General features: G+C 40.9%; 3 protein-coding genes across 7 annotated transcripts in view; 2 read left to right on the forward strand and 1 right to left on the reverse strand.

Moving 5' to 3' along the window:
- The first annotated feature begins 9,175 nt into the window (after positions 1-9,175).
- TNFRSF13B (TNF receptor superfamily member 13B) lies at positions 9,176-27,384 on the forward strand. Its single transcript, XM_070761928.1, has 5 exons — positions 9,176-9,220; positions 20,045-20,188; positions 22,553-22,669; positions 24,012-24,239; positions 27,101-27,384. The coding sequence occupies exons 2-5, from the start codon at positions 20,083-20,085 to the stop codon at positions 27,367-27,369; spliced, it is 720 nt and encodes a 239-aa protein (XP_070618029.1). The 5' UTR covers positions 9,176-9,220; positions 20,045-20,082; the 3' UTR covers positions 27,370-27,384.
- Positions 27,385-33,432: 6,048 nt separating this feature from the next.
- LOC139172316 (ubiquitin carboxyl-terminal hydrolase 22-A) lies at positions 33,433-100,461 on the reverse strand. 3 transcript variants are annotated; one of them, XM_070761293.1, is made up of 15 exons: positions 100,022-100,461; positions 88,915-89,047; positions 88,218-88,268; positions 82,805-82,918; positions 82,307-82,351; positions 79,810-79,911; positions 55,738-55,907; positions 53,127-53,274; positions 49,958-50,063; positions 48,226-48,384; positions 45,268-45,394; positions 40,881-40,972; positions 39,576-39,638; positions 38,477-38,626; positions 33,433-34,184 (listed from the first exon to the last, which is right to left on the reverse strand). In XM_070761293.1, the coding sequence occupies exons 4-15, from the start codon at positions 82,881-82,883 to the stop codon at positions 34,142-34,144; spliced, it is 1,284 nt and encodes a 427-aa protein (XP_070617394.1). In that variant the 5' UTR covers positions 82,884-82,918; positions 88,218-88,268; positions 88,915-89,047; positions 100,022-100,461; the 3' UTR covers positions 33,433-34,141. The 3 variants fall into 3 exon arrangements, with proteins under 3 accessions (XP_070617394.1, XP_070617392.1, XP_070617393.1); XM_070761291.1 differs by lacking the exon at positions 88,218-88,268; XM_070761292.1 differs by lacking the exons at positions 82,307-82,351; positions 88,218-88,268 and having other exon boundaries at positions 100,022-100,459.
- Positions 100,462-111,313: 10,852 nt separating this feature from the next.
- Positions 111,314-125,000, forward strand: part of LOC139172692 (dehydrogenase/reductase SDR family member 7B-like) — a 20,242-nt gene continuing 6,555 nt past the window's right edge. The window contains exons 1-5 of one of the 3 annotated variants that reach the window (XM_070761929.1): positions 111,314-111,369; positions 118,986-119,152; positions 122,372-122,487; positions 123,394-123,604; positions 124,874-124,966. In XM_070761929.1, coding sequence (XP_070618030.1) covers positions 111,350-111,369; positions 118,986-119,152; positions 122,372-122,487; positions 123,394-123,604; positions 124,874-124,966 — 607 coding nt within the window. In that variant the 5' untranslated portion in view covers positions 111,314-111,349. Of the gene's footprint in view, positions 111,400-112,209; positions 112,263-118,985; positions 119,153-122,371; positions 122,488-123,393; positions 123,605-124,873; positions 124,967-125,000 lie in introns of those variants that run through there. The other 2 variants (XM_070761930.1, XM_070761931.1) reach the window with 2 other exon arrangements.

Raw genomic sequence — 125,000 nt, forward strand, 5'->3', positions numbered from 1 at the left:
TGTCCCCTTGTTCTTGTGTTCACTTTCCTATTAAAAACACTTCCCTCCTGAACCTTATTTAACCCTTTAACATATTTAAATGTTTCGATCATGTCCTCCCTACTGCCCGACCACACTGCTCACCCATTTTGAGACTGTAAACTAACTATAAACTAACAACGGCTACTTCCTACAAAGAAAATCAATATCAAATGTTTTACAGATGGCACTTACCACCTGCTGGACTCTCCATAATGTTCCCAAATATGTCATCCCTCTGCTGGACATGCAGAAAGCAACCTGAAACTTATTACCACATCCAGTGGACTTGTGAGAACACAAAAAAATACTGGCAATTTTTTAAAAAAACTCTTAGATCAGATTACTTCCCAGACCATTCAAATTAAACCAGAATTATTCCTCCTTGGAATTGTTAAGCAAACGATAAAAAAAGAAGATCGTTATATCATTCTACATATCTTAACCACAGAGAGAATTTTATACGCACAATTTTAGAAGCAACCAAATAGCCCAACCACCTTAAACCTCTTAATCAAAATCATGGAATTATCAAAATTGACTATGGAGATGCAAAATAGGGATGAAACAGACTTCTACAAGGCCTGGGAGAAATGGTACCAATGGCTAAGACAAAAACAAATACCTAAATATTATTTAAAAGATTGTTCAACAACAATGACCTAAGTGCTAAAGCCCACTGCAACAATATCGCCAAAAAGGCTTCTAGAGTTGTTAACCTGATCCTACGTAGCTTCTGCTCCGGCAATCTCACACTACTCACAAGAGCCTACAAAACTTTTGCCAGACCCATCCTTGAATACAGCTCATCTGTCTGGAACCCATACCACATCTCAGACATCAACACCCTTGAAAACGTCCAAAGATATTTCACCAGAAGAGCCCTTCACTCCTCCACTCGAAACAGAATGCCCTACGAAAATAGACTAACAATCCTGGATCTAGAAAGCTTAGAACTACGGCGCCTAAAACACGATTTAAGTATTGCCCACAAGATCATATGCTGCAACGTCCTACCGGTCAATGACTACTTCAGCTTCAACCGCAACAACACAAGAGCACGCAACAGATTCAAACTTAATATTAACCGCTCCAAACTTGACTGTAAAAAAATATGACTTTAACAATTGAGTTGTCGAAGCATGGAACTCATTGCCGGACTCAATAGTGTCAACCCCTAACCCCCAACATTTCTCCCTTAGACTCTCCATGATTGACCTCTCCAGGTTCCTAAGAGGCCAGTAAGGGGCGTACATAAGTGCACTAGTGTGCCTTTCATCCCCTGTCCAATTGTCTTTCCTTTATCTCATATATCATATATATTTTCTTCCTTTCATATATCTTCTCCTCTATTTTTACATATTATCTTTATATATATATTACTTCATGTCTATTCTCTTCCATATGTATTGTGTATTGGACAAATGAGTAAATAAAAATAAAAAAAATAAAAAATTTCATGTACTGGCAATACAACATGAAACGGAAACAAACCTTTCACATAACTAACATAAGGCATCGATCGATGCATCTTTTGGACATGTAACTAACGCTACGAACAAAACCCCTAAATTATTATTATTATTATTATTATTATTATTATTATTATTATTATTATTATTATTATTTATTGGATTTGTATGCCGCCCCTCTCCGCAGACTCGGGGCGGCTAACAACAGCAGTAAAACAGTACAACAAAATCCAATACTAAAAAAGCAGTTAAAAACCCATCATATAAAGACCAATGATACATACAAACATACCATACATAAAATTGTGAAGGCCTAGGGGGAAAGTGTATCTCAGTTCCCCCATGCCTAGCGGCAGAGGTGGGTTTTAAGCAGCTTACGAAAGGCAAGGAGGTTGGGGGCAATTCTAATCTCTGGGGGGAGTTGGTTCCAGAGGGTCGGGGCCGCCACAGAGAAGGCTCTTCCTCTGGGTCCCGCCAAGCGACATTAAATATTGAGTGCATGGACAAGAACCTGCTCGTTAGATAAATATCAACAATATTTACAAAAATCTAACTTAACACCATTCAATGAACTCATAAATATCAAGGGAAATTTACACCAACTACATATTTAAATCAGAAGTCGTATATTACGGAAATGTCAGTTAAATAGCTGGTAAGTCTTCTCCTTTTCTCATTCCTTTCCCAGCCCCCCCCTTTTCTTTTTTCTTTAGACAAGTTGACGCTTCTTGATGAGTCAGTGTAATATCGCAACCTCACCAAACATTCAATGCCTTGATTTGCAAAACAGTTTCCGCTTTTTAAAACTTTGCTTCTCTGGTGGGACAGGAGAAGATTCGGGGGGGGGGGTTCCTCCTGCTCTTCAAACTCCTCAAAAAGGTGGTTATAAAAAATATTATTTTTATTTATTTATTTATTTATTGTTTTATTATTTATTCATTCATTCATTCATTCATTTATTTATTTATTTATTATTTTGTCCAATACATAATACACAATGAAGAGAAAGATATGTAGTAATATAAGTAAAGAAAAGAATAGAAGATAGGATATAAAAGTATAGGTGAACATATTTGAAAGGAAGAAAAGATAAATGAGATAAGGAGAGACAATTGGACAGGGGACGGAAGGCACACTGGTGCACTTATGCACGCCCCCTTACTGACCTCTAAGGAACCTGGAGAGGTCAATCGTGGAGAGTCTAAAGGAAAAATGTTGGGGGTTAGGGGTTGACACTACTGAGTCAGGTAATGAGTTCCACGCTTCGACAATTCGGTTGCTGAAGTCATATTTTTTACAGTCAAGTTTGGAGCGGTTAATATTAAGTTTGAATCTGTTGCGTGCTCTTGTGTTGTTGCAGTTGAAGCTGAAATAGTCATTGACAGGTAGAACGTTGCAGCATATGATCTTGTGGGCAATACTTAGATCGTGTTTTAGGTGACGTAGTTCTAAGCTTTCTAGACCTAGGATTGATAGTCTGCTTTCGTAGGGTATTCTGTTTCGAGTGGAGAAGTGAAGGGCTGTTCTGGTGAAGTATCTTTGGATGTTTTCAAGGGGGTTGATGTCCGAGATGTGGTATGGGTTCCAGACAGATGAGCTGTATTCAAGGATGGGTCTGGCAAAAGTTTTGTAGGCTCTTGTGAGTAGTGTGAGATTGCCGGAGCAGAAGCTACCTAGGATCAGGTTAACAACTCTAGAAGCCTTTTTGGCGATATTGTTGCAGTGGGCTTTAGCACTTAGGTCATTGTTGTTGAACAATCTTTTAAATAATATTTAGGTATTTGTTTGGGTTATGGATAACTCATAAGCCTATTTCAATGTTCAGTGTACCCAGACTATGATTAAGGGTTGTACCTTATGATTCTTGATGAATATATCTTTTCTTTTAGGTACACTTAGAGCATATGAACCAAAGACAAATTCCTTGTGGGTTCAGTCACATTTGGCCAATAAAGAATTCTATTCTATTCTACTCCATTCTATTCTATTCTATTCTATTCTAAAAACAATACAAAATCTAATAGGAATAACAGTAGAATCTACCCCAGAACTTTATTAGGTATATTTAAAAGGCAATGCGATAAAAGTACCAAGTACACCTGATTCTGCGCATCACAACAGCTGCTAGGACTGCATATGTGCAATGCTCAAGGAACCCTAATACACCCATAGAAATTTGCTAATCAAGAAGATATGTGATTGCCCAGAATTTAACCATAGAACTTAGAGCACAAAAGAACTCACACTATTACGAAAAATGGGGAAAGCTGTATAAATGGACTAACAATAGACAAAATGTGAGACAAAGATATAGAATTAGAAAATACTGTAAAATGATGTATAAATTGTATAAATATAACAATAATGTATATAAAAGGCTGCAGATCTGCTCAAAAGAAATGTTATGATATGTAAAATGTGAAAAATCAATACAAACACATTTTTGAAAAAGCAATACAGAATTTAGGGGTAGTGATTTCTGACCGTCTCAAAATGGGTGAGCAGTGTGGTCGGGCGGTAGGAAAAGCAAGTAGGATGCTTGGCTGCATAGCTAGAGGTATAACAAGCAGGAAGAGGGAGATTGTGATCCCCTTATATAGAGCGCTGGTGAGACCCCATTTGGAGTACTGTGTTCAGTTCTGGAGACCTCACCTACAAAAAGATATTGACAAAATTGAACGGGTCCAAAGACGGGCTACAAGAATGGTGGAAGGTCTTAAGCATAAAACGTATCAGGAAAGACTTCATGAACTCAATCTGTATAGTCTGGAGGACAGAAGGAAAAGGGGGGACATGATCGAAACATTTAAATATGTTAAAGGGTTAAATAAGGTTCAGGAGGGAAGTGTTTTTAATAGGAAAGTGAACACAAGAACAAGGGGACACAATCTGAAGTTAGTTGGGGGAAAGATCAAAGGCAACATGAGAAAATATTATTTGACTGAAAGAGTAGTAGATCCTTGGAACAAACCTCCAGCAGACGTGGTTGGTAAATCCACAGTAACTGAATGTAAACATGCCTGGGATAAACATAGATCCATTGTAAGATAAAATACAGGAAATAGTATAAGGGCAGACTAGATGGACCATGAGGTCTTTTTCTGCCATCAGTCTTCTATGTTTCTATAGTTGATAGTCCAGATTTTTTCCCATTCGTAAAACAAAAAAAAAAACCCTTTAATTATTTATTTGTTTAAAACAAACCCTTTCATGATTTCTTAATTTCTCTCCAGAAAAAAGAGACAGCTTCTTTCCCAAAATTATCCTGGTTTTTCACACACATTTATTTGCCTGGCCAAAAAACAAAAGTCAAAAAAGTTGACATCATTTGAGAACAAAGTTCTCCAACCTTGGCAACTTGAAGACTTGTGGACTTCAACTCCCAGAGTTCCTCATTCATCTTTGCAAGCGGAGCTTTGTACTGCCTGAGGAATTCTGGGAGTTGAAGAACACGAATCTTAAAAGTGGCCAAATTTGGAAACCTCTGCTTCAGAAGATGTTTTTGTCTGACATGCAAATCAGGAGCCAGTTAAATCAAAACTGGCCCAGGTTTTCTTTAAAAAGACATGTGTCACTGCAAAGTAACTTCAAAGGAAAAAAGGAGGAGAGATTTTAGTAATTCAGGTTTAAGAAAACATGCTAAGTAGGCCAACGAGAGTTCCTCTTCTTCCCCCACAATTATAAGTAGTCCTTGATTTACGACCAAAATTGAGTCCAGCGATTCTGTGGCTGAAGATTGATTGATTGATTGGATTTATATCAAAAAGGAAAATCTTACACCTGGGTAAGAAAAATTTAAGACACGCATACAAATTGGGAGAAACCACACTTAACAGCAGCGACTGGGAGAGAGATCTTGGAGTTTTGGTGGATAACCAACTAAATATGAGCCAGCAATGTACAGCAGCGGCTAAAAAAAGCCAACACAATCTTAAGCTGCACCAACAGGGGAGTACACTCCAAGACTAGGGAGGTATTAATGTATAATGCCCTAGTCCAGGGGTAGGCAAAGTGGGCTCTTCTATGACTTTATTTATTTATTTATTCATTCATTCATTTATTTAATACATAAATACATAGGAAGAAAATAGACATGTGATAATATAAAAGAGGGTGAAAGTGAACTTAGAGGAGAGGATATATGAAAGGAAGAGAATATATATGATAGGTGAAAGAAAGGAAAGACAATTGGACAGGGGACGAAAGGCACACCAGTGCACTTATATACGCCCCTTACTGGCCTCTTAGGAACCTGGAGAGGTCAATCGTGGAGAGTCTAAGAGAGAAGTGTTGAGGGTTAGGGGTTGACAAAATTGAGTCCGGTAATGAGTTCCACGCTTCGATAACTCGATTGTTGAAATCATATTTTTTACAGTCAAGTTTGGCGCGGTTCGTACTAAGTTTGAAATCCAGAAATCCTGAGCTAATCATGCTAGCTCAGGAATTCTGGGAGTTGAAGTCCACAAGTCATAGAAGAGCCAACTTTGCCTACCCCTGGCCCTAGTCAGACCGCACCTAGAGTACTGCATTCAATTTTGGTCACCCCACTACAAAAAGGACATTGAAACTCTGGAGAAAGTACAGAAAAGAGCAACTGAAATGATAAAGGGGACTGGAAACCAAGACATATGAAGAGAGGTTGCTGGAACTGGGCATGGATAGTTTAGCAAAAAGGAGGGCCAGAGGGGAACATGGGAGCAGTATACAGATATTTGAGGGGTTGCCACAGAGAAAAACCATTTCTGAATCTCCTAGACTTCTGCATCCTCCCCGAACTACACCGGGTGCCGGCTACGTATGTTGGATTTGAGCCACCCTAGAATTCTCCCCAGCCTTGATGTCGGTGGCCAGAAGAAGGCAAGACCATTGGTCTAGCTTAAGAAAGGTTAGTAGGGGCACCAGGTCTCAGCTTGTTGACTACAAGAACCTGGAAAAACAACAGATGACCCCTTCGCGCAGGAAACTAATCTGCTACTTTCAAGTACCAGCTAGGTGTTGAAGTTCAAAACAGAGAAAATTGACTACGCCAAGCCTCTCCCGAAGCAGATGATACTTTCATAACCTCGAGGGTGAGTTTTTCTATCCGTTGCCCCATGGCCGGGCGTACAAGTAGCCCTCGACTACTTCATTTAGTGACCGTGCAAAGTTACAACTTTGAATAAAGGCCAAAGCATACTGGACAAAAAACACATACTTGGATAGAAAAAAAAGATGATAAAGGAACATAGCAATTTAAAACCAGAAATACAATAAAGAAATATAGAAACATAGAAGACTGATGGCAGAAAAAGACCTCATGGTCCATCTAGTCTGCCCTTATACTATTTCCTGTATTTTATCTTACAATGGATCTATGTTTATCCCAGGCATGTTTAAATTCAGTGACTGTGGATTTACCAACCACGTCTGCTGGAAGTTTGTTCCAAGGATCTACTACTCTTTCAGTGAAATAATATTTTCTCACATTGCTTTTGATCTTTCCCCCAACTAACCTCAGATTGTGGGACTAAAGGGACTATGTATCTGATACTACATGTGTTAACAGCAGCCAGAATTGTATTTCTACAGCAAATTTGTAGTGTGCAGCAGCTGCCAAAAGAGCCAACACACTTCTAGGCTGCAATAACAGAGGGATAGAATCAAGATCACGCGAAGTGTTAATGCCACTTTGTAAGGCCTTGGTAAGGCCACATTTGGAATACAGAAATCGGTTTTGGTCGCCACGATGCAAAAAGGATGTTGAGACTCTAGAAAAAGTGCAGAGAAGAGCGGCAATGAGGACTAGGGGACTGGAGGGGATGATCATGCCAAATGCAACCACACGAACAATCATGGGCCTCCCCAGGCATGCCCATGTCTCTCCAACACTCCACAGGCTTCATTGGTTGCCGATCGGTTTCCAGACGCAATTCAAAGTACAGTGAGCCCTCGTTTTTCGCCGGGGATGCGTTCCAAGACCAACCGTGAAAAATGAATTTCCGTGAAATAGAGGAAAGATTTTTTTTATGTATTTAACGAGTATTTGGACTTTTAAAACCCACCCTTTGCATTAAGAAGTCATTCTATAATGTTTCTCAGCTGGAACTACATGTGTTATCCTACCAGTTTCTTTAATAGAGTACAGTAGTACTGTACTGTAGAAGAATTTTATGGATTTAAAATTTTCAATGGATTTACTGGATTTAAGCCCCCTTTGAAAACCTGTGAAGTAGCGAATCCACGAAAGACGAACCGTGAAGTAGTGAGGGATTACTGTACTGGTTATGACCTTTAAAATCCTACATGGCATCGGACCAGATTAACTACAGGACCACCTTCTGCCGTATGAATCCCAGCGACCGATCCTGGGATTGGAGTTGGCCTTCTCTGGGTCCCGTCAACCAGACAATGCTGGTTGGCAGGGCCTAGGGGAAGAGCCTTCTCTGTGGGGGCCCCGGCCCTCTGGATTCAGCTCCCCCTGGAGATTCGCACTGCCCCTACCCTCCTCGGCTTCCGCAAGAGTCTAAAGACTCATTTGTGCCACCAGGTTTGGGGCTATTAACTGCTTGCCTCCTGGACAATGAATGAAGGGAATACTTGTTGATTTTAAATATAGGGTTTTATACTAATTAGTTTTTAAATTTAATTGGATTTCAAAAGGTTTTTTTTAAATTGTTTTTTTTTACATGTTGTAAGCCGCCCTGAGTCCTCGGAGAAGGGCAGCGTATAAATCCAATAAATAAATAAACTTTTATTTATTTATTTATTTTATTTATTTATTTTGTCCAATACACAATGAGAGTTTTAGTGGGTATATATAGTAAGATACATGATGAAGGTTATAGAGGAGATACTCATAGTAAAATATATCTAAGAAATAATAGAAAAGAAGGTATAGTAATAGAACATATCAATGAAAGAATAGAAGAAGAGATATAGGAAAAGAGGAAAGGTATAGGAGATATAGGAGGGCAATAGGACAGGGGATGGAAGGCACTCTAGTGCACTTGTACTCGCCCCTTACTGACCTCTTAGGAATCTGGATAGGTCAACCGTAGATAATCTAAGGGTAAAGTGTTGGGGGTTTGGGGATGACACTATGGAGTCCGGTAATGAGTTCCACGCTTCGACCACTCGGTTACTGAAGTCATATTTTTTACAGTCAAGTTTGGAGCAGTTAATATTAAGTTTAAATCTGTTGTGCGCTCTTGTGTTGTTGTGGTTGAAGCTGAAGTCGTCGCCGACAGGCAGGACGTTGCAGCATATGATCTTGTGGGCAATACTTAGATCTTGTTTAAGGCGTCTTAGTTCTAAACTTCCAGGGTAAAATCATTTCTGACGAAAAGCCGAAAAGGGAGTTACAGTAAAAGACCCATTCCTCATTCTCAAATGTTCTGGGTAACTTTGAGCTGTCACCTTCCCCACCATCACCTTGTTGACATTTACAAAGCAAACTGAACGATCTTTTTCTGGAAAAAGAGAGGTTGAAAAATGACTGAAGTCGAGTTTTTGACCTTCCCTTGGGAGAGAAACTCAGAGAAGGGGCCTCCTTCTGCTGCAGGTTTTGTGGAGTTGGTTTGCATCTAAAACCTATGAGGGGAAATCCCCAGGAAACACACAGAAGGACTAATCAAATGAAGGACTCATAATAAACCCCCGTAAGTAAGGATGAGTGACACATTGAGATGAAATGAAAGAGATGACCATCAGCAAAGAGACGTTTGGCTCGGTTCAGCAGCAGGGGGGAAAGTGTAAGTAAAATCTGATTTATTTTTTTTAAAGAATAGAATAGAATAGAATTCTTTATTGGCCAAGTGTGATTGGGCACGCAAGGAATTTGTCTTGGTGCAGATGCTCTCAGTGGACATAAAAGAAAAGAGACATTTGTCAAGAATCAGTAGAGTAGAATAGAATATAATTAGAATTAGAATAGAAGAGAAGAGAATTCTTTATTGGCCAAGTGTGATTGGACACACAAGGAATTTGTCTTGGTGCAGATGCTCTCAGTGGACATAAAAGAAAAGATACATTTGTCAAGAATCATGTGGTACAACACTTAATGATTGTCATAGGGGTCAAATAAGCAATGAAGAAACAATCAATATTAATAAAATCTTAGGATGTAAGCAACAAGTTACAGTCATACAGTCAACATGGGAGGAAATGGGTGAAAGGAATGATGAGAAAAACTAGTAGAATAGAAGTGCAGATTTAGTAGAAAGTCTGACAGTGTTGAGGGAATTATTTGTTTAGTAGAGTGATGGCGTTCGGATAAAAAATGTTCTTGTGTCCAGTTGTCTTGGTGTGCAGGGCTCTGTAGCAACGTTTTGAGGGTAGGAGTTGAAACAATTTGTGTCCAGGATGTGAGGGGTCAAAAAAAAAATCCCTTGACCCCTTCGGAATTCGTGTGTGGCGAGTTTTAAGTTGGAAGGATGCAACAAAATAGACAATACAAAATTGTTACTGGTCCATAGTGGAACACATTCAGTTTGAAGTTATGGATATAAAGATGAATATGATTAATGAAAATAAAGTGAAAGGACTGATGGGAAGATGGGACAGGTTAGAGATCATATGCTTAGTAGAATTTGAGACCAAGTTATAAAGAATAAACTGGAATCACTCTATAATTTGTAAATATTGTAATGTTCTTGGTTCAAAATGATATTTTAAAAAAGTACACCCCCATTTTGGTGGAAGGGCCTGAATGAATGATGTTGGGTGGTGGGAGCCCGCATTGCACTGTGTTTTATGTAGTGTGTATCTGTCATTATTAAAAATTAATAAAATTTATTTTTTTAAAAAGAAGTCGTGTGTGGCCTCCAGAAACTTTGGGTCCAGCTCCAAATGGCATACGAAAGTTACTACCAAATTGTATGTTTCTTTGTTTCAACTTCTTTGCCTCCCAATTCTATGGAACCAAAGGGGGAAATTATTAAATGAATGGAGAATAATTTCAGGGTTTATATTTTAATTCAATTTAAAGAGACAATTTTGAAGTGAGCAGCATATCAGAGAAAGAAAGAAAGAAGGAATGAAGGAAGGAAGGAAAGAAAGAAGGAAGGAAGGAAGGAGAGAGAGAGAGAGAAAGAAGGAAGGAAAGAAGGGAAGGAAGAAAAGAAAGAGAAAGAGAGAGAGAAAGAAAAAGAAAGAAAGAAAGAAAGAAGAAAGGGAAGGAAGGGAGGAAAGAAAGAAAGAGAGAAAGAAAGAAAGAAGGAAGGAAGGAAGGAAAGAAGGAAGGAGAGAGAGAGCATGAAAGAAAGAAGGAAGGAAAGAAGGGAAGGAAGGAAAGAAAGAGAGAGAGAGAAAGAAAAAGAAAGAAAGAAGAAAGGAAGGAAAGAAAGAGAGAGAGAGAAAGAAAGAAAGAAGGAAGGAAGGGAGGAAAGAAAGAAAGGGAGAGAGAAAGAAAGAAAGAAGGAAGGAAGGAAGGAAAGAAGGAAGGAGAGAGAGAGAGCAAGAAAGAAAGAAGGAAAGAAGGGAAGGAAGGAAAGAAAGAGAGAGAGAGAAAGAAAAAGAAAGAAAGAAGAAAGGAAGGAAAGAAAGAGAGAGAGAGAAAGAAAGAAAGAAAGAAGGAAGGAAGGGAGGAAAGAAAGAAAGGGAGAAAGAAAGAAAGAAAGAAGGAAGGAAAGAAGGAGAGAGAGAGAGCAAGAAAGAAAGAAGGAAAGAAGGGAAGGAAGGAAAGAAAGAGAGAGAGAGAAAGAAAAAGAAAGAAAGAAGGAAGGAAGGAAGGAAAAAAAGAGAGAGAGAAAGAAGGAAGGAAGGGAAGAAGGGAAGGAAGAAAAGAAAGAGAGAGAGAGAGAGAAAGAAAAAGAAAGAAAGAAAGAAAGAAGAAAGGGAAGGAAGGGAGGAAAGAAAGAAAGAGAGAAAGAAAGAAAGAAGGAAAGAAGGGAAGGAAGGAAAGAGAGAGAGAGAAAGAAAAAGAAAGAAGGAAGGAAGGAAAGAAAGAGAGAGAGAGAGAAAGAAAGAAAGAAGAAAGCGAAGGAAGGGAGGAAAGAAAGAAAGAGAGAGAGAGAGAGAAAGAAAGAAAGAAAGAAAGAAAGAAAGAAAGAAAGAAAGAAAGAAAGAAAGAAAGGCACATGAACTGAAAATCACATCGAGATTTCTCTCTGGACGCTTCCTCACATTTCCTTCCTGGAATGCAGAATTCCTGGTTGGAGGTCACCCTGTTTTCTGACAAGGAGTGACCTTTGCAATGGAAGCATCGCTAGATGTTATTCTGGTGGGCTTAGCTCACTTGGTTCAAAGCCTGGAGAAGTTTAAACCTCAGAGAGCTGCCCAGGAGCAGTGCCTTAAATCATTGGTGTGAGTTGTTAGCAACATCTCTGGTTTGGCTCCATTTTACATTAGCTCGGTAGGAGTGAACGTTGGGCAATTCTGTCAAGGCGCCATGATGCACCATCTCAAGTCAGCCAAAGTAAAGAAATAAACCTATGCTTGTAAATTCAGGAAGAAACGTCAAAATACCCTACATGTCCCACAGAGTTGGCCATCTCCGGGTCCCGTCGACAAAGCAATGTCGTCTGGCAGGCCCCAGGAGAAGAGCCTTCTCTGTGGCGGCCCCAGCCCTCTGGAATCAACTCCCCCCGGAGATCAGGACTGGCCCCACCCTCCTTGCCTTTCACAAATTATTGAAAACCCACCTATGCCGTCAGGCTTGGGAGACATAACTGCCCCTTAGCTGCTTCATTTTATATATGGTTTAATTGGATGATATGACTGTTTTATAATGAGAGTTTTTATCATTGTTTTTAATATTAGATTTGTGCTTTGTATTGTTGTTGTGAGCCGCTCTGAGTCTCGGAGAGGGACGGCATACAAGTCTAATACATTATTATTATTATTATTATTATTATTATTATTATTATTATTATTATGTTTGGTTGTGAGATTTGACACGGGCAACGTGTTGTTTAGTTTAGTTTATTATTATTATTATTTATTATTTACAGTATTGGATTTGTATGCCGCCCCTCTCCGCAGACTCGGGGCAGCTAACAACAGCAGTAAAACAGTACAACAAAATCCAATACTAAAAAAACAGTTAAAAACCCATTATATAAAAACCAATCATACATACAAACATACCATACATAAAATTGTGAAGGCCTAGGGGGAAAGTGTATCTCAGTTCCCCCATGCCTGGCGGCAGAGGTGGGTTTTAAGCAGCTTACGAAAGGCAAGGAGGCTGGGGGCAATTCTAATCTCTGGGGGGAGTTGGTTCCAGAGGGTTGGGGCCGCCACAGAGAAGGCTCTTACCCTGGGCCCTGCCAAGCGACATTGTTTGGTTGACGGGACCCGGAGAAGATCCACTCTGTGGGACCTAACCGGTCGCTGGGATTCGTGCGGCAGAAGGCGGTCCCTGAGATAATCTGGTCCAGTGCCATGAAGGGCTTTATAGGTTTATAGTTTAGTTCAGTTCAGTTTAATTTGACCAATTCTCATGGGACTCAACTTCTTTTTTTCTTTTTTTTTTAAGCCAATTAATTACACATTTGCAGGTCTCCTTCATTTTATTTCTTCCTTTTTTTTGGTTTTATCTTCTCTTTTTAAAGTTGTATCCGCCTCAAGAGCGGTTTGCTATTTTTCTATTATTATTTTTTGCCTAAAGGCTTCAATGAATGAGCCCTACCAAAAAGAATTGCTAAGGAATTTATTTGTTTATTTATTATTATTTATTATTTAGATTTGTATGCCGCCCCTCTCCGCAGACTCGGGGCGGCTCACAACAAAGTGAAAACAATTTACAACAAATCTAAATTACTGTCTAAAATTTTTTTAAAACCCCATTTTCTAAACACACATACATACAAACAAACATACCATTCATAAATTGTATATGCCCGGGGGAGATGTCTCAGTTCCCCCATGCCTGACGACAAAGGTGGGTCTTAAGGAGCTTACGAAAGGCAAGGAGAGTAGGGGCAGTTCTAATCTCAATAAAACATTGATCTCCTAAGAACGGATCCATTTTTTCTCTCTTTTCTTCGTTTCTCACAATGATGACACAGGTGCCTCCAGGAATCTTCTGCAGCAAATGCAAATACTCTCCGTTCAGTTTCCCAACAAGCTGCATGGGTTATTTTCTAGCCTTTTCTGAAACTCAACTTTCCACAATTGTTTTTCAACCTTGGTGTTTTGTTCTGACACACAAACCAGCTGCAAGGCCCCTCCAGGACAGAGTAGGAAGGTGGAGTGGGGGCTCTTCACTCTTCCGCTATCTCCCTTTCTCTGGTCTCTTAACTTTTTTCTTCTCTGGAAAAGACTGATCCGGAGGAGAAGAACTGCGGTGCCTAAAACACAATTTAAATATTGCCGACAAGATCATTTCATTTATTTATTTATTTTGTCCAATAAACAATGAGGGATTTAGTGGGTATATATCTATATACACATAGTAAAATACATGATGATGGTTATAGAGGAGATACTCATAGTAAAATATATCTAAGAAAGAATAGAAAAGAAGATATAGTAATAGAATATATCAATGAAAGAGTAGAAGAAGAGATATAGGAATAGAAGAAAGGTATAGGAGATATAGGAGAGCAAAGGGACAGGGGACGGAAGGCACTCTAGTGCACTTGTACTCGCCCCTTACTGACCTCTTGGGAATCTGGATAGGTCAACTGTAGATAATCTAAGGGTAAAGTGTTGGGGGTTTGGGGATGACACTATGGAGTCTGGTAATGAGTTCCACGCTTCGGCAACTCGGTTACTGAAGTCATATTTTTCACAGTCAAGTTTTAGAGCGGTTAATATTAAGTTTAAATCTGTTGTATGCTCTTGTGTTGTTGTGTTTGAAGCTGAAGTAGTCGCCGACAGGCAGGACATTGCAGCATATGATCTTGTGGGCAATACTTAGATCTTGTTTAAGGCGTCTTAGTTCTAGGCTTTCTAGGCCCAGGATTGAAAGTCTAGTCTCGTAGGGTATTCTATTTCGAGTGGAAGAGTGAAGGGCTCTTCTGGTGAAGTATCTTTGGACATTTTCAAGGGTGTTAATGTCTGAGATGCGATATGGGTTCCAAACAGATGAGCTGTATTTGAGGATGGGTCTGGCAAAAGTTTTGTAAACTCTGGTAAGTAGTGTGAGATTGCCAGAGCAGAAGCTACGTAGGATTAGGTTTACAATTCTTGAAGCCTTCTTGGCTATATTGTTGCAGTGGGCTTTGGCACTTAAATCTTTTGTTATTAGTATACCAAGGTCTTTAACGGAGTGGGGATTATCTGTGATAATTTGATTATTCAGTTCATATTTGGAGTTCAGATTCTTCTTCCCAATGTGTAGGTCAGAGCATTTGCTAGTTGAGATTTGGAGTTGTCATGTGTTAGACCAATCAGAAACAGCGTCAAGGTCTTTTTGGAGAGTAGTTGTGTTATCGGTGGTGTTGAAGAGTTTTACATTGTCGGCGAAGAGGACACAGTTGCTTGTGATGTAATCACAAAGGTCATTGATGTAGAGAATGAAGAGCGTTGGTCCCATATGCTGCAACGTCCTACCGGTCAATGACTACTTCAGCTTCAACCACAACAACACAAGAGCACGCAACAGATTCAAACTTAATATTAACCGCTCCAAACTTGACTGTAAAAAATATGACTTTAACGATCGAGTTGTCGAAGCGTGGAACTCATTACCGGACTCCATAGTGTCAACCCCTAACCCCCAACATTTCTCCCTTAGACTCTCCACGATTGATCTCTCCAGGTTCCTAAGAGGCCAGTAAGGGGCGTACATAAGTGCACCAGTGTGCCTTTCGTCCCCTGTCCAATTGTCTTTCCTTTATCTCATATATCATATATATTTTCTTCCTTTCATATATCTTCTCCTCTATTTTTACATATTATCTTTATATATACATTACTTCATGTCTATTCTCTTCCATATGTATTGTGTATTGGACAAATGAATAAATAAATAAATAAATAAATAAAATAAATAAATACAAAATACCAGAGTTGAAAGGGACCTTGGAGGTCTTCTAGTCCAACCCCCAGCTCTTGCAACAGACCCTACACCATTTCAGACAAACGGTTGTCCAATCTCTTCTTTAAAAGCTTCACTAATGGAGCAATCACAACCTCTGGAGGCAAAATGATTAATTGTTCTCACTGGCAGGAAATTTCTTCTTCACTCTTGGGTTGGTTGTTTCCTTGACTAGTTTCCATTCATTGTGTATTTCTGATCCTATGGAAGGGAAGTCAAGTATTTAATCAAATAGATGAGCAGGGAAAAACAGTTTATTTTTGGAGGGTGTTGTGGTTAGCTCTGGCCCAGCTCCTGCCCCAAGGACTGTGGATGTGGGGGAGACATCCACATGCTGCAGGCCTGTTTTGCCCCCCCGGTGGAATCTGCTGATGAAGGCTCCTCTGACCAAGAAGTAAGAGTGACAGGGAGGAGGAGAGTGGGGCAGACAGCTCAGAAGGAGATCAATTATCTAGCTCCTCCTTGGATTCAGAACAAGAGTTAATGATACAGCCACGCATGCGGCGAGCGATGCATAGGCAGCAACAACTGAGAGATTATTATCAAAGAAAATGAGGCCACCTGTGGTTGGGTGGGGCTGTGGTGATTAGTGAGGCTGCTATAAAGAGCAGCCTGTGGGTTTGGCCATTGTGGAGGATTATCTGATCGTTGTGTTTCGTGACTGCTTTACTGATTTTGACCTTTTGTGTGCTGATTTTTCCCCGCTTTGAAACTAAACCAGAGCAAAGTGTGTTTCACTTTGTGAGAGAAGGACTGTGAATTGCCTCACAGCTGCAAGCTAAGTATCACAGGACTGATAAGGGACTTGTATAAATTACCAGTTTGTTTGGAGACCAGAGCTCTTTGCTATAACAAAAGAGGGCTTGGTTTAAGCGACTTTTCATTATAAAGAACATTGTTTTGCATTTTCAAACGTGTGTGTGTCTGAAATTTGTACCTGTGAATTTTTGGGAGGATTCTACCAGAGAGCCTGACAGAACAGAGGGTATAATTTTTTTATTTTTTTCTCCATACTTTACAGAAATATAGATTCACATACCTTCAAATTTCAATACAATACAATAAGAGCCGGGGTGGCACAGCAGGTAGAGTGCTGTACTGCAGGCCACTGAAGCTGACTGTAGATCTGTAGGTCAGCGGTTCAAATCTCATCACCGGCTCAAGGTTGAGTCAGCCTTCCATTCTTCCGAGGTGGGTCAAATGAGGACCCGGATTGTGGGGGCAATAGGCTGGCTCTGTTAAAAAATACTATTGCTAACATGTTGCAAGCCGCCCTGAGTCTCACACAATCTGAAGTTAGTTGGGGGAAAGATCAAAAGCAACATGAGAAAATATGATTTTACTGAAAGAGTAGTAGATCCTTGGAACAAACTTCCAGCAGACGTGGTTGGTAAATTCACAGTCACTGAATTTAAACATGTCTGGGATAAACATATATCCATCCTAAGATAAAATACAGGAAATAGTATAAGGGCAGACTAGATGGACCATGAGGTCTTTTTCTGCCGTCAGTCTTCTATGTTTCTATGTCTAAGGAGAAGGGCGGCATAAAAATCGAAAAAATAAATAAAATAAATAAATAAATAATATCAATTACCAAGTTCTTAATCAAAATTCTTAATTATTTAACTATTTTGTTTCGGTATACATTATTTATCTTGTGCTACCTCCTTTTCTAATTTTGTCATCTGGATTTCAAAGATTTTTTATCTATTCTCATTTGGGTTCAAAACGCTAGTAGCTATCAAAATTTCTCTTGGCTATTTGCTTTTTTCTACTAAATCTATGCCATAGGGCTTCGATCCATTTCTTATATTCTTACTAATCTCATTCATGTTTTTTAACCCTCATTTTAACATAACTGTCCTTTAAGAGGAAAATTCCAAATTTACTTCTTTTCATACAACAACAACAAAAAAATATCAGCTCGTATCATGCCTTAAATCTAATTATAACGATAGATATTGGAAAAACGGTTTAGAAGAGCTGATATACAAGGTTCTTCTGTTAAAGACGCCTTAAACAAGATCTAAGTATTGCCCACAAGATCATATGCTGCAACGTCCTGCCTGTCGGCGACTACTTCAGCTTCAACCACAACAACACAAGAGCACACAACAGATTTAAACTTAATATTAACCGCTCCAAACTTCACTGTAAAAAATATGACTTCAGTAACCGAGTTGTCAAAGCGTGGAACTCATTACTGGACTCCATAGTGTCATCCCCAAACCCCCAACACTTTACCCTTAGATTATCTACGGTTGACCTATCCAGATTCCTAAGAGGTCAGTAAGGGGCGAGTACAAGTGCATTAGAGTGCCTTCCATCCCTGTCCTATTGCCCTCCTATATCTCCTATACCTTTCTTCTATTCCTATATCTCTTCTTCTATTCTTTCATTGATATGTTCTATGACTATATCTTCTTTTCTATTCTTTCTTAGATATATTTTACTATGAGTATCTCCTCTATAACCTTCGTCATGTATTTTACTATGTGTGTGTGTGTGTGTGTGTGTGTGTGTGTGTGTGTGTGTGTATATATATATATATATATATATATATATATATATATATACCCACTAAATCCCTCATTGTGTATTGGAAAAAATAAATAAATAAAAGCTTGGATTCTATCCAGTTACTGCATAGCCTTCACTGACATGTTTATTGTTCGCATATCCCCTAAAAAAATATTATCTGCAGTTATATTTCCTAGCCTGGGCACTTTGCCTTAAGAAGGGACCCACCGGTATCACAAAAATCTTCATGTTTTTAAAAATTATAGGAGGTGACTTTTTCAATTACAGGCAATTGCTGCATTCAATCTGCAACATCCATCTTCCAATTAAGTCCAATGACAGCCACACTTTGGCATTGCCTGCTTCTGCCCATCTCCTGCAAATCAGCCTGCCAAAAATGGGAGGATGCTTTAAAAAATAATATCTCAGTTTGTTTTCAAAGAGCTTTCTCAGCACGGTTTGATTCTTCGAATGTACGTTACAGCGATTTTTATTTCGACACAGCTGAGGTTGCGAGAGCATCAAAGTTCCCTGCGGAGAACACAAAGATGGTGGAATTGCACACGGCCCTGTGCAACTCGTACTTTGCTTTCGCTTTGGTTGTGGAGTCAGTTTTGTTGAGTCACTGCAGGCAGGTCAGCCATTATAGTTTCTGAAGCATGGTGCACACACAGCCTTTGTGGACAAGCTGGCCGTTGTGATTTGTGCAATGCAACCCAATTAAAACAAACCACACTTTAGAGTGATGCATGAATCAGATTTCAATGCAACCAGGCTCTGTGCGTGATCTTTAAAAGTTTCCGATGTAAATTTACTTTAAATTTCTCCCTCTTGGAGCATTAACATGACACTGGAGTCACCAATATCGCCACTTGTTTAGCTGTGGTTTATTGAATAAATCCCAGTTGCACAACGCATGAGTCATATACTGCACCCAATCCTAACCAAAAAAGGCGCCAGAGTAGAAGTTTAGTTTAGTTTAGTTTTATTGGATTTATATGCCGCCCTCTCCGAAAACTCGGGGCGGCTAACAGCAATCATAAACAGTATACAATAATAATCCAATACTAAAAGCGAATTAAAAACCCCTTAATATAAAAAACCAAACATACATATATACAAACATACCATACATACAATTGTAAAGGACTAGGGGGAGAAGGAATCTTAATTCCCCCACGCCTGGCGGCAGAGGTGGGTTTTAAGTACCTTGCGAAAGGCAAGGAGGGTGGGGACAGTCCCTGAGATAATCTGGTCCGGTGCCATGAGCGGCTTTATAGGTCATAACCAACACTTTGAATTTTGACTGGAAACTGATCGGCAACCAATGCAGACTGCGGAGTGTTGGTGTGACATGGGCATATTTAGGTAAGCCCATGATTGCTGTCGCAGCTGCATTCTGCATGATCTGAAGTTTCCGAACACTTTTCAAAGGTAGCCCCACGTAGAGAGCGTTGCAGTAGTCGAGCCTCGAGGTGATGAGGGCATGAGTGACTGTGAGCAGTGACTCCCAGTCCAAATAGGGTCACAATTGGTGCACCAGGCGAACCTGGGCGAACGCTTTAGTCCCTAACACCACGGGAAACTTTATTTTTATTTTTTATTTATTTTTATTTATTTATTTTGTCCAATACACAATGAGGGTTTTAGTGGGTATACATCTATATACACATAGTAAAATATATGATGAAGGTTATAGAGGAGATACTCATAGTAAAATATATCTAAGAAATAATAGAAAAGAAGGTATAGTAATAGAACATATCAATGAAAGAATGGAAGAAGAGATATAGGAATAGAAGAAAGGTATAGGAGATATAGGAGAGCAATAGGACAGGGCACAGAAGGCACTTTAGTGCACTTGTCTTTTCCCATGGTCTTAGACGACCCCTGTGAAACAGTCGTTCGATCCCTAAAGGGGTCCCGACCCCCAGGTTGAGCACAACTGGTAGAAGGACTCCTGCCTTGGGTAGGGAGTTGTATTACACCTCCCTTTCAGCTCTGTGCTTCTAGGTGGCCAAAACTCTATCAGGCCTCTTATTTTACAACCTGTTGTTCTTCTTTATAGAGACCGCCCTGGATTCAGAAGTGCATTTTCAGCGGATCATGCAGTGTTCGAAGGAGCAGTACTGGGATGGCCTTCTGAGTAGCTGTGTGTCTTGCAAATTTGCTTGTCAGCCACTCAAGTCCCAAGGATGCGCCGATTTCTGCCGTAAGCATCCGAAGATGATGTTTTATGGCTTTCCCACTGAAATTGTTGCATTTCGGCCCTCCAAAGCAATCCACGAATCATGTTAGAACTGGGGAGGGGGGGCAGTGAAGGGCTGAAAAAAATGTTACTACCACACTGTGGGCGTGGCTTGTGTACATATGGCCATGTGACAAGGTGGGAGTGGCTTGAAAAATCATGTGATCGGGAGTGGCTTAAATGTCATGTGATTGGGTGGGAGTGGCTTACCGACCAAGATAAATTTTCAAAGAGGTGCTTGGACTCCTTTTCAGTGGATTAAGTCCCATTTTTTGAATAGCCACAAAAAGGACAAACGATGGGCAGCATTATCTGTTGAGCAGCACAGTCACATTTTAAGGTTTTGTACTGAGCCCACAAGTTTCAGTATGATAACAGATTGGGCAAGTAGCTCAATTATCTTTCTTGGCTATAAACGTTCAGCTCTAGATAATAATTTAAATGATTAAAGCGTTTATGGGTAAAAACATACTATTTGATTATTTTCTATTTTAAAAGTAAGGTACTAGAGACTAAGATACTAGAGGTAAGGTACTAGATACTAAGGTACTAGAGAAGGAACAATGGGTTGCTGGGAAGTCAAATAAGGAAGGAGCTATTCCACAACCCTGACTCCCAAATTGTTTCCTGAATTGGCTTTCATGCTCTCAGAGAGGTCCAACCTTGGCCACTTTAAGACCTACAGACTTCAATTCCCATAAAATCATCTGCTACGTCCTTCCTGTCAACGACTACTTCAGCTTCAACCACAACAACACTCGAGCGCACAACAGATACAAACTTAAAGTAAACCGCTCCAGGCTCGACTGCAGGAAATACGACTTTAGTAACCCAGTAGTTGATGCATGGAACTCACTACCAGACTCTGTAGTATCATCACCTAACCCCCAAAACTTTACCCTTAGACTGTCCACTGTTGACCTCTCCCGATTCCTAAGAGGTCAGTAAGGGGCGTGCATAAGTGCACCAGCGTGCCTTCCGTCCCCCGTCCTAATGTTTCTCTCTTACTAGTATCATGAGCCTTGGTGGCCCAGGGGTTAGAATTATTATTATTATTATTATTATTATTATTATTATTATTATTATTATTATTTATTAGATTTGTATGCCGCCCCTCTCCGAAGACTCGGGGCGGCTCACAACAGCAATAAAAAACAGTATAATAATGAAACAAATCTAATAATAAAATTACATAAAATTACATAAAAAACCCCAACAATTAGAAACTTTAAATTTGGATCTGTTGTCCCTGTGGGGAGATGTCTTAGCTGTTTCTGCTGACTGTGGCTGTAGTTCACCAGTTCAAATCTCCCCACCGGCTCAAGGTTGACTCAGCCTTCCATCCTTCCGAGGTGGGTCAAATGACGACCCAGATTGTTGGGGTCAAGAGGCTGACTCTCTGTAAACCGCTTAGCGAGGGCTATAAAGCACCTACGAAGCGGTATATAAGTGCTATTGCTATCATGTCTAGAAACATTGTTTATAGCATACTACCAATACGTGACTTGACGAAACAAATAAATAAATAAAAATAAATAAATCTTAAAGTGGCCAAAGTCGGATATTCCCTCCTATAAAAGCCCTTTGACTAGTACAGTGTTCCCTCGATTTTCACGGGTTCGAACTTCGCAGATAGCCTATACCACGGTTTCTCAAAAAATATTAATTAAAAAATACTTCGCGGGTTTTTTTCTATACCACGGTTTTTACCACCCAGTGATGTCATACGTCATCACCAAACTAATAATTTTTGCAAATAAATAACAAAAAAATTAATTATTGTTAATAAATAATTATGTTTATAAATATCAGGATCACTAAGTGTCTTATTCAATGGTGAGTACCAGTAATAATGGTGAGTAAATGGTTGTTAAGGGAATGGGAAATGGTAATTTAGGGGTTTAAGGTCTTAAGGGATGGCTTGTGATACTGTCCATAGCCAAAAATGGTGTATTTACTTCCGCATCTTTACTTCGCGGAAATTCGACTTTCCCGGGCGGTCTCGGAACGAACCCCCCACGAAAATCGAGGGAACACTGTACCCATCTTTTGCCAAGCTCTGGAGAACAGCTGGAGGACCTTCTGCCAACCTTAACAAGCCAGATACCTTCAAGGACGCAGGAGAGGATGGAAAGGAGCGAAGTCACATCTCCTTTTGCTGCATTAGCTGTCTGGAGGATGCTGCTGTTTCCATGGCTACCGGATTGGGTAGCTCATGAGCAGTAGGGCAGCCAATGATTGGGTGGTCCCTTTGTGGGTGGAGGGGAGTGACGGGCGAAGTCCTCTCCCCTCTGCACAAACTCTCTCTCTCTCTTGCTTTCCTCGTAGGCTCCTTGGAGTGCAGCAAACAAGGGGGCTCCTACTACGACCAGCTCCTGAGAGAATGCATCAAATGCTCCAGCATCTGCGGGCAACACCCCAAACAATGTGTCTCTTTCTGTAGAAGTAAGAGCTTGATGAGCCGTCTCTCAAAACAGCTCATGTGGGGGCTGGAGGGTTCAATTTGATTCCTTGTGTTTTCCACCCAGGCCACACCCAAAACTCTCCCCCAGTTTTGCTAGTTAAGTTACATTACCCTCCATCACTGGCAGATTTTATTATTATTATTATTATTATCATTATTATTATCATCATCATCATTATCATCATTATTATTATTTAGATTTGTGTGCCGCCCCTCTCTGAAAACTCGGGGCGGCTCACAGAATAAACATAAAAACACTGCGCACAAAATGAATCAAATATATTAAAAAGTAGAACTAAAAACCCTATATGTAGAATAGAATAGAGAATAGAATGTAGAATAGAATAGAACAGAATGTAGAATAGAATAGAGAATACAATGTAGAATAGAATGGAGCAGAGTAGAATAGAATAGAGAATAATACAATGTAGAATAGAGTAAAATAGAATAGAGAATAATACAATGTAGAATAGAATAGAATAGAGAATAGAATAGAGAATAATATAATGTAGAATAGAGTAAAATAGAATAGAGAATAGAATGTAGAATAGAATAGAGAATAATACAATGTAGAATAGAGTAGAATAGAATATAGAATAGAATGTAGAATAATACAATGTAGAATAGAATAGAATGTAGAATAGAATAGAGAATAGAATGTAGAATAGAATAGAGAATAATACAATGTAGAATAGAATGTAGAATAGAATAGAATAGAGAATAGAATGTAGAATAGAATAGAGAATAATACAATGTAGAATAGAGTAGAATAGAATAGAGAATAGAATGTAGAATAGAATAGAGAATAATACAATGTAGAATAGAAGAATATAATGCAGACTAGAGTAGAATAGAATAAAAGAATACAATGTAGAATACAGTAGAATAGAATAGAGCAGAGGAGAATAGAGAATAATACAATCTAAAATAGAATAGAATAGAATGCCCAATATGAATGCTCGTCAAAGTTGGCCCCACGTAGAGAGCATTGCAGTAATCGAACCTCGAGGTGATGAGGGCATGAGTGACTGTGAGCAGTGACTCCCGGTCCAAATAGAGCCGCAACTGGTGCACCAGGCAAACCTGGGCAAATGCCCCCCTCACCACAGCCAAAAGTTGGTGTTCTAACAGTCAGCTGTGGATCGAGGATGACACCTAGCTTGGTAATGGATATTTTCATAGATCTGCTCTGTTTGTATCCAAAGGCAAAATCCATTCGAGGCCACCCATCAGAATCGGTACCGAAGCAAGTCAGGTTGTGGGATAAACATTTATTAACCTCTTTTCTCTCTCTCTCTCTCCACCCCATCTGAACTATTCCAGACCCCTTTACAACCCTTTTACCAACTCCAGCTGCTCTCCTGCCTCTGCAGCGCAAACTGGTCACGACCTACGACCAGCAGGTGCTGCTGTACCTGGCCCTGGGATTCTCCCTTTGCATCCTGCTCTTCTCCTTGCTGCTGACTTGGTTTTACTTCCAGAAAAGGCGGGACGAGAAGTTTTGTCGAGCCAGCTCAGCATCTTGCCATAAAAAGGGAGATTGCCCCAAAGGTACAGGCATTTTCCTTCTTCCAGCTGAAGTACGTGGCCTTCCTTGGGGGGTTGTGGACACGCCCAGAAGATTCCTGCGTGTAGGCGGTTGAGCAATGAGGCCATGTGGAATGGAATGGAATAATACAATATAGAATAGAGTGGAATAGAATAGAACAGAGCAGAATAGAGAATAATACAACGTAGAATAGAAGAGAATAGAACAGAGTAGAATAGAGAATAATACAACATAGAATAGAACAGAGCAGAATAGAGAATAATACAATGTAGAATAGAACAGAGCAGAATAGAGAATAATACAACGTAGAATAGAAGAGAACAGAATAGAGAATAATACAACGTAGAATAGAAGAGAACAGAATAGAGAATAATACAATGTAGAATAGAAGAGAACAGAATAGAGAATAATACAATGTAGAATAGAACAGAGCAGAATAGAGAATAATACAATGTAGAATAGAAGAGAACAGAATAGAGAATAATACAATGTAGAATAGAACAGAGCAGAATAGAGAATAATACAATGTAGAATAGAACAGAATAGAGAATAATACAATGTAGAATAGAACAGAGCAGAATAGAGAATAATACAACGTAGAAGAGAAGAGAATAGAACAGAGTAGAATAGAGAATAATACAATGTAGAATAGAACAGAGTAGAATAGAGAATAATACAATGTAGAATAGAACAGAACAGAATAGAGAATAATACAATGTAGAATAGAACAGAGCAGAATAGAGAATAATACAATGTAGAATAGAATAGAACAGAGTAGAATAGAGAATACAACGTAGAATAGAACAGAATAGAGAATAATACAATGTAGAATAGAAGAGAACAGAATTGAGAATAATACAATGTAGAATAGAACAGAGCAGAATAGAGAATAATACAATGTAGAATAGAATAGAACAGAGCAGAATAGAGAATAATACAACGTAGAATAGAAGAGAACAGAATTGAGAATAATACAATGTAGAATAGAACAGAGCAGAATAGAGAATAATACAATGTAGAATAGAATAGAACAGAGCAGAATAGAGAATAATACAACGTAGAATAGAAGAGAACAGAATAGAGAATAATACAATGTAGAATAGAAGAGAACAGAGCAAAATAGAGAATAATACAACGTAGAATAGAACAGAGAATAGAAAATAATACAATGTAGAATAGAAGAGAACAGAATTGAGAATAATACAATGTAGAATAGAACAGAGCAGAATAGAGAATAATACAATGTAGAATAGAATAGAATAGAACAGAGTAGAATAGAGAATAATACAATGTAAAATAGAATAGAACAGAGCAGAATAGAGAATAATACAACGTGAATAGAGAATAATACAATATAGAATAGAATAGAGTAGAATAGAACAGAGTAGAATAGAGAATAATACAATGTAAAATAGAATAGAACAGAGCAGAATAGAGAATAATACAACGTAGAATAGAAGAGAACAGAATAGAGAATAATACAATGTAGAATAGAATAGAATAGAGTAGAATAGAACAGAGCAGAATAGAGAATAATACAACGTAGAATAGAACAGAGTAGAATAGAGAATAATACAATGTAGAATAGAATAGAACAGAGCAGAATAGAGAATAATACAACGTAGAATAGAACAGAGTAGAATAGAGAATAATACAACGTAGAATAGAATAGAGTAGAATAGAACAGAGTAGAATAGAGAATAATATAATGTAGAATAGAATAGAACAGAGCAGAATAGAGAATAATACAATGTAGAATAGAACAGAGTAGAATAGAGAATAATAATGTAGAATAGAACAGAGCAGAATAGAGAATAATACAACGTAGAAGAGAAGAGAAGAGAACAGAATAGAGAATAATACAATGTAGAATAAAATAGAGTAGAATAGAACAGAGCAGAATAGAGAATAATACAATGTAGAATAGAACAGAGTAGAATAGAGAATAATACAATGTAGAATAGAACAGAGCAGAATAGAGAATAATACAACGTAGAAGAGAAGAGAAGAGAAGAGAACAGAATAGAGAATAATACAATGTAGAATAAAATAGAATAGAATAGAACAGAGTAGAATAGAGAATGATACAATGTAGAATAGAAGAGAGAATAATACAATGTAGAAGAGAATAGAAGAGAGAATAATACAATGTAGAATAACATAGCATAGCATAGAATAGAATGTAGAATAGAATAGAGAATAATAAAATATAGAATAGAGTAAAATAGAAGAGAAGAATACAATGTAGAATAGAACAGAGTAGGATAGAGAATAAAACAATGTAGAATAGAATGGAGTAGATAGAATAGAGAACAATACAATGTAGAATAACGTAGAATAGAATAGAGAATAATACAATGTAGAGTAGAAGAGAAAAGAAGAATGCAATGTAAAACAGAACAGAGAATAATACAATGTATAAACAAATGAGAAGAGAAGCTGGAAGGGACCTTGGAGGTCTTCTAGTCCAGCCCTTTATTCAAGCAGGAGAACCTATACCACTGATGGTGAACATTTTTTGGTTTGCGTGTGCTAGCTTACATGCACGTGCCCACTGCCCACCACCTCTTCCCTCCCCACAAAAGAAGCTAGCAAGCCATAGCATAGCATAGCACAGCCTTTATTGTCATTGTACATTATGTATACAGCGAGATTAGTTTTAGCCTCACTGGTGCAATCCATGGCAAAAAATCCAAACCACATAAATAGTATAAAGAATAATCCCTATGCGAAGTAATTAAGAAAGAAAAAACCAGTGGTAGCTATATTTTTTTCAGCGCCGCCGTAGCTTCGAGCAGTCACTAAACGAACTGCTATAAATCGAGGACTTATCAAAATCACAGGTTTTTTTCTTCCCTTTCAGACGGTCTCATGGAAGTGGGAATTTTCGGGAGCGACTGCGGGGGCAACCAAACGCCGGAGCCGGTGGAGACGTGTGGCTTTTGCTTCCCGGAAGTGAGTCCTGCCATCCAGGAGACGCGATCGTGCCCGAGGCCGTACCAGCTCGAGATGCTGGCTGAAGTTGCCGCGGCTACTATCCCTGGCGGGATGGTGCCTCCTCCTTCCTCCTCTGAAGACTGCCACTACCCCATTATGTGTTCCCCTTCCCAAGAAAAGATGCAGATAAGCTAAGCCCTAAACAGCCAGGAGTGGGTGGGTGGGTGGGTGGGTGGGAGATAGGAGCCCCCTCCTCAAAAAGCTGCTTGCATTGCTGAGGTCTTGAATTGTAAGGAACCAGCTTACAAGAAAACCTAGCGGTGATTTTCTTTTTTCTTTTTAATCTTTGCCAGATTGTTCAAAATTCCTGGTTCCGGATATACAGTGGTACCTCTACCTAAGAACGCCTCTACTTACAAACTTTTCTAGATAAGAACCGGGGGTTCAAGATTTTTTTTGCCTCTTCTTAAGAACCATTTTCCACTTACAAACCCGAGCCTCCGAAACTGTAACCGGAAAAGGCAGGGGGAAGCCTCCGTGGGGCCTCTCTAGGAATCTCCTGGGAGGAAACAGGGCCGGAAAAGGCAGGGAGAAGCCTCCGTGGGGCCTCTCTAGGAATCTCCTGGGAGGAAACAGGGCCGGAAAAGACAGGGAGAAGGCTCCGTGGGGCCTCTCTAGGAATTTCCTGGGAGGAAACAGGGCCAGAAAAAGTGGGGAGAAGCCTTCGGGAGCCTCTCTCGGAATCTTCTGGGAGGAAACAGGGCCGGAAAAGGAAGAAGCCTCTGCGGGGCCTCTCTAGGAATCTCCTAGGAGGAAACAGGGCCGGAAAAGGCAGGGAGAAGCCTTCGGGGGGCCTCTCTCGGAATCTCCTGGGAGGAAACAGCGCCGGAAAAGGCAGGGAGAAGCCTCTGCGGGGCCTCTCTAGGAATCTCCTAGGAGGAAACAGGGCCAGAAAAGACAGGGAGAAGCCTCCTTTGGGCCTCTTTAGGAATTTCCTGGGAGGAAACAGGGCCTCCACCCTCCCTGTGGTTTCCCCAATCGCATGCATTATTTGCTTTAACATTGATTCCTATGGGAAAAATTGCTTCTTCTTACAAACTTTTCCACTTAAGAATCTGGTCACAGAATGAATTAAGTTCGTAAGTAGAGGTACCACTGTATGTCAAACAGAAATGCTTAGGGGGAAAAATTGTCCTTGAGGGAGGAAAAAAATCCTTTATAGGTGGTCCTCGACTGATGACCATGGCAAATTTTTGGTTGCTAAATGAGAGATAAGTGAGTTTTGCCCCACCTGATGACCTCTCTCACCACCGTAAAAGTTGGAATTACTGCTGTTGTGAAATCACACGGTCCTTAAGCGATCCCGGTTTCCTCCATTGATTTTACTTGTCGGGTCACGCAAAGCAGATCGCCATAACTCTGAGGACTTTGCAACCATCATCAATGTGCCAAGTGTCTTGAATTTTGATCCTGTGACCACGGAGGAGGCTGCAATGGTGTGAAAAACGGTCCCAAGTCACTTTTGTCGGTGATGTTGTAACTTCGGTCACTAAATAGAGTCGTTGTAAAGCCAGAACTACCTTTATGCTGCAGTTTGTCTCACTAGAATAGAATAGTCAAGTGAATTTGTCTTTGGCGCTTATGCTCTGTGTACATAAAAGAAAATATACTAGCTGTTTTCTGTTGCATTTGTTCACTTTACTTTTTTTTTTCTTTTGGTATGTTTGCTTAAACGAAATTTCAGTTTATCTGTACATGAACTCCACTTCCTGCTATTTTCAATAAAATTTCCAGAGGAAGATCTCCAGGGAAGTGATATTTCCATGGCCAATTCTTCTTCCTCTGTTTATCTCAGGTGTGTTTTTTTAGACATTAAGAACTAAGAATTGTTGCAAAGGCCTCCTGGCTTTTTAAAGGTGGGAGAGAGCAGAAACAAATATAATAGCTTCAATGCAGTTTTTTAAGCCTTGGCAAATCTCAAAAAAGGGTTCCCGGAAAAGATATTACAGTGTTCCCTTGATTTTCGCGGGGGATGCATTCCGAGACCGCCCACGAAAGCCGAATTTCTGCGAAGTAGAGATGTGGAAGTAAATACACTATTTTTGGCTATGACCAGTGTATCACAGGCCTTCCCTTAACACTTTAAACCCCTAAATTGCAATTTCCCATTCCCTTAGCAAACATTTTGATTATTACTCACCATGTTTCTTTATTAAAGTTTATTAAAAAAATATTTATTAAAGGCAGATGAAAGTTTGGCGATGACATATGACATCATCAGGCGGGAAAAAACGTGGTATAGACTTTTTGCGAAGTTCGAACCCGTGAAAATCGAGGGAACACTGTATTATTATTATTAATTAGATTTGTATGCCGCCCCTCTCTGGAGACTCGGAGCAGCTCACAACAATAGGTAGATAGATAATACAGTTTAAGAGAGTTGGAAGGGATCCTGTAGGTCATCTAGTCCAACCCTCTGCCCAAGCAGATCCTATACCAGTGTTGGTGAACCTTTTCAGTACTGATTTGAAGGGAAGAAAAAAGTACTTATTTTCTGTTCATATTTGGAGTTTCCAATCCAGGAAAACCATCTCAATGACTTGAAGCTGACAAATAACAGAAGGATTAAAAATGTGCATTGCGCCTTCTTACTCCACGTTTTTTAGAGAAAAAATACCATCTACACAGACTGGTGCCTGGAAAAATCTCATAGAAAGAATGTGATTTAAGGCTTTGATGATTAGACAAAACAGATTATAGAAAGAAGAGTTTACATAATGAATAGGTTTACAGAATGAGCTTAAAATATAACGGCTATGAAAATTATTGGAAGCCATGTCTGCATTTTTTTTCTTTCTTCTCTGTTTTTCTTCATCTTTTTTCTTGAACTGTTTGTGTTCTTTTCCTTTTTCCCTTCGTATTGTGCTAGCTTTTATCTTCTTTTAAATATTTGAATAAAAATTATATAAACAATTAAAAAAGAAAAAGTCATTGCATAATTAAAGCAAAGGAAGAATAACAATCACCAATTCCAACATTACACAGAGGAAAATAACTGTCCAAAATAAACTCTTTAAGATTAAATTACAAAAAGCAGAAAAGATATACACAAACACCAGAAACTTTTCACAAATTCTGGAATTACAATGTGCACAAACACATTTCAGTTTTAGGGCCAAGATATTATGAACAACAATTATATGATCTGAATTTTATTTGGATTCGTAATTTAGAGCGCTCTGGATCAAAGTGTCCTAAATCTGTGTCCATATATTCATAGAAATTTTCTTTTAATTAACATCTTGGTTGCTTTTTTCAAATCTGTTCCAGAAAGAAAACTTACCTATCAAGTCCTTTTGTCCCGAAAAACAGAAAAGGGTTAACAGTTATAACTACTTCTTAAAAATAATCCCCCCCCCCTTTTTTTTCTTTTTTGGAATCTAACAATAAAAAGGAAATAAGTTTGGAGGTGGAGAAAAAATATTACTCAGAGTTCAGCCACAAGAGGGTGACATCATTCCATTTTAGAAAGAATTTTGAACTTCATGAAGCAGAAAAGGAGTTCCTTTCCTCAAACCTACATTATTTAAAAAGCAACAAGGAGATACAATCACAACACACTCATAATGGCCCCTTCATTTGCAGCTATAAAGTGGCCGCTGTTAGGAAATTGCTGTTTTTTTCCCATGTAAATATTAGTTTTAAATTTATCTTGAATGAACCAATAAAGATTCCGGAGAGTAATCCAGAATAGATTATTATTATTATTTATTTGACTTGTATGCCGCCCTTCTCCGATGACTCGGGGCAAGGCAAAGTAAAATTTTAGGATTAAAATCTTTGTGAGCTAATAATATTCCTGCAGGCTGGGAGTAGAACCACCATCGTAATTTTTGAATTTTCTCATTAGGTTTTCTGAGAGGCCACAGGGGCTTCAGAATACAGCTTGGGGAAAGAAAGAAAAAAGCCATGCTATGAGAATTACTGGCAGTCCTTGGCTTATGACCACAATTGGGCCCAAAATTTCTTGCCACAGTTGTTAAATGAATTGCCGCAGTTAAATTGGTAACATAGAAACATAGATGATGGCAGAAAAAGACCTCATGGTCCATCTAATCTGCCCTTATACTATTTCCTGTATTTTATCTTAGGATGGATACATGTTTTTCCCAGGCATAATTCAATTACAGTGGATATGCCAACCACGACTGCTGGAAGTTTGTTCCAAGTATCTACTACTTTATCCATCAAATATTTTCTCACGTTGCTTCTGATCTTTCCCCCAACTAACCTCAGATTGTGCCCCCTTGTTCTTGTGTTCACTTTCCCACTAAAAACACTCATGAACCTCATTTAACCCTTTGACATATTTAAATGTTTCGATCATGTCCCCCTTTTCCCTTCTGTCCTCCAGACTATACAGGTTGAGTTCATGAAGTCTTTCCTGGTAAGTTTTATGCTCAAGACCTTCCACCATTTTTGTAGCCCGTCTATGGACCTGTTCAACTTTATCAATATCTTTTTGTAGGTGAGGCCTCTATAACCAGACAGTATTATTCCAAATGGGGTCTCACCAGCGCTCTATACAGCGGGATCACAATCTCCCTCTTCCTGCTTGTTATACCTCTAGCTATGCAGCCAAGCATTCTACTTGTTTTCCCTACTGCCTGATCACACCGTCCACCCATTTTGAGACAGTCAGAAATCACTACCCCTAAATCCTGCTCTTCTGACGTTTTTGCTAACACAGAACTGCCAATACAATACTCGGTTTTATGCTGGAAAACAGTGAATCTTACATACTATCTGCCTTGAACGGCAGGTGGACAGTGAAAGGCCTCAGAAAGGCCTACAGGAAGCATACAAGTCAAGCTCTTTGTAAACTAGGGAAATATTTTGACAAGGCTTAAATTCTGTGAGTTTGCCCCAAAACCAGTACAGTATTTTTTCTCGACTCTTTTAAACTGGTGGAAAATTACCAGACTGGGTCGGCCATCTCTAGAATACCCAACAGACTCCTGGGACATTCAGGAGCGTTGAAAAAGCAACGAGGCTTGGCTAGTTTAAAGGCAGAGAATGGCTCTTCCCCCTTCTTCTTTTTTTTTAAGGCAGCTTTTGTCAGCTGAACAGAAATCCAGCTGGTATTCAAGCCATCGGTTGGGCCCTTTTTTTTTTCTTCGTGCTCCTTCTTCACACAGAAGGGTAAACTTGTTTTGTACAGATTAAAAAAAAAAAGAGGTGTGACAAAACCACTTCCCTGCGGTTACTGGGTGCGCGCGCGCGCGCACACACACACACACACAAACACGTTAAGCCCTGCAGCCTGAAGGGGTTTTATTTTTATTAATTTTTTTCCTTTTTAACAAGGCAAGGATGCAGTTTTCTTCATCGGGGACAAATAAACGCGGCCCCGCCTCTTGATAAAATATACAGCCCATATGGGGCTTTGGCCGTGTCTAGACAGCTGGGGGTGTTGGGAGAAAATAAATGCATTTCTGACCAAAAAAACAAACAAAAGCAAACATGGTCCCAGTTTCCAGGAAGAAAGGACAAAGCCAGAAGTTCTTTGTATACAGAGAGAGAGGGGTGTGTGGTGTGTGGAGTGAAAGAGGAAGGAAGGAACGAAAGAGAAAGAAAAGAACTAAGAGGCCAATAGAAGCAGGAGTTTGCTTAGCAAGGAGAGTCCAGGAGTTGAGATTTAATTTTAAAAAAAACTGCACCGGGTTCTCAGAAGTGGCAGATGGCGGCTTTTTCAACCCCAAGGGTCTCGGGAGGGCAATATTTCTTTGGAAAGGGAAGATGGGGGGGACAGTCACCTCCCGACAAGCCCCCCACCCACTTTGCCCGGAGAGATCAGCCTTATTTACATCCAAACCACCCACCCGCTCTCCCCAACCATAATAAATAACCAAGACCAAACTCTTTTTTTTTACAGTATAAACATGCCAATTCATTCATTTTACTGATGGTTGCAATTATGAATTTCAGTCTTACGGACGGAAAACGATGAACGGAATACACGTGTAAAAGAGGGGGGGGGCAAGAAATTAATAAAATAGTATTTTTTTTAAAGGGTGAGAGAGGGCAGGGGCTCAAACGGAAACTTAGCCTGTTCCAGAAAGAACAATTCCCCCCCCTACAGACACAAAAAATTACCTGTGACTTAAAAGAGGGAAGGTTTGGCGCCTTCTCCACCACGCCGGTCCCGTCAATCTTGACTCTGGCGAACGGCTTTTTCCGAAAAACAAAACAGCCTAATCATTTCATACTGTATTTATTTAATAACTAAAATTTCACAAATAAAAAGGTACTCGCAAAGTCCATCTCGTCGCGGCATCCCCAACTCTCCTCCGTTTTGACTGCTTTCAGACCCAAAGGGCGATGAGGATTTAAAAAAAAAAAAAAAAACAGAAAAAGGGAAAAAAGGGGGAAAAAATCGGGGCTCGGGGTACTTTTTTTGTTTTTGTTTTTAATTAACTGTCGTATGATTGGTCAGTTTGGAGCTGAAGCACCAATGGAGAAGATGCTTGATGGAGAAGATGAGAGCACGTACACACACACACACCCCGCCGGCCTTCCCCGCACACGTCTCGGAGGAACGGCGGGACTCCTCGGGCTTCCCTCTATGTCCCCGTCGAGGGCAACCTTCGCACTATTCTATTCCTTCGCTCAAAGTCACTGACGGCAGCCTCTGGTTAGGGTCCCCCCTCCTTCTGTCTTTGCAGGACCGCAAACCCGAGGAAGAGAATTCATTTATTTTTAATTTTAATTTTCAAAAAAAAACCTCCTCTAGGCGGTGAGCCAACTGGCAAGCAGGTCCTGTCGCAGCTCTGGGCCAGGTGGTCGAATGGGTGTCGTTGTTTTTTTTTTCCTTTCCATTTCAGGTAGTGTTGTGTGTTTTATTCGGAAGTCTACCCCTCCTTTCGCTTCCTTTTCCTTTCCTTGTCGCGTCGGCTGCTGAGCGGGGCTACTCGTACTCCAGGAACTGTTTGTGATAGAACAGCAAGTATCTGCGGAGTAGGGAAGAAGAAAGGTGGGTTGTAAGAGCTAGGATGATGTGGGTGCGCAGACCCACGGCGACATGCGTTCTGGCTCATCTCCAGCCCCCCACACCCACCCCAGAGCTCTGTTTAAAGCAGAAAGGATTTGGATTTAAAGAAAATAAAATAAGGGAGGGATGGTTTCAGGGAAGGTTTCTTTGTTACCAGTTCATGTGGTGAGAGTCTAAATAATTCAAGGCCAGTGACTCATCAGAGGATATGGCTGGGATGCTGAGGGCTTGGGAAGGAAAGGAAAAGAAAGGGAAGGGGAAAGAGAAGAAGGGAAGGGAAAAGAGGAAAAGGAAAGAAAAGTTGGGAGAAGGGAAGGGAAGAAGGGAAGAAGGAAAGGGAAGAAGCCCTGAATTTAAGACCCGGGACTCCAAAGGTTCACTTTTAGGAAGGAGGGCTGAAGAATAAAGCTGCCTTCCCCAAGAGAAGCTCAGAACATACATTCTAACAATGAATGAATTCTAAGAGGCCTGAAATGTACAACATTTTGTGGGCAACTGTCCACACATCCCATTCCAACAGTCCTTTTCCCTTTCATTCAGGAAGGGGAGGGGGAGATGGTCTCCATCCTCCATGTAGCAGAGGACGTCAGAGAAAGGAAGGAAATATTGGCGAAAAGAAATGACCTACAGGATTATAGGCATTCCTTGGCAATACAGATAGTCCTTGAACTTAAAACCACAATTGAGCCAAAAATTTTCCTTGTTAAGTGAGACAGCCGTCAGGCGAGTTTTGCCCATTTTGTGACCTTTCTCACCACAGTTGTTAGGTGAATCACTGCAGCTCTTAAGTTAGTGACATGGCTGTTAAGTGAACCTGGCTTCCCCATTGACTTTGCCTATCAGAAGGTCACAAATGGCGATCAAATGACCAAGGACATTGAAACCGTCAAAAGTATGAAGCACTTGCAAAGCATCCAAATACTGATCACCTAACCATAGGGATGCTGCAATGGTCATTAAGTGTGAGAAATGTCACTTTTATCAGTGCCGTTGTAACTTTGAACAGCCATGCTCGTAAGTCAAGGACAACCGATGCAGCCATGGAAGGAGTACGATGAAGATTGGTTATGACCTATAAAGCCCTACATGGCATCGGACCAGATTACCCCCGAGACCGCCCTCTGCTGCATGAGTCCCAGCGACCGGTGAGGTCCCACAGAGTCGGCCTTCTCCAGGTCCTGTCAACTAGACAATGTCGCTTGGCGGGACCCAGGGGAAGAGCCTTCTCTGTGGGGTCCCCGGCCCAGAGATTCGCACTGCCCCCACCCTCCTCGCCTTCCGTAAAAGCTTAAAGACCTATTTATGCCGCCAGGCCTGGGGCCATTAGATCCTATCCGCTGGCCGATGAATGTAGTATGGTTTGTTGTGCGAATGGCAATGAATGATTTCAAATTTTATTAGAGTTTTTTAAAGGTTTATAGTTACAGTAGTCCCTCGCTATACCGCGCTTCACCTACTGCGGCTTCACTTCATCGCGGGTTTCTGAGGAAGCCGATCGGCAGATTTAAACAGCCCACCGAACTCGATCGGCAGGTTTTAAAAAAAAACAAAATATCTAAAATTGTAAATACTGTATTTAAATACTGTATCTAAAATAAATACTGTGTGGGGAAGGGTTTATAAACACTTAAAACAATGAAAACTTACCAAACAATTACAATATAAATACTTAAATAAGTACTATCAGTCGATAAATTCCCCATCGCGGATTTCACCTATCGCGGCCAGGTCTGGAACGTAACACCAGCGATAGGTGAGGGACTACTGTATATTAATTGGATTTTTAGATTATGTAGATGATATATTGCTTTGGATATGTTGTCAGCCGCCCCAGTCCTCAGAGAGGGGCGGCATACAAATCCAATAAATAAATAAGAAATGAATATAAGGTTTTTGTATCTCAGGCACCTTGACACTGGGCTGTGCCTAGTCACCCCTCTTCTGCGTGAAGGTAACCCAAGTAGGGAAATCCGCGTTCACAGACTCTCTCCCATTTTGTGAAACGAAAACCAACGACAACAAAACTTTTCCTTTCCTAATACGGTAATACAAAATCCCGGCGAAAATCCCAGAAGCAAAAGGGAGAAAGTGGAATAACATTTTTGGACCCCTCCTTCCCATCCCTGGGAAACCAGAAAAGCAGCAAAAACTGGTGAGTCAGGCCAAAAAGAAAAACGAGTCCATTTGCATAACGTATGCAGGCTGCAGAACTAAGCTGTCAAAGCACAACCTGAGCGCAACGGTGTTAATGCTTGTTTAGAGCAGCATTGCTCAATTTTGGCCACTTTGAAGATGCGCGGGATTCAACTCCCAGGATTCCCCGGCCAGCTGTGGGATTATGGTAATATATATACCCTGCGGGCTGGGGAATCCTGAGAGCTGAAGTCCACACATCTTCAAAGTGGCCAAAGTTGAAAAACATTGGCTTAGAGCAGTGATGGTGAACTCTTCTTTTCTCAGATGCTGAGAGAGGGTGGGCATATGTGCGAGTGCCCACACCCATAATTCAATGCCTGGGGAGGGTGAAAACAGCCTCCCTCACCTCTGGAGGCCAGAAAGGTCCTGTTTCCCAACTTCTGGTGGGCCCAGTAGGCTCGTGTTTCGCCCATCCCCAAACTCCAAAGGCTTCCCTGCAGCCAGGGGAGGGTAAAAATGCTCTCCCCTATCCCCCCCCAGAGGCTCCCTGGAAGCCAAAAAACGCCCTCCCAGAGCCTCTGTGTAAGCCAAAAATCACCTCGCCGGCACACAAATGCATACTGGAGCTGAGCTATGGCAGCAGCTCACGTGCCAGCAGATACGTATATTCGTTTGGCGAGGCCCAGGGGAAGAGCCTTCTCTGTGGCGGCCCCGGCCCTCTGGAATCAACTCCCCCCAAAGATTAGAACGGCCCCCCACCCTCCTTGTCTTTCACAAACTACTCAAGACCCACCTTTGTCACCAGGCATGGGGGAGTTAAGATATTTCTTCCCTTAGGCCATTACAAGTTATGCATGGTATGTTTGTGTGTATGTTTGGTTTTTATAATTAGGGTTTTTTAGTTGTTTTATTAAATTGGATTGTTACATGTTGTCTTTTACCATTGTTGTTAGCCGCCCCGAGTCTGCAGAGAGGGGCAGCATACAAATCCAATAAATAGATAGATAGATAGATAGATAGATAGATAGATAGATAGATAGATAGATAGATAAATAAATAAATATGGCTCCGTGTGCCACCTGTGGCACCTGTGCCATAGGTTTGCCATCACTGGTTTAGAGTAAGGTACCATTCCTTTCTTTGAGGCCACTCCAAAAACATAGGTCATTTAAAAAAAAACACATTATCACAGGCTTTGAAATAATCCTCCAGATCAGAGGTGTCAAACTCAAGGCCCAGGTACTTAGAGCTGGCCGGGGGAACCACCTGGAAACAGCAAAGGACCTACCCACTGTGCCTCTACCAGCAAAATCAGAGCTTGACGAGCCCGTTTTCGCTGGCAGAGGGTTGCAGGAGGCCATCACAGCCAAAAATGGAGCTCGGGAGCCACTACAGGTGCCCCTGACATGAGTGATGTTGAGCTGGCCATGCTCCCCTCTGCCCGCCCCCACTCGGGAGGTCAAACATAACCCTAATGGGGCTCTCAATGAAATCGAGTTTGACACCCCTGCTCCAGAACAAGGTACATTTTTGTTTTCACATGTTCTAATTTTGTTCCTTTTTCCTATTTCAATGACATGGTAGGGAGCAAAAATTGGCATTTTGTGTGGCATCGGACCAGAACATCTCCGAGACCGCCTTCTGCCGCATGAATCCCAGCGACCGATTAGGTCCCACAAAGTGGGCCTTCTCCGGGTCCCGTCAACTAAACAATGTCGGTTGGCGGGCCCCAGGGGAAGAGCCTTCTCTGTGGCGGCCCCGACTCTCTGGAACCAGCTCCCCCCAGAGATTAGAACTGCCCCTACTCTCCTTGCCTTTTGTAAGCTCCTTAAAACCCACCTTTGTCGTCAGGCATGGGGGAACTGAGATATTTTCCCCGGGCCTATATAATTTATGTATGGTATGTTTGTATGTATGTCTGCTTAATAATGGGTTTTTAAAAATATTTTAACTTTAAATTGTAAATTATTAGATTTGTCATGAACTGTTTTATTGTGTTGTGAGCCGCCCCGAGTCTACAGAGAGGGGCGGCATACAAATCTAATAAATAAATAAATAAATAATAAATAAATAATAAATAAATAAATAAATAAATAAAAGGGGAGTTTGACATACCCTTCACTGTCTAATACGTCCTTAATGCTAGCCTTGGTAATTATGGCATCGTCACATTTGAACCATTGGTCTCTGTGTTGCCGAATAAAGCTGGTATAATGCCCGCTCTCCAGGGTTCCTTGATGGTTAACTACTGCAAACAAGGAATACCTGTCGGAATGAACAAGCAAACAGAAAACAGCTTGATTTTTTACCAACATCGAACCTTTAGCCCGTTCAATAATCAACATTTTGCTAGTATGTACTTGTATGTAAGCTGGGCCATCCAAGGTGGCTACATTCCACATACTACGTGCTATCCTCAACGTACAACCACAATTGAGCCCCAAAACATCTGCTGCTATGTTGTTAAGCGAATTCTGCCCCGTTTTACAACCTCTCTTACTGCAGTTGTTATAAGGGAATCACTGCAGAAGTTAATCACAAGGTGATTAAGTGAACCTTGGCTTCCCCGTGGACTTTTCTTGTCAGAAGATCACAAGGGATATATGACCCTCCCCCAGGACACTGCAACTGTCACAAATATGAACCAGTTGCCAAACATCTGAAATTTTAAGTTTGGAAAGTGGTTGCAAGTCACTTTTTTCAGTGCCGTTGTAGCTTCAAACGGCCGCTAAACGAACTGATGTAAGTCGAGGACTACCTATGTCGTCTAGTATTTCTGAAAAGCATCAACAGTGTTTTTATTACTCGGACTATCAATGCTAATCCAAGCTGCCAAAACGTCGGGTGGGTTAAGTTTTTATTTATCGCACATATTTGCGTGCCACCCTTTCTACAGAGCCTGGGTGGGCTTTACTAGACCAGGGTTTACTTCAATGGGACAAATGAGTAGATAACATTTGTGGAGTCGTAAGTCTTTAAAAAATAGATAGAAGGAAGGCTGGGTGGGAGGAGGGGGAACGGTGGAGAGAAATGGAATGGAAAAGTCACTGTTTGAAGAAACAGCATTTTGTTCCTGGGCAATTTCCCCCCCCAGAGCTAGTTTAGAACACAAAGTGCTAAAAAAAATGGGCTACTGGACTCTGCAAGGCAGCTTTTTATGCCGTTTTAAGGGATGTATCTGAGACCAAGAAGCACAGAAGACAAAGCCACCTACTTATTATCACTGTTTAGACTATCTGCTGGTTGCTGGTACTGCCCATTCATTCTGCTCTCTTTACTACAATAAAAACAAACAAACAAACAAAAAACACCATGTTCAGTGTCATTTAAAAAAGACAGCGGGTTATCAAATCGCCCTTTAGTTAACAGACATTTGAAATTGGAAGGGATCTCCTTATTTTCTCGACATTTCCTGAAGAGGAGAAACAAGTGTTTTAAATAAAGAGACAGCACTGACATAACTTACCCCTGGCATGGAGAAAACCAGCAAAACACCAAAGCCACAAAGCCGGAGATTTAAATTACTAGTTTCAGGGTTTAAGGCTATTGACAAGGTCAATTCAGAACGCTCTATAGTCACCCTGTCACATGACATATCAGGAATCCCCCCCTTGCTAAACTGGGCGGGGTCAGCATGTGATGTATCCATGAGTTTGACACCTCTGCTCTATATGCAGTGCTACTTGGAACCTTTTGAGAAGTAGTTTTTCTCCAAAGAGGAGAAAGATAAATTTACTGCTCCCTAAAACGTATCTTCAAAGGTCCTCTACCACCCACCTCACCCCAATGGCAATTTTTCCAATCTGGTCACCTTCTTGAAAGGTCGATTTCAAATCTCAGCATTTCCTGGGTCAAAGGTCATGCTGGGAAGAGAATGCTGACCGTTTAAGGGGGGGAAAATTCCTGCCTTTATTATCATAGCCAAAAGTTTTAAAATGTGAGCGTGTATCTTTATTACTTGTTTTATATCAGTGATCAGTCAGGCAATAAAATTGTCATTTTTCCTCTTGGCGTAGCAATCAATTCAAAGGAAGTTGATTAGTTAAATAAAAAGCAAGTATATATACAAAACAATTAAAGGGACTATGATAGCAATGGCACTTAGAACTATATACCGCTTCACGGTGCTTTACAGCCCTCTCTAAGCGGTCAGCATATTGTCCCACAACAATCTAGATCTTCATTTTACCGACCCCAGAAGGATGGAAGGCTGAGTCAACCTGGAGCCGGTCAGGATCGAACTCCTGGCAGCGAGCAGTGAATTAGCCTGCAATACTGCACTCTCACCACTGTGCCACCACGGCTCTATGCATCTTAGAGGGAGGGAGATGGAATCCCTCTCTTTTCACTAAAGATACTCCTGCTTAATTTCAATTGTGACATCCATGCCAGTGGAACCACTGAAAAGAACCTCCAATTATAGTCCCCACCTACAAGTTGGGCTAAACAATTTCTCTTCCCTTTAAATAGTGGCTAAGACGGGGAGGCTTTCTCGCCAGAAGGTATTTCCAGTACATACCTAGAAGCCATGAAAGGCGTCATGTCCAGCTCTAGTGGAAAGGAGACATACGTAGTGATCTTCCGTCTCAGTTTGGCCGAGTGTTCAAACCGCTGGATTAAAAAAAAAGGGTAGATCATCAGATTTTTAACTTCCTTAATGTAACGGCATCTCATCAATTAGAATAGAATAACAAGAGTTGGAAGGGACCTTGGAGGTCTTCTAGTCCAACCCCCTGCTTAGGCAGGAAACCCTACACTACTTCAGACAGATGGTTATTTATTTATTTATTTATTTATTTATTTATTTATTTATTTATTTATTTATTTATTTATTTATTTATTTATTTATTTATTTATTTGATTTGTATGCCGCCCCTCTCCGGAGACTCGGGTCGGCTAACAGCAACAATAAAGCAGTGTACAATAGTAGTCTGATGTTAGAAACAATTAAAAACCCATTAATATTTAAAAAACCCAATCATACATACATACATACCATGCATAGAATTGTAAAGGCCTAGGGGGAAGAGGGTCTCAATTCCCCCATGCCTGACGGCAGAGGTGGGTTTTAAGCAGCTTACGAAAGGCAAGGAGGGTGGGGGCAATTCTAATCTTTGGGGGGAGTTGGTTCCAGAGGGCCGGGACCGCCACAGAGAAGGCTCTTCCCCTGGGTCCCGCCAAGCGACATTGTTTAGTTGACGGGACCCAGAGAAGATCCACTCTGTGGGACCTAATTGGTCGCTGGGATTCGTGCAGCAGAAGGCGGTCCCTGAGATAATCTGGTCCGGTGCCATAAAGGGCTTTATAGGTCATAACCAACACTTTGAATTGTGACCAGAAACTGATCGGCAACCAATGCAGACTGTGGAGTGTTGGTGTAACATGGGCATATTTGGGGAAGCCCATGATTGCTCTCGCAGCTGCATACTGCACGATCTGAAGTTTCCGAACACTTTTCAGAGGTAGCCCCATGTAGAGAGCGTTACAGTAGTTGAGCCTCGAGGTGATGAGGGCATGAGTGACTGTGAGCAGTGAGTCCCGGTCCAAGTAGGGTCGCAACTGGTGCACAAGGCGAACCTGGGTCCAACATCTTCTTAAAAAATTCCAGGGTTGGTGAATCTACAACTTCTGGAGACAAGTTGTTCCACGGATTCATTGTTCTAACTGTGAGGAAATTTGTAGGTTGGTCCTCTCTTTCTTAGTTTCCATTCACTGCTTCTTGTTCTATACTCAGGTGCTTTGGAGAAGTTTAACTCCTTCTTCTTTGTGGCCGCCCCTGATATTGGAAGACTGCTATCATGTCTCCCCTAGTCCTTCTTTTCATTAAACTAGATATACCCAGTTCCTGCGACAGTTCTTCATGTTTTAGCCTCCAGTCCCCTAACTGTCTTTGTTGTTCTTCTCTGCACTCTTTCTAGAGTCTCCACATCTTTTTTGCCTCGTGGTGACCAAAACTGAATGCAGAATTCCAAGTGTGGCGTTACCAAGGCCTTATAAAGTGGTATTAACACTTCACCTGATCTTGATTCTGTCTCTGTTTATGCAGCCTAGAACCATGTTGGCATTTTTGGCAGCTGCTGCACACGGCTGGCTCCTATTTAAATGGTTGTCCACTGGGACTCCAAGGTCCTTCTCACAGTTACTATTGTTGAGCAAGGTACCACATATACTGTACCTATGCATTTTGGTTTTCTTGTCTAAACGTAGAACCTTACTTTTTTCACCATTGAATTTCATTTTGTTAGATGCTGAAAATTAGTTAGCTTGGGTGTAGAAAAGTAACTACGGATGGTCCTTGAGGTACAACCATAATTGAGCCCAAACTGCTCAATTGCTAAGCAAGACTGTTGTTAAATGAGCTGTGCCCCATATTATGACCTTTCTTGCCACAGTTGTTAAGTGAATTGCTGCAGTCATTAAGTTAGCAACACAGTCATTAAGTGAATCTGGCTTCCCCCATTGACATTGCTTGTTAGAAGGTTGAAATAGGTGATCGTGTGACCCCGAGACACTGCAACCATCATAAATACGAGTCAAGTTTCCAAACTGACCAAATTTAGATCACGTGAACACGGAGATGGTGCAAAGGCCAACGGGACCCAGAGTGAAAAATGGTCCTAAGCCACTTTTTTCAGTGCCATTGTAACTTCGAATGGTCACTAAATGAATGGTCGAAAGTCAAGGACTACTTGTCCATGAATACAGCAATGTGTCAGAAGTGAGTGTCTTTTAAACAATTTGTATGGTTGCCTGTTGTTTCTTCTTTTTAGAATAAAAGAGAGATCAGAAAGGGAGAAAAAGGTTTTAAAAACAATTTATAATTCTTGAGGTATTCTAGGATTTTTAGACGTAGATTCAGCCTGAAATCTTCTTTGTACAAACCTAGCACTGAGATATGCTCTGATTTACAAAGCAACACAAATAATATTCTAGGTCTCTCACGCTGCCAAGACACAAGTGGCTGAAAAAGATTAATTTCAGAGACAATGGGAAATGTGATAAGCTCCGTATTTTCATCATCATCCGAATAAAATGCTATAAGCAGATATGAACAGGGGGGCAGAAAGATTAATGAACTCTTCTTCCGAAAGGCAGCGTTTCTCCAAATTTCTAAAAAAAACCACCCAACCTCCTGTTCTATTTACCTTCATAGGTAATTGTACTCCAATTTCAGAAGCAGAACAATTCCCTAGCAACAGAGCGGGCTATTTTCCGAGCACGAGAAAAGAAATTACACAGACGAGATAGCCTTTCACATTTTTTTTTGTTTGCCATATTACATTATTAACATTGTCAGAAGACACAGCTCTTCATCATGACTCTGATAACAGTTCGGCTATAAATAACGTACAGCCCCCTATCCATTACTTCAGCTGCCGGAATTTAGCAATATTAGTTCGCTGGCATTTGAACGCTGTTTCGAGGCATTAAATATTAAAATCTTAATTCTGAACAGACGGGACGACAGGGTGATTCATGGCAAGGGATCATCCTTTGACATTCAGTACAAATTCTGCCTGTTTCCAAAATACCCTTCCCTGCGTTCACTTTTATGAAATCTAGAGGTTTGGATATGCTAGATACAGCTGTTTGTGTTTCTCTGCTGCTGGAATAGGATGGTCATCAAAAGCAACTCAATTCTGAGGGATCCTTGGTGCACTCCGAGCTTGTTTCCTTGCAGATGTTTTATTTCACAAACTGAGTATCATCATCAGCGCTAGTAACAAGTGCAGTTTGTTGTCAGTTTATATTATGGTGGCTTGGCCCATCATTGTTGGTGGGGATGATCTTAAGTTGGGCTTTTTACTGTTGGCTCTCTGGCAGTTTCTTGATTGGGTATTGTTTACCCTAATTGTTGGTCTGAAGTTAGCCTTGGAGTTAATCTATCCTGATCTGGGTGCTGATTTCTGGTGGAGAGATGCTGGGGCCTTTTTGTTCTTTTTTTTGATAGTCCCTTTTGCATAGTCTACTGAACTTGTTAGTGTCTATGCGTCTATTGATGACTGATTTGTCAAGAGTGCCAAGAGAGCACACCAAGGACCTTTCATGTCAACCCTGAGCTACAAATATTCTCCTTCATTAGCATCTCAATTCTGCAAGTTTCATAAAATATTCATCTCCAGCAACCACTGGTTGGTAACCCTGACAAAACCATTTAAATGCCTGTTGAAGCTCTATTGTAGTTATAGTTGGAAACATATAATGGCAGGTATTTGAAAGTATGCCTCAAATGAACGAATATCCTCATTAATATCAAATTACATGGGTCAGCTAGCTTGTTGCACCAGGTACACAATTGGAGGACAAATAATTTAATAGCAAAGACCACTGTGAAAGAACCCACTTCCTCTGAACTACTCTAGGATTCTCTAATTCGATTCTTCTGGACAGTTTATGGAATCCAGGCTAAAAGTTTTAAGTTGCAACATGTGGCTTTATGGCTCTTATAACAGCAGAGGGTTGGATCTGCAATGTCTACGGAAATTCTCAATCTTCCAGGTCATGATTGAACCAAAGGCCCTTTTTCCAAAAGGAAATTAGACTTCCTTGTTTTTCTTTGAAAACATTTTGCTTCTCATCCAAGAAATTTCTTCAGAACTGAAGAAGCTTCTTGGATTGGAAGCAAAACATTTTCAAAGAATAAAAATCAAGGAAGTCCAGTTGCCTTTTGGAAAATGCACCTTTGGGACAGAAACTGTGAAATGTTAAACTCTGGATAACTAATCAATCTAGAAACACGTTGTCCAACAGTCACAAGGTATTCCCAATTCTTAAGTGTGCACACTCGGTTCAAAACTGAGATTCAGTCCACTCAGGAGATTTAAGATAAAATCCACAAAATAAAGAAAGCCAACCAATTCCATGGAGGAAGATTTGCTTTCAGGAATCATCATTTAGCAACTCACTTTGAGATGAAAACAAGCCACAATGGGTAGTTTCTTCATAGTGAGCTGTTTGGTAGATTCTTGGTAGCTGTGGCAACCACTACATTTGATTTTGGCACTGCTTCCTAGATGTTCTGGCCTTGTAAACCTGAAAAAAATATGTTTAAAACAGAATGGATAACCAGCACAAGTAAGTATTTCACTTTAAATTTCCATTTAATATCTTTTACATACAATCTTTTACATGTTTTACATTTAAAATACTAGCTTCGTCAGAGTTTTTATTCATTTCAAATCCTTGGCTGGTTTCCTGATTAAAAAAAACATTAAAAAACCATAACTTATACGTAACCTACCCATGTTTTCCCCAAAATAAGACCTGTCTTCTATTTTTTTTTTAAACCCTGAAATAAGCGCTTGGCCTTATTGCCATGCACTCAAAAGCCCAATTGAGCTTATTATCAGGGGATGCCTTATTTTGGGGAAAACTGGTGTTAAAATGTTCCTTAAGACATTTCCCATAATGTTTGCTTATATTCTTAAAACCAAGCTTACCTGAAAAATATGACAATAGAAATAAATTTGGCTCAGTGGCCAATCTATCACAAAATGGCTGATATGAAGAGATCATCTCAGGGGGGGAGGGGGGATTAAAAGCTTTGATTAGGTGAATAGGCCAATGTTTCACATGTGCTTAAACATACATAATTGAGGCGCTTGTGAGGACAGATTAAACATTTTTTCACATAGCCAAAATACAACATAGTTCCCCAAATCTGGAAATTATCTTGGAAGAAATCTAAATGCATGTTTTTATAATTGCCATCTTACCTTCCAGAATCAAAGCGATCAACTGGTCAAAAAAGAAATATGCAAATCTTGCAATTGTTGAGACAATGCTTGGATCAAGACCTCTCTTACTGAAACAGTAAATCTGAATTCTGTACTGAACCTTCTTTCACACAAATGAGTGTCCATCCATCCGTCAAGATCATCATTCCTTCTACATACAATGAATTCTTTGCCTGAAACAGCTATACCAAACTAGCCGTTTGAAAGATACACACTACACAGAGTTAATCCTCAAGATGCTACAGAAAGGGTATAGAACTTCTAAATGAATTATATCTTTTAGCAACTGCGGCTGCTGACTTAGTGGTTACAGTCAAAGACAGCTGGAATCCAGAAGTTTCAAGGTATTCACATTTGAATACTTTCTCTTCCAATCTTTAACAGCTCCAGATTAGCCATCATCCACTTTTGACGTGAAAGAAACGGCCTCCTAAAATCTCTGGAGGGCCAAAACTAACTTGGAATGTGAGATTAACCTCTTCTGAAATTTCCTGCTTGATGAATGCAGCAGAATTACTTAGAAAGCAAGACGCTTCAGTGTTAAGGTAACAAATAAATCCTATATAGTATGAATCAATAAGACAAAAGCATAGCTGTACTGGCATCATTACTGTACAGTATTTCCATGATAAAGGAGAAGGTTTAAAGATGAACTCCATATTTTGTTTAGGGTGAGCACCAAAATATGTACCAGTGGACAGTTATGGGGTTAGATGGAGGTTTGATCCAGTAGGGCTGTTACTGTGATATTAATTACTATAATAGAGATAGCTGAATGGATCTGGTTAGCATTGTTCTGAAGGTGCTTGTCGGATTCCAAGAAAATGGAAGAATCTTAGGGGGAGGAACCAATCTATAATCCTAAACAATTTAGTCTCAAGTCCTAATTACAGTGCGGTGGATTAGTAAAGAAAGAAAGACGTCCCCTTGAATATCTCCATTTAACTGACCTGAAAGCAGGTAAACAAGTGGTAAACAATGAAACAGTGAACAGATAACAGGTAAATGCTGGGGAAATATTTTCAATATTCAACTGAGACTATGGATAACTACAGAGAGGAAAGCCCAGACAGGAACTTGAAAACACTGCCCATTCTTGCAAGGAAATTGAGTGTAAATTCAGTGAGGCCACTCTGTTATCTATTTGGAGACAAGAAAGTCTGTGCAGTGTTCTTCGTGTGGATTTCTGTATACTGTTGAACAAAGTCTCCAGCATTTTTTTTTTCAATTTTCCAGAAGGAGAAGTGGTTGTGTGATAATTCTGTAACTTCTCAGATCTTTTGTGTAGTGACAGTTGCATCAGGTGGAATGGAAAAAGAGTTGTACTTATTGTGTTTTCGAAGAAGGATAAACTGCTAAACATTGGTCATCTCTTGATCTTTCTTGAACTCAGTACTAAGATGCCTTCCACGTCCTATTTTAGCAGAACATTCTGTTAAAAACTAGTAGAATTGTTTCTTCATAAGGCCAACCAACAGGGGTCCAGAAACTGATGGCACAATGGAGGTTTCCTGCGTTACCATTTTGGCTGGCTACTTCGCTTGGCAATTTCTCTTTTATGCTGGATTTTTTCTTCCTTACCTCTAAGACTCGCCACTTCTGTTCACTGAGCTAGGGAGGGATAGGTAAGAGTCAGACTATCCAGAATTAAGGAAAACAAGGATTGCGAACCTGCACCTACGATCTACAGAGATACCGCCTATGTAGGCCATAGTTCCACGTCGTTTTATTTAAAAAGCCTGTAAGATGAAAGATCAAAGGTGTTTATATTTATCCTGCGCTTGCCTCGCTTTGCAACATAGGAAGCAACACTGTCTACTGTCTAACATAATCAAGGACACACAGTGCTGAAATTTACCATGGGGAAAGCTAAACTGAGGAGGTTTTGTTTTGTCTTGGTTACCTACCAGCTTCTATCAAGTTTATGCTACATGCTTATTTTTTTGTCCTGGCCTCTTTTTCCTATAACTCTTTGAGTTGCTTGCACGATGATTCAGCAGAAATAATTGCAGCCGTGGTGATGGGTTTTTTTTGCTCCTGGGCCATCTGCCTGCCAATTGCTCATCTGCAGACAGGAGGAGGGAAGGTAAGATTGCTCCTTTCTAAAGTCAGTCTGCCAGTCTGTACCTTCGCAAGCAGTCTGTGAGGGTGGTGGTTCCTGACACATGGCTCTCTCCGTTCACCACGCTGCCGTCGCTGCCTGGACTCAGAGGCCAAAACGGGGTGGAGGAACCGGGCAAGTCCAGGCTGATGTCCCAGAAGGGGTCTATCGTTGTGGACACACCGCTAGGAGGAGGAGAAAAAAAAAAGGAGTTCAGCCATGGGATGATTATTATTATTATTTAATTATTATTATAATTTATTAGATTTGTATGCCGCCCCTCTCTGTAGACTCGGGGCGGCTCACAACAATAACAAGAACAATGTAAGAACAAATCTAATAATTTAAAAAACACTAAAAACCCCATTATTAAAAGCAAACATACACACAAACATGTATAAACTGTATAGGCCCGGGGGAGATGTGTCAGTTCCGCCATGCCTGACGGCAGAGATGGGTCTTATTAAAAGCGATAGTTTGGACAGAAGTGATTGTGGGGTCCCTAGTACTCTCTGAATTTAAGGGTTTGCCTGCGGACGATTCATTACCCAACTGGGTAACAACCTCAGCGCTAGAAGATAGTGGGTTTGCAGAGTGAAGAAAGATGGAGGAGGAGGATGACAACAATGAGGTCCTTGGTGTTCTATGGGTTTGGTTGTATTCTTGCAGACGTTTCATTACCCAAATAGATAACATCATCCATGCAATGAGGATGAAAGCCTGCTCCCTTTCAGCACTGATGAATGTCTGCAAGAAAACAACCAAAGCCAAGGACCCCACAGTCTTCCTCCTCTTTTGCTCCTCACCCACTTCCTTCTAGCATTGATGAAGTTACTTAGTTGGGTCATGAAACATCTGTAAGAAAATCACCAAGCTCAGAGAGCACCAAGGATCCCATAGGTCAACCCTGTATTACAAATATTATATTTGTATGCCTCCCCGAGTCTACGGAGAGGGGCGGCATACAAATCTAATAAAATAATAATAATAAAAATAATATCAGGAACAATCATTTTACCTATTAAAATTGAGAGGACAAAAAGAATAAGGAGGAATCCGTGCAAATCAAGAGATCCAGAAAATGGTGTGGTACTACTTTACATAAAAGTAGATTCACAAGGATAAACGCCGAGAGGAAAAACACTCTGGCAAAACCCTTCCACGTCCAAAATGAATGTGGAGAAGTGGAAGAAAAATTGGCACTTCACCTCTAGGGGGGGCTCGCAAAACAGATTTCCAACAAAGAACATGTTAAATTTATTTAATGGAGACCTTCAGAATATAGAACAAGAGTAGAATGTTAGGGAACGGACAAAATTTTAACCCTTGAAATATAAACCAGCAAGAGGAGTTAATGAAAAGTCCATAAAATGTAACATTGCAAAATTATTTTAAGTTCCAGCAGCTCAGGTCTCCTTTAAAAAAAAAAAAAAAAGCATTGGCTGCCCACTTGCTTTATAATCAAGCCAAGGCTGATTTTTAAACTCCTGGTGATGTTTATTTACATATGGCTGAAAACGACTGCCATCATGGCATCACCAGGGGGAAAAAAGGTTGTCTTAAGGCCAGCAGGTTTAAGAGCAGTAGGTTAGTTATTACACAATTGAACTCTTTTCTTTATTTCATTCGGGTTTTTACTGAAGCTTCTTGCCTAGTCTCTCTCTCTCTCTCTCCCTCCCTCTCTCTCTCTATATATATATATATTTCAAGAAGATATCGCCATTTGATTCTGTTTTTAAAAGACTTGCTCATACTCACTGGCAGACTTGACAAGTGACATCAGACTGTAGTCCACCTGTGAAGATTTGGTCTATGATACAGTTACAGTGGTTGGGATTGCTGGCTTTCTTCCCATTATCATCACCTGAAAAAAAAGGAAATAAGCAGACTTTGTTTTCAAGCCTTCTGAATATTTGCCTGCAGCTGTGCAGAAAACTACGCTCTTTATATACTAGACATAAAGGTAATCCTTGATTTACAATCATTCGCTTAGTGACCAAAGTTACAAAAACAATATTCCTTTATAGTTCTCTTAAGCAGCTTACAGAGTCAGCATGCGGAGCGGGGCAGCATATTAATCAGATAGATAGATAGATAGATAGATAGATAGATAGATAGATAGATAGATAGATAGATAGATAGATAGATTAGATAGATAGATACCGGTAGATAGATAGATAGATAGATAGATAGATAGATAGACAGATAGACAGACAGACAGACAGACAGACAGAAAGACAGACAGACAGACAGGGTCATCTGGTCTGCTTTTGTGACTCTCTGACAAGCAAAGACAAGGGGGAACGTCAGATTCACTTAACATCTGTGCTACTAACTTAACATCTGTAGTATTTCACTTAAAACTGGTAAGGAAGGTCATAAAATTGGATGGGGCTCATTTAACAACTGCCTTGTTTAGCAATGGAAATTCTGGTCCCTATTGCGGTTTGTAAGTCAAGGACTGCCTGTAGAAACATAATATAGAAACATAGAAGATTGACAGCAGAAAAAGAACTCCTGGTCCATCTAGTCTGCCCTTATACTATTTCCTGTATTTTATCTTAGGATGGATCTATGTTTATTCCAGATGTTTAAATTCAGTTACTGTGGATTTACCAACCACGTCTGCTGGAAGTTTGCTCCAATCATCTACTTCTCTTTCAAATATTTTCTCATGTTGCTTCTGCTCTTTCACCCAACTAACCTTGTTCTTGTGTTCACTTTCCTATTAAAAAACACTTCCCTCCTGAAACTTATTTAACCCTTTAATATATGTAAGTGTTTCGGTCATGTCCCCCCTTTCCCTTCTGTCCACCAGACTATCCAGATGGAGTTCATGAAGTCGACCCAAGATCTACTTTTTTGTGGTATATCTACAAAAATAATGTTCCAAGAGTAAAGAAGTGCATTAGGAATGACAGCTATGAAAAAAAGGTTACTTCTATTTTATTGCTTCGAGTTGTGCTCGGTTGACCAAACCAAGAAAGTAGAGAACTTGATCCAAAATTAGATATGAGAAACTCTGTGTCATAGAGATAGTAGTAATATATTATTATTATTAAGTGGAAAATTGGCTGGTTTTTCTGTGCCCCAAGGACACCTTCCAGAAGAGGTGGCCCTGCTATGGCAGTAAGTGGCAACGATGATTTAACTGCACTTCGAGGGGTTGAGTAATACATGTAAGTAAAAATGATTCTTGCTGTTAAGAAAATTGCACATGTCATTATTCACACCATCTAGCAAAATCACCAGTCAAGTAAGGTAGGAAAGGCAGCATTCGCAAATGTTGAGCATTTCATAATTTTAGTGAACATAAAAAATTATTTATTCTGTACTTCATGGGAATTTTCTTAACCGTGACTAGAGCACTTGACCACCAACGAATCCCAGGGAGATGAATGAAGTAACCTAAAATCTTGCCAATATCAACATGGAATGAGTCTGACTTGGTGTTTTGTGATTAAATATGGCACCACCTTATTTAGAGCAACTGTCTAACAATTGGGATTTAAACTTTCTGGCCAAGTAAAAGTTACATTATTAAATCGCTACTGACAAAAAATCCACAGTCTTTCCTGTTTCATTATGAAGTCATGAAAAGTTACACTACTGTGTCATTTTTGGAGAAAGATACATACCTTGAAAAGAAAACAAAGAATCTTTTTTTTTTTTTAAAGGACAAAGGTTTAACCCTTGCCTGTAAAAGGCGTTTCTTTTATTTTTATCATCTGCTCACAAAAACTAGCAAATGGCTTCTTTGCATCATCATTGGGTTGCAGGTAACTTCCCTGCTGGATAGTCTTAATAGACCATCATTTGCACCCACAGGAGAGTAAGACTGCTCCCTCTTCAATTACCCAAGTCAATTAGGCTCAATGAGGAGGGGCAGGGTCTCTAAAGACTGTTCTGTGAGCTTGTTCACAGCAACACAGGGAGCCATGACAAACTCACGGGGCTTCCCGTGACATCTGGCAAAATGAAATTACCACCTCCTTGCACCTGTCAATTTGCAACACAGCAGCAACAGGAAGAAAAAGAAGAGGAAGAGGACTACGCATAAAAGGAATTCCCAGGAATTGAGCAGTTGCATCTGGGAGGGGATAATACTAGGCCAGAGGAGTTTATGCCACGGTAAACTTGTTCACATTTAGGAAATTCGAAGAGGTTTACTTGGGAATTACAAAAGCCGTCCTCAACACACAACCACAATGGAGCCTAAAATTTGTATTGCTAGGCAAGACAGTTGTTCAGCGAGTTTTGAGCCATTTTACAAACTGTTTAACAACACAATTGTTAAGTGAGCCGGGCTTCGCCATTGACTTAATTAATTAATTAATTAGATTTCTATGCCGCCATTCTCGAGGCGACTCAGCACAGCATACAACAATTACAAATGCAACAATATGTACAGAAATATAAATGACTATAAAATAATTATACAAATTACTAAAAAGTATTAAAAACCTCATATACAGTCATACACATTCACCCCATTCAATCATACATAGTATTGGCCAGAGACAATCTCATCACTCACGGCCCCAGTGCCCGCTGGCAGAGATAGGTCTTAAGAGCTTTACGAAAGACCAGGAGGGAGGGGGCCGTATGTATGTCCGGAGGGAGTTCGTTCGTTGCTTGTCAGAAGGTTGCAAAGGGGGATCATGTGACCCTGTGACACTGCAACGGGCATAAATGTGAGTCAGTGGCCAACTCGCTGAATTCTGATCACATGATTAGGCGGGGTGCTGCAACAGTCATTAGTGCAAAAAATGATCATGCGTCACTTTTCTCAGCGATGAGGTAACATTGAACGGTCACTAAATGAACTGTTGTAAGTCAAGAACTACCTGTATTTAGACTAACTTCTCCTTTTTCGTGTACCTGCAGAAACGCCTCAGGGAGCATTAACAAGAAGGACCAGCCTCACCTTTGCAGTGTCGATGTAGCACATCCAAGGCAGCAATAAGGAATTCGTGGGCGTCCTGCTGCTCGTACCCTGCTAAATGCCGTGCGTGTGTCCATACCAGGTGCAATAACCTATATGGAATGTGAGGAGATCGGTGCCCAGAGTAGAACTGCGCCCGGGAGGGTCAGAGGGGAGGAAGGGAAAGGAAACAAAAAGTTCAGCAGAGGTTTTTTCCTTTCTTTCTCCAAAGCAGCAAATACACTCTTCGTGGAAACATGAGAATTATTCCCTAATTTTTTTATCCTGGTTTTGTTATTCTTATAACTAACTTAAATATCATTATCATCATCATCATCATTATTATTATTATTATTATTATTATTATTATTATTACTATTATTAATTGGATTTGTATGCCGCCCCTCTCCGCAGACTCGGGGGGGGGGCTAACAACAATGATAAAAAAACAACATTTAACAATCCAATTTAATAAAACAACTAAAAACCCTAATTATAAAAACCAAACATACACACAAACATACCATACACAACTTGTAATGGCCTAGGGGAAGGAATATCCTAACTCCCCCATGCCTGGCGACAAAGGTGGGTCTTGAGTAATTTGCGAAAGACAAGGAGGGTGGGGGCCGTTCTAATCTCTGGGGGGAGTTGATTCCAGAGGGCCGGGGCCGCCACAGAGAAGGCTCTTCCCCTGGGGCCCACCAACCGACATTGTTTGGTCGACGGGACCCGGAGAAGGCCAACTCTGTGGGACCTTATCGGCTGCTGGGATTCGTGTGGTAGAAGGCAGTTCCGGATGTATTCTGGCCCAATGCCATGTAGGGCTTTAAAGGTCATTACCAACACTTTGAATATATCTTCCTCTTCCTGTTTTCCACACAACAACAACTATGTTAAGAGGGTTGGGCTGAGAGTGAAGTATTGGTCTGAAGTTACCCAGCTGCCTTTCATGACTAAGGTGGGATTAGAACTCACTGTCACCTGGTGATTGGGCCAACATCACCCAGGCGGCTTTCAAATCTGAGTGAGGACTAGAATTCACAATCTCCTGGTTTCTAGCTTGGTGGTTTAACCACTAGACCAAACTGGCTCTCTGATATGCATATTACTAGAAATTGAATCCAAACTCTTTATTTGTGTATCACACCAATATATTATCCAGAATTTAGTGTGAGGAGCTTCCTTCCAGATTTTATCACACAGCTGGGAGGAAAATTCTTCTCCTTGCTATGCTAGGGTTTTGTTGGCTTGAAAACACACTGCAGCAACGCAACGATGCACAAATGCCTTTTATATTCCAAAGGATCAATAAACAATTCTAAGATGCCAACAGGAATGGCACAGAGACCAGAGCTTGAGCATAAATGAAATCTGCTGATACAGCAGTTGTGACACTATAATTCAGAGAACCGCAGCAATAAAACTTCTCCCTTCTTACAATTAGTTCTGGAATTATCCAATTACTCTACCCAGTGGTACTTTCCATAATTACTTCACCGGGCCTCTTGATATGTATTCCTTAGTGTTTCATTAATGAAGGGGGGAAAAATTAAAGGAACTTCCTCAAACTACCTCTTATGTTGAACAGGCAGCTTTTTAACCAACAGACCTGCAGGGACGGAGTATTAAGGTAGGCTTTCTGTGCAGCTGTAGCACCTTAGCATTTCAAGTAATCCAGTTTCGAAGGGCTTTAGAACAGGTCTGTATGCATGTTGGGGCTAGGAAATGCTTTGAATTCAATTCAAAAGAGATACTTCAGGAGACAGGGCAGCAGGAAGGCACACACATTATATGAAGAGCCTTCTCTGTGGCGGCCCCGACTCTGGAACCAACTCCCCCCAGAGTTTAGAACTGCCCCTACTCTCCCTGCCTTCCGTAAACTCCTTAAAACCCACCTTTGCCGTCAGGCATGGGGGAACTGAAACACCTCCCCCGGGCATGTACAATTTATGCATGGTATGTTTGTGTGTGTGTTTGTTAATAAATGGGGTTCTTTTTAAATCTTTTTAAATATTTTAAATTTATTTGGATTTGTCATGATTGCTGTATCTTGCTGTGAGCCGCCCCGAGTCTGCGGAGAGGGGCGGCATACAAATCTAAATAATAAATAAATAAATATGAAGACCTAACTCCTTGGGGAAGGTGCTGATGGTGGAAGAGGTGGAAGAAAAGTGAACAAGAGGATAAAGGACTCAAAATTACTGTGACAATGAATGCAACAGTGTAAAATCCTATTAGGGAAGAATTGTCATGGAGAAAACCTATCTATGTGGTTGTTAAGAGTTGACACTGACCTGTGTGTTCTGACCCAGCCTTGTCTGACACTGCAGCCAATGGGCCACAATGCTGTGCTACATAATCGAGCAGAAGGTTTTCAAGCCAACCTATCAACCCGAAGTTACATTCATGATTACTTTAAATCGAAAAGAGCAATTTTGGGGTGATCGTTCTCTTGTCAATGAGAACGTGGCACTTTGCAAATGGGAGCGGTGTGGAAGAGGAAATGAACGAACCCTAAAATATTAAGGGGAGCGATCTGTCTGGTTGCCTCTTACCCATCGCAAAGATGAAAGTGTGACATTCTCAACAATGGCGAAAAGGGGCAACTTACCTCCTGAAAAAGCGTAGACATTTCACAGACCAGACATGAGCTGGGGCTTTGCATTTCACATTTGTGTCTGTCGGAGAGGAAGAAATCTCGCAGCAGTGGAGTGTGAGTAAGTGCTTGGACAATACAGTTCATAAAACATGTGTTCCCAAGATTAATTAGCCCCCGCAGACCTGTATAAAAAGGAAACAAAAAGAGGACAAGTGAACTGTGGTTCAGTTTCACACAACTGGAAGTCAGCTCAGTTCAAACTTTCAATCACAGCGAAACCAATTTCTAATCATAATAATTATTTCTTTTGTATTTTGTTCATCTCCTTCCACTTTAGCTTTTAAATGTTATAATAACCAAATGACTTGAATACATATAGCAACGTGATTAGGTATTGTGATTTCCTCCCCACACACACACACACACACACAAAATGCGGAATGAATTTACTTTCATTGCTGAGCAAAAGCACCTAGGGCTCACTGGAGCATGTTTAAAACTAGAGCTTCTTAAATCTTTATCACTATGAGGGACAGAAGACTTGATCCTCTAAAAATTCTGCAAAAGTTAAGCTTGGCAGTCCATATTTGCACACCAGAAAGATCAAAGCATGTACCGTGGACTGCAATACTTGGTCTCTAGCCACTGATCAACCACCATTCACATCACAATAACCACATCTTGGTAAGAAACTACAGCAATTATAAGCCATCATTTGGATCTTAGTTTTTTTCTGTGTTAAGTAATACAGAAAAGAATGAAAATCTCAGAACATCAACAAAACTGAAGAGAGCTTTCAGGTTATTCATTTTCATATATATTTTCATCCAAGATCGTTACCATCAATGCTGGTAGGGGTTTCTGGGAATTGAAACCCCACATATCTAGAAAGCATCAAGGTTGGGGAAGGGTGATTTTAAAGCATTGACTGGAGGAGCAAAATATAAATTCATGTTTGTTCTGAGAATGAAAGTAAAGAGACTTCAGCTTAAATCAGGAAGGTAACAAAATATTTGGACTTTATTACATCTGAAATTCCTCTCCTTAAACATAGAACACTAATCAGGTTATTAGTGGATGTAGATGACCAGCCTGAAGATTGGCAAATTCTTACCTCTCCAAAGCAATATAACTAAAATTTTGAGATGGCTCATAATATTAAATGGCCTTGCATATGCAGAAATATTTCTGAACAGCCTTTCATCTTCCTTTCCCAAGCAGGTATGTGTTTCTGTTGCTAGGATACTGCAGACTAAGTACAGTGAATCACTATACTGGACAACCTACCGTATTAACTATTGATACAGAAGCCGTCCTAAAATCACTGGCATTAATGCAACACTATCATCTTATCAGCCCAGCAAACTACCTCTTATTTTCAACAAGAAATTGCTTTGCTTAACTTTTATCTAAGCAGTTAATTTTTATTACAATTTGCGGCATAAATATTGAGAATGCATTTTTAGCTCATGAATGGAATCTGTCATATTTAGAAAGTGTGCAGTACCAGACATGGCATGTTGTGGATTTGCACCTTAATTGTACCGAGGCAGAAATATAGAAACCGTGTGTTATAAGCAAAAAGTAATGCTATCTCTATTAAAACAGCCCAAATTCCCCAAAAGGAAACAATTCAAAATATGTTACACAAGACAAGACACTAGTGCATCACTTAATACACTGTGTATACTGACTGTAACTCTGGAAAATAGATTTGAATAAAGAGTGAAAGTTTATTTATTTCTTTTAATAGCACAACCTATGATCACCATTCAGTGTCCTATGTTTGGACTGCAGTGTGTATTGTAGACAAGTGCCCACAAAGAAACAAATATCCTTGCCCCCAATGAGGCTGCTGTAACCACAACTGAAGCATAACTGCTATAGTTTTAGTATCACTGATTTCAGTTATGAGTCTCTCTAATGATGGAAAATGGCAGAAGAAACAACAAAAGACAATAGGATTAAGACAAGGTTTAATATCAAGGTTAATGAAAGACTACGTCAAATGATTTCCGATTTAAGAAATAGAGGAGATAGAGAAGAAGAAAATGTAAGATAATAGAGAAGGACAGCTGCATTTTTAGCGTTGCTTCTTGTTTGCAAGTATGTAAAAAAATCTAAACACAAAGAAGTGAAATATACAATACAAATTAAATGCAAGAGGTTTGAATGAAAAATAATCCATCCAGTTCTGTAAATGGCCAACAGATGGCAGTACTGATATCTCCAAAGCTCTGGTATGTTTTTTAGCATCTCTTCTTTCACTTCAATGGGTGGGAATTATGCTACATGCTATGACTGAATTTTTGATTGGCAGAGGAGTCCTTCCAATCAAAATTCACCATCAAATACAGGCTTAAGATGATGGTAAGAAGCATTGATGTGAATACTATGCATCCCTAGACCAAAAATCTAAAAGATGATGAACCAGCCAGCTGGTTTGTAGGTTCAAGAACAAAGTGGACAATGTGTGACAATAACCAACTGGTTTCCCAGGAGAAAAGTTGACTGACTGATTAAGGACCATTGGTGGGTCATTTGAAGAGAAACTGCTGTCAGACATGGCATTTCTTAGGAACACAGGGGTGGGGTTACATTATTGATGTTTATCTATTTTATTTATTAGAATTGTATGCCGCCCCTCTCCGGAGACTCGGGGCGGCTAACAGCAACAATAAAGCAGTGTACAATAGTAGTCTGATGTTAGAACAATGTCGTCTGGCGGGCCCCAGGGGAAGAGCCTTCTCTGTGGCGGCCCTGGCCCTCTGGAATCAACTCCCCCCGGAGATTAGAACTGCTCCCACCCTCCTCGTCTTCCGTAAACTACTTAAGACCCATCTATACCGCCAGGCATGGGGGATTTGAGACACCTTTCCCCCAAGCTTATTATAATTTATGTTTGGTATGTATGTGCTGTTTGGTTTTTAATTGATAGGGTTTTTTAGTTTTTTCTTAATATTAGATTTCTGCCTGTACAATATTGTTTTATCGCTTGTTGTGAGCCGCCCCGAGTCTTCGGAGAGGGGCGGCATACAAATCTAATAAATTATTATTATTATTATTTTATTAGAAACAATTAAAAACCCATTAATATAAAAAACCAAACATACATACATACATACATACCATGCATAGAATTGTAAAGGCCTAGGGGGAAAGGGAATCTCAATTCCCCCATGCCTGGCGGCAGAGGTGGGTTTTAAGCAGCTTACGAAAGGCAAGGAGGGTGGGGGCAATTCAAATCTTTGGGGGGAGTTGGTTCCAGAGGGCCGGGGCCGCCACAGAGTAGGCTCTTCTCCTGGGTCCCGCCAAGCGACATTCTTTAGTTGACGGAACCCGGAGAAGATCCACTCTGGTCGCTGGGATTCGTGCAGCAGAAGGCAATCCCGGAGATAATCTGGTCCGGTGCCATGAAGGGCTTTATAGGTCATAACCAACACTTTGAATTGTGATCGGAAACTGATCGGCAACCAATGCAGACTGCGGAGTGTTGGTGTAACATGGGCATATTTAGGGAAGCCCATGATTGCTCTCGCAGCTGCATTCTACACAATCTGAAGTTTCCGAACACTTTTCAAAGGTAGCCCCATGTAGAGAGCGTTACAGTAGTCGAGCCTCGAGGTGATGAGGGCATGAGTGACTGTGAGCAGTGACATCCGGTCCAAATAGGGTCGCAACTAGTGCACCAGGCGAACTTGGGCAAACGCCCTCCTCGCCACAGCCGAAAGATGTTCTCCAATCTTGGAAGGTTTGTGGATGGGGGCTTCCTGGCAATGCTAGTGGCAGAGACGAAAACTTCAAGAGATGAAGTTGGCCAGCAATTACTGTCATGCTATAGGAAGGAAGCTGAGGGATTTCTTCCGTGCGTGTAACAGCCAACTTAACATAGGATCATTGTTGCAAGCTTCACCTGCATAGAAACATAGAAGACTGACGGCAGAAAAAGACCTCATGGTCCATCTAGTCTGCCCTTATACTATTTCCTGTATTTTATCTTACAATGGATAAATGTTTATCCCAGGCATGTTTAAATTCAGTTACTGTGGATTTACCAATCATGTCTGCTGGAAGTTTGTTCCAAGGATCTACTACTCTTTCAGTGAAATAATATTTCCTCACGTTGCTTTTGATCTTTCCCCCAACTAACTTCAGATTGTGTCTCCTTGTTCTTGTGTTCTCTTTCCTATTAAAAACACTTCCCTCCCGAACCTTATTTAACCCCTTAACATATTTAAATGTTTCGATCATGTCCCCCCTTTTCCTTCTGTCCTCCAGACTATACAGATTGAGTTCATGAAGTCTTTCCTGATACGTTTTATGCTTAAGACCTTCCACCATTCTTGTAGCCCGTCTTTGGACCCATTCAATTTTGTCAATAACTTTTTGTAGGTGAGGTCTCCAGAACTGAACACAGTATTCCAAATGTGGTCTCACCAGCGCTCTATATAAGGGGATCACAATCTCCCTCTTCCTGCTTGTTATACCTCTAGCTATGCAGCCCAGCATCCTACTTGCTTTTCTTACTGCCCGACCACACTGCTCACCCATTTTGAGACTGTCAGAAATCACTACCCCTAAATCCTTCTCTTCTGAAGTTTTTGCTAACACAGAACTGCCAATGCAATACCCAGACTGAGGATTCCTTTTCCCCAAGTGCATTATTTTACATTTGGGGGGAAAAAAACACCTGCAAAAAAAATATTGCAAAGTCCAGGCTTCGGTAGGAAAACTCATTGCTTATGATTCTTGGGGACGTAGAAAAATGCTATTCGGATGGGTTTCCTTTAACCGGGGCTCACTATCAACCTATGATACCTCCTCAGCTATCCAAGAGACGATTGTGAAATTGGATCTCATAATCTCACTCCAAATATTATAAAGGCCCCAAATCTGGCACCATGTAACTTCTATTAGTATAAGTGAAGAGAGGGACCAGGAGTGATATGATAACAGTTTTCTAATATTTCGAGGGGCTGCCATGGAGAGGAGGAGGAGGAGGGGGTCAATCTATTCTCTCCAAAGCCCCTGAAGGCCAGACAAGGAATAGCGGACTGAAACTGATCAGGGAGAGATTCAACCTGGAAATAAGGAGACATTTTCTGACAGCGAGAGCAATCAACAGATGGAACAGAAGTGGCCTTTGGAAGCTGTGGGAGCTTCATCACTGGGGGCTTTCAAGTCAAGTCACAGTCACTCATGCCCTCATCACCTCAAGGCTCGACTACTGCAACGCTCTCTACATGGGGCTACCTCTGAAAAGTGTTCGGAAACTTCAAATAGTGCAGAATGCAGCTGCGAGAGCTATCATGGGCTTCCCCATGTCACACCAACACTCCGCAGTCTGCATTGGTTGCCGATCAGTTTCCGGTCACAATTCAAAGTGTTGGTTATGACCTATAAAGCCCTTCATGGCACCGCGCCAGATTATCTCAGGGACCACCTTCTGCTGCACGAATCCCAGCGACCAGTTAGGTCCCACAGAGTTGGCCTTCTCCGGGTCCCGTCAACTAAATAATGTCGTTTGGCGGGACCCAGGGGAAGAGCCTTCTCTGTGGCGGCCCCGACCCTTTGGAACCAACTCCCCCCGGATATCAGAGTTGCCCCCACCCTCCTAGCCTTTCGCAAGCTCCTTAAAACCCACCTCTGTCGTCAGGCATGGTGGAATTGATACTTTCTCTCCCCCTAGGCTTATAAAATTTATGCATGGTATGTTAGTATGTATGATTGGTTTTTAAATTGGGGTTTTAAATTAACTTAAATATTAGATTTGTTTATATTGTATTATTATTGCTGTGAGCCGCCCCGAGTCTGCAGAGAGGGGCGGCATACAAATCTGATTAATAAATAAATAAATAAATAAATAAATAAATAAATAAATAAATAAATAAATAAATAAATAAATAAAAAAAAAGAGATTGGACTGCCATCTGTCAGAAATGGTGTAGGGCAGTGATGGTGAACCTAGGGCATGGGTGCCAGAGGTGGCACGCGGAGCCATATCTGCTGGCACATGAGCTGTTGCTCTCATTTGGTATGAATGGTTAGTGTGTGTTGTTGAATCGCTTTTTAAATTTTAATTAGGATTTTTGTAATTGCTCGTTTCTTCTTTGACTTCTTTTTATTGTTGTCATTGTAATTTTATATTGTTGTGAGCCACCCTGAGTCCTTCGGGCTTGGGTGGCATAGAAGTCAAATTAAATAAATAATATTTATTTATTTATTTATTTATTTATTTATTTATTTATTTATTTATTTATTTATTTATTTATTTATTAGATTTGTATGCCGCCCCTCTCCGCAGACTCGGGGTGGCTAACAACAGTAAAAAAGACAATATAAACAAATCTAATATTAAAAGTAATTTAAAAAAACCCAATTTAAGAAAAAACCAATCATACATACAGATATACCATGCATAAATTTTATAAGCCTAGGGGGAAGGGAATATTTCAATTCCCCCATGCCTGACGACAGAGGTGGGTTTTGAGGAGCTTACGAAAGGCGAGGGTGGAAGTAACTCTGATAAAATAAATAGCTTAGCTCCAACGTGTACGTGTGCCGTCCAGCTGATTTTTGGCTCGCAGAGAGGCTCTGGGAGGGCATTTTTGCCTTCCAAAGAGCCTCTGGAGGGATGGGGGAGAGCATTTTTACCCTCCTTCAGCTCTAGGGAAGTCTTTGGAGCCTGGGGAGGGCAAAACACAAGCCTACTGGGCCCACCAGAAGTTGGGAAACAGGCTGATTCCGGCCTCTAGAGGGCCTTCGGGGGGGGAGCTGTTTTCACCCCTCCCCAGGCATTGTATTATGGGTGTGGGCACTCACTCATGTGCAATAGTGCATGCTCTTTTGGCACCCGAGGCAAAAAAGGTTCGCTATCACTGGTGTAGGGTCTCTCACTTGGCCTGGGGGTTGGACTAGATGACCCGTAACGTCCCTTCCCACTCTGTTATTCTGAGAGATTGTTCCGAGACCTTTTCTCCAAAGTGAAGGAATACCACAGTCATCACCTCAAATGATGAAATGAGGCGAAAAAGCAAGGATCTGACTGAAGAGGCAAACTGTGGAGTTAATTTGTGGTGATAGACAATTACATACAAGCAATGAAAGAATTTCCCTGCTTCATTTAGTCAACTATCCATATTTAAAGCAAAGTTATGCAGGGTGCATTACTTTTCACTCAATGCACTTATATTGAGTGTCCCCAGGGTTTGTTGGGATCAATAAATGTATAAAATAATGATCGCCAAACGGTCTTCTCCTCAAAATAAACATCACCAGTTCCATAAGCATTTCTTCACAAGCCAGGGCTCTCCAAACTTGAGAACTTTTAAGACTCGTGGACTTCAACTCCCTGAATTCCCCAGCCAACATGGGCGTTGAGGTCCATGAGTCTTAAAAATTCTAAAGTTGAGAGAGTTCTACTTGAAGCCTGAAAAGCTATTTCCATACCGGGAAATTGCTAAAACGGAATTAGAAGGGATATCGCAGAGCAGCTCTCTTGACGATGGAATGCAACTTGATAAATAGCAGGTTGGGGGCCTCTGATTGTGATGCATAGCAAATGCAGACCTAAAGGGAAAAAGGCAACAGTGACTTGCAAATGCAGAGTCATTAAGCTTTCTGTAGTCTAACTTGCGCCAAGCTTTCTGCAGAAATTCTGGAAGCAGTTCAACTCTGCAGACCTGAACAGCCCTGAAGATCAGTGGGGAAAGAGGTCTGCAATAATCTTGCACAAAATTGTCTCCCTTATTTAAAATCAACACCAAAGGATGTTTACCATACATCCTCGTATATAAGACTATTTTTATTAATTTACCAAATGGGGCACAGAAAGAAATATATTGTATATGTTTTTGTCTTATGTATAAGGTGAAGCAGGAAGGCTAAGAATAATGACAAGTGGCACCACATAGACAATCAAGAATAAACCTGACAGCTCAGCAGGACCGATCCTTGTGGGTACAGTGGTACCTCTATTTAGGAAGTTCCGTGACCAGGCTCTTAAGTAGAAAAGTTTGTAAGAAGAAACGATTTTTCTCATAGGAATCAATGTAAAAGCAAATAATGTGTGCGATTGGGGAAACCACAGGGAGGGTGAAGGCCCTGTTTCCTCCCAGGAGATTCCGAGAGAGGCCCCCCCAAAGGCTTCTCCCTGCCTTTTCCGACCCTGTTTCCTCCCAGGAGATTCCTAGAGGCCCCCCCAAAGGCTTCTCCCTGCATATTCCAGCCCTGTTTCCTCCCAGGAGATTCCTAGAGAGGCCCCACGGAGGCTTCTCCCTGCCTTTTCCGGCCCTGTTTCCTCCCAGGAGATTCCTAGAGGCCCCACGGAGGATTCTCCCTGCCTTTTCCAGTTACAGTTTCGGAGGCTCGGGTTTATAAGTGGAAAATGGTTCTTGAGACGAGGCAAAAAAACAACAACCTTGAACACCCGGTTCTTAACTAGAAAAGTTCACAAGTAGAGGCATTCTTAGGTAGAGGTACCACTGTACTTAGATGCTAGAGCAAATTGGTATTTCCTGACTCCAGCACAGTTTGGAAAATTTGGGGGAAGAAGGGAAATTTTCTCCGAACTGCACTGATAAAGCATTGGATTTTTCTCCAACAATAATTAAAATAACCCATTATTTTCCTTGACAAGTCAGGAATCAGGAACACAAGTAACATAGAAACATAGAAGACTGACGGCAGAAAAAGACCTCATGGTCCATCTAGTCTGCCCTTATACTATTTCCTGTATTTTATCTTACAATGGATATATGTTTATCCCAGGCATGTTTAAATTCAGTTACTGTGGATTTACCAACCACGTCTGCTGGAAGTTTGTTCCAAGGATCTACTACTCTTTCAGTAAAATAATATTTTCTCATGTTGCCTTTGATCTTTCCCCCAACTAACTTCAGATTGTGTCCCCTTGTTCTTGTGTTCACTTTCCTATTAAAAACACTTCCCTCCTGAACCTTATTTAACCCTTTAACATATTTAAATGTTTCGAACAAGTGATGATTAAGAACATGGCTGGGCTGGAAACAGTGATAACTTTCACTAAGAATCAGCAAGAGGGTCAAGGAATTCTCCGGTTATCACCAACATGTTTTAATTACTGCGTCCAATGATAATATCAGAACCACAAGTTGCAAACTTAAAGCTCAAAAAACAAACTCCCTGCCCTATCTGTATTTTGAAGACGTCCAACTGCCCTGATTAAAAATATTTTGGTAAAGCTCTAACAAAGAAAATATAAAAGCCTCCTGTTACCAAAGAAGGCCCGCAAGTGACAAACAAGAAGGCAAAAGATACAAAGACGAAAAGGGAGAGACATGCTTGCTGAACTTAGAGGATGTTCTGTCAATATTAGTTGGAATTTCATTTTCAGAGCTGATAATATATGCAAAAGAAGACATAATAGAGTGAAAGTCGGATGCTTTCAATTCAGACATTAAAGCAAAAGAGTTAATGTCTTGTAGGCAGAGAATATTCCAAGAGAGCTGTTGTGATGTCAGGAGGTTTTAGAGATGTGATAAATAAATAAACAAACAAACCAGCCAAGGAGATGCAGTTTCAATTTCCTATTTTTAGGTGAAATGGCGTCAACTGAGCATCCAACTAGAAATGAGAACATACATAGATTGCCGCCCCATTCATAGAAACATTTAGCAGAAAACCTTATTTGTTTAAGATATGCTTTTCCAGTTTGAACAGTTTTAGTAAAAAATGTCCCTTTTTAACCTCAGTTATCACCTACACCCACAGAACTCTTACTGCAGTGTAGCAGTATTCAATTACTCTTTAAAGATTGGGGTGTTTCCTCTGGACGTGTGGAAATTAGAAGTTTTCTGAATGGTAAAATAAAGAGATAATATAGAAATGTATTTCGTGTTGCGCATCTTTTTGTAATAGAATGAAGATTTTTACATTAACTCGATTGGAGTTCTGAAGCCAGAATTAAATTTGTGCAGATGGCATCGTTAGAAAATGAGACTCACTCCTACTAAACTGACGAAATACAGTTCATACATAAATTCTTTTCTCCTTCATTCCAGTAACTCACCATATGTTGCTTATATATTCTTATCATTTATTCACCATAGAGTTCATGTTTCAAAAAGTGGGAAGAAAAGAACACTGCCAGCTACTAATAGTTTTTACAAGCCAGCCCTACATATTATATATAAGTCTGTATGAAAGCATATCAAACAGTAACAATGTAATTCTTACATTTCCGGTGGTACTAAAACCAGGTATTTAGTTGCAATACTCCCTCACCATAAACAACAGGTTGTGATAAATAAGCACCTTTGACAAGATAGGGGAATTATTATACATTTTGCTGTGATTTAGGATTATAGAAGGTTCCCCCCTCCCCTTTAGATCATTGTGTTTATTCAAAGATCTAGGTAAGTTTACATTTCTTTAGCTTATAAATACCTTACTTATTCCAATTTTGTCCTAATGTCCTAAGGAGATATGCAGTCTGAAAGACAATTTTGCTGTCTATGTCCAGCAGCTTTTTAAAGTTAATTTAATAAAATTAAGCAGACCGTGTTCTAACTCTCTTCCAGAAGCCCAGCAATCATGTTTAATGTTTCTACCTATGAATATTGAAACAAAAAACACACACCCAGAATATTCTATCAGGGTGTTTCAAATAGATGGTTGAAATAAACAAAATAAAAATAAAAACCTGAAGCGATTAAAATTTTTTGTCAGTACAAAACTAAAAACATTACAAGTACATATAAATCAATAGGATTTTTATACAAGTCCTTTACTCCTTTACTTTTTATTCAGGGGCGACAAATTTATTTATTTATTTGATTTTTATGCTGACCTTCTCCTTAGACTCAGGGCGGCTTACAATCTGTTAGCAATAGCACTTTTTAACAGAGCCAGCACATTGCTTCCACAATCCGGCTCCTCATTTTACCCACCTCGGAAGGATGGAAGGCTGAGTCAACCTTGAGCCGGTGATGAGATTTGAACCGCTGACCTACAGATCTACAGTCAGCTTCAGTGGCCTGCAGTACAGCGCTCTACCTGCTGCGCCACCCCGGCTCTTTTTGTAGACAGGATGACAGTTCAAGCTAGCCAATTTACAGATAGATTGGCAAAGGGCAAAGATTTTTATTTTAAATGAAAATAAACATTAAATCCTACTAAATTTTTACAGACAAGTAACTTAATTTAAAACACTGGTCCCAATATATGCAGCAGCTCTCGTTCTTTAATTAGCAATTAGTTAACAGCTATCAGCTTAAATATTCTAACACAGCTGGAAAAGCACACTCTTGCTTTCACTACCATGATACGGAAGTTCCTTAAATGTTGTCAAATATTTACAAAGGCGGCTGCAAATAAAAAAAGAAAAGAAAAAAGAGGGACTGATGCTGCTTAGCTGCACGGAAGAGCATCCATTAACATTACAATAATAAAACAAAGCAAAAATCACCCACTCTTACTGCTTTGCCAGCTTCTGCTACCAATTGCCAGCGTTTAAATAAATGCAATCGCAGCTCAGGATGCAAACCAGCAAACAAATCAAATGTCTTTGGGGTTTTGAGTTTCTTAAATAGACCAGGAACTCATCTTATCTACCACCATACAAATGCAGCATCATTAGTGGCCTTTGTTCATAAACTGGAAGGAAAGCTTAATTTCATGAATTATGAAAAATAGGCGAGTCATTAGGACTCTACGTGAATAATTTTTGCAAAGTGCTAAAGGGAAGCAATCCCTGCGGTCATCTGGATTCCCCCCCCCAAAAAAGGGGGGGTTGTTTAGTCATGCCTGTATTGTGTTTCCCACAAGAGAGATCCTTTCTTTGCTGAGTCATGCAAAGCTGCTGTTGGAGACTCTGACATACATTATATGGCAGTGTTTTCCAACCATTGTGCCGTGGCACACTAGTGTGCCGCGAGACATGGTCAGGTGTGCTGCGAAGCTCAGAGAGAGAAAGAAAGCAAGAGAGAGAGAAAGCAAGAGAGAGAAAGAGCGAGTGAGCGAGAAAGAGAACAAGAGAAAGAAAGCAAGAGAGAGAGAGCAAGAGAGAGAAAGAAAGAGAGGGAGGGAAGGAGAGAGAGAGAAAGACAGAGGGAGGTAAGGAGGGAGAGAAAGAGAGCAAAAAAGAGAGGAAGGAAGAGAAAGAAAGAGGGATGGAGAGAGAGAAAGAAAGAGGAAGGAAGGGAGAGAGAATTTTTTTTGTCCAAACTTTTTTTAGCGCCCCCCCCCCGCCCTGCTCAATGTGCCCCAGGGTTTCGTAAATGTAAAAAATGTGCCGCGGCTCAAAAAAGGTTGAAAATCACTGTTATATGGCACAGATTAGCAGGAAACCAACAGATCACATATGTTAGCTTGCCGTATCCATTTTAACCCTGGTTGTTTTCTATGAAGTAGTGATCCGCAGCTTGCAAATTATCTTTTTGCCAGGCTGTCCAATTTAGGGATGCGTCAGACTACAATTCCCACAATCCAACGCTTATATGGAAGTTGTAAGTTCAATGCATCTGGAAAGAAATTCTTTGGAAAGGGTTAGACTATTGCACGGAAAGCCATCACCATGAGATGTTAGTCTGCAAAAAAAGTTGCTTTTTTTAAAATGTGTGTTAATCATTAGGCTGACAGGTTTGCACACAGCTGTTGAATCTGATTTCCTGCCACTGACTCTCTCCCAGCTATTAAGACTGTACAGCCTGTTCAGTGGTGGCGAAGAAGACCAGGGTGGAGTAGAGAAATGCATGCAATTTACTCTTTAAATAAAACAAGTTTTCTGAAGCTGATGTTCTTGGCAGGAAAGGAAAACCGAACCCCTATGAATTGGTCAGAGCCAGGTCACCTCAACTAGAAATGTGCAGTGGATCCTTATTTGAGAAGCAAGACATTCCCTTTATCCAAATTTAACTAACCGGTGACTCATTTAAGAAGCATAATCAAAAGCTGGGGCAGCGCGTTTCAGTTTGAAGTTTGTCTCCAGATAACTGAAGACAGGCACATATGCTTCTCTGACTCACATGTATCGTGTAGAAGAGATTCCGGTGGTCTAATGAACATTTCTGCCTCAAAGGGCTGGGTTTTAAACTACTGATCCTATGGGGCTGCTAAGATTTTTCAGCAATGATTTTCTTCAGAGGAAGCTTCTAGGCAGCAATTCTGGAATGCAAGAGCAAGCTTCACCATCACTGAGACATCTAATAGGATTCGGTCCTATTAAGTGAATGGAATAGAATAGAATAGAATGGAATGGAACGGGACAGAATAGAATAGAATAGAATTCTTTATTGACCAAGTGTGTTTGGACACACAAGGAATTTGTCTTTGGTGAATATGCACTCAGTATTTATTTATCTGTCTGTCTGTCTGTCTGTCTGTCTGTCTGTCTGTCTGTCTGTCTGTCTGTCTGTCTGTCTGTCTATCTATCTATCTATCTATCTATCTATCTATCTATCTATCTATCTATCTATCTATCTATCTATCGGATTTGTATGTCGCCCCTCTCCGTGGACTCGGGGCGGCTAACAACAGTGGCAAAAAACAGAATGTAAAAATCCAATACTACAACAGCTAAAAACCCTTGTTATAAAACCAATCATACATACAAACATACCATGCATAAATTGTAGAAGCCTAGGGGGAAAAGAATATCTTAGTTCCCCCATGCCTGACGGCAGAGGTGGGTTTTGAGGAGCTTACGAAAGGCAAGGAGGGTGGGGGCTATTCTAATCTCTGGGGGGGAGTTGGTTCCAGAGGGTCGGGGCCGCCACAGAGAAGGCTGTTCCCCTGGGCCCCGCCAAACGACATTGTTTAGTTGACGGGACCCGGAGAAGGCCCACTCTGTGGGACCTAACTGGTTGTTGGGATACGTGCGGCAGAAGGCGGTCCCGGAGATAAACTGACCCGGTGCCATACATAAAAAGACAAGATACATTCATCAAGAATCGTAAGGTACAATCATAAGGTACAACACTTAATGATAGTCAAACAAGCAATCAAATCATGTTACGAATAAGTCAAAATAAATCACAAGGATACAAGCAACAAAGTTACAGTCATACAGACATTTGTGAGAGGAGATGGGTAATGTGAGCAATGAGAAGATTAATAGTAGTGCAGACTTATCTATCCATTCATTTATAGAATTATTTATTTACCAAAAGCCACACGAAGGAACTGAATAGGGTCCCTAAGAAGAAACTGCAGCTGGTCCTCAACCTACAACCATAATTGAGGCTGAAATTTCTACAGTTAAGTGAGACACTTCAGTGAGTTTTGCCCCCATTTTACGACTTTTCTTGCCACTGTTGTGGTTAAGTGAATCACTGCAGCTGATAAGCTAGTTGTTAAATAAACCTGACTTCCTCATTGACTTTGCTTGTGAGGGCACAAAAGGGATCACGTGACCTTGGGACATAGCAACCGCCATAAGTATGAAACACTTGCCAAACACCTGATTTTTGACCACATGACCTTGGGGATGTTGCAAATGTCATAACTCTGAAAAACCGTGCTAAGTCCCAGTTTTGTAACTTTGACCGGTCACTAAACAAACTGTTGTTAAGTCGAGGACTGTCTGTGTTGTAAGGCAATATGTCTAAGCAGATATGTTCTTCTGTTCTTTGTTTCCCTGTTAATTGTGGAAGATTTGTTAGATCAGGTTAAATACCGGTACTCATAAAATAAATGAAACCAAAGAGTTTCTTAATTCCTTTACATTATATGAGCAGTTTCCTGAAAGAATTGGTTAGTAGATATGGATTATGATTAGATGGCTTGATTTAAACCAATCATATTGTATAGGAAACCCAGAAAAATGGTGATCAACTTAAGAACAGCACCTACATTATAATTTTTCTTCAGATTCAGCAAGCGAGTGTCAAACTCAACTGTTTTATTCCCTGTGTTGGTGAAAAGTAAACAAAAAACCCCCAAGACGGAACAACAGAAAAGGAATGAGAATGAATTTGAATTCTTTTGGGGGAGGAAAGCACTCAGAAGTCAACAAATTGTTACATTAACTTGGCATCCCTTCCTGAAGCCTGTTATCCAAGTTCTGATTTATCATTTCATCACGTAAACAGAAATCGGCAAGCAGCATCACTAAGGCACATGATCACCCCAGACCTATGAATGCAACTTAAGGGAACTGCATCCCGATCACCAGATTATAGGCAGCCTGCTGGGCAGCAAATCTGGGAGTTTTCGTTTGATCAAAAAGTCGATGTCGTCCATAGATTTCTGGGAGCCAACAAACCTCTGAGAATTCGGAAGCAGCTGTGTGATTCTTCTCTCACAGATGGCTGGTACAATTGAGCCTCCTGGAGCAGCCAGATTTCAGAAAAGCGTTCTGGCAGTTTCTGCACATGCCTCTCGGGCAGCATGCAGGAGGAGGGTGGAAAGGAAGAAAAAAAATGCACAGCAAAGCTTCATGTTTTTTCATGACTTACGTGAATCAAGGACCAGAAGGAAAGGCCCCAGGTATTAGAATTACAGTGTTGCCTCGATTTTCGCGGGGGATGCGTTCCGAGACCGCCCGCAAAAGTCGAATTTCCGTGAAGTAGAGATGCTTCCTTTCTTCCTCTCCCTCCCTCCTCCATTCCTGGGGGCTTTGCTGCAGGGGCAATGGGGTGGCAATCTGGGGGCTTTGCTGCGCTCTAGGGTGCAGGTGGTGGCGGCAGAGGCCGCGCATCTCAGCTGCTCGGCGGCCCACACGTACCTCTACTGCCAACGCCGACAATTTTGCCGCTGCCGGGCCCCTCAGCTGTTTGGCGGTTCACGGGACCTCTGCCGCCATTGCTGCCACAGATCTTGCCACCGCCGGGCCTCTCAGTTGTCTGGCGGCCCATGTGTCTTCTGTTGGTCGCAGCGGCGGCAGGAGTCGCAATCTGGGCAGCGGTGGCCGACACGTGGGCTGCCAAACAGCTGAGAGGCCTGGTGGCGGCGGAATCAGCAGCAGCAAAATTGGCAGTGGCATCCCAAAAGCGGAGGAGCAGCTCCCGGGATATCCCTCTGGCTTGCCCGTCAGGACGCAGACCAGCCCAAACCGTTGGCCCCTTTGCTGCTGCAGGCGGGTAGCCGCCCATCTGTTGGGCTATCTTGTGCCTCCGGATCCAGAGGCTCACCCATGGCCACCGAGGGCTCCTCCCCAAGCGGCGCCGGCGCTGAAAGAAGATGGGTCCAGCGAGGGGGCTGTGCCTTGGCCGCTGCTGCCCAGATTGCACCTCCTGCCACCGTGGCGGCCAACAGAAGACACGTGGGCCGCCAAACAGCTGAGGGGCCCTGCGGCGGCGAAATTGGCGGCAGCGGGTGGCAGTAAGGCTCTTCAAGTGGAGCGTACCAACATTCCAAGAATTAAGGGGAAGGATCGGGAGGCTGGGGCAGAAGCGGAGCTTTTATTTAAAGACGGCTTCTTTAAATACATTTTAAAAATAAAAAAAATACCACAGGTTTTCAAAATTTTTATTTATTTATTTATTTATTGAAAACCCGGGATATCCACGAAAGTCGAGGGACCACTATATACCTAATTATAAGTGAAAGGACAAACCATACGCCTAAGGTCACAATTCTGCATTTTTCAAATTTAAAAAAAGGCACAGAAAAAAGAGGAGGTTTACATTTTTATGACTTACATATGTGTATAAAACACTGAAAGTTATTGTTTCATTAGTCCATTCTATTGAAAAGTTAGAAAAAAGGGGGTTAATTCAGGAGGGAGTTAAAATAGGAACGATAGAATTGGATTCACTGAGGGAAGGGAGGGGGAGGGTTAAGGGTGAAAAGTATGAACATTAAAAATAAATAATTTTTAAAATATAATTGGATTTACGCACAAATATTTTAAATGAATGGGTTTCTGATATTGTAAATAATTTAGATAGGGGGTTCATATTGTTTCCATACAAGCCAGTTACGTGAAGAACAATCTATTTGCAGAGAAATATTTATCTTTTTTTGCCATATTGATCTGAACCGAACTGAAACTGAAAACAAGACAGTTAATTGGCATTAGATTAGAAAGAGGTTTGTTTGGCAAGAACTCTATCCATTTCTCACTAATAGAGAGGCTGTATGTTTTATTTAGCTTCTGTCTCATATAGACCAAATACTAATTTTGAATTACATTCATCGTAATTAACAGAAATCCATTTTCAACCATGAGCTTTTAAGAGACCAATACACTTTCACCAAAACTACAATAAAGCCTACCCTTGCTTTCTCAAGTTTAAAGTAAGATAGTGCTTTCTTTTCTTTTCTTTTGGCCCAGTTCACCAACCAGCTAATCTAAAAGTACCGTAGTCATTAAAGTATTCATCCATGCAATTTTCAACATCCTCCCATCACCTCTGTCCTCCTGCTCAGACACTCATGCTTCCGTTTACATAATATTGAAGGATCAAACAATGTTTCTGGATGTTGTCCAGAGAACCAGAAGTAATGTCTTAATTACTTTTCAGCCTACAAAACCTTCTTGGTGCCATTTTTAGGCTGAAGAATTATTACAATATTTATTCCATTCATGTTTTCCTACCCCAGGTCATGCCGCCAAATGTCACACAGCTGCAAAAGACACCTGCCACTGTTCTGCCTCTATTGTCAGAGGCAACTCTTCCATTCCTCCTTTTATTTCCTCCTCCATTTCTCTCCCCCCCCCCCTTTAAAGAGATCCTTCCTCTCCTTTTATTTATTTTATTTTTTTGGTGAAGTAACAAATGAAAATCCCAGGTGGCTTAGCTAATTACCCTGGTACTTTGGAAGCCTAATTCTGCCTATTGTGAAAACAATAGTCTTTTGGCCACAAAGTAACTTCATATGCTAATCAGAAGCAGACTGTTCTTTAGCTAATACCTCAAGGCTGTTCAGGAAGACTTTTCTTACAGAGGGAAAAAAGAGGGGAAGGGTAACAATATACAAGCTGTGCAAGGAAAGAGGAAAAAGCACACACATATACACAATATCATGCTTACATCCCTGGTATCTGAAATTAATCTGATGTGCTCATTTACATCACATGAATAAGATACAGCACAATAGGAAGAATGAACTGTTTTTTTTCCTCCCCTATTAATTAGAAAACATTGGAAATTAATCTACGTAAAACATTATCAGGTATTCAGGCTTCTGATTTTGAATAAGGTTGATAAAGACACAGCCGTACAGTCATGCCCTGAATTAGAAGCCAGAGGTTATTCAGAGCGTTATATGCAGGACCTATATAAAAGTTTGCAGATTAGCTGTATTGAGTGGAAGTCAATATGCATCCTTTTAAATACACTGCCATATACTGCATATACACTGCTCAAAAAGATAAAGAGAACACTCAAAGGACACATCCCAAATCTGAATGAATGAAATATTCTCATTGAATACTTTTGTTCTGTACAAAGTTGAATGTGCACAACAGCATGTGAAATTGATTGTCAATCAGTGTTGCTTCCTAAGTGGACAGTTTGATTTCACAGATGTTTGCATTTACTTGGAGTTACATTGTGTTGTTTAAGTGTTCCCTTTATTTTTTTGAACAGTGTATAAAGTATATTATTAACAGATTTTATGGTAAACAAGCCTCAAAAAGTAATAAATTACATGGATCATGCTGCTATTACAGTTTACAACAATATACAATTTACAAAACTTTTTTTACTCCACAATTTCCCATTTCTCTCCTATGTTTCTTCGAAAATAAGACCCTGTCTTATAATTTTTTGAACCCTGAAATACATGCTTGGCCTTATTGCCATGCACTCAAAAGCCTGATTGGGCTTATTATCAGGGGAGGTCTTATTTGGGAGGAAATGGGGTACTTCATTGCATGAAATTCTTACCAAAGAAATACTCCTCTTTCTCTTCCTAGGAACATCAATCTCTCATCACTGTTTTCAATTAAAATGCCCTTGGCCAAAGTTTATTTATTTTTTAGTAAAGAAATTGTATCAGACTCCCAGTATTTGTATTGCTCGTTTCCCATTTCTACAAATCTGATCTGAAGGTATGTCAGAACAGCACATATTCCAAGAGATCACACCACAAATCTTCCTGAATATATAACAAAGTTCTTCAAATATTTGTAATAATTTCTAGAGGGGAGGGGTACCTTCTCACAGCCACTGTACCCTGGAATAGTATCTCCCTATCTGCCGTGATCCGGAAATCCCTCTGCTGATTAGGAAGCTAAAGTACCGTATTTTTCGGACTATAAGATGGACCTTTTCACTCCCAAAGAGGGTGAAAATTTGTGTGCATCTTATATACCAAATGTAACCCTACCCACCCGCCGCCCTCCACCCATTGGAGGTTTTTCACCTCCGTGTGTCATATTTTTGGGCGGTTCCAGGCTGCAGGGATCCTCACTTCCACTCCGAGGTTTAAAATAATCCCTATCACCCTATGGGCATTTAACTGGAGTGGGTGGATTTTCATGGGGGCAGAAGAGGGACTTCGCACCGAAGGCTCTGCTCCCGAGACATCCCCGTCTTCCTGTCTATAGCCACAGGCATTGAAACCCTGGCTTTCTCGTAGCAAGGTTGGATAGAGGCACAGCAGTTCAATCTTCCAGGAAGCTGCCATCTCCTAAACACATTGCTGGGTTTTCCAGCAAGCCCCCTGCACCTTTGTTGCCGTGGTTGGAACATGATTCCTGAAGTGGGAGGTCGGGACTCATTTGCTGGCTTGGCAGCTGGAGGGGTTTCTCCCCCTCTATTCTTCCCATTACGAAGTTTCCTGGATGGAGAACCACACAGAACGGTCCCCTAGCAGCTGGCCTGCAAAGAGTGCTTGATCAGAATTGGGGAGGACGTATCCCCACATTCCACGCTCTCTTCCCCACCCCTGGGCTCTCCAAACGGGACTTCCAACCTCCCGTTTCGGGAATCAGGCTCCAACTGAAGCAGCGAAGGTGCGGGGTGGGGGTGTTGTTTGCTGTGTTTATGAAATGGCAGAGTCCAGGAGGACTGGAATGCTGCGTCTCTATCAGCTTTCAATGCCTACAGCTATAGGTAGGAAGACAGGGGTGTCCCAGGAGTGGAGTTTTCAGTTTATTTATTATTTTATTATTATTATTTATTAGATTTGTATGCCGTCCCTCTCCGTAGACTCGGGGCGGCTCACAACAATAACAAGAACAATGTAAGCACAAATCTAATAATTAAAAAACCGCTAAAAACCCCATTATTAAAAGCAAGCATACACACAAACATACCATATATAAACTGTATAGGTCCGGGAGAGATGTCTCAGTTCCCCCATGCGTGATGGCAGAGATGGGTCTTAAGAACTTTACGAAAGGCAAGGAGGGTGGGGGCAGTTCTAATCTCCTGGGGGAGCTGGTTCCAGAGGGTCGGGGCCACCACAGAGAAGGCTCTTCTCCTGGGTCCCGCCAAACAACATTGTTCAGTGCCAAATCTCTCTTCTTCCCCCATGAAAATTACCCCCACTGCACCCACCCACTCCAGTTAAATGCCCGTAGTGTGAGAGGGCTTGTTTGAAATGGATAGAAAGATCTGTGCAGCTCGTTATCAAAATCCGAATAGAAGGGAGGATGCTGTTGATCCTGATGCTGGTTGGCAGAGGCAGAATTGGGGTTTTTTTCTTGTTTTGCTCCCCTCAAATTAAGGTGCGCCTTATACTCCGGTGCATCTTATATTCCGAAAAATACGGTAGCTCCTTAATTATGTATGAAAGTAAACTTTTTGCCCCAAGGTGCATCACTTGAAACTTACTTACATTGAACTGCATTTGCCATTTTGCTGCCCATTCACCCAGTTTGGGGAGATTCTTGTGAAGCTCTTCAAAATCCGATTTAAGTTTTCACTATCCTGAAAAAGTTGGGGTTATCAACAAACTTTGCCAACTTTCTATTCACTCCTAATGTCAGACCGTTTAAGTATAAGCTGACCCCTCTAGAAAACACCATGTCCTGCTTAATTCTGCTTTGATACCTATGCATTCCCACTCTGCCTCCTGAGCCTTACTCACAGGGTAAATAGCCTAGGCCAAGGGTAGGCAAAGTTGTCTCTTCTATGACATGTGGACTTCAACTCCCAGAATTCCTGAGCCAATCATGCTAGCTCAGGAATTATGGGAGTTGAAGTCCATATGTCATGGAAGAACCAACTTTGCCTACCCCTGGCCTAGCCTACAAGTGCTACCTTAAGGTGGGATTAGAAATCTGCCTGAAATAGCTCCATACAGGTAATCCGCAATTTACAACCACAACTGAGCCCAACATTTCTATGGCTGAGTGAAAAAGTTGCTAAGTGAGTTTTGCTCCATTTTATTTATTTAGTTTTATTTATTCATTCTTTTTTTTTTAATGCCGCCCTTCTCCTTAGACTCAAGGCGGCTTACAACATATTAGCAATAGCCCTTTTTAACAGAGCCAGCATATTTCCTTCACAGTCCAAGTCCTCATTTCACCCACCTCGGAAGGATGGAAGGCTGAGTCAACCTTGAGCCGATGATGAGATTTGAACTGCTGACCTGCAGATCTAGCAGTCAGCTTTAGTGGCCTGCAGTACTGCACTCTACCCACTGCGCCACCTTGCCACATCTGTAAGGGAATCCCAGCAGCTCTTAAATTAGTAACATGGTTGATAAGTGAATCTGGCTTCCCTGTTGTCTTTGCTTACCAGCAGCTCTAAAAAGGGGATTGTGTGACAATGGGACACAGCAACAATCATAAATATGAATCAGCTGCCAAGCACCCAAATTTCGATCACGTGACCCTGGGGATGCTGCAATGGCCACAAGTCACTTTTTTCAGTGCCGCTGTAACTTTAAATGGTCACTAAATGAACTGTTATAAGTTGAGGACCACCTGTATTTTTTTTAAAAAAATACGTATATACAATCTACTTGATCTTTCATGTCTAAGGATCCCAGACAAACGAACTAAATACTTCCTGAGACTCTCAAATAACTCGAAAGGATTAATGAAAAAGGCTTACATTTATTATTATTAAATGTCTGTATTGCTGGGAAATATTCAACCAATATTGAAGGAAACCCAGTTAGTTCTTAGGATGTGGATGGAGCTAGATTGCTGATGTGTATTTCTGAATGATTTCAGTAAGAAACACAAAGATATAGTCGCCCTGAGTCCTTTTGGAGTGGGCGGCATATAAATATAAACAATAATATAAATATAAACAATAAATACCAATGAGAAAAAAATAAGTTTTAGGGGTAGATAGCCACCAGAGATGGGGAATACTGGACACTTTAATTGCTCACAGAGTGAAAATATAAGCAATTTATTTGAGTATGCTTACTTGAGTCCTAATAAATAAAAATTAATACGGATAAAACTCCAAGTTTCATTCAAGTAAAATGTGTAACTGACATAAGGATAATACAAATGATTAAATATTTTGCGTGCAGAAGAATGAAGAATTTCTCTTATTCTTTTTATTCTGGATTCCTCACCTCATCACACATTCCTGAATGTAGGGATTTACTATTTTAAGGAAAGCTAGAAACCTTTCAATGAAAGTCAAAACAGCCAGCAGAAGAAGCAAGCAAAGTGGTTTCATTGTTCAGTGATCCCACTCAGATTTTCAATTCATCAAAGTACAATCTTGTCCAGTGCTATTGACTTGACACCTGGCTGGACTTTCCTTACAATAGTGGAACATTCGGTAGAGAACTCTGTCCAAAGTTTCCTAGTGGCATATGAAATTAATTATTTCCACCAATTTTCATCATTTTTAGCATACAGATATGGCTTCATAAACCATTTTCGCAAGGCAGTGAGTTTAACTTTTGTCTTCAGAACTGAGATCTACCTAACTCCAAGGCTGTAGTACTTTTATGTTATTTGGATTCCAAAGTTGCAAAAACATGAGAAAAAAATTGAATATATACCTTACTAACTGTAGTTTGAAAGTGTATAATGCCGAAACAGTTAAACCCAAGTAGAATTAAGTCCCACCCTGCCCACAAGGGATTTATGCAGAAAAATAGGAATAGTAAGACAAGAGAGAAATTGGATGAAATATAAGGGGAGGGGAGGGGAGGGGAGGGAGGGAGGGAGGGAGGAAAGAAGGAAGGAAGGAAGGAAGGAAGGAAGGAAGGAAGGAAGGAAGGACTTTGCTCTTTTTCAGGTTTTTTTCTTTGGGGAAATAATACACTGATAAGGTCAAACAAAGCATCTGAGCAACAAAAATATGTCAGACCAAATAAAAGATGAAAGAATAAAAACATAAATCATTTGGAAAGAGTATGAGAGGATCATAAAACAGGAGAGAGAAAAGGGACAAATAGATATCACCATAGTGATAAGTAAAACAAAAAAAATTAGCTCCCTTCAAAGTATTAACAATATCCAAGCCTCCAACTTTGAAGACTTCACAACGAGATTGACTATATCAATATTTTGGTATATGGAAATAAAAGTGCAATACATGGGAAATCAATACATCAATACATAAAAGTATGAATATTAATCCTTGCTTAATGACCAGTTCTGCCAATAAGTGGGAAATACCATGGTGAGGACTGGGATAGGACTACTCAGTTTCACATCTTGTGACTGTGTTTGCCTCCTAACCATTCCCCCTTGCTTTAGAAAGCTGTTGTGTCTGGGCCTGCTTACTCTCTTGTATACATCAAAAGCGATGCAATGCAATGTGCCACAGCCTTTGAAATCCCTTTCATCTCTCTGCCCCACATAGAAGAGTCAGACAAGGAGACTACAGAAACCTCTTACTTCCTTTTGCGGAATGGAAAGATTGGAAAGAAAGAGGTTTCAAGAGAGTACTGCAAACTTGTATAGTATTCCCGTGGCTCCCAAGCCTCTATGATCACATTGCTTTTGATGAGCAGAAGAGCAGCTTGCTCTCTTGTAATCCCTTTCTCTCAACTCTTTCGTGCTCTGCAAAGGGGAAAAGGAAGGAACACATCAGATACAGACCAAGGTGCATTGATTGTAATGGCAATCATGTGATTGGGGGACGCCGCAAAGATCATACATGGTCTGTCAAGTTATTTTTTTAGCAGCACTGTAACCTCAGTCACTGAATGAATAGTTGGTAAGTGGGACTACCTGTCACTCTGCATATGATTGTAGAATTTGGTGAGGAGTGCAATTCTCTCCCTTACCTATGGTACAGTTTGTGGTTATTTTTCGTCGCTTGGGGTTATGTCGAAGCAGCTCTAACTCTCGTTTGGTTGGCTCCCAAGTTGAATACTTCTCTCCAATACCTGGATAATGAAAAGAAATATAGGACTGTATTTCAGAAGACTGCTTGTAGCTATAAGGATGCTTTGGAATGCAAACTGCACCACTCAATAAATAGCTTCTCCTATATATTTCCTCTATGGTTCTGACCTTCTAAATATATTTCCATAAATGTGTGTTTAAAACATACAAGACTTATTGCTTGGACTGTATTGGCATTTTAACCATGTTATTAAAGTAACAATCTATTCTCCTTTTCTTATTTCTAGCAGTGGATGAAAATACTGTTAAATTAAAAACACAATAACAGCTTGCCCTTCATATAGCTTGTTCTTTTGAGTTAAGACAGCTACGCTGTTGGTGAAACAACCCCCGAAGCATGAGCTTTGTGCAGAGATGTTTTAAAAATATAATGACAACAGCAAAAAATAAATAATCCAATTCATTAGGCAGCTAGCTATGTGCTATTTTGAAAAGATAATGTATAGAACTAATACAATGTGGGTAATATTCAAACCATTTCCTTAGTATGTGAAAACTAATATCCCTCTCAGTCTGTCTCTGCAATCTGGATCCTAAATTATATAGGCTGAGAGCCAAAGAACTTTGCAATTAATTCTTTAAGGTTCCTGAAGCTTATCTGCCTTAAAGAACAGCTCCCAAGTCTGGCAAGTCTGTTTTCATAGTTTCAAAGAGTTAAAATATGAAAGGAAAGGTAGCTATTCTACTGGGCAATTACTGTACATATCCACTGAGCATAAGCAGCTCTTTGGATCCTGTTTGTAAGTTTTAGTTAACAATGTGTTGCTGAAAAACAGATTGTTAATCTGTCTCTGAGAATGTGTGTGTATATCTACATGTATGTAGGTGTGTGCGTGGCATGCACACTCTGGATATGAATTTGCTTGGAAGAGTTAACTATTTGGAGAAAGGAGAGGAATGGGTCATCTTGGCGGCTTCCTGAATCTAATTATTATAATCAGAGATGTTAGTAAAACAGATGAATAAAATGATACCTGTTGGCCATTTAAAATTTCAATCTGATACACCAACAATGTAATTGTATATATGACTATGCAAATAAAAGATACATGATCTTGTAAATAAATGAAAAAAATATTCTACATTCTCACACATGCCTCAAAAGAGGGGAGGGTTACACTTCCTCTCAAATAACAAGAATCTCCATTTTTTTCCTATTACTACTAACCTAATATTCTAACCACCAAAAGGAAAATATAACTTATAGGAAATAAAGCTAAAATAGGTTTCCATTAAATATTGGATGGAATAACTATAAACAAATACAATATAAATTCTTCATTTGAATGAGGCACTATTACCACGACAGATTAAAAAGACTCAGCTACAGTCTTCAGCAAAGCTTTTCAAAAATTGAGGGTTCACAAGAAACCCACTGGCTCTTTCAAAGGACCAGTTCTTTAAAGACTTTTTAAAATCTTATAAAACTAGAATGCAGAAACAACTGGCATGACTTAGCCCAAATTAACCAGAGGTGTGGATTAAAATAGATATCAAGAATTATATCCACTCTGCATAGTAAGCATGTATTAGACATGGCATATCACGATCAATTTGCATACATATTTGTTTGGATTAGTGCTAATGGCAGAAACAAGATTCTGTAAGTAAGGAGCAAACAATAAAGACACATTGTTAAATACAGAGACAAATATTTACAAGACAAGGACTTACATAATTATCAACTATTTATTTTAATGAGGAAGAAAAAGGTTTTATTCAACTTTAGATATAGGCCTCTAACGGTTAAAACAGACCTCCCGGCCATCAAAAGGGCTGCAAGTTGAAAAAGCTTCCTGTAAAATGCCTTGTTTTACTAGAGAAACATATATAGCAAACTGAGGGTTCACTCTCAAGTATTGGAGGTATCACTGCCAATTTTCAGCAAAAGAGCTATTTTGCATCTGAATTAATAAGATTAACTTGGCATTGATAAGGGGTTACTTGACTGTCATGTAGAGGAAGTTTAATGATATTTTGCCAAATAATTTGGTGACATTATTTTCTTGTTGCAAGACTATCTTAGAACTATCCATTATCCCTCCCTCTCTTCCTTTGATTGAGCTACTTTAAAAATAAGATTTAAAATGCCAGTTGAGAATGATGAACAATGCAGTGGCAACCTGCATATCTATTTTTAACAGCCACCTAAAAATGGTGCAATTCCTTCTAGACAGACAGGATTTTTTAAAATCTTTTTTTTAAAATCTTAATCAGCTACAAGAAGGTCCTGCAGAATGTATTATTTCTTGGATCATGAAATACAATCTTTACAATATGAAAATATTTGCAAATTCTATCTTTTGCTGAAAAATGGCAGGTAATCAGTAAAGGGACGCTTGCTAGTGAAATGTGTTGCCAGCTCACATTTCTTACCTGTCATTGTACACTGGTAGTGAGAAATCATTGTTGGGGTGAAGGCTAAAAAAGAAAAGAATTAGGGAAAGAAAACTGAATAATAAAACAAATGTGTGTACATATATTTGTGTGTTAATATCTACATATATACATACTGTATGTGCAAACAAAGTGACATTTTTGTTAAGCTGGCACAGTAACTGCCTAGGGAAAGCGTGGCGTTTTGTATGAAGAATATAAATTTTTGTCTACTATGTTCCAAAAGATCTGAATAATCATTAATTCTGCACAATCACAAGGGAAGAAAGTATTTTACTGAAATATTCTTCTTAAATTTAGTTTGGCTATGCTTTCTCATGATATGTTCAGTTTAACTCCTGAAGAGACATTGCATCTCTCTCTTTCTCTCTCCCCCAAAACTTTCATTAAAATCTTCTTATTTTTCTTTTACAAAAATAAAGGGGCCCGGTACACTTGAAATGAAAACTTCTTTGAGATACTTAAAGAAAACCAAACCTTGTAGCTTCCAAGCTTTCCGCTGTTCTTCTTTGGCAATTTGTTCCATATCTTTGTCATATATGTAATCTTGACACATAAAGCAGTATATACCCCCATACAAAAGGTCTATGGCTGCAAAAGGAGAAGGAAGGGAGAAAAAGAAACATCCTTTTAAAAAAAATAAGAAAATAAAGAATTGTCTATCATTAATCTCTCCTTATTAGCAACTCGGACTACTGTCACATGACAAATGACTTTTATATGTCTATTGCAAAGCCTCAGACAAGCAGCAACATTTAAAGATCTTCCTGATTAAATAAACATAGATTCCAAGGTATGAATCTCCGCCATCTCCGAATCTGAGCCGAGGCACAGGCTCATATTCCCTGTGAAAACTGATTCTATATCACTGTATATGTTCATCAGCCTGCGGAGAGTAAGAGCAAGCAGAGAAACTACTACATAATTATTTTGTGCTTGGACATACCTTTTCTGAAAGCCTCAAATAATTCCATTGTGTTAAGATAGAAATAGTGGATTGTACTGTTTTTAAGCAATGTGAGAGAGTTAAATCTCTAATTTCTAAAAGCGAATTTTAAATCAAGAATTGTCTGATGGGCCTGAATGGCATACATGCTAGATCTACAAAGCGATGCAATTTTAGATATTAGATCAAGTAATAAGCTTCAAAATGCATTGCCTATATATTCTTATAATCAATGGACCTTCAATTTTACAATGAGTTATGTAGCTTTTAATCCAAAGAAAACTGAAACCTATTTCGCAAGGAAAAGCCTTCTGAGGCTTTAAAATAAGATTATCATACCCCTTTACAATTAAGATGTATCTACTGTATTTCCTTGTTTAACTATTGAGTTACATGTGATTGGAGGAGTAGAATAACTAATATATACAACTCTGATCTTGTATCATTTCCATATTCTAATTTAACTAACTCTGATGCTCTACTAAGTTATACCAAACTACCGGTAGGAACAAAGATTTCAAAACTCTTAGGTTAAATTGCTGCTTAATACTGTTCTATCACAATTTACAAATAAATGTTCTATTCCATTGCTGATTTTTTAAAAATAAAAGTAGTTCCCATCATTAATTGGCAGATTTACTAATGGATCTGGAAGCGGGTCAAGGGCACCCATGTCCCATAGCATCTTAAAATGGATTTGTGTAGGTCTGTTACTTAAGAAGGCAATTCACCCAATAACTGGGCTTCAATTCAAGATTTAGCTTTAAAGCTAAACCTTGCTTTTTTAAAAGATTACATTAAAAAAATGCAATCTCTGTGAGAACAAAGAATTGCTTTTGCTTACAAAAGAACCTATGAACACTAGAATTAACAGATAAAGTTCATCAATTTAAAAGATGAATGAGAAGGTTTATCTTAATTTCATATATACATTCCTTTATAACAAGATCAGAATTACTTTTAAAATGAAAAACATCAGTTTTAACTATAGCATAGCATTCAGTTCTTGCTTATATAACCCATCCAACTGTTGCTATAGCAATATAATGGGTGGATGAATATCAAGAGCCTTACAATATGATTATCTGAATGTTATACTCTTAAAATAAAGCTTTCAGTTTTGTTAAAATTGGAGCATTTCTTATAGATCTTAATGTATGTTATACTCTGCAACTTGGCTAAAATCAAAGTAATTTTGAAATCATATTTAGAAGTAAATAAACAAAAGACAGCAGTGTCAGTTATCCTAAAACTCTCTGGTATTAAAATGGTGTAACTGGCATTTGAAAACTGAGTGCAAAAAAAAAAATCCTCTTCATGAAGATTTTGATAAAAATATAAAAATAGCACAAGTAGATTCTATTACACATCCACCATCAAAACTTGTTCACTGACAAATTTTTCCCTTTTGTATTTATGTATTTTTGTGTCTTTATATTTGTATAAAGCCATTATAAAAATCATCCAGGATAATCAGCCTAATTTGCATCAAATGGGATGTTTTAGCAGTGATTAAACTATTTTATCAATTCAGATCCTGGAAGCAACCAGTGAGATGGCTTCTTATAGTAGCGTAAACATAACAGACCCATCACTGAGAGTCTGCTTATGCTATTTCCATTCCAATGTGGGCTCACTTATCCAAACTCCTATTTGCCAGGAATGACAATACTGATAACTCAGTTCCTTAACCAGAAATATTTATAGTTTATATTCTAAAGTCATCTGGATGCCGGAATGCAGATTTTGAAAAGTCTACTGCAGAGGTTTTCAAACTTGGCAACTTTAAAGACTTGTGGACTTCAACTCCCAGAATTCTCCAGCCACCACAGAAGTCCACAAATCTTAAAGTTGCCAAGTTTGGGGACCCCTGGTCTACTGTGAGACATGATTTTGCAAGAATGAGTTATCTATGGTAACAGAGAAAATAATGTAGGATTCCTACACTAGTATGCCTACATGTAGTACGTCCTCAGCAAAGATTCGTTCAGTGATAGTTCAATGTTATGATAGCGCTGAAAAATAGGTAAAAAATTGTAGCGATTTCACAACAGTCACAGTTGGGTAGAAAATGGAATCTTAATTTCCCACATCCAAATTTAGCATCCTTGCCTTTGCACGTGTTCAAAACAGGTAAAACGATTTTGACCTGGGCTCATTTGCTACCAGATTGTTACGAGATTGTAAGAGATGCTAACATGTGAAATATGGGCACAGTTCCTTCAAGAGTCTTATATTGGCAAATTTATGCCCTGCTGAAATGTATGGAAGTGACCTAGCCTGCTTTTTCCAAAGGAGCAATCAAGCTGTGATAATGACTTGTAAGCTCAATTTTCTTCTCCTTTTTTAGAACTTTTCAAATAGTGTTTGAAAAAAAGTATAGTTCGGTACTCTTTGTCTCTGAAGACAACAAACTTGTTTTTGACATTGCGTCATAAATAATGTATTGCTTAATTCAAGGGATAATGGAGTAAGGGTTACAACAGCCAGAATAACTGAGCTTTTTACCAAAGTTCATCTCCAGCTACCACAGAGATCAGGAGAAGTAGAGTGTTTACTGCAAGGTTCAATACCTGCCAAATTAACCATGTGGAAAAAGACAGAACACAATTGAGAATATAAAAATGTGAGCCCAATGCTGATGACCTATGAAAGAAGCTTGTCAGTGACAAGGTGGCAAATCCCTCAAAACTTTCACTCCTTCCTTCTTGGAACTCTGGATGCAAAATGTGGAAATACTTCATTTTGCAAATATACATATAGCTGCTTTTGCTAATGATGTGCATTTGGGTCTCTGGAGTTTGAATTTCTCTTTGTCTCCATGGAGACTGCTGTTAGCTAAGCAGAGACACTAAGAGCTTCAAAGAAGAAATTTCGTTCATTCTATTATGTGCCCAGTTGAGAATGAACTGGAAGCAGAGCTGAGCAATGGGTGTTTTTTAGATTTGGGGTGACGTTTTGCAACCACTGCTGTCAGAGAGTATGGGTAGTCCTCGACTTACGACCCCAATGGAGCCCAATATTTCTATTGCTAAGCGAGACATTTATTAAGTGAATTCTGTCTCATTTTGCAACCTAACTTGCCACAGTTCTTAAGCAAATAGAAACATAGAAGACTGATGGCAGAAAAAGACCTCATGGTCCATCTAGTCTGTCCTTATACTATTTCCTGTGTTTTATCTTAGGATGGATCTATGTTTATCCCAGGCATATTAAATTCAGTTCCTGTGGATTTACCAACCACGTCTGCTGGAAGTTTGTTCCAAGGATCTACTACTCTTTCAGTGAAATAATATTTTCACGTTGCTTTTGATCTTTCCTCCAACTAACTTCAGATTGTGTCCCCTTGTTCTTGTGTTCACTTTCCTATTAAAAACACTTCCCTCCTGGACCTTATTTAACCCTTTAACATATTTAAATGTTTCGATCATGTCCCCCCTTTCCCTTCTGTCCTCCAGACTCTACAGATTGAGTCCATGAAGTCTTTCCTGATACGTTTTATGCTTAAGACCTTCCACCATTCTTGAAGCCTGTCTTTGGACCCGTTTAATTTTGTCAATATCTTTTTGTAAGTGAGGTCTCCAAAACTGAACACAGTATTCCAAATGTGGTCTCACCAGCGCTCTATATAATCACTGCAGTTGTTTAGTTAGTAACATGGTTGTTAAGTGAATCTGACTTCCTCATTGACTTTGCTTGTCAGAAGAGGATCACATGACTCCAGGACAGGGTTGGGCTGCTAGCCGGAACGCTAAATTGAGCTTGCCAGCACAGTGAGTGCTTGCGGGGCCAGCGCAATTTTGCTTCTGCACCTGTGAAAATAGCAAAATCGCACACAGAGCCATAGGTGCACCCGTGTTTTGGCGAGTTTTGTTGTTTCTGCGCATGCTGAAACACGGGCGCAGCTGCGGCTCCGTACACAATTTTGTTATCTCCACAGGTGCAGAAGCAAAATTGCGCTGGCCCTGCAAGCACTCACGAGCCGCGGTCATAGTTCCCTCTAAGCTGAGCAGTGAGCAATCGCTCACTTAAAAATCATCATCAACTCAGAGTTTTCCAAACCTGCCCAGAAGCCGAGAGGGAAAGAGTGAGAGGAAAGGAGAGAGAGAGGAAGAGAGAGAAACAGATAGAAAAAAGAGAGGAAGGAAAAGAGAAAGAAAAAGAATGGGAGTAAGGAAGAGAGAAAGAAAATCAAAATCTAGTTTGAAACTAGCTCAACTATTTAAGTGGCATTTTGATATTGATAGAGTTGCCCTATTATGAGCTCACTGTTATAGACACACAGTACAGTATTTTATTTTGAAATTCTCTGAGGCAAAACAGGGTGGGTTTTTTATTTGTTTGTTTGTTTGTTTATTTATTTATTTATTTATTATTTCTGTGCCGCCCAGTCCCGAAGGGACTGCCGCTCAGACACTATACTTTTCCGCCCACCCCACAAAAAAATTAGAAGGAACACTGGCCGCTGTGGCGAGCCCAATTTAGCGTTCGGGCTGGAGCCCATCCCTGCTCCAGTATATCCACCATCACAAATATAAATCAGCTGCCAATTGTCTGAATTTTCATTATGTGACTACAGAGATGCTGCAATGGTCACTGAAAAAATGGTCATAAGTCACCTTTTACACTGTGATTGTAACTTTGAATGGTCACTAAACAGACTGTTGTAAGTCGAGGACTACCTGTAACTGACTGGAGCCAAAGGGCAGCAGTGGTGGTAGCAGTAACAGCCACATTATAGTAAGTAGATATGGTGGCTGCCGCTGCAAACATTTACTGGATTTATTCTTCAATACAGAATGCAAGTATCTGAAGCTACGGATGAACAATTCAGGCTTCTTGGCTCCTAAGAGTTTCCAGATTGGTATCAAAAATAAAAGGAATTATATATAATTGTTTAAACAGTAGGGCATTTATATAGACATGGATAAGAAGATGACATACTGTTGGCTGAATCCTATCAGGCTGAGCATCTGCCAATCCAGGAAGATGAGGCTAACAAAGTAAATACACAACAGTAAAAAGAAACCTACAAGGAGTTTCTACAGCTAAATGTCTATTTCAGTCAAAACACAGCAATTATAATATATGTAAATCATAGATGGGTTAAAGAAAACCTTGAGGGAATGCTCTGAAGTGAACTTGATAAAAAATGTGTATCTTTACAAATAAATAAAATTTTGGATGTTTCTATATACTACAGGCCACTTGACTTCAGACAAAAAATTGCATCATTTAATATTGAAATCCCATTCAAATCAAGAGTTGTTTCATTTCCCTACTTTCTGTTAAAATGACGAACTCTTCAACTACGAATCTACAGGAATTGCAACATTTTCTGTAATTTCAGATTTTATAATGGAACATAAAAATGAGAAACTATGTAACTTTTATTTCCATTAGCCTGCTCTTTGGTTATTTATACATATTTAGCTTCAATTAATCATGGCCATAATTACAGGATAATTTCATTATTATTATTATTAAAAACCCTCCTGTGTGGATTATATGGAATATTCACCTTACCAGAAAGTCAACCTGTCTGAATTTAATCGATCTAACTGCAAGATTTTCCATATTGTAAAGCTCATGTCTTCATAAACAAATAATTTTAATGCAAGAATCCAGAATAATTACTTACCTAAATTGTGTCGCTTTGCCTTTGCGTGCTCGTGAATATGTTTCTTTGTAAAACAGCCAAAGAAGACACAGTACAGGCAAGAATGAAGTCTGTTCAAATGGGCACCACACATATGACAGATGCACGACTTTGCCTAAAATATAAACAAGATGTTTATTAAAAACAGCAAATATTGCATCATTGTTCCAATCTGCAACCAGGGTTTAATTCGAACTTTAAGCTTAGATATTATTTCTATTTTTTAATACTAAAACAAACAAAACCAGATGGGATTGTGAATTCAATTCCATTCCAAAAATGTTGGGTCAAGAACTTGGTATGTTTAGGTAGGGAGACCAGCTTGTCCCTCGACTGCCATACAACCTTTGTACCACTCGCTCTTTTGATCCTGCCTTTCTGCTGTGGCATAGCTAAGTTTCCTCCTTGGAGATAGATGTAGCTCCCAACCAGCCTCTGCAGGTCCAGCGCTTAGCATTGTGCAGGCATTTTCCCAGAGTATTTGCAGACTTCTTCACTGCACAGCTGGCTGAAGAATTCTGGGAGTTAAAATCCACAAGTCTTAAAGTTGCCAAGTTTGGGGACCCCGGCTTAGCGTGTGCTGTACAGCACTGTGAAGCGCTATATAAGTCTAAGTGCTATTGCTGTAAGTTGAGGACTACCTGCAATATCCTAGCCCCCTAGCCGGCAAGAGTAGTATGTCTTGCTGTGTGAATGGGAATGGTTTTAAATGTTATTAAGAATTTTTAAAGTTTTTTAGCAATATAAATTGGATTTTTTAGATATGTACATTGTATATTGTTTGATATGTTGTGAGCCGCCCTGAGTCCTCAGAGAGGGGCGGCATACAAATCTAAATAATAATAATAATAATAATAATAATAATAATAATAATAATAATGATAGCTAGTCCTTCTGCCTCCAGTGCCACCATTTATTTTGGGGAGGGGGAGCACAATGGCATCCTTCCTCTTAATGCTGGTTTGTAAGAGAGATAAGACAACTCCTGAGCATTTATTTACTAATAAAGTGGGGGATGATGATGATGATAAAGAAAAAAATCTGCAGTACCACATCCTGGCTTCGACTTATGTGGCCCAAAGAAAAACAGTCCCTTTTGCAAGAGCTGCAAGCAAAAGTAGAAAGTACTGCACAAAACATGTAAGTAAAAGTAAAAGTTCCTTTTCACTTTATGTAGTTAAACCGGCATGCACATCCACACATATTGATGGATGAAGTAGGGATAACAGCATGAAGATAATAAACAGTGTCTTAAACATCAATGACCCCTAATATCCCAGACGCAGAAATTCCCAATTAGTAGGAAGGATCAGAGGATAACAAGGATCAGAAATGATAATGTGAAAGAAAAATTGGCACAACTAAAATAGACTTGAGATATATTAACTGCAACTCTTCTTCTATGGAATAATTTACCTCCAAATCAGATTCGTTCTTATTGCTTTTTTCCCCTTCTTCATTTCAATGATGTCAAATTCTCAGAAAGTGCAAGAGAAAGGGACTGGCTCAAGCTCAGTTTGGACCAGCTGGATTTGTCTCTAAGACAGGACTAGAATTCTCACCCTCCCAGTTCCTAAACTGATACCTTAACCGCTACACCAAACTAGGAAGAGGATAAAAACTTGGCCTTTAAAGAAAACCCTGAGGGGGGGATTTGGCATGTATTATTCATCAGCTGCCAGAGTTTTATTTGTAATTGTACTTGCTATTGTAAGTTGTGTTTCTTTTTTGTGATATTGTTTTGTTGTTTTAATCTTCTTATAGAAAGAAAGGAATGTAAGCCACTCGAAGTCCCTCTGGACTGGAGCAGCATATAAGCCACAGTAAATTAAAAAGCTTATTGAAAGTATCAGGACTTTACCATCCTAATATTGTTATTAAGACAAAATTTTATATAAAAAGATAAATAATAGATTAAGGTTCGTGATAAGCTCTTACCTAAGGAGTTTTAAAATGTAGAACATTTCTGAAATTTAGCAGTGCCTCTTCTTACAAAACTATGGTTTCATAGGAAATGTTTCTAGCCTGCAGTGCAGCACTAAATTGAGAACATTCCTCTTAGTAAATACCAGCACTGTTTAGTGGTTTAACCCACTCAGATGAAGGAATATACTTATGAACGCTGCTTTGGAGGCATCTATGTACAGTACCATCGTTAGTATAATAATACTATTAGTAGTACCATAATAATAATAATAATAATAATAATAATAATAATAATAATAATAATAATAACAACAACTTGGGGTCCTCAAGATACGTTAGAACCACAAGTCCAGAATTTCATCTGCACAAAATTCTGAGAGTTATATTCTCAATTTATCAGGAAGATACCTATTTGGAAAAAAGGAGCCGGGGTGGCACAGCAGATAGAGTGCTGTACTGCAGGCCACTGAAGCTGACTGAAGGTCAGCGGTTCAAATCTCATCACCGGCTCAAGGTTGACTCAGCCTTCCATCCTTCCGAGGTAGGTAAAATGAGGACCCAGATTGTGGGGGCAATATGCTGGCTCTGTTAAAAAGTGCTATTGCTAACAGATTGTATGCCGCCCTGAGTCTAAGGAGAAGGGCGGCATAAAAATCGAATAAATAAATAAATAAATAAAAAGGGTGCTGTACAGGGGTGAAATGCTACTGGTTCGGGCATACCGGTAGCGGCGGCTGCCAGTGGTTTGGGGAACCAGTAGCGGCGGCAGCATGAGGCTCCATCAACCCGCCCAAACATTGCCATTTTCTTGTTTTAACCCTCTGAGCATGTGCAGAAGATGAAAAAGCATGCACGACAGTGGCACGTGCAAAGCACATGCACAAAACGTAAAGTGCATGCAAAGTATGTGCTTCCAAACTGGTAGGGTAGGTAAATGGATTTTACCAATGTTGCTACATCGTTCTACCGTGAAGCCTTAAATTATGATAACATATCTATCTATCTATCTATCTATCTATCTATCTATCTATCTATCTATCTATCTACCTGCCTATCTATCTATCTATCTATCTATCTATCTATCTATCTATCTATCATCTATCTATCTATTGGATTTGTATGCCGCCCCTCTCCGGAGACTCGGGGCGGCTAACAGCAATAATAAGACAGCATATAATAATAATCCAATACTAAAAACAATTAAAAACCCATTATAATAAAAACCAAACAGACATAATAATAATTATTATTATTTATTAGATTTTTATGTCGCCCCTCTCTGAAGACTCGGGGTAGGGAGCTTTGGATGTACTGTATATGAATTCAACAGTTCACTTAACAAGAAATTATATCAACAACTTTGTTCTGTGCAAAGCAGAAATGAGAAATAGGTGAGCCTATGCACTTATGTGAAAATCTGCTTTATTTGCCAAGATTCAAGATTATCTTAAAAGCGTTTTGATTCATACTGAATTTCAATTCTACTGCAGTAAGCTACAGCAGAAAAAAGAACATTGTATATTATAAAAGCAACAATGATAAAAAAGGTGCTAATATTTATAAAATACCTGTCAACTAAAATATGGACACAGAATATGAGGAGGAAAGTGAAGACAATTCTGTTTTTTACATACTCGCTTTCATTATCACACACATACCAGATTTGCCCCAGAGAATCAAGCAATACAGGTAAAGCTTCGCCTTACAACCGTTCATTTAGTGACAGTTTGGACTTACAAATGGCACTGAAAAAATTGACTTATAGTCATTGTTCACACTTACAACTGTTGCAGCATTCTCATGGTACCGTGATCAAAATTCAGACATTTGGTAACCTACTTATATTTATGACGGTTGCAGTGTCTCGGGGGGTCACGTGATCCCCTTTTTGCGACCTCCTGACAAAGTCGATGGGGAAGCCAGATTCACTTAGTATTACTAATTTAACAACTGCGATGATTCATTTAACAACTGTGGCAAGAAAGGCTGTAAAATTGGGGGGGGGGTGTCACTTCACAACTGCCTTGCTTAGCAACAGAAATGTTGGGCTGAATTGTGGTTGTAAGTCGAGGACTACCTCTATCTATAATAGGAGGATACACTTCCCAATTATTTTCTCAATGGTGAAAAAAAAAATTACCCATTAGCCACACCCAATTATGGGAGGAGCCCCAGCTAAGATGCACATTAGGCTGTGCGTGATATACTAACATGGGTGCAGATTTAAATAAGCCTGAACAAGCTGCCTGCCTTTGTATTTGAAAGGATATATTCTGCATAACAGGAGACAGAAAAAGAGTTTGGGCTGCAGGCCCTGCTGCTTTCAGGACCATGTTTAATATACACATATTGTAGGCTGACTTTATCCTGCAATGCATCACTGCAGTGAGCCGATGACTTGCAATATAGCCAGTGGTATGTTCTAAAACAGATTATAAAAATTGATGACTTCATCATTTCTCTGTGTCAGCAAGTCATGACAGTGTTTTAAAATATTCTATTAACCCCAACCTTAACACTATTAAGGGATGTACCAATAGACTCTTCAGATGCACAGGACTTGAATAGTAACACAGCAGACAAAGTAGGCAGCCTTACTCACCTAACCACTGAGTGGGATGTTCACTTAATGCTGCCCATACTGTTAAAATGTTATTTACAAGATAGGATCACACTGCAGGAAAATAATACTTTTGCTAGGATTTGGGGAGGGGTGGAACAGAAAGCTATGTTTTTAGGAGCCTGCCTATTACTTTAAGTTGCATCCTATCACTCAAATGAAATGTAGACCAAACCCTTTAGAAATTTACTGCATGTTTTTCAAGCAAGCAAGCAAACTCTTCAACTCTGATTTATTTAAGCACTGCAACAGCTCTGCAGGAAATGTAAATTTAATTAGCCCACATCAAAGTCAGTGCAGTACTACTAGTGAAAATGATAACTGGAATGCAGATCTAATACAAATTATTTATTTGGGCAGCCCAAAAGAGAAAAAGAAGGAAAGAAAGAAAAAGAATAAAGAATAAAGGGTAATTCGTATTAGAAATGTATTTTAAAAAGAAAAGGAAGCATGCATTTACATTGGATTAAGGCACTCATGCTGCCCTCAATTAGTTGAATTATCTCATGTACACCTATAAATCTAGCCTTAAAAGCACAAACAGGAAACAGCAATAAGTCCAAAATCTCAGTTCTTAAAACTCCATGAGGTAAGCTCCAATTGTTGTTTTATTACAGACTTGGGTAACATGCAACCCTACAAAGTATTAGGTTAGTGCAGTAAGGAACTGCTTTTCAATAGCCATAATATATGGTATGGATGAGTAATGTTGATTCTATCAGGTTGTTCTCTCTGGATAAGAGATACATAATGATGTTACAGAAACACTGCAATTGACATAATGAAGATTAAATATGATACACTGTACTTAGCATTTTAGTGGCATTAGTCCAAATGCTGTTTTCTTTTTAACATTATTAAGTATTATAATTTATGTGAAAGAAGGAATTAAAAACATCCATTCATTACCAGTTTAAACTTTTTACTACAATGAACACACACCCCTATCCCACCCACCACCCACAAACACAACTGTACCTAGCTATACTACACAGAGCTTCTCTGAACATAGGGTGTAAACAATTGCTACAAGGCTGTCAGCTCTGCAATATGTTGATATAACTACAAATGATGTAATGAACTGTAATGAAACATGAAGCAACAATTCTAAAGCTTACTCTTAAGGATTTGTATTCAGCCTCCTCAAACTCTCTGGAGCTGAGACTTCGATAACTATGTCCTCTGACAAAACTTTAACAATTTCTAATTTAAAGGGGCATTCAGGAAACCAGCTGCAATAGTTCATTAGCAACACAAAGGGGGGGGGGGCTGAGGTAGTACTATTTTAGGCACATCCACTCAGACTGTCATGCATCTGAAGATAGGCCAATTTCTATATTTTCAGAATGAAGTCAGTAACATGTAACAGTGGTTCTGGAGCAAATGCATCAAGTCTACAGAAGAAATATAGCATTCAACTGTGAGAATAGAATACACGAATAGAATACACAAGTAACTTTTTGAAAATTACTTCTTTCCTCTTAAGCTGACTACAGAAAAATGTTGTGTGTCATAGGAAGTATAACAGGGAGGGGAGGCATCAAATAGGACCATTGTGCCAGCATTAACTAGCCCCCATACCTTGAATTTGTTATCCAGTTTGTGTTTTGGGGTTCCAAGTATTTGTTGGGTTCAGGAAAAGTTTTAAAGCAGGAATAGACCTCCTGTTGGAGGCTAAGCGTTATTTTTAATATTTTTGGGAAGTTAAGTACATATTTATGAGCAGGGTTCAGTTTTGGGAAGTTTGAGATTAATTAAGACAAGCTTATTCTAGGAGTTACAGAACAGTTAAAATGCATAAATCTCCCAATTCAAGATAACAGCAATTGTCAGTTTTCAGTTAAGAATGAACTATATCTACTTCGACACAATAACTTTAAATGCTTACAGAGTTGGTAAATACATGTTTTAAATTAAAGAATATCCAGCATTATTTCTTAGCTGCTCTTATGATATTGTATAATGCTTTCTCTGATTGGAAATAATTAAAATCAATTTAAGAGTTAACCAGGAAGTTATTTAAGTAATTGTTTAGTTAAACAATGCTACAGGCTCATTCAGTGGATGAAAAAGCAGAAAAGGATTGGTTTTTGCTCAAGAACATTGTGGGAATAATGGCAACAAACTTAAGTCTTTCATCTTGAATTTTGTATAGACCAGAAACTTTTAAGGAAAGATGAAAACCAGTGATTATGACATTTGGTCCATAGCAACTTCCATAACATCACTACAACTAAACAATCAATTCCTTTTAACAGGAATAATGATCCAGGAGGAAAACTATTGATAAACAAGATACAAAGATGTCAGTCTTCCTGGTATGCAAAAGTCCCACAAAGACATACTCCTAATTGCAGAGTTGAACATGTAGGCCCGTGAAGAAAACCATCATTTATATGATTTATTATGATATTTAAAAGCACATTACAAGTAAACAAAAAAATGGAACAGATGATCAAGACTCAAATAGGAATCTTGTACATTAAAACAATCTGTTCAACAAAATGTTTCAAATAAGTTAGATGCTCTCTCCTATTTTAAAAGAAGAGACTGTGGAAGATATCAATACTCATGTCTTAGATCTAAAAATAACAATATAAACAATTATGGTATATGCTATGGATGTATGTAATGTTCTAAGCAGTGATAGCAGATCATTTAACGCATATCATATCCTTCATATGCTAGATGGGGATTTTCCCCCCCTCTCACAATGGTCAGATATCTCACCAAATAATAGTCCGTCAAATAGGACAGACTGTTGCCTTTATCCTCACCCTACATCTACTATATCTGATAGACTATATCTATCAACTCTATCTATTAGAAACATTCAGAACCCAGAGAACATAAAGACAAACTCCCCCCCGCCCAATAACTACCTCACAGAAAAATAGTCACTGAAAGGGTGTTGGAACACAAAAGGTTGTTAAAATTGTTTGCTTGTTTAGAATTTGCCTAAGATTACCAGCTATTTCCACTACTTAAAAAGGTCAGTATATGTATATTTTTTTAAAACAACAACAACAATGTGATAAACTTATAATAGTACACAATTAATTCTGTCTGGGGTGGCAACCACATAAAATTTGTGCATTTTAAATAGTTGCTTATTTGGATTGTATTTTTAAACTATGGCTTCCATTGTGGTAGAAGTAACCTACATGAATATACAACTACAGTACAGTACTGTATTCCCAATTCATACTACAAGCAGACTTCCAAACCTATCAAAATAATTATTATCCTTAGATGGAAATCAGAGGTAGGTTCCTCCTGGTTCGGACTGGATCGCCCGAACCAGGAACAACCTGCTGGTGACATCACTGTCGGTGCCAGCCTGTGCACACCGCCATCTATGAATTTTTCCCTGTTTGGAAGGTTTCTCCTCTTCCGCTGCTTGAAAAAGGGCTTTTCTTCCCTCCCCCAGGTTAATACTGACCTTTATTTCTTCGCCCGAAGCACAGCTGATCAGCTCCTCAGCTGTGTTTCGGGCTGATTCCTGCTACTGAGCATGCACGGAAGCCAAATTGCATGAGGGTATGCGCACAGGCAAGCGGAGCAAGTGTGTACGCGCAAAATGTCATGATGCGAACTGGTAGGGAAGATAAGTAGAACGCGCCCCTGGATGGAATACAGTATTATTGTTAATAAGCTAAAATGTTACACTAAGAATATGCAGCAAACTAGTCGTTCTAATTGAAACATCTGAGGAAAAATATTGTTTTGAAAAACAGACCAAGTGTTCTTATCTTCTCCTTGGATCAAGCACTGATTTTTTGAGACAAACCATAGAGATAACCATGCAATACATTTGTTCCAGATGTCAACTCCTTACATTTCTTAAAATCTGTGAAATCGTGAAATCTTTATCAAAGTGCCTCAGCTGCCAAGAGGTATAGATGTATTCTCAAAATAGATTCTCTGACTTGTCAAAAAAAAAAAAGGATTGCTATTATCCATTCTAAGCACACTGCAGTTCTTGTCATGTAATGACTTGCACTAACATTGGCGTGAAGAAAAAACCTGAACTGAAAGGCTACCTTCATTTTCCGTAATATAAAGAGGCAATGGATTAACAACTGAGACAGGCATACTGCATGGGGAAGAGGGAAGAACAATAGAAATAAGAAAAGCAACACAATACAGTTAGCAGCCTTTCAAAAATAGGTAAGGCAATAAGCAGAGTAGACAACCAAGTCAGAAATAAAAATTGACCCCTTCTGCCCCCTACAGTTTAGTTGGATGTTTAAAGACACAAGACCCAGAAATAAAAATGGGAGGTTAATCCTGAACATCAAATGACACAATTTTTCATTTATTCATTGAATAAGCCATAGTAATTTGCTTTCCTTTGCCAGCATTGGTTTTAGAGTTTTCGCTACTGCATTTTATAAAATCAATACTCCATACAACAGCTGTTCTATTGAATTTCTACATTATCTTCTCTCTCTGGAATTCTCAGTGCCTGAGTGCTAATCTTCAGCTTTTTCTCTCTCTTTCTTTACATTTGTGTACCAATTGAGATAAAAGCAATGGAGATCTTTCTGACAAAGCACGGCCTGAAAATTCAAGACATCCAACAACATCCTTGTACAAAGCAATATTAGATAGCAAGCCATCACAGAAGAAAATGGTTGTAAATTTTACTTTTTCATCCCCAGTGCCACAATTGTGAATGTCAAAGTATCCAATTATTTAAAATGCTATAGGAGGAAAAACTAGCTATTTTAACAGTTTATACATAAAGATACTTTACTGAAAGGCTTTGACACTTCAGATTGGAAGAAAGGATTTGCATGTACAGAAACCTCTAGTTAAAAAGTACCATAGAAAGAAAACTGGACAAAGCATTTCCCTTACAATACGCATTTGTTATGTGCAAGAAAAGGTGGGTATTTTCTTAAGAGGAATGGAAGCAATTCAAAGTTTATAAAGATGGAACCCTGCTTTACAACGTGTTCTCTCCTATTTCTCTGCACATGCAGATTTATCTTCTAATTACTAATGGAGACCACTGTAACCTAAGCAGGGAGCAACTACCAAGGCCTCAATGTTATGGTTTAGGCAACGCCTGAAGATATGCCTGCCCCACAAATATTTGCCCCATGGTCAGCCACAACCACTTACAAACCATTTTCCTGATGTTACCAATGACGTGCATGTGCAACCAACAATTGCCTCTAACAGTCTATCCTGCCCTACATTTCTTTAACTTGGCACATGGGAGCCTTTCATTGCTGCAGTCCTGCCATTTCAACTCTGACCTTGGCTTCGATCCTTAAAAGAAAAAGGTCTTCAAGTCAAAAAACCAGAACTATACATCATCCCCACCACCACTCCAGGAGCTGTCTTTTGTATTCTGGATGTATGATGCTTGCTTCTTTCCCATAGGGACACTTTAGTTGTATTTCCTGTGTTATGTGTTACAGGGAAGGTGGACTGGGCAATTGAAGGAAAGAGGAGGGGAGGGAGGAATCCCTGCCTTAAGAGAGCCTGTGTTGTTACATGGTCCTTCCTTCCTTCCTGGTGTATTTTTTGAGGGCAATCTGTGCACTGAAACAGCTCTCCTTTCTGCATTTCCCTCACCACCCACGGATCATGTTTCCCGCCACCCACGCTGCCCGTGGACACCCGGCCCTTTCAGAAACCTCCCTGCTCGCCTAACGGCAGGAGAGCCGTTTCCACCTATTGTGTGGTGGGCAACCCCGGCCGGCTTCCTCCAGCGGCCGGGAAACAGGCAGCTCCAGCAGCCCTGGCCGCTCCCCATAGAATTGACCAAGGAGAAGCGAGACCTCCCCCCCCCATTCTCCGACCGCGCCCCTTCCTCCGCCCGCGCGCTCCTCCTCGGCCACCCACCCTCGGGACATTGGAAGGGAGGTAGGGAATTGGTGAACGCCCCTTCCCCTTGCAAGGGGGGAAGAGAAAAGGCCGGCTCTCCTTGGCCGGACACCCCCCCTCGGGCTAACCTGGGCAGGCCGGGCGCACTCTTTGGCCCCGGAGCTCCGGCTCTGCCCTCCCATTTTTCCCTCCTCCTCCTCTTCCTCCTCCTCCAGGCGGGCTCTGCAGCCGCCCGATTCCGGGAAAGTCCGCCCGCAGCAGGAGGAGGAGGAAGAAGAAGAGGAGGCTGTCCCCCTTTTCTCCTCCTTCCCTCAAAACCATGAGGACTAGAAACACGCCGCCGCCGCCGCTGTGGGAAAAAGGGGGGCGCCCCGCGGGACGGGACATTAGAGGAAGCTTGCACCCTGAGGACTAGAAACATGCTTAGAGGGTTGTTCCTTCGGGGAATAGGAGTGGGGCAGGCCCTTTAGGGGAGGGGGGAGAGAAAGATGCCACCTTGAGGACCAGAAACGCGCGGGGTAAGGGTGTGGAGATGAAGAAGAGGGATCTCCCCCTGGGGACCTCCCCCTCCTTTCCTCCCCGCCCCAAAAAACCATGAGGACTAGCAACGCGCCCGTGTCTCTCTGCCCCGCCTCCCCTTGGAGGGAGGGAGGGAAGTGGGGGGGTCGCCCCCTCTGCAGGGCGGGGGAGGGGGGTCCTCACCTTGCGCTTCCTGCTCTCGGCCGAGCCGCTCCAGACGAAGCACTGGTAGATCACCCGCAGGTTCTGCTTCCAGTTCTCCACCTTGAAGCCGGTCACATGGCAGCACCCGGCGGCCGGCGGACTCATCTCCGAGGCCCCCACATCAATCCCCCGCCCGGCCCGCCGATGCGGCTACGGCGCTGGCTGCTGCGGCGGCGGCTGAGGAGGGTCTCGCGGGGGGGGGGGGGAGGAAGAAGAGGCGGGGAGGGAGGGGGGCTTCTCCTCCTCCTCCTCCCCCAGGAGGGGGGGCCACTGCGGGCCGATCCCCCCCCCTCCTTCTTTCCTTCCTTCCTTCTTCCTCCCGGGCGCGCTCCCTCAGGGCGGCGCGGCCGACTGCAGTGCCGGGGAGCGGCCGCCCGCTTCCTCCCTCGCCGCCGCCGCTTCGCCTCAACCCCGCCCCCGGCTGCTGCTGCCGCTCCTCCTGCTGCCGCTGCCGCCGCCGCCGCTCCGAACAAAGCGCCGACGTCGGCGGCGGCGGCGCCTCACAAAAAGCTGAGGGGAAAAAATCGGCGGCCGAAGAAATTCTCCTCAGAGGGGGGTGGGGGGAAAGAGGCGAGAGAAATCTCCTCAGGAGAATCGCGCGCTGCTACCTCATGGAGGCCTTGGGGGAGGCGGCGGCAGCGGCGCCTCACAAAAAGCTGAGGGGAAAAAAATCGGCGGGTGAAGAAATTCTCCTCAGAGAGGGGGAAAAAAGAGGCGAGAGAAATCTCCTGAGGAGAATCGCCGCCGGGTCGCGCGCTGCTACCTCATGGAGGCCTCGGGGGAGGCGGTGGCGGCGGCGAGGGAGAAGGGAAGCCCTGGCAGCCGCACCGGGCGAAGGAAGGGTGTGTGCCGGGGCTGCTTGTTGCCGCCGCCGCCTCTTCGTCTTCGCCGCCGCTTCCCTCCCTCCCCCACCCCGGCTCGACTGTCTCTTTAAATCGCGCCTCCCCGTCGCCGCGCGTGCTCCCCTTTCTGCCCCCCCGCGCCGCCCTGAAATGAGCCCGTCCTCGGTAGAGAGAGCGAGCGAGCGCGCGCGGCAGGCTCTTCAATCAAGCGCCGCCGCCGGGCCCGAGTGGGACAAACCAATTGGGAAAGGATCGCGGGGGGGTGGGGCAAGAAGTAAGGTAAGGAGGAGAGAGGGAGGGTGGGAGGAAGCAGTGGAAAAGGCGGAGGGGGGGAAGCTAGAGCGGGGGTAGGAAGGAGGTCGGCCCTGCCTGACTTAAGCACACGGATTGGCCGCGCGAGGCGTACGTCCCGTCTCCTCGCCGCTTCTCATTGGCGGGCGCCGCCTTCCCTTACAGCGGGACGGCGAGGAGAGGCCCACCTCTCCGCCGCCTTTGATTGACAAAGGAAGTTCTGGCGACGGGGGAAAGGAGAGGGAGGGAGAGATACAGAAAGAGGGCGACGATTGGCGGAGCTGCCCGACGCTCTCTCGCTCCTCGGCGGAGGATTGGCTGGGAGGAGGGTCACTGGGGGTTAAGCACCGCCCCCTCCCTCGAGGAGCCCGGACCAGGCGGGAGGTGGGGCCAGCCAGCCAGTCAGCCGGCGGGCAGGGCTGCTGTCACATCCGCTGGAGGCTTTGCAGGCTCTCCGTTCCCCCAGCGATTCCCTGCAAAGGAGGGCGGAGCTGCTTGGATGCTCTGCTTCGGAGAGCCCGGCCCGGCTCGGATCTTTCACCTGCACTGCCCCGCACACGGCCAGATCCAACCGGACAGCAGCCGGTCGTGAGAATGCAAAAAAAAGAGGATGCGTGTCGGGCAAATAAGACTCCAGCTCAGTTCAACCCTGGCTCAATGTAATGTGAGAAAAGCAGTTTTCCTTGGGGTTTTTTTTTCTCAAGGGCAACAACCTGCCTTGCTTCCCACTATGAATTGAAGCCCTGCCTTTGAATTCCCGGAGGATTCCCCGTTCATTTTCAGTGTTCGGAAGAGATCAACTAAGATGATCAAAGGTCTGGAGGCTGAAACAGAAGAAGACCCCCTGCAGGAGTTGAGTTTGGCTAGTCTAGAGAAAAGAAGAAATAGGGGTGACATGATAGAATAGAAATAGAATAGAATAGAATTATAGAATGGGAATAGAATAGAATTATAGTGTAGAATAGAATAGGAATAGAATTATAGAATAGGAATAGAATAGAATTATAGAATAGGAATAGAATAGAATTATAGTGTAGAATAGAATAGGAACAGAATAGAATTATGGTATAGAATAGAATAGAATTCTTTATTGGCCAAGTGTGATTGGACACACAAGGAGTTTGTCTTTGGTGCAGATGCTCTCAGTGTTCATAAAAGAAAAGGATACGTTTGTCAAGAATCAGGAGGTACAACACTTAATGATTAGCATAGGGTACAAATAAGCAATCAGGAAACAATATTTTAAAAAAAATTTAGACTGCAAGCAACAAGTTACAGTAGGAGGAGATGGGTGATAGGAATTATGAGAAAAAATTAGTAATAGTAGTGCAATCAATAGTTTGACAGTATTGGTGATAATGGATGATAGTGGTACTGTATTAGAGGATTTGAGGGGCAGCCACAAAAGAGGAGGGGGTCAAGCTATTCTCCAAAACATCAGAAGGCAGGACAAAAAACAATGGATGGAAACTCATTGGGGAGAGAAGCAACCTGGAATGAAGGAGAGCCTTCCCAACAGTGAGGACAGTTAACCAGTGGAACAGCTTGCCACCATAAGTTATGGGTGCTTCATCCCTGGAGGTTTTTAAGAAGAAACTTTTAACAGTCACTTATGTGAAATGATATAAGTTCTCCTGCTTGAGCAGGGGGCTGGACTACAAGACCTCCAAGGTCCCTTCCAGCTGGATTCTATTCTTTGGGGGCTCGGTTAGATTAATGCAGGTCGTCCCCCCCCCCAAAAAAAATTGGGATTTCAAGATGTGTTTGGCTACAGCTCTTTAAGCTTTAATTTCAAACGCAGAAATCAGAAGATCAAATATAAATTCACCAAAATCACTTGCAGTCATCCTCATTTAGCACCCAATGGGGCACAACAACCAATTTTTCACTTAGCGACATAAATTGGTGGTCATTAGAGGAGAACAACTTGTAATCAGCAGCCACAAGAGGCAAGCAGCCACAAGGGGAGAGCTCTTCAGTTATTCAAGGGAAGAATGTGGTTAAACAAGCCGCTGAAAGCCAAGCCCCCTCCCCTCTTGTGCCCAGCTATCGCGTTACACACCTGGGCAGAGTCTATTCCCCTGCCCACCTCCATGGGGAGGCTAACACAACCCACCCCTGGTAATCTGACAAGCCTTAATTCCCAGCATTTAAATCATTAGCTCCCTGGATTTTCTGGGTCTCCCCAAGCAAGGCCATTAAGGGGCTGGTAATGTGTGTTTAGATGCCAGCTGCCTGCGAGTGAACACAAGGGTTGTGTGTGGCCTGGGGGGAAGTGTTGGAATTCACACGCTGTCAGGGCTTCAGTCTGGGTTGGATTGCGGTTTCCATCATGCACATAATCCCCGGTTTGCAACGGTACATTTAGTGACGATTCAAAGTTACGACGCAAAAAACAGTGACGCATTTTTTTTTTCAAAGCAACGACTTTTGCAACATCCCCCCCTTGTTGGTCACGTAATCAAAATCCAGATGCTCAGCAACTGGTTTTATTGATTTATTATGGATTCGCCCACGTTTCTTCAACACTCCGTGGCTTGCATTGGCTGCCGATCAGTTTCCGGTCACAATTCAAAGTGTTGGTCATGACCTTTAAAGCCCTACATGGCAATGGACCAGATTACCTCCGGAACCGCGTGCTACCGCACGAATCCCAGCGACCGATAAGGTCCCACAGAGTTGGCCTTCTCCGGGTCCCATCGACTAAACAATGTCGTTTGGCGGGCCCCAGGGGAAGAGCCTTCTCTGTGGCGGCCCCGGCCCTCTGGAACCAACTCCCCTCGGAGATTAGAACTGCCCTCACCCGCCCTGTCTTTCATAAACTACTCAAGACTCATTTATACCGCCAGGCATGGGGGAGTTGAGATAGCTCTTCCCCCTAGGCCATTGCAAGTTATGCATGGTATGTCTGTGTGTATGTTTGGTTTTATAATAGGGGTTTTTAGTTGTTTTTTATTATTGGATTGTACATGTTGTGTTTATTATTGTTGTTAGTCGCCCCGAGTCTGCGGAGAGGAGCGGCATACAAATCCAATAAATTATTATTATTATTATCATTATTATTATTATTATTATTATTATTATTATTATTATTATTAATTAGTTCGATTTCTAGGCCGCCCTTCTCCAAGGACTCGGGGCAGCTTACAACACAAATAATATACTGCTCAAAAAATAAAAGGGAACACTCAAATAACACATCCTAGATCTGAATGAATGAAACATTCTCATTGAATACTTTGCTCTGTACAAAGTTGAGTGTGTACAACAGCATGTGAAATTGATTGTCCATCAGCGTTGTTTCCTAAGTGGACAGTTTGATTTCACAGAAGTTTGATTTACTTGGAGTTATATTGCGTTGTTTAAGAGTTCCCTTTATTTATTTTTTTGGGAGCTGCGTACAAAAATAATACATAGAAAAGTGTCAGAAACCGAAAATGTTACAATAAACTTTAAAAATTGACCCTATTAAAAAAAAACACTTTAAAACCTTCCAAACCGACTCATCCAAACATTCAAAACATTCACCCAATCTCCACTCATACCAGGCCTGGAGCAGTGTGTCCAAGCTCAGTGGCCCTTTCTTAAATGACCATTGCTGTGTCCCTAGATCAGTGTTTCTCACTTATTTTCTGTTACGCCCCTCCAACTCTCTGCCGTAACAATTATTTGCAATATTCAGCACATTTTTGCTGGAAAAACTCAAGCGGCTTATCAGCGTGATTGGGATGTAATGTGTTGAAGTGACGCCTTAATTTATTTGGCTTCACGCTGCCAACATTTTTAGACACAACAAACATACCAGTCTTTCCTCATCTCCCGTCGTAGTCCCAGTGGAGCCAAGCGTTACATATGCTTCATCATATTTTCTCATCTTAGCTTTTGGGAGATTTACGTTTGTCTCAGGATCTCTGTCTCTCTCCTCCTTTCTTTTCAGAATAGGAATAAAATTATAGAATAGGAATAGAATAGAATTATAGTGTAGAATAGAATAGGAATAAAATAGAATTATAGTATAGAATAGAATAGGAATAGAATAGAATTACAGTATAGAATAGAATAGGAATAGAATAGAATTATAGTGTAAAATAGGAATAGAATAGAATTGTAGTATAGAATAGGAACAGAATAGAATTATAGTGTAGAATAGAATAGGAATAGAATAGAATTATACAATAGAATAGGAATAGAATAGAATTATAGTGTAGAATAGGAATAGAATTATAGTGTAGAATAGAATTATAGTATAGAATAGAATAGGAATAGAATGGAATTATAGAATAGAATAGAATTATAGTATAGAATAGGAATAGAATAGAATTATAGAATAGGAATAGAGTAGAATTATAGTGTAGAATAGGAATAGAATTATAGTGTAGAATAGAATAGGAATAGAATAGAATTATAGTATAGAATAGGAATAGAATAGAATTATAGAATAGGAATAGAATAGAATTATAGTATAGAATGGGGATAGAATAGAATTATACTGCAGAATAGGGATAGAATAGAATTATAGTATAGAATAGAATAAGAATAGAATAGAATTATAGTATTGAATACGAATAGAATAGAATTATAGTGTAGAATAGGAATAGAATAGAAATTCTTTATTGGCTGTGTGATTGGATGCATAAGGAATTTGTCTTTAGTGCACATGCTGTCAGTGTAAAAGAAAAGATACACTTGTCAATTAATTAAGTAATTAATAAGTAAAAGCAACTTTTGCTGGGGGGGGAACTGTTTCCCACCACAAGTATCAAGCTTTGTTTACAAGTCTACAGTTCCCTGTTTATTTCCACTTGGCTTAGGACACTAAATTAAGCCGTTGTCTAATCCTGGTTTATTGAAGCCCCAAATGTCTGGATTTGTAATGTATTACTAAGCGACAACTCTAATTTTTTAAAAGCCAATCAGAATCGTACCAAGAGTGAGAAGGATGGGTGGGTGGGGATATTTTTAAAAGTTATTTCTCCGACTTGTAGGCCACCAAACTCCATTACGGACTCTGGGCGGCGAACAGCAAAATAAAAACTACAATATAAAAACAGTTAAATAATTTTAAAAACCCTTAAATTAAGTCCTTCGTCCATTCAGCCGGGATAAGACGGAACCCTTCACCGGCTCCTGGCCTGCCCGAAAAGCCATGCTTCTACCGCCTTTCGGAAATGTCATAAATAAACATAAACTATGTAGGGTTGAATTTGTATATCAGCAAAAACAAGCCATTGTGAAATTTTGGCTATTTGCCCAAAAACACAGATATGCCTTAATGAGCTATTATCTTTGTTTTTGGAGGCTGGGGTGTGTGCTTTTCCTTTCCTTTTTCCTTTCCTTTCCTTTTTTCATTCCTTTTTCCTTTCCTTTCCTTTTTCCTTTCCTTTCCTTTTTTCATTCCTTTCTTTTTTCCTTTCCTTTCCTTTCCTTTTTCCATTCCTTTCTTTTTTCCTTTCCTTTCCTTTCCTTTTTCATTCCTTTCCTTTCTTTTTTCCTTTCCTTTCCTTTTTTCATTCCTTTCCTTTCTTTTTTCCTTTCCTTTCCTTTTTTCATTCCTTTCTTTTTTCCTTTCCTTTCCTTTTTCCTTTCCTTTCTTTTTTCCTTTCCTTTCCTTTTTCATTCCTTTCCTTTCTTTTTTCCTTTCCTTTCCTTTTTCCTTTCCTTTCCTTTTTTCATTCCTTTCCTTTCTTTTTTCCTTTCCTTTCCTTTTTCCTTTCCTTTTTTCATTCCTTTCTTTTTTCCTTTCCTTTCCTTTTTCCTTTCCTTTCTTTTTTCCTTTCCTTTCCTTTTTTCATTCCTTTCCTTTTTCCTTTCCTTTCCTTTTTCCTTTCCTTTCCTTTTTTCATTCCTTTCCTTTTTTCATTCCTTTCCTTTTTCCTTTCCTTTCCTTTTTCCTTTCCTTTCCTTTTTCATTCCTTTCTTTTTTCCTTTCCTTTCCTTTTTCCTTTCCTTTCTTTTTTCCTTTCCTTTCCTTTTTTCATTCCTTTCCTTTTTCCTTTCCTTTCCTTTTTCCTTTCCTTTCCTTTTTTCATTCCTTTCCTTTTTTCATTCCTTTCCTTTTTCCTTTCCTTTCTTTTTTCCTTTCCTTTCCTTTTTTCCTTTCCTTTCCTTTTTTCATTCCTTTCCTTTTTCCTTTCCTTTTTTCATTCCTTTCCTTTTTTCATTCCTTTCCTTTTTCCTTTCCTTTTTTCATTCCTTTCCTTTCTTTTTTCCTTTCCTTTCCTTTTTTCATTCATTTCCTTTTTTCATTCCTTTCCTTTCTTTTTTCCTTTCCTTTTTTCATTCCTTTCCTTTCTTTTTTCCTTTCCTTTCCTTTTTCCTTTCCTTTTTCCTTTTTTCATTCCTTTCCTTTCTTTTTTCCTTTCCTTTTTCCTTTCCTTTCCTTCCTTCCTTTCCTTCCCTTTCCCTTTCCCTTCCCCTTCCCTTCTAACTTCCTTTCCTTTCCTTTTTCCTTTCCTTTCCTTTCCTTACAGAAAAGAATATCCCTTTTGCCAGTCTCCCGATCACTGAGAATAGCAGATGGCAGGACTGTTTCGACAAGGGGTGGAAAATCAATGTTGAGCAAAGAGGAAGACTATTGCAAAGCAGCAAGACATACTGACCTTGAGAAAGAGGTGGGGGCAGTGGGCTTTGCGAATTTAAAACCCCTGGCTGTTTCAATTCTCCCAACAGCCTTGGGCTAAACAGCCTTTGCAATCCATGGCTTTCCAGGACCTGACACCATCCACAGAAAGTACGATGGTGGGTTTGTGTTTTTTAAAATCCTTGTAGATTTTCTCCCTCCCTCCTTCTCCCTGTCTCTCTCTCTCTCTCTCTTTGCAGGCATGGGAAACATGGAGAAAATTCAATTCTTCACTGCAGCAATCCACTAAGCGATAGGTTTTGGAAACCAGAGCCTTCGAAAGCGAGCTGACGATGGGTGTGCTGCTAATTCAACCGGGTAGCCAAACATGTTGTCCCTTCGTGTTTTCCTCTCCGGCATCAATAAGTTTATTTTTCCTCCCTTTCCTTTCCCCAACTGATTGTCAGAGAGAGAGAGAGAGAAGCAGACAAGGAAAGGACACCTGGACAGTTGTGTGTGTGTTTCCCAGTTTTATTTATTTATTTTTAGGCATACGTATTGGGAGGGAAGGAGCAGCTGCACCAGTTATGGATCAACAGCGACATCTACTGGCAAATGTAGGGACTGAGACTTGGTTAATAGGCTCTGCAAAAAAAGCAATTGCAATAAATGGGAAAGGAACAAATGAAACAATGGCAGATGTTTTTTTTTTCCCCTGGCCTTTGGGGGGGGGCACACACAAAGGGTTTTGACCACATGAACTCCTCCCAGGTTAGGTGGGCTTTGCAAACCAGCCCTTGGGGGATTTGGGGGTTGTGTTTAATGGGGAGAGAAGAGAAACTTAGAAACAAAGAACCATAGAAGATTGACGGCAGAAAAAGACCTCATGGTCCATCTAGTCTGCCCTTATACTATTTCCTGAATTTTATGTTAAGATGGATCTATGTTTATCCCAGGCATGTTTAAATTCAGTGACTGTGGATTTACCAACCACGTCTGCTGGAAGTTTGTTCCAAGCATCTACGACTTTTTCGGTCAAATAATATTTTCTCACATTGCTTCTGATGTTTTCCCCAACTCACCTCAGATTATGCCCCCTTGTTCTTGGGTTCACTTTCCTATTAAACACACTTCCCTCCTGAATCTTATTTAACCCTTTAACACATTTAAATGTTTCAATCAGGTCCCCCCAATTTCCTTCTGTCCTCCAGACTATACAGATTGAGTTCATGAAGTCTTTCCTAATAAGTTTTATGCTTAAGACCTTCCACTATTTTTGTAGCCTGTCTATGGACCAGTTCAATTTTATCGATATCTTTTTGTAGGTGAGGTCTCCAGAACTGAACACAGTATTCCAAATATGGTCTCCCCAGCGCTCTATACAGCGGGATCACAATCTCCTTCTTCCTGTTTGTTATATCTCTAGCTATGCAGATTGCAGAAGATTAGTAACTTCTGTTTCATGAAATGGTAAGAAAAAAGAGATTTGATAAGGCAGAACGTGTGCTGTCCAAGGTTCTGGACAAGAGATGGGATGTAAGCTGAATAATATGGTCAAATAGGGTTTGAGATTCCAACAAGCTTGAATAGTGTTTTCACTCAGAGTTGGAGATAAACAATACCTAAAACAAGGTGTAAACGTTAGAGTATCCCATAAGTTGAGATGGTAACTTCATGATCTCATTAATTTGTTCATAGATTTTTAGTATGGTTTTTATTTGTAAATAAATAAAAATGGTTTTGCCAATTATTTAAGAATTATACTTCAGCTTTGATCTTCCTGTTCTGAATTAGAAGGTAAACTTTGAATTAAGTAATGCATAACTTACTTTGCTGTCTGGTTTTAGCACAGTCCAAATAAATTGGTGCACCTTAATCATATTTTGTACAATATAAATCCAACCTTTGGGTAAAGAAGTACAAGATAAACTTTAAAAGCTTGTCACCTATAAATTTCTTAATGCATTTCTTTCTTTTTTTCTAGTTTTGTAATGCTTCAAAATGGACAAATTGTGTGAATGGTTTTAGACTTAAACATTGGACAATTAATATTGTTAATATATTCTTAAGAACAGGTGCGGAGGAGTTTGCCACTGTATTCTGAGTTACTGTGTTTTGTCTAGCGGTCTTCTGATTTCAAACTGAACATCACTTCCCTCATGGTCTAGTGCTAAAAGAGCAGCAACAAGAAGCATCCTGCTGGGGGGAAATGGCCCTTAGGTGGCATTGCAGATTTTCACTGAGAGGCAGATGGCAATGTTGTGTAGGAACAGAAGCTTTTGTGAAGCAAAGCACCACAGCAGATGTTGGTAGGAAGGTGACAATGGAAGATAATTTTTTTTATACTTGGCAATTTTAAGATGAATGGACTTCAATTCCTGGAATTCAACTCCTGCCCTGGGCTTTTCTAATCAATTGTACAACCCAGTCTTGATTAAAGAACCTGTTTTAATCAATATCACAATACATGCCTAGTTTCAAAATATGATTTTTCATTTGCCTTATTTTTACAAATACTATGTGGATCCTTAGTGGGATTTCTCTCAGGTTGAATTGATAAAAATATACTTTCCTCCTTTTTTATTATGTTGTTATAAATCTTAGCAACTGTGATCTTTTGTATGTTGATGTTTGCATAACATGTTTACACTACTGCATTAACATTAAATAACTTAGAATATTGAGAATAGAAAAAAATCTGTCAGTGTCACTATTTAGCATCGCCACAAGCAACACACACACACACACACACACAAGAAAAAGTACACAAAGCAAATTTAATAATTCATTATTGGGTTTTGACATTATATATATTAAAAACATTCCCTGCAAACCACAATAGGGGAAAAAACTATTAATATTACAGACCTAAAGAATTAAATTAATTCCTGGAACCATATATACAAATCCATGCACTTTTCCTGCAATAAGTAAAAACAGTTCCATTGCTTTCCTACATAGCAGTTTTCTGCTTCCAAATATAACTTCGGAGTCCTCGGAGAGGGCCGCGTAGTAGTAGTAGTAGTAGTAGTAGTAGTAGTAGTAGTAGTAGTAGTAGTAGTAGTAGTAGTGGTGGTAACAACAACAACAACAACAACCTGATTTAGGGACCAAGTTCAGGGCCAAACATTCAGTTTAAGAAACCCTTAAACTTTATGCAAGAAAATGTTTTTTCCTTGAAAATAAGGACTAAAAGATTTAGGGGGAAACCCTATAAAGAGCTTTATTATGGATGGATGAATGAACAAAAAAATATCCGTTAAATCTTGAATTGGCCTCTCCCTATTCAAGCTTCACGAAGCCACCACTTCCGCTTTTTCATTGCTTATCTCTCTTGCTGACCTAAAAATAAACCCCAAATAGTATTTTATCTATTCCCCCCACCCCCCTTCTTACAGGAATTACTGGGTCGGAACTCTGCTCCACGCGGAACGCTGTTCCTACGGTCAAAGTTTCCGCAGGGAATTGAAAGGCAACAGGACCACCTATTGCATCCATTGCTTCGGGACGTTCGGCCGCGCGCCGTCGCTGATTGGCTGCTGCTCCGATAGCTCCGCCCGGAGATGGGTTTGAAACGATGCGTCTTGATTGGACACAGCGGGGAGAGGGGGTGGGATGCTGTCACCCACTTCCGGGTATGTGATTACAATGATGGGGGTTGCAAGGTAGTTTGTATAAAATCGGAAAAGGGGGGGGGAGTTGATGGGGTGGATATATATTTTGGAGGGGGGCTCACAATTATAAATATGGGGAGGTGGTTATCCAAATCCGGGAAGATGGGAGGAGCTAGAATTGCTTTCCCCATTCTTGCATGTTTGGACTTTGGATTGCAATGCCCATTATCCACAGCAAGTGTAATAGCTGGATAGGTGTTTTTTTTTCTGTGGGTGTGTGTATGTACATATTTAGCAAGGAAAAATAAATCCTGGGAAAGAGATAAAATTGTTTTCCCAAGTCTTCCATGTTGGGCATTGGATTGCAATACCCATTATCCACAGCAAGTGTAATAATTGGGCATGATGGACAGACCCGTCCAAAACATGTAGAGCTTGGATAGGGGGTGTTTTTTTCTGTGGGTGGGTGTATGTTCATATTCAGCAAGAAAAAATAAATCCTGTAAAAGAGGTAGCATTGTTTTTCCAGGATTTCCATGTTGGGCATTGGATTGCAAGGCCCATTATCCACAGCAAGTGTAATAGCTGGACAGGGGATGTTTTTATGTGGTGTGTGTGTATGTTCATATTTAGCAAGGAAAAAGTAAATCCTGGAAGAAAGGTAGAGTTGTTTTCCCAAATTGTCCATATTGGGCATTGAATTGCAGTGCCCATTATCCACAGCATTTCTAGTAGCTGGGCATGATGGACAGGCCCATCCAAAACATGTAGAGCTTGCTGGTTGCAAAGAATAGGATAGGATAGGAATAGAATTTTATTGACCAAGTGTAATTGGACACACAAGGAATTTGTCTTTGGTGCAGATGCTCTCAGCGTACATAGAAGAAAAAGATACATTGGTCAAGAATCATGAGGTACATAGGGGGGTCATGGGGGGGGGGGTCAAATAAGCAATCAGAAGATGGTTTGGGAAATCCAGAACATTTAGCATCTCGAGTCATCCTTAATTATGTTTGCTTCAAAGAATCTCAGCATTTTCGTAATATTAACATAGCAGGCTTGCAGTTAGATTCTACTTTTTTCTTGGAAATAAAATCCAAGAGAATGTAATCGTGGTGATTTAATCCGGGACTATGTCAAAAAAAGATCAGGCTACAGTGGTACCTCTATCTAAGAATGCCTCTACTTACAAACTTTTCTAGATAAGAAACGGGTGTTCAAGATTTTTTTGCCTCTTCTCAAGAACCATTTTCCACTTACAAACCTGAGCCTCCGAAACTGTAACCAGAAAAGGCAGGGAGAAGCCTCCATGGGGCCTCTCTAGGAATCACCTGGGAGGAAACAGGGCCAGAAAAGGTGGGGAGAAGCCTCCGTGGGGCCTCTCTAGGAATCTCCTGGGAGGAAACAGAGCCGGAAAAGGCGGGGAGAAGCCTCAGTGGAGTTTCTCTAGGCATCTCCTGGAAGGAAACAGGGCCTCCACCCTCCCTGTGGTTTCCCCAATTGCACACATTATTTGCTTTTACGTTGATTCCTATGGGGAAAATTTTTCTACTTAAGAACCTGGTCACAGAACGAATTAAGTTCGTAAGTAGAGGTACCACTGTAGTTGAGGGATTCTCTTGAGTTCTAATTGCTGCTGGTCTGGGATGCTTAACAAGTAGACTCTTGCTGGGTCTTGAGTAATTTAATTTGGTTCCATCACTTCAAGCAAGTTCCAAAATATGTCAGCAATATTAACAATTGAATGGATGTATGGAAAATGGGCACACACAATTATGCATACGTGCCTTGACATGCAAAGTGAAAAATGGAAGATACAAGTAATATCTTCTCTATTCGATGAACCGTCTGTTGGGATGTTTCCTTCATCCAGCACAAGGTGGAGTAGATTGTCCAAACTCCCTAATTCTGAATTTACAACCTCCGTTTGTGGTTTCTAAAAGCTCTTGGGCCTTATTGGCATGGAACAGGAGGAGAGAACAGAACCTCTTGTGGCAAGACCGGTTGGGAAAACCCCCCTAAATTTAGCTTGCAAAAAAAGAAGGACTGGAATTTTTGTTTTGTTTCCCATGTAAGTAAAGCAATTCTGAATCATTATTCAGAATGATTCAGAATTGAATCATTTCTGAGTGATTGCTCGATCATTGCTCAATACTGGCAAGCACAGTCTGGTGTTGTTAAAATTAAAAATATTGTAGTTAGCAGACAGACAGCTTCCAGTACAGTGAATGAATGGCAAAAAAAAAAAAGAAAATTGCTTTTGGGGTCTGTCTGTCTGTTTATCTGTTGTGGTTGGCTCTGGCCCAGCTCCTGCCCTAGGCAATGGGGAGGTAGATGCAGGGGAAAATTCAACATGTCACAGGCCTGTGTTATTGCCGACAGAATCAGTTCAGAGTTTAGTTTCCTGGGACGAAGAAGGTGGGAGTGACTTGGCAGAGGGGGTCTTGGCACACAGCCCAGGCAGTCAATCTCCCTTATCTTCCGTTGATTCAGATGATGACATTTTGGACCCACGCAAGCGCAGAATTATGCTTAGAAGAGACCAAGTAAGAACATATTACAGGAAATAAGGGAGGCCACCTGTGTTTGGGTGGGGCTCCAGTAATTAGGACTGCTGCTATAAATAGCAGCATGTGGGTTTGGCGGTTGTGGAAGAATATCTGATCGGAGTTCATCAGGAATCTTGTATTGCTGGACATTGTTGCTTTTTCACACCTTTGAAACCAAAGCAGAGCAACCTGTGTGTGTCTCACTTTATTGGAAGAAGAAGGGGTGTGAAGTTTCTTCACAGTTGCTAGCTAAGTACTTAATGACTGCTTAAGGGAAATTGTACAGACTACCCGGTTGTTTTAGGAAGAGTGCTCTTTGCAATATGAAAAGAGTGCTTAGTTTATTTTGAATTTTGTGATAAAGGACATTGTTTTGAATTTTCAAACGTGTGTGTTTGAAATTTGTGCCCTTGAATTTTCGGGAGGCTCTTACCAGAGAGCCCGGCAGAACACTATCTATCTATCTATTATCTATCTATCTATCATTTATCTATCTATCTATCTATCTATCTATCTATCTATCTATCTATCTATCTATCTATCATCTGTCTGTCTATCTATCTATCTATCTATCTATCTATCTATTATCTATCATTTATCTATCTATCTATTATCTATCTATGTATCTATCTATCTATCTATCTATCTATCTATCTATCTATCATTTATCTGTCTGTCTGTCTATCTATCTATCTATCTATCTATTATCTATCATTTATCTGTCTGTCTGTCTGTCTATCTATATCTATCCATCTATCTATCTATTATCTATCTATCAATCTATCTATTATCTATCTATCTATCATCTGTCTGTCTGTCTATCTATCTATCCATCCATCCATTTATCGTCTGTCTGTCTGTCTGTCTGTCTGTCTGTCTGTCTGTCTGTCTGTCTGTCTGTCTGTCTATCTATCTATCTATCTATCTATCTATCTATCTATCTATCTATCTATCTATTCTCCTGTGGCGCCTTTTAGTCAGAGTTGACTTCTGCCAACTGTCTGGACCAATCCCTGCAGTTTTCTTGGCAAGATTTCAGAAACAGAGTTGGGAAAGAAAGACTGGCCCAACGTCACCCAGCTGGTTTTCTGCCTTAGGCAGAACTAGAACCCGTGGCCCTTCAAGTTTCTAGTCTGCTTCACCCACAGGGGTGAAATCCAGCAGTTTCTGACAGGCTCTGGAGAACCAGTAGTGGAAATTATGAGCAGTTTGGGGAAGCGGCAGCTGGCTGACCCCAGAGTGAGGTGGGAATGGAGATTTTGCAATATCCTTCCCCTGGAGAAGGGAAGAGAATGGAGATTTTGCAGTATCCTTGCCTACCAAGCCACGCCCACAGAACTGGTAGTTTTTTTTAAAAAGGGGATTTTACCTCTACCTTGAAATATTGCATTACGTTTTGGTTGCTATGATTTTAAAAAGATGTTGAGACTCTAGAAAGAGTGCAGAGAAGAGCAACAAAGATGATTAGGGGACATATGAAGAACGGTTGCAGGAACTGGGTATGTCTAGTTGAATGAAAAGAAGGACCAGGGGAGACATGATAGCAGCCCTCCAATATCTCAGGGGTTGCCACAAAGAAGGACTCAACCTATTCTCTAAAGCATCTGAGGGTAGAACAAGAAGCAATGGGTGGAAACTAAACAAGGAGAGAAGCAACTTAGAACTAAGGAGGAATTTCCTGACAGTCAGAACAATTAATCAGTGGAACAGAAGTTGCCTCCAGAAGTTGTGAATGCCCCAACACTGGAAGTTTGTATGAAGATTTCTTTATATTTGTATTTATTGGATTTGTATGCTGCCCCTCTCCGGAGACTCGGGGCGGCTAACAGCAATAATAAAACAGCATATAATAATAATCCAATACTAAAAACAGTTAAAAACCCATTATTATAAAAACCAAACATACATACAGACATACCATGCATAAAATTGTAAGGGCCTAGGGGGAAAGAGTATCTCAATTCCCCCATTCCAGGCGGCAGAGGTGGGTTTTAAGGAGCTTACGAAAGGCAAGGAGGGTGGGGGCAATTCTAATCTCTGGGGGGAGTTTGTTCCAGATGGCCAGGGCCGCCACAGAGAAGGCTCTTCCTCTGGGTCCCGCCAAGCAGCATTGTTTGGTTGACGGGACCCGGAGAAGATCCACTCTGTGGGACCTAACTGGTCGCTGGGATTTGTGCAGCAGAAGGCGGTCCCTGAGATAATCTGGTCCGGTGCCATGAAGGGCTTTATAGGTCATAACCAACACTTTGAATTGTGACTGGAAACTGATCAGCAACCAATGCAGACTGCGGAGTGTTGGTGTGACATGGCCATATTTGGGGAAGCCCATGATTGCTCTCGCAGCTGCATTCTGCATGATCTGAAGATGTTGGATAACCATTTGTCTGAAGCCGTGTAGGGTTTCCTGCCTAAGCAGGGGGTTGGACTAGAAGACCTCCAAGGCCCCTTCCAACTCTGTTCTCTTCTATCCATTCATGCTTGAAATAACAGGCATGCCTGTAACCTTACAGTGTGTGACTTGGGGGCTGGCTCTGCCCTGGTGTGCCACTTGTTAGCTTGGCCAGCTGCCATTTATCTATTTAAATCTTCTGGCCGTCGGGGTTAAAACTCCAGAGACCAGGATGGGCCACTGCTCTGCCATTGAAGCTTTTATTATTCCACAAGGTAGGGCCTTAACGATATTCATTTATTTATTTATTTATTGGATTTGTATGCCGCCCCTCTCCGGAGACTCGGGGCGGCTAACAGCGACAATAAAACAGTGTACAATAGTAATTTGATATTAGAAATGATTAAAAATCCATTAATATAAAAACCAAACATACATACAGACATACCATGCATAGAATTGTAAAGGCCTAGGGGGAAAGAGGATCTCAATTCCCCCATGCCTGGTGGCAGAGCTGGGTTTTAAGTTGCTTACGAAAGGCAAGGAGGGTGGGGGGTAGTTCTAATCTCTGGGGGGAGTTGGTTCCAGAGGGCCAGGGCCACCACAGAGAAGGCTCTTCCCCTGGGTCCCGCCAGGCGACATTGTTTGGTTGACGGGACCCGGAGAAGACCCACTCTGTGGGACCTAACTGGTCGCTGGGATTCGTGCAGCAGAAGGCGGTCCCTGAGATAATCTGGTCTGATGCTATGAAGGGCTTTATAGGTCATAACCAACACTTTGAATTGTGACCGGAAATTGATCGGCAACCAATGCAGACTGCGGAGTGTTGGTGTAACATGGGCATATTTGGGAAAGCCCATGATTGCTCTCGCAGCTGCGTTCTGCACGATCTGAAGTTTCCGAACATTCATGACGATATCACTGGACCTTAGACTTAGACGAGAAGGTCTTGACATTTTCTTGCTCATCTCCTTTCTCGGTTTCCCAGTTAGGATTTATTTATTTATAACTTATCAGGAAAGACTTAATGGACTCAATCTGTAGAGTCTGGAGGACAGAAGGGAAAGGGGGGACATGATCGAAACAGTTCAATATGTTCAAGGGTTAAATAAGGTTCAGGAGGGAAGTGTTTTTAATAGGAAAGTGAATCCAAGAACAAGGGGGCACAATCTGAGGTTAGCTGGGGGAAAGATCAGAAGCAACGTGAGAAAATATTATTTTACTGAAAGATTAGTAGATGCTTGGAACAAACTTCCAGCAGACGTGGTTGGCGAATCCACAGGAATTGAATTGAAACATGCCTGGGATAAACATATATATCCATCCTAAGATAAAATACAATATAAGGGCAGACTAGATGGACCCTGAGTATATATATAACCATATATAACCAATAAAAACTATTTTAAAAACCCAAATAAGTAATTAACATACAACGATTAAAACCCTGACTTGACTTGGCGCTGGATTTAGTTGCAGCAAACCACTTTGCAGAATCAGGCGGCCCCAAGTACAGTAAAACATTTTGTCTGACTCCGGATTCGGCAGCTTGTCTCGAGTGGACGCAACGGATGGCCAGGTGGTCTTGGCATCTTCTCCACTTTGATTTACTCAGCATGTGTGCATGGGTTTGGCCCAGAGCTTGCTTGATAATGTGATGACCAGGTTGTGAAATTGGCTCCCAGGCTCTTAAACCTTCCAGCATGAACTCAACGCATGTTTGATCGCCCAGAATTCAATTCAGAAGCTGCTGTTGTTTGATTTTCACCGTATTTTTTGGACTATGAGATGCACCGGTGTATAAGAGGCATCAAGATTTCAAAGAAATACAGTGATACCTCTACTTACGAACTTAATTCATTCCGTGACCAGGTTCTTAAGTAGAAAAGTTTGTAAGAAGAAGCAATTTTTCCCATAGGAATCAATGTAAAAGCAAATAATGTTGGGGAAACCACAGAGAGGGTGAAGGCCCTGTTTCCTCCCGGGAGATTCCTAGAGAGGCCCCATGGAGGCTTCTCCCTGCCTTTTCTGGCCGTTTCCTCCCAGGAGATTCCTAGAGAGGCCCCACGGAGGATTCTCCCCACCTTTTCCAGCCCTGTTTCCTCCCAGGAGATTCCTAGAGAGGCCCCACGGAGGCTTCTCTCCACCTTTTCCAGCCCTGTTTCCTCCCAGGAGATTCCTAGAGAGGCCCCACAGAGGCTTCTCCCTGCCTTTTCCGGTTACGCTTTCAGAGGCTTGGATTTATAAGTGGAAAATGGTTCTTGAGAATTGGAAAAAATCTTGGAACACCTGTTTTTAACCTAGAAAAGTTCGTAAGTACAGGTGTTCTTAGGTAGAGGTACCACTGTATTTTATTTCCTAAACACTCTTTATATGGACAGCTTTGTTTAACGACTGGCATTCCAGTTGCATAGACAAAAAAAGCTAAGGGGGTTTTGCAGACAAAATCGATTAGTAACAATGGCTACTCATAAACTGGCTTCGTAGCGTTCACACACAAACAAAACTTAAATGTGGGTTTGAACAAATCGCTTGTATGGTTTCTCTGATCCATAGCCTGGACAGAACACTGGCTGGGGAATTCCGCAGGTTGACGTTCATCCATCTTGAAAGTTGACAAGGGTGGGAATCCCTGATTTCAAAGGCTTAGCAATCCATCTATTTCAACGTGCCTTTTCATTCCTTTCTTCGCCCTCCAGGAAAAACCAAAAGCTCATGGATTTCACCACTGGAATCCTCCTTCCGCTGCTTTTCAGCGGCGCAGGGATCTTCACTCTCTTACGACTCATCAGAAGAAGGCGGGCCAGGGCCTATCTGAAGGACGCGGTTGTGGTGATCACCGGAGCCACTTCCGGACTGGGGAAAGGTAAGGGTTTTCTCCTAAAATTTGATATGGCAAAGAACAAGGACGCACAGTGGTACCTCTACTTAAGAACTTAATTCATTCTGTGACCAGGTTCTTAAGTTGAAAAGTTTGTAAGAAGAAGCAATTTTCCCCATAGGAATCAGTGTAAAAGCAAATAAGGCGTGCGATTGGGGAAACCACAGGGAGGGTGGAGGCCCTGTTTCTACCCAGGAGGTTCCTAGAGAGGCCCCACGGAGGCTTCTCCCCGCCTTTTCCGGCTTTGTTTCCTCCCAGGAGATTCTTAGAGAGGCCTCATGGAGGCTTCTCCCCACCTTTTCCAGCTTTGTTTCCTCCCAGGAGATTTCTAGAGGCCCCACGGAGGCTTCTCCCCACCTTTTCTGGCTTTGTTTCCTCCAAGGAGATTCCTAGAGAGGCCTCATGGATGATTCTCCCTGCCTTTTCCGGGTTTGTTTCCTCCCAGGAGATTCCTAGAGAGGCCCCACGGAGGCTTCTCCCTGCCTTTTCCGGTTACAGTTTCGGAGGCTCGGGTTTGTAAGTGGAAACTGGTTCTTGAGAAGAGGCAAAAAAATCTTGAACACCCGGTTCTTATCTAGAAAAGTTCGTAAGTAGAGGCATTTTTAGGTAGAGGTACCACTGTGTCTCCTGCTTTCCCCTAGTTAGAGCTGCACAGCTGACTAAACACATGTTTGGCTCGTTTGTAGCTTAGCAAGTCAAGTCAACCCAGCCAATGGCGGCTAAACTAACAAACCAGAGAGCAGACTATGGCTTAGCACAGGATGGGAACCAAGTCTGTGCATTGCATTGAGAGGCAAGAATCCAAAATAATTGGGAAAGAGGTGGAGGGGGGGGGGGAGAGAATGTTTTGCAAACAAACTTTTATTCAACTCTTAGCATTTAGCAGTCATCCTTTCTTTAAAAAAATATATGCTGATTTTTTTTCTTTTGGAGACCGATGCAAAAATTAGGTCACTATTTCCCCAGGATATTTACCTTCTTAAACACCTACCTAAGCATGGCAATATACACTTTTGTGCCTTCATAAAATAACCTGTTTATTTTTGTCAAGAAAAAAGGAGTGCTATCGCTCCATCTAGCAGGACTAAACAACTGCATCAATTAAAAACATCGTTGAGGGAGGGGGCAGGCTGGCTCCAGTGGGATTCATCCAGAATGGCCAATAGAAAAAGCTTGCAAAAATACGGTAATTTGGTAGTCCTCAGTTTACGACCGCAATTGAGCCTCCAAATTTCTGTTGACAAATGGTCGTAAGTCCCTTTTCTTCAGTGCTGTTCTAACTTTCAAACGTCACTAAACAAACTATTGTAAGTCAAGGACTTCCTATCATCCACCACTTCTAAAGCAGCGGAATAGAGATTTTGCAGTATCCTTCCCCTGCAATGGGAGGGAATCAAGATTTGCAGTATCCTTCCCCTGCAGTGGGGAAGGAATTGAGATTTTGCAGTATCCTTCCCCTGCAGTGGGGAAGGAATTGAGATTTGGCAGTATCCTTCCCCTGGAGTGGGGAAGGAATGGAGATTTTGCAGTATCCTTCCCCTGGAGTGGGGAAGGAATGGAGATTTTGCAGTATTCTTCCCCTGGAGTGGGGAATGAATGGAGATTTTGCAGTATCCTTCCCCTGGAGTGGGGAAGGAATGGAGATTTTGCAGTATCCTTCCCCAGGAGTGGGGAAGGAATGGAGATTTTGCAGTATTCTTCCCCTGGGGTGGGGAAGGAATGGAGATTTTGCAGTATCCTTCCCCTGGAGTGGGGAATGAATTGAGATTTTGCAGTATCCTTCCCCTGGAGTGGGGAAGGAATGGAGATTTTGCAGTATCCTTCCCCTGGAGTGGGGAAGGAATGGAGATTTTGCAGTATCCTTCCCCTAGAGTGGGGAAGGAATGGAGATTTTGCAGTATTCTTCCCCTGGGGTGGGGAAGGAATGGAGATTTTGCAGTATCCTTCCCCTGGAGTGGGGAATGAATTGAGATTTTGCAGTATCCTTCCCCTAGAGTGGGGAAGGAATGGAGATTTTGCAGTATCCTTCCCCTGGAGTGGGGAAGGAATGGAGATTTTGCAGTATCCTTCCCATGGAGTGGGGAATGAATTGAGATTTTGCAGTATCCTTCCCCTGGAGTGGGGAAGGAATGGAGATTTTGCAGTATCCTTCCCCTGGAGTGGGGAATGAATTGAGATTTTGCAGTATCCTTCCCCTGGAGTGGGGAAGGAATTGAGATTTTGCAGTATCCTTCCCCAGGAGTGGGGAAGGAATTGAGATTTTGCAGTATCCTTCCCCTGGAGTGGGGAAGGAATGGAGATTTTGCAGTATCCTTCCCCAGGAGTGGGAAAGGAATGGAGATTTTGCAGTATCCTTCCCCTGGAGTGGGGAAGGAATGGAGATTTTGCAGTATCCTTCCCCAGGAGTGGGAAAGGAATGGAGATTTTGCAGTATCCTTCCCCTGGAGTGGGGAAGGAATGGAGATTTTGCAGTATCCTTCCCCAGGAGTGGGGAAGGAATGGAGATTTTGCAGTATTCTTCCCCTGGGGTGGGGAAGGAATGGAGATTTTGCAGTATCCTTCCCCTGGAGTGGGGAATGAATTGAGATTTTGCAGTATCCTTCCCCTAGAGTGGGGAAGGAATGGAGATTTTGCAGTATCCTTCCCCTGGAGTGGGGAAGGAATGGAGATTTTGCAGTATCCTTCCCCTGGAGTGGGGAAGGAATGGAGATTTTGCAGTATCCTTCCCCTGGAGTGGGGAAGGAATGGAGATTTTGCAGTATCCTTCCCCTGGAGTGGGGAAGGAATGGAGATTTTGCAGTATCCTTCCCCTGGGGTGGGGAAGGAATGGAGATTTTGCAGTATCCTTCCCCTGGAGTGGGGAAGGAATTGAGATTTTGCAGTATCGTTCCCCTGGAGTGGGGAAGGAATGGAGATTTTGCAGGATCCTTCCCCTGCAGTGGGGAAGGGATGGAGATTTTGCAGTATCCTTCCCCTGGAGTGGGGAAGGAATTGAGATTTTGCAGTATCCTTCCCCTGCAGTGGGGAAGGCATGGAGATTTTGCAGTATCCTTCCCCTGCCACACCCACCAAGCCACGCTCATGGAACTGGTAGTTTAAAAATTTGGATTTCACCACCGTTCTTTAGGGGCATCCGGTTGGATGCGCATCCTAGGCTTACAATCAAACAGGCACTCTCTCTCTCCCTGTTTTCTTCCTGGCCAGAATGCGCCAAAGCTTTCCACGCCGCGGGATCCCAGTTGGTGCTGTGTGGCCGAAGTCGAGAGAGGCTTCAGGATGTTCTCCAGGAGTTATCGGCTGGCGCTGAGCCCTTCAAAAACGTGAGTAGTGGCGGAGGAGGAGGCAAGAGGCAAGTTGGGGAATTGATATTGTTTATTATCCGCAGGATACAAAGATATAACAATGTTGATATACATGATACTACTGAGAAAGAAACATTAGGACAGGGGATGGAAGGCACGCTGGTGCACTTATGCACGCCCCTTACTGACCTCTTAGGAATTGGGAAAGGTCAACAGTGGATAGCCTAAGGCAGGGATCCCCAAACTTTTTACACAGGGGGCCAGTTCACTGTCCCTCAGACTGTTGGAGAGCCAGACTATAAAAAAAAACTATGAACAAATCCCTATGCACACTGCACATACCTTATTTTAAAGTAAAAAAATGGGAATGTACTATTTAGAGGGGGGGAGAAGTCTGAAATTCATATATGTTTGTTTTGTTTTTAATTTTCTTTTGTTAACATCTGATTGTAGGTTTTCTTGGCTTATAGAAAAATGTATAAAGAAAAAAGGAAGCACTTTGGCATAATGGTTAAGTTAGAATATAATTGGTGTACTTTTTGAAGGAACATTAAGGAGGGAATTTAATTAAAAGAAAATGAATGTAACTGGATGACAAAATTAGAAAAAAAACTTTTGCAACTTTTTTGATGATTGATATTAGTTACTAACAAAATACCGCATTTTATTCATAGAAAATTAGATGGAACACTGTGTTGTGTCACTCACCCACGGGCTGGATAAATGGCCTCAGCGGGCCACATGCGGCCCGTGGGCCGTAGTTTGGGGACCGCTGGTCTAAGGGTAAAGGTTTGGGGGTTTGGTGATGATACTACAGAGTCTGGTAGTGAGTTCCATGCATCAACTACTGGGTTACTAAAGTTGTATTTCCTGCAGTCCAGTTTGGAGCGTTTTACCCCACCCCTCCCTCCCCCAATTTCATAGGGCCGCAAACATCACACTGTGGTTTTTGATCTCTCGGATATCAAAGCGGTAGTGAGTGCCGCGAAGGAGATTTTGAGCTGCGTGGATCATGTCGATATTTTAATCAACAACGCTGGGATCAGCTACCGGGGCTGCATAACGGAGACCGCGATCGAGGTGGACCGGAGAGTGATGGAAACCAATTATTTTGGCCCGGTTGCTTTGACGAAAGGTAAGGCTCAGGACGTTGGTTTTCCATTTCCAAGGTGAGAAAGGATGATAAATAAATAAATCAGATCCGAGCAGTGTATCAAAATCATGAATTAAATTTTTTAAAAATGGGAAGAATAGAAGAGAGACAAAATGCAGGTTACCCTGGTGGGATTTGAAAATGCCAAATTGCAGGCAGCCAGCAGTCAGAATTAGCCTGCAATACTGCACTCTGACCACTGTGTGGCCACCACAGCTCATATTTATACAGTGATACCTTGTCTTACAAACTTAATTGGTTCCGGGACAAGGTTCGTAAGGTGAAAAGTTTGTAAGACGAAACAATGTTTCCCATAGGAATCAATGGAAAAGCGATTAATGCGTGCAAGCCCAAAATTCACCCCTTTTGCCAGCCGAAGCACCCAGTTTTGCACTGCTGGGATTCCCCTGAGGCTCCTCTCTATGGGAAACCCCACCTCTGGAGTTCCGTGATTTTGCGATGCTGCAGGGGAATCCCAGCATTGCAAAAATGAGCGCTTCGCTGGCAACGGAAGTCTGGAGGTGGGGTTTCCCAGTGAAGGGAGCATCAGTGAAATCGCAGCATTGCAAAAATACCAAAGTCCTCGAAACCCCACCTCCGGACCTCTGTGTTTTTGCGATGCTGTGATTTCACTGAGGCTCCCCTCGCTGGGAAACCCCACCTCTGGACTTATGTTGCCAGTGAAGCGCCCGTTTTTGCGCTGCTGGGATTTCCCTGCTGGGATTCCCCTGCAGCATCACAAAAACATGGAAGTCCGGAGGTGGGGGTTTCCCATGGAGGGGAGCCTCAGGGGAATCCCAGCAGCGCAAAAACGGCTGCTTCCCTGGCAATGTAAGTCCGGAGGCGGGGCATCCCAGTGGTGGCGGTGGGTTTGTAAGGTGAAAATAGTTTGTAAGAAGAGACAAAAAAGTCTTAAACCCCGCGTTTGTATCTCGAAAAGTTTGTATGACGAAGGTTTGTAAGATGAGGTATCACTGTATTTGCATTTATGCATTTAGGACAGTCGATCGCATGATCCCAAACTCGGGACCGTTCCAGCGGGCTTTCAACTGGGAAAGCCGGTTGCAGCCAAACTTGTTTAGGGACCATACAACTCACTTAGCAACTATGTGCAAAATGGGGTCCAAACCAGGCAACCGGATGGCTGCCTCGCTCAGCAATGGAAACGTCGCTCCCGATGCTCGTCGTAAGTCGAGGAATACCTGCGGTTATTATTGAAGGCCTTAATTTTTCTTTCCTCACCCATCCTAGCGCTCCTGCCTGCCATGATCCAGAGGAGGAAAGGGCACATCGTAGCCATCAGCAGCCTGCAAGGCAAAATCAGCATTCCTTTCCGTTCAGCGTGTAAGTCCTTCTCTGTGGCGGCCCCGGCCCTCTG

The sequence above is a fragment of the Erythrolamprus reginae genome, chromosome 9 (genome assembly GCF_031021105.1).
Source record: "Erythrolamprus reginae isolate rEryReg1 chromosome 9, rEryReg1.hap1, whole genome shotgun sequence".
Classification (NCBI taxonomy): Eukaryota; Metazoa; Chordata; class Lepidosauria; order Squamata; family Dipsadidae; genus Erythrolamprus; species Erythrolamprus reginae.

Excerpts from the sequence above, each read along its gene's own strand:
- TNFRSF13B (XM_070761928.1), top strand. The coding sequence starts at position 20,083 with ATGCAGTGTTCGAAGGAGCAGTACTGGGATGGCCTTCTGAGTAGCTGT. Across the intron at positions 20,189-22,552 it reads AGGATGCGCCGATTTCTGCC|GCTCCTTGGAGTGCAGCAAA; the intron begins GTAAGCATCCGA and ends CTTTCCTCGTAG. Across the intron at positions 24,240-27,100 it reads AAAGGGAGATTGCCCCAAAG|ACGGTCTCATGGAAGTGGGA; the intron begins GTACAGGCATTT and ends CTTCCCTTTCAG.
- LOC139172316 (XM_070761291.1), bottom strand. The coding sequence starts at position 100,147 with ATGAGTCCGCCGGCCGCCGGGTGCTGCCATGTGACCGGCTTCAAGGTG. Across the intron at positions 82,352-82,804 it reads GAAAGCTTGGAAGCTACAAG|CCTTCACCCCAACAATGATT; the intron begins GTTTGGTTTTCT and ends TTTCTTTTTTAG. Across the intron at positions 39,639-40,880 it reads ACGCCTTTCATGGCTTCTAG|TAAAGAGAGCAGAATGAATG; the intron begins GTATGTACTGGA and ends TTTTTATTGTAG.